Here is a 141,898-nt window from a genome sequence, read left to right on the forward strand (position 1 = left end):
TTCACCAGGCAGGAGGAGGAATGAAACATTCGGTGGGGATTCTTAATGGAAACCCATATGTGTATGTATGTGTGCCTGAATATATGTATGTGCAACCTGTTCATACAGTACCCAGGGAGGCCAGAAGAGGGCACTGGACTCTCTTGGGACTGGAGTTTTAGATGGTGGTGAGTTGCCTGACATGGGTACTAGGAATTGAACGTTGGTTTTCATTAGCAGCAAATGCTCTTAACTGCTGAACCATCATCCAGAGCTCCCATCCAATATATTTAATTGGGAAAGCATAGAAGAAAGGCAGGCTTAGTGGCTCATGCCAATAATCCCAGCACCTGGGAAATGGAAGCAGGACAATGAGGAGTTCAAGGTCATTCTCCATTATGCCTAGCATTTGAAGTCAGATGCAAGTAAAGTCAGTCTCAGAAAAACAAAAAAATCACATTTTCTCTTATTTTCGGATCCTAGATATTATATAGATACATGAAATCATGTGTGTGTGTGTGTGTGTGTGTGTACATATACGGCATGAAAGCAGAAGTGAAAGTGTTTGGGAAATATAGGGGACTAACAGGAGGGAAGGGATAGGAAGGTAAAGGTAGAGGCTATGGGAAGGGAATGTGCTTAAAGTACATTATATAGTTATATGAAAATGTCTTTATGAAATTCAGTACCATGTGTAATGAACATATCATTGGATAATAATAATAATTAATAATTAATAGAATATATCAAAAATATATAGATGCAAGACAAAATAAGTTCCTGTTAATAATTCTGAGATGAGAGCACTAAAATTCATCACAATTAAGTGCTGTATCTAAGGCCATGAAACTAGAAAGTGACCTAATTGGGACAAAATAAAGATTTTTGTGGTTACAAATACAATATTTTTTTCAGGGAGCCATCTAGTTGTGTACTATTTTTTTCTATAATTAATCCTTTGGGGAATAGACAAGCTGGACAAATCTAGTGGTGGCTTACAAAACATCATGTACTAAAAGTGTAGTAAATGTGACCCTTCACCAGTCTGAAGGTATAAGTGTCACTTTCCTATAATTGAACTAATTTCTCAAACACACACAGACCCAATTTAGTAGGCAGTACAGTCCTGTATTAAGTCTCTTAGCTACCCACCAAATTATATTTAGGAACCCTGGAGTTGCCTTTGATTGAATGAATCAGTTCTAAATGGAATGTGGCTATTACTATCTGGCCACAACTGAAAATAGCCATTGCAAGGACAGGTAGCTGAGGTTACCATTGCTGATGTACTCACAGATTCAGCCATTATCCCAAGAGAGTCCCACGCCGTACTTAGATGCTTCCTATCTCAGAGACATACTGCCAAACCTGTTGGCACTAAAAATGAACACAGTAATTATTCTGGTTATACATGTTTTTGTAAGACCTTGTCAGCCTTTTCCTCCCTTGCTATTCAGATTGGCCTTAATAACTTCCTCCAAATGCAATGGTTGTCAACCTGTGGGTTGTAACCCCAACTGAAGTTGAATAAACCTTTCACATGTGTCAGATATCCTGCATATCAGATATTTACATTATTATTCATAATAGTAGAAAATTACAGTTATGAAGTAGCAATGAAATTAATTTTATGGTTGCGGGTCTCCACAATATGAGAACTGTATTAAAGAGTCGCAGCATTAGGAAGGTTGAGAACCACTGTCCTACTGGATTAGACCCAAAAGAAACACTACATGACTTCTGAAAAGAGGCCATAACCATTTACCTAGTTGTTTCTTAGTATGCTCAGATTTTAGCCACCATACTGTGAGAAAGGCCAGGCCACAGAAAAGCCACTCAAGGCGTGCCATCAGTACGTGGTATACGAATCTGACATGTAGTTGAGTGAATCACATAGTTATTCCTTCTGGTAGTACAGAGTCTTCTGGTCTTCCACCAAAACACTATGAGCCCTGAAAACTGCCCCTGCCACACTGTGACAGAATCTGCTAGCATCAGGACATTTTTTTTGGGGGGGGGGTGTTTTTGTTTTGTTTTTTGTTTGTTTTGGTTTTTTGGTTTTTTGAGACAGGGAGGACATTTTTTTGAGACAGGATCTCAGGTGGCCCAACCTAGCCCTGAATTCATTATGTAGCCAAGGATGATCTTAAACCCCTGACTTCAAGTGGTAAAATTATAGGAGTGTGCCACCATGTCAAGTTTATGTGGTCCTGGGGATTGAACCTAGAGCTTCATTCATGCACTCTACCAACTGAGTAAAATCCACAGAATTCAAAAGCTGGCCATCTTTCTTTGGTATTTGACAAGCATGATAAGTGACAGTTCAGAGACGGTTAGATTTGTTTCCAAATCTGGGAAAAATTTGTTATTCAGCTGGAGTAATTAGCCCACCCCCTTTCCACCTATGAGAGTTTGCACCACTGAGGTCACCAGTCCAGACACTCCTGCCTTTATTGTTGTTAAAAGTCTGGTCAAAAATTAACCTTAGAACAATCTTTCTGATGCCTTGTAGGAAGAATTTATCTGCTCTTTTGTTCTGATGTAGCATTTACTATCTGTATTAAAGCCATGAACTCTTGCAGGCCCTGGCACATTATATTACTTCCTTTCCCCACCACCTGATATGTGACAAGACTATCAACGGCCTAAGTATGAATCAGAGTTAAAAATTAACAACTTTTACCATATCATATATTTCCCTCCCTTCACACACACACACACACACACACACACACACACACACACAGATATGTATGCATTTTTTCTCTAAAAGCAATTTGTATATGAAAATAAAATGCCATATTATTAAGCAGAAAGGGACAAATATCATGGAAGAAACCTAGAGTAGTAAAGCTGATGGAGACAGAAAGAGGAATGGTGCACGTTCAGGATGGAGCTCAGTTGGTACAGTGTTTCCCTAGCATGCTGGAAGCCATGACCTCCAGTACCACATAAACCTGGCATAGCTGTGATCCCAGCACTTGGGAGATGGAGTCATGGAGAGAAAAAAAGCTCAAGGCTACATAATGAGTTCAAAGCCAGTCTTAGATATATAAGGCACAATCTTAAACAAGAGACAGAGAGAATATTACAAGATGGATAGTGCTGGTGTGAATGTGGTTATTTAACTACAGCTTTGATACAAAGGGAGGAGCTTAGTCCTGCCTGAACTTAATATGCTATGCTTTGTTGACACCCTTGGGAGGCCTGCCCCTTTCTGAACAGAAACAGAGGAGGACTGGATGGGAGTGGTAGAGGGGGAGGGGCAGGGGGAAGGAATGGAAGGAGAGAAGGGAGGCACAACTTTAATCGGGAGTGATGGAAAATGAAAAAAAAATAATTAATAAGAAAAAGTGCTCACTATGAGAGGGTTGAAAAGATGGCCCAGTGATTAAACAGCACTTTTTGCTCTTGCAGTGGACCTGGGTTCAGTTTCAAGCACCGATATAATGGCTATCAACTCTGTAACTCCAGTTCTATAAGCTCTTACACCATCTTCTAACTTTCACATGCACATAGTGTACAGACATACACATGCTGACCAAAATCCCTACACATAAACTAAAAGTAAATAAATCTTTTAAAAATACTGGTTACTATGGGTCTGGGGATATAGCTCAGTGGAGTACTTCACTAGCATGTGGAAAGCCACAATCCTCCATATTGGTTTTATTTTAAAAAGTGGTTATAATGGTGGCCCAACATGGTGATACCAGCACTCAGGAGGCTGAAGCAGAAGGATTATGAATTTGAGGCTAGCTTGGCCTGCACAGTAAGACTTCATCAAAAAACAAACAAAAGAGACTAAAATGTTAAATGTTAGGTTATGTGAATTTTTTGCCACATAACATAATGAATCTCAGTCATTTTTTAAAAAATATTACTTGTTTACAGTGTTAAAATGGAACCCAGAACCTTATGCCTGACAAGCGCTCAACCACTGAGCTGCACCCACACAGCTTTCCCCCACCCTCCAGGTTTTTTTTTTTTACACAGTCTGTTACTCTTAAATATCACCAAGGAGTTATGCAACCCATGCCAGAAACTCATCTCTGGAAGTAGCTGCACCGATGCCTTCTAGACAGTTTCATTTCTTCCTCATGAGACTTGCGTGGAAGGGAGAGACGGCACGTGCTCCATGAACCACTTCTCTTTCCCATCACATGCTGATCAGAGACTTTGAGTTGAAAACTTAGCCCTGATATGTTAATTCAATTTCTGGATATTGAAACAGCAAGAACCCTTTCTACATTCCAAAATAATGCAACTTGTGTTCTTTTGAGGAAGCGATTGTGAAAGTTGTTTTCTTTGTTACCACATTGCCCATTATTGTAATTGGAACTAGAAATGAAGAGTCACTGAGGACATTTCTTCTATTGATTCACTTAGGAAGAGTAATCTAGGGACTGGAGAGCTATCTAAGTGACTAAGAGCTCATACTACTGTTGCAGAGGATCTGATTTGGGTTCTTGGCCCCCCATATCAGGCTGCACATAGCCACTTTTTAAAGTCAGACTTTAGGGACTTCAACACCTTGTTCTCTCCTCTGCAGGTACCTGCACTCTCTATTCATATCTCCCCCCCACACACACACACTTTAATAATAAGCCAAGCATGGTAACCCATGCCTTTAATCCCAGCACCAGGCAGGCAGAGGCAGATGAATGGAATCTCTGTGCGTTTGAAGCTAACCTGGTTTACATAGTGGGTTCCAAGCCAGCCAGGGCTATGTAGTGAGATTCTGTATCAAAATCTATCAGTCAATCAATTTTTTTAAAAACAGAATGAAAAGTGATTTTTAAATTTTTTTGTTCGGGACACAGGTGTTTTGTAACCTGAATTTTTTCCTTTTGTTCTTCTGTTTAAAACTGTATCTAATTATTGGGCTAGAGAGATGGCTACTGCTCTTGCAGAGGACCTGAGTTCAGTTCCTTGCACCCATTTCAGGTGTATCTCAGCTGTCTGTAACTCCAGCTCCAGGGAATTTTACACTGCCTGATCTTGAATATCCATGTACCTATACAAACACTCACACAAATACACAAATTCACACTCAAAAATAAAAAAAAGTCTTAAAATATATCAAACCATTCTAGTATAGTGTTATTTACTGAGTTAACTGTATTGCTATACATGAAATAATTTATGGGGTTTTTTGTTGTTGTTGTTTTTCGAGACAGGGTTTCTCTGTATAGCTTTGCGCCTTTCCTGGAGCTCACTTGGTAGCCCAGGCTAGCCTTGAACTCACAGAGATCCACCTGGCTCTGCCTCCCGAGTGCTGGGATTAAAGGCATGCACCACCACCGCCGCCCGGCTCATAATTTATGGTTTTAAGAAAAGAAAGAAAGGAAGAAAGTTTAGCCAGAGGCCATCACCAAATGCTGCCCCTCCTGAAACTTCTTGAAGTTCTGGCTCTGCCAACACATTCCAATTCAGGTTGGCTCCTAAGACACAAGGGTTACTCTCTGTGTGCTTTCTGTGGCAATTCTAAATTTGTTGACACCTGTTTTGAAGGGAGCTGCCAAAGGTACCTTCCAGAAGGCCTGTACTTATGTCTCAGCTCTGCCTCTCAACTGCTGTGACCTCAACAAGTCTTTTTCCATGTTCTACTCACATGTGTCCAAAGCCTCCCTGTGCACTGTCTCCTAGGAATGAGTTCTGAATTATACACTTGGAGAATGCATGTGTTCCTACTGTACACCTCCGAGTAAGCCTCAAAGTCAGTCAATCTCTAACTATCCATGTTGCCACATGGGCCTGGATAGCTGAAATAAAAGAAGTCAAGCAAGAATTGTGGGTAAGCACTGAGATACTGCTTCAGTTTCTAGGAGCAGGAGGGAGAGTCAGGCATTGAAAACTGCCAGAGAAGTTAAAAAAACATCATGGTTCTGTCAGAATATAACAAGAGAATGTAGCTCAGGAGCCAAACATTTGTTTACTATGGGAAAGGCTCTGGGTGCAACCACAGCACTGAGGAAAAAAAATAAACACAAAGAAAAAAATGAAGGAAGGAAATTGAGGAGGAAAGAGGATGTAACAAGACCCCAGACCTTAGTAGGCTCCCAGACCTTAGCATAACTGAATCTATGATAGAAGTCCCATTCAGGCCATAAAACTCAGCCTGTCAACTTAACCACCTGCTAAAATGAAAACAAAGATGTAATCTATCAAAGTTCATAGTTCTGAGAAAGTCTCTAAATGTACTGACCATGCTTCTTTACTTCTATAGTTCCACTTTGGCTAACCATTCTTGTTAACTGAAGTATGTCAACCCAGGAAATGGGTTTTTGTACTTAAAAGCTCACCCTGAGAAAGGCTCAGGGCTGCATTGGGATCCTGAACTCACCTTGTAGTCACCAGTGAGCTGATAAAAACTTTCTGTTGTCTTAAACCCATGTCTGAGCAGTCATCTTTGGTTGATACCCCACAACAAGGATAGGATAGGATAGGATAGGATGGGATGGGATGGGATGGGATGGGATGGGATGGGATGGGATGGGATGGGATAGGATAGGATAGGATAGGATAGGATAGGATACGATAGGATAGGATAGGATAGGATAGGATAGGATAGGATAGGATAGGATACGATACGATAGGATAGGATAGGATAGGATAGGATAGGATAGGATAGGATAGGATAGGATAGGAAAGGAAAGGATAGGATAGGTTAGCATAGGATAGGATAGGATAGGATAGGGTAGGATAGGATAGCATAGGATAGGATAGGATAGGATAGGATAGGACAGGACAGAGGACAGGACAGGACAGGACAGGACAGGACAGGACAGGATAGGATAGGATAGGATAGGATAGGATAGGATAGGATAGGATAGGATAGGATAGGATAGCATAGGATAGGATAGGATAGGATAGGATAGGATAGGATAGGATAGGATAGGATAGGATAGGATAGGATAGCGTAGCGTAGCGTAGGGTAGGGTAGGATAGGATAGGATAGGATAGGATAGGATAGGATAGCATAAGATAGGATAGGATAAGATAGGATAGCATAGGATAGGACAGGACAGGATAGGATAGGATAGGATAGGATAGGATAGGATAGGATGGGATGGGATGGGATGGGATGGGATGGGATGGGATGGGATGGGATGGGATGGGATGGGACGGGACGGGACGGGACGGGACGGGACGGGATGGGATGGGATAAGATAGGATAGGATAGCATAGCATAGCGTAGCATAGGGTAGCATAGGATAGGATAGGATAGGATAGGATAGGATAGGATAGGATAGGATAGCATAAGATAGGATAGGATAAGATAGGATAGCATAGGATAGGACAGGACAGGATAGGATAGGATAGGATAGGATAGGATAGGATAGGATAGGATAGGATGGGATGGGATGGGATGGGATGGGACGGGACGGGACGGGACGGGATGGGATGGGATAAGATAGGATAGGATAGCATAGCATAGCGTAGCATAGGGTAGCATAGGATAGGATAGGATAGGATAGGATAGGATAGGATAGGATAGGATAGGATAGGATAGGATAGGATAGCATAGCATAAGATAGGATAGGATAGCATAGGATAGGATAGGATAGGATAGGATAGGATAGGATAGGATAGGATAGGATAGGATAGGACAGGTCAGCACAGGACAGGACAGGACAGGTCAGCACAGGACAGGACAGAACAGGACAGCATAGGATAGGATAGGATAGGATAGGATAGGATAGCGTAGGGTAGGGTAGGGTAGGATAGGATAGGATAGGATAGGATAGGACAGGACAGGATAGCATAGGATGGGATGGGATGGGATGGGATAGGATGGGATGGGATGGGATGAGATGGGATGGGATGGGATGGGATGGGATGGGATGGGATGGGATGGGACGGGACGGGACGGGATGGGATGGGATAAGATAGGATAGGATAGCATAGCATAGCGTAGCATAGGGTAGCATAGGATAGGATAGGATAGGATAGGATAGGATAGGATAGGATAGCATAGGATAGGATAGCATAAGATAGGATAGGATAGGACAGGACAGGACAGGACAGGATAGGATAGGATAGCATAGGATAGGACAGGACAGGACAGGACAGGACAGGATAGGACAGGACAGGATAGGATAGGATAGCATAGGATAGGATAGGATAGGATAGCATAGGATAGGATAGGAAAGGATAGGATAGCATAGTATAGGATCGTGTAGGATAGCGTAGGGTAGGGTAGGATGGGGTAGGATAGGATACAGTAGAGTAGAGTAGGGTAGGGTAGGGTAGGATGGGGTAGGAGAGGATACAATAGGGTAGGGTAGGGTAGGGTAGGGTAGAGAAGAGAATTTAATAAAAAGACAGTCCAAGTTGGGATGCTTAGGGGAGACAGAGAACTCATACCCTAACTAGACTATTGATAACTTTGAAAAAGGAAAGGAGAGAAGGGCTCTGGGGTTTGAGACATCTCCACTAGTTGCATATTTTCCAAGGCTGCAGTTGTATCTGATTGAATTATGATTGGTGTGGGGCGTTTACCCACCAACCCAACAGTTTCCCAGGGTTTTCTTAAGTGTGAGCAGCAGGAAATAGTAGATAGAAGGATTTAGATTGTGGAGATAAACAGATAGAAAATACAGGATAGCCTTGAGAGGGCCTGGAACCTATTCCAACTGGCCCTGACTGTCTCTGCCCCATGGTTTTTATAGAGACACCAAGGGGTGGAGCAAAAGACCTCCTCCCCCAGCACAGCCAAGTGCAGACCATCTCAGACACCTGCACTCAGGCCTGTGGTCCTGATCATCCTCTATGCGGACATGCTGGGTAAAGCCACGAGGAACCTGAGAACGGGCTCCCACAGATTGGGTGTAGTACAGTAGCCCTAAAACTAGCAGTTACAAGGGAAAAAGCTTGCTTATTAAATAAAACTATAAATAAGCCACTCAGAGCTAATACGACACCTTCAAAGACACAAAGGACTCAAGTTCCTCCTAGCTTCCCACACTGTCATCTACAAGGTTGGATCTTATTCTTTAAAGCTTAAATCTAGCTACTCAAAGTCTAGCCATTCCATTTCACTTACATTCCATCTTCCAAATTGAAGAATGGAAGAAAAGAGGAAAAAATACATGTTATCTCCCTTCCAAGATGTCTCCCAAATTCCAGTTTACTCATTGACTGTAATTTAACCTAGTGGAAATGTGTGTCTGGATGTTTTCCTGCATCCCACCCACTCCGCAGCCACTCAGACCAAAGTAAACACACAGAGGCTTGCATTAATTATGAACTCTATGGCCATTAGCTCAGGCTTATTACTGACTAGCTCTTACATTTAAATTAACCCATAATTTTTAGCCACGTGGCTTGGTACCTTTTTTTCGTTCTGCCTTCACATCTTGCTTCCTCTGTGTCTGCCTGGTGACTCATGATCAGTCTTCCCCTTCCCAGAATTCTCCTTATTGACTTATCCCATCTATACTTCCTGCCTGGCTACTGGCCAATCAGCATTTTATTTATCAACCAATCAGAGCAACACATTCACAGCATACAGAGAGTCATCACCCATCAGAAATGTACTGACAAATGTATTGGTTTCACTGGGAATCTATATACTTAGTAAAGACTAGTGAATACCTGGGATTCTTTTAATTTTGGAAGGTACTGCAGAGTAGGGGTTGGTTAGGCAGCAATAACATGTATCACAAGAGTGTGATAGTCAACCAGGGCCTATTTAGTGGGAAATCCAATTCACTTAAGAACACAATCCAGAGCTTCTTTCACTGTAGTGTGTATATAGATAACAAATGCCTTCATCTTATTTAGTCAACAAACATTTTCTGAGTGTCAGCCATCACACTAAAGATAAATAGGTAAATAGGCCGTGATTTTCAAGCTTCAAAATCTCACAGTGCCGAATATGTCGAATATTTCAGTCTTCCCAAGACTCCTTTCCCGTTTATCTCTTTTCACTGAGAAACCCATTCTGTGTGCTCCCACTGAGTTTCATCCCTGAACTCCAAAGCCTGTTTACTCTGGATCTAATTATGGTCAAAACTTTCTGCCTCTTTTGACTAAATACAGTCCCTTTAGGCTCAGGCTCTTTGTGGTAGGCTGCATCCTGTGTACCCATACATCCTGTTTAATCAGTTATTTTCCCAAAGGTGGAAGTTATGGCACAAAGCTTATGTCTTCCACAGCCATCAGTTCCACTGTAACATACAAGTGGCTTAAGCTTGCAAGGCTGTTGGGGCAGATTTTAGCTATTCTCCAAATGTGGGCCTTCCTTTATAGTTTATACTTCAACAGTACCGCTTCTATCTCGAGGCAGATTTGGGCCACCTAATAAGACTCTACCAACTGATGTTCCTAAGGCTGCTGTGACGCCCTCTCAGAAGGGAAATCTCTGTTATAACTTGTGAGGGAAGAAAGGAGGTCATGACATTTGCACCACACTGAGAACCAGAACATATATGGCATGCAGGGTGAGTATCCATTGTTTCAGACTGATGGGAGCTGTTTCCCCAAAGCTTGATTTAGAACTAAGAATAGAGCAAGAGAAACACCGGCCCAGTGCCTTCAGCTGAGAAATGAATTTCATCAGAGTCATGGTTATTGTCCATTGTTCCCACTGGTTATGCTGGTTGGGCTGAGATCTGATTTTTACTTTAATTCTCACAGTCGGCATTATTACTTCCCTTTGTATAACTTTGGAGAAAAATCAGTATGAATCACACTTTGTTTTTAGCTCCCACCAAAGAGAAACTTTTAAAACATAATGAAAGCCAGGCTTAGTGATGCATGTCACTAACCCCAAAGCTCAGGAGGCAGATAAAGAGGCAGAGGCAGAAGGATCTCTCTAAGTTTGGAGCCAGCCTGGTCTCTGTAGTGAGTTTTAGGCCAGTCAAGGCTACATAATGAGACAATATCATTTAAAAAGAGCTCATATAAAATGCTGAGTATCTTTGAGGCACACTAATGAGTCCTCAGCCAAGCAGTTTCATAATTTTTGATTGCAAGACTTTTCCTATCCCCAAACGAGTAGGCTGCATCTCCTGCTCAAACCTTTGACTCTTTTAAAATTATGCTTCCTCTTCTGTGTGTGTGTTTCTTGTTTTTCTTTTAGGGATATTTGAAACCCTGAAATTCATCACAGGATGCTTCCCAGTCAAGGAAACAAAGTTTCCAGTCTTACTTGTTCTTTTAAAGATTGCATTTATTTAATTTGTTTGTTTGTTTGTTTCGTTTGTGTGTGTGTGTGTGTATATGTGTGTGTGTGTGGTTGTGTGTGTGTGTGTGTGTGTGTGTGTGTGTGTGTGTGTGTGTGTGTGTGTGTGTGTATGTGTGGTTGTATGCCTGTGAATGGAGATCAGAGGACACCGGCTAGGAGTCAATTTTATACTTTTACCATATTGATCCTAAGGATGTAACTCAGATCGTCATGCTTGGTGGCAAGTTTCCTATCAGCTGAGCCATCTTACCAACCTGTTATTTTTCTTTTAGCCTGATTTTGGATCTTCAACCTTCCCAGAGTACCTGAGAGTAGCTTATATCATAGTATCTTATATAATATAATTTATATAATATAATATAAGTCTACAAATATTTCCTCCCTTATAATACCCAGATTCTATTGCTGATGCTTAAAACAATGATTTTTTTCTTCCTATGATAAAGTAACACATAATATAAAACTTGTCATCTTTTTTTTAGGGCCTTGCATATTCTAGGCAGGTGCTGCACCACTAAGCTATGTGCACAGCCTTTAAAAAACTACACATTTTAAAGTTACTTTGTTCATTTATTTTGTGTATGTGTATGTACATTTGGGCATGTCATAGTACACATGTGGAGGTCAGAGGACAAGTTTCAGGTGTTGCTGCTTTCCTTCTACTCTGTGGGTTCCTGGGACAGCACTCTGGGTGTCAAGCTTGATTGAAAGTTAACTTCACCTGCTGAATCATCTTATAACTAGCTTCACTTAAACATACTGATACTGAGTCAGAGTCTTATTCTATACCCCAAGTTGTGCTGATAGTCACTGTGTAGCCAAAGCTACCCTCACATTCATAGCAATCCTCTTGACTCATTCCCCCAAGTCCTGAGATTATAAACATGAGCTATCACTCCTAGCTTGAATTCATTTTTGTACAAGGTATGATATATGGAACTACTTTCAATGACAACCATGAACATTTCTTTATATTGTTTTCTAGCATAGAAAGAACGAGGACTTTAGGTGGTATTATTTGAAGTTTAGATTTCTTGACTGGAAGAACACATCCTTGAGTGGGTTGGATAGGTTTGAATCATCTGAAGCAATTTGAAAAGCTTTCCCTACTTTTTTCTTGGTGCCTGATAGGCCATAGATCGTGTTAAGAAGAAGCTGAATATCTCCTTCTCAACCACCAGATGTCAGAAAGTTATTGAAGTAAGTAATGAACACAAGCTTTGTACTTTCTATGAGAAGCGCATGGTTGCAGAAGGAGCTGCTGATGCTCTGGGAGAAGAGTGGAAGGGTTGTGTGTGATCTGCATCTGTAGTAGGAATAACAAACAAGGTTCTTCCATGTATCAAGGTGTCTTGACCCACATCAGAGTGTCTGCTGCTGAGTAAGGAGCATTCTTGTTCTAAACCAAGGAGAAAAGAAGCACAAGTCTGTTCAGGACACATTGTGGATGCCAATGTGTTCTCAACGTGGTTAGTGTATAAAGCACACACAAACACATGTGCACACATGCACACATGCACACACACACACAGAGAGAGAGAGAGAGAGAGAGAGAGAGAGAGAGAGAGAGAGAGAGAGATTCTTGAACTAAGAGATAGTATTGTGCCTCAGTGGTTGAGGGCCAAAAGAACTAGCAGAATTCTGACTATATGCTGTCAGATTTAAGGGAGTAAGAAGCCCCGGACCAAAGCAACCAAGATTCAGCATCTTCGTTTACATGTCCTGAAACATAAATACCAACCCACTGCTCTGAAGAAACAATACATTAAGCAAAAAGAAAGGAGTATGAAGAATAAGATAAACTTTTGATAAAGATAATGAAGAAAGCCAAAGAAAAACGCTATGAAGAGATTGCCAAGAGACATGTGCTATGCTCACTGAGAGAGCTTCTACTTCTAAGTCTGAGTCCAGCCAAAAATATGAATTGTTCAACACCTACATAACTTGCTGACAATGGAGAAGTCCATATGGAGTCTTCACCCTTACTGACTAGTGTTCATGGTACTGGAAGGTACTCTGCACACTACCAAACTATAAAGGTAAACATCAACCCAGCTACAAACCCAGCAATCTACAATGGTGACCTGCCTACAAGATGCACTAGTGCAATAGTGATACAACTGGATTAAGTCCCATTCCATAAAGTGGAACCCAACATCTACACTGCCCAGGTGGCCAAGAACCTGAGACTAGGTAGGCCATGGATCTAGGGGAAAACCAAATACTAATGTTCTGCTAAAGGAAAGTAACAATAAAATGACTCCTAAAGACATTCTGCTATACTCAGATCATAGGCTATCATCAAAGAAGCTTCCTCCTACAGTAGATAAGAACAAACACAGACCACAACTTGACAATGTGCAGAGACTGAGACACCTTGGAACATCCAGTCCTAAATGGGATATATCCATCAACTCCTTCCCCTAAGGTCTCAGGGAACCTTGCAGAAGAGAAGGCAGAAAGAGTTTAATAGCCAGTGGGAATGGATGACACCAAGGAAACAAGGCCTTTGAGACACCAAAACTGACACACATAAGAACTCACAGAGACAGTGACGCCATGAACACAGCCTGCACATATCAAAGCTAGATGGGATCCCAGTGCTGATAGGCAGTGTAGACACAAGCCCCTATTGGTAACCCAGAACCTACTTCCAATTAATGGGCACTCACAAAGGAAAAATTAGTTTTCTCCAGTGGAGTCTCACTGAGCATACAAATCAGAGTTAAGGTCAGGCCACATGCCCAGCACTAGATGGCCACCACAAAACAAACTCAATGGTATTTTTGAAGCTTTTTTACTCACAAGGCTTTGTGTAGGCATTATTTTCCCTTACGGATCTTTTATTTATATGTTATGGTTTCTAATTTTGATTTTATGGGTCTTCTGTGTAGGAAAGTTAGGGTGATCTGGGAGGTGGGAGAGGAGAAACAACAATCAGAATATATTGTATGAAAAAATACGTTTTCAGTTTAAAAAGAATCTTTAAGACTAACAAAATAAATGATCAGATCATGGATCACCAAAACAAATAAATTAATAATAATAAATTGTTCTTATTCTGATATTCACACAGCACCTAAATAGCAAGAGAATCTCTGAGAGGTGGGATGGAACTGAGCATCAGTAGTTTTGCAAACATCCCCAAGTATGAGAATTACTAAGCCTCAGAGAAAAAGAAAATTTCTTCCATTTTCTACCATTGACTCAACGTCATGCTTTTAAAATTTATCATTTTTTTTAAAGAAGAGTAAGTGGGAAGATTGTAAGAGCCAAAAGATGATGGAGTTTACTGGGAGTTGTGTCACCTAGTAGCATCAGAAGCTACTCTGAATGAGTCTCGCCAACATGACTACCCAAACCTGAGCTGAACAAGAATGACACCAATAGACATGCCAAACTGGAGAGGGAAAGGCCCGTGAGGCCTCAACCCAACACAAAGAACTTGAGGCAACTGAAGAAAGCTGGGAGCAGAAGAGGTGGTCTTCATTGGGGAAGAACACACCAACTGGTTGTCCAATAACAAATGATCAGTCTGAAAACATGCATTAAAAATAATATTATGTAGACTGAACAGATTATATTTAGGAATATATGTGTATATACATCTATGCATAAAATAACAAAAAGAGGCCATGAATTTGAAGGAGAGCAGGGAAGGGTATATGGGAGGCTTTGGAGAGAGGAAAGGGGAGAGGGAGAAATGTTGTAATTATAGTTTCTAATTTTTTAATTACCCTTTTTTCTTTTGTTTTTGAGACAGTGTCTCATCACTAAACGTAGTCCTGGCTGGCATTGAGCCCCCTCTGTAAACTAGGCTAGCCTTCAGCTCATAGAGCTGAGCTTAAAGACATATGCCACCAAACCTGGCTAAATTTATGATTTTTACACAAGAACACCCCACAAACTTTCATTCCAAGTTGAAGTGCCATAGAATCTATAGCATTTGCAACATCATAAGCCTAAGAACGAAGACCCTTAAGGATCATTCTCGCTACATCAAAGAGTGAATGGACAATATACATGAGCTGCCAGTCAACACATTCCCCAGTTAATTGATGCAAACAGAATCCTTTTTCCATCCTCTGACTAGCCTTACTGCAGCACCTAGCTGCTCTCTCCCATTTCTATAGAAGTTGCTACTCTTCAAAGCGCTCCAATTCTCTTTTCCCTTGGGGTGTCTCCTGGTTCCCACGCTGAGCCTGAACGATTGTGACTCACTGAAGTGTTTACTCTTTTTGTTCTTTTTTCAGTTTGCCTCCTGGTCCCCTTGATGTTAACTGGCTTATTTCCTGGTTTGGTATTTTTTTTCCACTTTGGAATTAAATGCACACATAAAATCAAAGTAAATGAAAAACCCAGACAACCATCCTGTTTGGGGCCATAGCTGTGGTTTTGGAGGTCCTAGTCCACCAGCTCACTTGTCCTTGCACCTCCCATTCCCTGGATGGAGGCTGTCCTCACAGCTGAGGTGTCAAGGTTGACCTGCTGCTCTCTGAACTGACAGTCAGTTTTCCCTCTACTGAAACACATATTTTGCTGCTTAGGAAATAGATTTGATGAAATTTAAATGAAGAATTTGGCCCAGTTTATGTAGAATGTATGTCTTTGACCTTGAATGCCCTTTTCCTCTGGATTCTAGATATGACATGATACACATTTGCTTGTTGGTGGAGAAGAAATGGTAAAGAGGATGAGTTATGGGCAATTGTTTTCTTGTGTGGAATTTGGAGCCAGAGATACTTATTTTGTTTCAATTCATAATTTAGGTCAAAACTCCAGGGTCATAAACTTGAACCCCAGAACTTGATTATATATGTTAAATGAGATAGCAAAACATATGTAGTAAATGCTGTTCACTAAAGAGTTAATTACCTTCTTTGTTTAAGGGCTTTCTGACAATGTATTAGTGGACATCATCTTGTTTAGAGAGATTGAAAAGCTTTTTGATTCTGCTAGCTCTTTTTGGACCCCAACCACCAAGACACACTAGTATTTTTCAGTCCAGGATCATCCTTCCCTCCTTTTTTTTTTTTTTTTTTTACAATAATCAAGTTTAGAACACTCAGGTTAGCATACACTAACTATTACAGGAAAAATTCTGGATTTATTATACTTTCTGTTATAAGAAAATAATCCCAAGACTGAAGAGACTGAGGTAGCAGGGGAAAGCATTTGAGGCCAGCCCTAAGTACCTAGGAAGATACTGTCTGAAAATAAAACTAAGTACCCCAATAGCCTGTGATCTTAGCACTTGGAAAGTAAATAAAAAGAGAATTAGAAGTTGAAGATTATAATCAGCTACACAGTGAGTTCAAGGCCAGCTTTGGCTACAAAAGACCCTGTCCAAGAAGAAGGGGGGGGGAGAAGGAGAAGAGGGGGAGAAGGAGGAAGAACACACACAGAGGGGAGGGAGTGCAACTTGGTTGAATTTACCAAGTCTTACCTAGTACCCTACTAACTACATGCCAGGCTTGCACCATACAAAAAGAGAATAAAACCTAACATACTCTGCTAGATAGCTCTTTTAGAACTCAGGTGGGGAAAAAGGTTACATACATTCAATCCTGCCATAAATATGAGGGACCTGGTGATGGTTCAGTTTATAAAGTGCTCATCCAAAAGGCATGAGTACCTGAGTTCAGATCTCCAGCACCCATGTGAAAAGCCAGGCATGGTGATACACATCTGTGATTCTTGTTCTGGAGAGGTAGAGACAGGAGGGTCCCTAAGGCTCTATGGTTAGCTAGTCTTGCTAATTTGGTGAGTTCCAAGTTCACAGAGAGACATTTGTGTCAAAAAATAAAATAGAATGGGACAGGGAAAGATGCCTGCTAAAATCTGTCCTCCACCTGAACACACATGCATGAATACATACACACACACACAGCATAAACATTGGGCAGTTAGTTAACAAATAGTGGTTTCAGTCTGCTGGAATGATTGCTGTGGCCTCAGGAAGCTGTGGAGGCCTTGCGGGGAGGGGGGAGGGGTTCAAGGACTTAGGACAGATCAGAGTTCCTGACAGGACAAACATCACAAGGCCCCTTGACGTTAATGCAGGGCTTGACTAAGTTCTGATTCCTGCCAGTGTTGGTAGCTTAGGGGAGGGAGTCAAAACACTTCTCTTAGGTGCCCAGCTTGGTTTGAGCATTAACTTGGCATGTAATAAATTCACAGATAAGCATACAAACCTAATATAAATCTCACATGACATGGAGGTTCTTGAAGGAAACAAATAAAATACCCAGAGACATGTAAAAATCAATGTGATCATGCACTGGGTTGAAGAGAAAGAGGATCTTGGGGGAAAGTCACTACATTATATGGGAGGCTAAAGCAAGGTAATCATTTTAAGTGTGCTTGCTTAGAATTTCCCTGGCTATGGTTCACAAAGGAAAAATGTTTCCTTTCTCCTGGTAACAAGAAATGTCTTTCCACCTGAGGTTTTCCCTCTTGTTTTCAGGGGGAAATCAGGAATTAAAAAGCCTTCTTGTGTCTGCTGTTTTTCAGATGCCCTCAGTCAAAGTAATCTTTATGTCATCTTAATGAGGTAGCATAGTGCACCACATTTCTGGTGCATTTTGCAGGAAGCACACTGTCAAGACAAGGAATATGGTGAAACAGTGGGAGCTGTGGACTTCTAGCTGACTCTGTTCTGCAGACCCGGGTCAAGAGCTAGAAGTAGATGGCTATGGAGAAGGGCGAAACATTATGGCTAATTGTACTATTAGGACACTATGCAGGCAGCAGGAGAGGTTTGCCAATGTGAAATGCAGGAAAAATGTTAGATACAGGCTTAAGCCACTACAGGCCCTGACATTTGGCATTTTATTTATTTTCTTTCCAGACGGAACACTAAAAATCCAAACTACCTGATAAAACTAAACAAACAACACAAAATCCAAACAATCCTGAACTGTCCACAGATTCTTCAAGGTAATTGTCATATTGATCCCTGTGACGATAGTAAAGACATATTCACACATTGCTCAACTCTCCCTCCGCCACTCCTAGCTTCTCTGTGACTCCTCACAGCTCAGCTGTTTTTCTGCACTCCACTGCCCCTTTGTTCTGCTTGCAAGCCATGTGATTTGATTTTTAAAAGTCTTTCTCTTTCATCTTCCTAAACCGTGAAGACTTATTACCACATCTTGTTTGGAACTTTGTTTAAAATGAAACACTAACAATAAAGACCTTCTGCAAACGTCATTCAGACGTCGTTTACAATCACTTAGCTCTGAAAGGACAGACAGGAATGCATAAATTGTGATGTAGGGTTCTGTGATAGAGGACAAAAACGGTATACAAGAATCAAACAGCATGAGTTAAAACCTGCTGCAAAAAGATTTGCATCACACCTCAGGCACCTGATTCTCAGAAGCCTGCCCATAGACCAGGGACTGATCCGGTCCCCCTGCCTGGGTGCCCCCCAAACAGTTCGAGCCAAGCCAAACAACCATATCCAGAGGATGTGGGGATGCAGGGTGGCTTGGGAAAGAGGGCTGGGGGGTGGGAGAAGGGAGGAGGGGGGATCTGTGGATAGTATGTGAAGTAGTAGAAAATTTCTTAATAAAGAAAAATGGAAAAAAAAGATTTGCCTATGAATAAGTTTATTAAAAAATCAGTTGGGGGCCAGCCAGGTGGTTCAGCAGGTAAGAGCACTTGTTGCCAAACCTGGTGACCTGAGTCCGATCCCCAGAAACCACATGATGGAAGGAGAGAACCAACTCCAAAAAGTTTTCCTCTGACCTCCACACATGTGTCATGACACATGAACACATAGAGACATACAGGCACACAGACACACAGACACACACACACTCACACAAATAATAAATAAATAAAAAATAAATAAATAAATAAATAAATAAATAAATAAATAAATAAATAAATAAATAAATAAATAAAACATTTCTTTTAAAAAAAAAAAAAGAGGCTGGGAGCTATAGATATAGCTCAGTGAGTGTGCTGGCTTGGCATTTGCCAGGCCCTCGTTTCCATCACCAGTGCCACAAATTAATAATAACGATAATAAATGTTTTCAGTCAGCACAAATAATCCTCTTCCACCTTTAATAATCCAAAGACCATATTCGATATAGTATTCTCCAAATATATGTGTGCATTTGTGTTCCTTGTTTATCTTCAGTAGGCAAAGCATTGTTGGCGTTCTGAGGACACTATTTCCTTAACAGAAAGTAGAACTGCCAGTGTGTCACAAAGCAGACAAGGGAGCTTACTCGATGACGAAATCATGCTGACTCAGTTGTCTCAAATGTCAAATGGACATTTGTGTACAACCGTTTTAAAAGTTAAGTTTAAGCTGGGTGTGGTAATGCACTCTTTCAATCCCAGCACTAGAGAGGCAGAGACAGGGGAATCTCTTGTGAGTTCGAGGCCAGCCTGGTCTAGAGTCATTTGCACAGAGAATGTCTATCTTGAAAAAAACAGTTAAGTTTACCTGGAGATCAGCTTGCGTTCCAGACAAAGTTGTGTAACTGGAATGGTATGATCACAATTTAAAATGTATTCCAAGCATTTCTGACTTCTAGCTATGCTGTGTGAGGAAAGGCCGTGCTTTTGACCCTCTACATTTCCCCCCTTAGAAATGGGACACACTGGGGCTGGGTGTGCCCCTCAGTAGTAGATGTCTACTATAGTATGCATCCTCAGCACCATTAAATGAAGGAACAGAAGGGTGAAGGGGAGGAATTCACTAGATTTCCAGGAAGTAACATTAAACTGAGAATTAAACCAGGTATAGTGGCACATACTTGTAACCCTAGTACTCAGGAGGGCAGAGATGGGAAGATCACAAGTTCCTGGCCAACCTGTGCTACGTAGTGAAACATTGTTTAAAAGGAAAGAAAAAAGAAAAGAAAAGAAAAGAAAAGAAAAGAAAAGAAAAGAAAAGAAAAGAAAAGAAAAGAAAAGAAAAGAAAACAAAAGGGAAAGCTGAGAGCTAAGGAAGGAGAGTTAATTAAGTAAAGGGAATGGAGTTCTTCAAAGGAAATTATATTTAATGAACAGTCATTGAAGGACTGAATCTCTTTGAGTCATCAAACGCCAGCTCCATGGGTGAAAGGATCCTCCAGAACTGAGGGCACAACTAGGGGAGTGGAAACAACAGAGGGGCAGCTTTCAACTTTCAAGTTCATTAAATCTCCCAATAAATAGAACTTTGAAACGATGCTTAAAGCCACCATAGAAAGGAACTTCTCCATCACGGAATATAGCCTAACACCGCCAAATGGAAGTCCTGCCTTGATGCAGTGATTGTACTAATTCAATTACATTCAATTGCTTTTCATACATGCCTTAACTATATACCCTCTCACATGGATTTGGCTAACTAAAATTCACTTTGGGAGGTGGGCATACTATTGTATATGTCTAATTCCAGTACTTTGGAGGCTGAGGCAAGAATCAATAATGCAAGGACAGCCTAAGTTACATAGTGAACTAAAGGCCGGCCTGAACTATATGAGACTCTGTATAAATAAGCAATAAATATCAAACCAAGTTTTTTTTTAAAGTTATGAGAAGATTAGCTTTTTCTCTGCTCACCAAAGAACTGTGGATCTAAGAAGCTGGAGAGATGGCTCAATGGTTAAAATTACTCACTATTCTAACAGAGGACCCAGATTTGGTTCCAGCACCCACATGAGGACTTACAACTCCAGTTCCAGGAGAGCATACCACCAGTGCCAGTCATTCACATGGTGTACCTATAAACATGCAAACAAACACACATTAAAAAATCAATAAAACTTAAAAAAAATTGTGAGCTAAAACTGACATGATTCTTTTTTAAAATATTATGTATTTATTTATTATTTAAAGTATATGGGTATTTTGTCTGCATGTGTATCTGTTCACCACCAGTATGCAGTGGTTCTTTCATTCCACTCTGAGGGACTTTGGGATAGAGCTCAAGTCACTGGGCTGGACACCAAGCACCTTCTTTATCTGCTGAGCCATCTCACCTACCCTGAAACTGACTTGTGATCCTTGACTTCATGGAGTTTCTTATCGGGCAGAACAGATGCTAATGTGGGAATTTCCCAAGTAATCAGCAGGTCACCCTGGGAAAAGTTCAGTGAAGGAAGTAGAATGGAAGAGGTGAGACATGACACTTAAGTTCAAAGCTAAGAAGTTCAGAAGGATCGCAAAAGCAAAGCCTCTTTATGAATTCTTAACTTTCTTTCTCCTGGTCCCCTTTCCTTACTAGGCAGGACATAGAAAGTAGAATCTCTTCTTCCCAAGGTGAGATAGAGAAATGAAAACCCTCTCCCGCAAAGCCAGCCATTAAACCTAGACGTGTTACTGTGAATTCTCTGCTTCTATGTGGTAAAGCTGGCCATGAAGACAATCTCTGACATAATCTTGGCTAATGCTAGGGCCATAACATTCTCATTCTAGGGTTGGTGAGATGACTCTGAGTAAGGGAGCTTACTACCTAGCCTAACAGCCTGAGTTTGAGCCCTGGAATTTACAAGATGGAAGAAAAAGACCCACAAGTCGTTCTCTGTTCTTAACGTAGACGCTAGGGCAGAACCCTAACCTATCTACAACTCCATCCTACCCTACTCCACCACCTCAACAAAACCAAATGAATGTAGAGTTGGGTGTGGTGGCACAAGCCTCTAATCTCAGCATTCAGGGAGGCAGAGGCCGGCAGATTTCTACGAGTTCAAGGCTAGCCTGATCTACAAAGCAAGTTCCAGACCAACCAGCAAGGTCTATACAGTAAGACCCTCAAAAATAGATGATAGATAGATAGATAGATAGATAGATAGATAGATAGATAGATAGATAGATAGATAGATAGATGAAATATTTCCATTCTAGAAGGGATCCTACTCTGTACCCAGAAGAAAGAATATTGCACAAAAAGAGAAAGAAAAATCTGAATGGGCAGGACTTGTTGGTGTCCCCCTTGTGAGAGTATCTACCACTAGTTTGTATCATTTTTGTTCAGCTATAGGTACAGGTTAGTGTACTTCATCTAATTTAAACATAAACATGGGTCTTGTGTTGTGGTAGATGCCTATAAATCTCTGCACTGGAGTTGAGGTGGAACAAGGCAATAGGATTACATGTTCAAGGCCTGCCTAGCTACATAGTGAGATTCTATCTCAAAAAAAAAAAAAAAAAAAAGAGAGAGAGAGAGAGAAAATAGGTAGTTTTCCTCGGGTCTTTGGGTCTTTAATTCTCAAGCTCTTTCACACGCAAACGTTTAGTTTAAACAATTTTGTTCTCACCATGTGGGTGGAAGAAGGAGGATCAAAAGTTCAAGGCCAACTTTGGCTACTTGAGATGCGCCTAAAAATGCAAAACAAATAAAAACAACAAAACCCAAGACTCAAATCCAAATATACTATGCTTTTCTCTTGTTTGACTTTTCTTTTTTTTATAGGGAAGTCTTATGTGACACTTATGCATGATACATAAGGGAAGGTCACATCTCAAGTCTACTTTTTTTTCCGGTGGCCCCTTCATGGAAGGTAGAGTGAATAGTATTCAGTGGCTGTTGTTCCAGAAAGATCATGTAGTGCTCATTAAAAATAAGCCCTCAAAGGTCATCCTTAATAGACTTGACTAAAGAAACAAACTGTTCTAAATCTGTCTCATGTGAGCTGGAGCATATGAACTGAAAGGCTAGTTTTAGGAGGTAAATCTCAAGTAATTGTTGTCTGGACCAAAAGATTGTGGATATTTCATTAAAAGAAAGATATTTAAAAGGGGGGGGGGGCTGGAGAGATGGCTCAGCTGTTAAAGGCTAGGCTCACAACCAAAAAAAAAAAAAAAGACTTTTTGTTGTTTCTTTGCTGCTGGTAAATGTCAACTTTAAAACATTGCTTCCTCTCTCTTAATCCAAATCTTGGTAAGATATTCTTTCTCACAAGTCACTGGCAGGAAATCCCTACATTTAAAAAGGTGTGCCAATGATGTTTTCCCACTGAGCTGCAGTTAAAAAGAATAATAAACCGTGAAATTCAAACCTAGGACAATACACCCAGAAAAACACCAACACAATAACATGGTCTGCAAAACTTGTTTAGCAAGTTTCAGCTGGAGGTTAATGAAAACCTGCTTGGAAACACAGCCTGCAAGGGACCTATCTACTGAGACTGTTCCCTCCAGAGCTTTCCCCTCCCCACCTCCCTGGATTCCAGTGGAAACATTGCCTCAGCATTCCATTTGGTCTGGATAAGACCACAGGTCTGTGACCAAGGCATAGCCTCCCTGACCTCCACCTCCACCCCGGTGGAAAAATAGGAGAGGAGACAGAGCAAGAGAAGGAGAGAGGTGGAAAGATAGAGGGAGGGAGGAAGGGACAAAGGGATAGGGAGAGAGAGAGAGAGAGAGAGAGAGAGAGAGAGAGAGAGAGAGAGAGAGAGAGAGAGAGAGAGAGAGAGAGAACATCATTAAACAGTTTCACTCCTCTGGGAGGTGGGGTGCGATTTAGGTGCCTGTCTGGGAGTTAGAGGCTGGGAGAATTTTCCCCAGCAGTTCAAAGTCTCCTTTGTCTTTTGATACTTTGGATTGAACTCCAGGGCCTGGCACATGGTTCTACCAGTGAACTACACACCCAGCCCATAAGTCTTTAGGTTGAAAGGGATAGAAGTAAGTGACATCATTCTGGACAGAAATCAATAGAATAGGAAAAGGTGGAAATGCAGCCCGATGTAACTAGCCTGTAAGAAAATATTTAACTGATAGAATATTCTCAAATTTTAGCTGTATATTCTGTCCGAAGTTACCGCTATTATTCCTTTTGTCCAAGCTTATTCAGAGTGATAGTTAGCTAACATCCTCCTGGTGGTGGACAAGCATTTGTGAGATGTGCAGGAAACAAGGCCCGGTATAATTATAACATAATGCTATAACAACATTGCTCAAGATTGCTTCAGGGCTGCCAGAGTACATAATAACCATCTCACTGACAGGCATTTGGATGATTATTAGGGTTGGATCTTGGCTGAGAATCAATCATGAAGCCAGAGGAACTGGAAAATGATTTTTGTTTTTTAACTCCTTGGAGGCTTTTGTGGATCATTTAGAGAAAAAAAAAAAGAAATTTTGTGTCTAATACCAACACTCAGATATAATTCAAGAACATGAACACAAAGTAGGATGGTTTGCTTGTCTGGCCCTGAGGATGGTCTTTAGCAGAAAACTAAAACTTTCTTGCAGAGTCCTCCCTCAAATGTGGAGGTACGAGGTCCACATCTCACCTGGTGCCTCCAGCCTTGTAATACATAAGCAAAAGTTTTTCAAAGAAAATGTCTCAGCTCTAAAGCACTAGCAGTATTTGATGACAAAAGGCCACCATGGGCTAACGTGGTTCCTAAAGTATATATGGATTCCTGCTGCCCCTTTTCCTTTGTTGTGGTTCCGAGGGCTTATTTATTAATTTTAATTTGTTTCAGTGAAAAAAATCTTCATATAATGTATTTTATTCAGGTTCTCTCTCAAAAAATTCCTCCCAGATCCTTCCCACCTCCATACTCACTCAACTTTATGTTCTCTCTTAAAAACAGAAAAAAACCAAAAACAAGAAATACACAAAAACCACAAAATTTAAAATAAAAATGAATAAGCAAAAGACTGATAGAACAAAAAAAATACAAAAACAAAGCAAAATGAGACAAAAAGACTACAAAATTACCATATTGTCCAGTTGTGGGTTTCTGTGTCAGTTCCCATCTGCTACAAGAAGAAGCTTCTCTGATGATGGCTGAGTAAGACACTGATCTGTAGGTACAGCAGATGTCATTTTATTGCCATGTTCCTTTAGCAGAATAATAGTACTAGATTTTCCTCTAGGTTCATGATCTATTTAGTCTCAGGTTCTTGGCCACTTGAGCAGTATCAGATATGGGTTCAATCTCATGGACTGGGCATTGTATCCAATTAGAAAGTGGTTGGTTGTTCCCATAACATTTGTGCCACTGTTGAGCCAGGATATCTTGCAGGTAGGTCACTGTTGTAGGTCACAGGGCTTGTGACTGGGAGATATTGATAATTTCCTTTTTCCTCTTGTAGCATGCAGAGTACTTTCTGGTACCAGGAATGCTAGTCAGTATTGGTGAAGTTTCTAGTTGGATACAAACTGGACTCCTCCACATTTGTTAACATAAGTGAGCATTCTTCTCAGCAGTAGGAACTTAGCATCAGTTTGTGAAATATAACAAATAACCTTGACAATAGCTTGCAGTTTGGGGAGTTTCTATGTGACCCCTTTGGCCAAAAACTCAACATGTGATCCATTCCTGGCACTGGAGTTTTACTCAGTGGCATAAGATGTCTAGTTAGGGAATTGACTCCCCTCTTATTTGGTGACTCTATTTAGATTCCTGTCATATATGTGCGTACTTTAAGAAGCTTCTATAGTAGTAGGTTTCCATATGTTTTTTCAAAAGTCCTTTAGTGTTAGTTGCCCCTCCCCCACATTCCCTACTTTACCCTTCTCTTCTATCTCCCTCCCTACTGAATCTTATTCTAGTTTCCCCTTTGTCTCTCCATAACAATACATTTTATTTCCCCTTCCTTGGGAGGTCCTCCCCTGCCGCACTGGTCCCTTTCTCTATGGATTTTCAGACTGTAACACACCTAACAAAGGCTTAAAAGCTAACAACTACATAAAAGAGAAAACATACAATATCTGTCTTTTGGGATCTGGGTTACCTCACTCAAGATGATTTTTTTTCCTAGCCCCATCCATTAGCTATGAATTTCATAATTTCATTTTTAATAACTGAATAATATTCCATTGTGTAAATATACCATATTTGTATATCCATTTATCAATTGATGGACATCTAGGCTGTTTCCAATTTCTAGCTATTATGAATAGAGCAGCAATGGACATAGATGAACAAGTATGTCTGAAGTATGTTGTGGAGCTCTTTGGGTATATGCCCAAGTGTGGTATAGCTGGATCTTGAGGTACATCAAGTCATATCTTCTTGAGAAAAAAACTACATTTATTTTCTTTTTTTTTCTGTTATTCTTTTTTGGTTTTCAAGACAAAGTTTCTCTCTGAAACAGCCCTGGCAGTCCTGGAACTCATTCTGTAGACCAGGCTGGCTTCATACTCAGAGATCTGCCTGCCTCTGCCTCCTGAGTACTGGGATTAAAGGCGTGCGCCACCACTGCTTGACTGCTTGGCTACATTTATTTTTTATACTGGCTGTACAACTTTGCACTCCTACCAGCAATAAATAATTGTTCTCCTTTTCATGCTTGCTCACCAGCATGTGTTGTCATTTGTTTTGTTGATCTGATATAACATGAAACCTCAAAGTAGTTTTAATTTTCATTTCCTGGTGGCTAAAGATGCTGAACTTTTTTAATGTTCATTTTCATTTTGTATAAATGAGTGTTTATCCTGCATGCTTGTCTGTACTGTATGCATGAAGTACACTCATAAGTCAGAAGAGTGCTAGAGAGCTGTTAGATCTGGAATTATGAAGAGTTGTGAGCTGTCATGTGGGTGCTGGGAACCAAACACTGGTCCTCTTGAAGAGCAGCGAATTCTCCTAACCACTGAGCTGTTTCTCCAGCCCCTCCTGCTTATGTATTCATAAAATAGAAGTCCTACTTCCCTATACTTTACCTTCCTTATGCAGAAGAGAAGATTAAATGACACAATCCACATGTAACATTTGAGATGTAGAAAGTATCCTACAACTTCTAGATTTTTTTCAGACATGGTAATGCACACCTATAATCCTAACACTTGGGAAGCTGAGTCAGGATTGCCACAGGCCTGAACTGCATAGTAAATTCAAACCCAGCCTCAGATATATAGTGAGACTGTCAAGGAAGAAAGGAAGTAAGGAAAGAAGGAAGGAAGGAAGGAAGGAAGGAAGGAAGGAAGGAAGGAAGGAAGGAAGATTTTTAAGGTTCTTTTTTTCAATTGGCTTATAAATATTAAAATGGAAGTCTCTTGAATGATATTAAATTTTATTTCTATCTCTGTTTCATTCTAAAACAGAATTCTTGTCACATGTATTTAATAAATGTTTATGAAATGGACACTGTGCTATGCAAAGATTGGAGCCCTGATAAAACAAAGATTATGAAACATGGTCCCTGCTTTCTAGAATACTCATAGTCAGAAAAAGTAAACATTTTTGTTCATTCATACTGTGGGCAGGTTATTTTCAGGAAAGAAGAGTACTAACAAGAAAGAAGCAGAAAGAGGCAGTGGGTGAGAGGGAATGAATAAGAACAAAGTATAATAATATATACATATAAAAAGGCCATAATAGGTTGGATGTGGTGGAGCATGCCTTTAGTCCCACTCAGGTGGGAGAGACAGGTATGTCTCTGTTAGTTGAGGCCAGCCTGGTCTATTTAGTAAGTACCAGGCCCTCCAAGAATATGTAGGGAGAAAAAAAAAAAGAGCCGGGATCCAATTTAAATTTCTTTGACTCAAAGTCAAATGTTCACCAGACCCAAAGTGCTTCTGAACTGCATCCAACAAAGAGAACTGTTGTAATGCACTCATTTAGCTGGTTTTAATTTTTTTCTGGTGTTGCCACTGTTTTTTTGTTTATTTGTTTTTGTGTTTATTTGTTTGTTTGTTGAGATGGAGGCTTTTGATGTAACCTGAGCTGGCACTGAACTATTGATCTTCTTGCTTTAGTCTCCAGAGCAGTACAGGTGTGTGTCCACACACTCAGCTAATTTAGCTGTTTTGAAACAATGTTCTGGATTTGCTGGAAGAGAGGAAACAGTTGAGTACCAGGTGGAAGGCAGATCTGACCTACAGTCTGGAACATTCCATCAGTAAGCCTGAAGTGAGTGCCCCCATTCAGAGTCTCCATTGAAAAGGACCTCCCTGCTGAGCCTCTGACGTTATCAAAACAGAGAGCTGTGAACACCACCTGCTCTCAACAAACAATTTTCCCCCTGGGAACCTCTGAAACTCGAAATGACCAAGCCATTGATGTCAGGTTTGAGGAAGGAAATGGACGAGATGAGCCTGGGACAACTTAAACAGCAGGAAGCTCACCAAGGCTTCTGAGGTCACTTCCAAAGGACTCTGTAACCAACTTGAAGAAGCTTCCACGGAGCGTTTAGAGAAATCTGAGGTTTGGTATGAAAAATAATGGCCATTAATTAAAATACAGGAATGCTAAGTGTCTAAAAGAAAAAAAAATGTCTAATTGGAAGATGCTAGAGAATGTGGTCATTCTTTTAAAAATTAGGAAATAAAAGGAAAGAAGTGAGGATTTGTTCCGAGCGAGCTGTACCTCAGGGTAAAAAAACACAGGATGAGGAATGACTGAAATAACTTATCACCATTTTGCAACTCTCGAATGAATCACCGGCTTACGTGTTGACCGTCACTAAGCCCTCTAGCAATTCAAAAAGAAATGTCAACCATCACTGGCCTATTGATGAGAAAATGTCACCTAACAACAATTCTTGACCACACACAAACACACAAAAGCCAAATCTGCATCTGATGAAAAATTATCTCTTCCTTTTCCTGTTTTTGTTAAAAAGGAAAACTGGGACCCCATGCATTACAAATACACATTTTACCATTGTGCTTCCTCTTTGGGCCCCTGATACTTCGTCTTAAACTAATAGAAAAGATAATTTTGCATAATGCTTACTTATAATGTTATCTCTCAAACTTGAGTAACATGAGCCACTTTAAAGGAACTATAATTCTCAAGGACCCTCAGTAGTAATTAGAATTATTTTATGTGACTATAAACATACAACTAGATATGAACATTTTATATCTACTGTTCCCCATACAAGTGTAAAAATATACATTTAAAGATTTATTGTGTGTGTGTGTATGCTATGTCTGTGCAGGTGCCCATGGAGGTCAGAAGAAGGTGTCAGAACCCCCGAAATTGGATCACAGGTGGTTGGGAACCACCCAACGTGGGTACTGGGAATTGAACTCAAGTCCTCGAAAAAAGCAGCAAAACTGATGGGCCATCACTCCAGTTCCTAAACCAATATACAGTTACATGTCAATAGAAATAAAAGTACTGAGTAAATAAAATTCAAGTGAACAACACTGATTCAAAGAGAGGGAAGATGTTTTGCTGAAAGGAAGTTGTTGCTTAGCAAGGCTCATGGTGCTGACTGCTGAGGGAGGTATTCTGTGGATTCCCTACCTTTTGGAACATTGGTTCCAAAGCCTCAGCTTTCCCAAAGTATCCTTCTCTAAAACACTTGAGAAGGTTCTCCATCACACAGTGTGTTATGAGTCACTTGTTCTTTCCTTGGAGACAGCTTCCTGTTAACTTTGTGGTCCTAAGATGGTCAACATGAACATGACCTGAAAAGGTTATATTTCAGTTATATATTGGATTCTGGCCCAAGCTGATTACCCAGACTGGTGAGTCTCAGCTGTATCCTCACTTTGGGATTCACATTAAAATATCAGTAAATTAGGGCCAGTTGATACAGTAGCCATCAAGTCTGGTGACTTGAGTACAACCCCTGGAACCCGGAGTGTGGAAGGAAAGAGCCAACTCATGAAAGTTAACAGGGAGACTGTGTCTCAATTGATAAAGAAGAAAATAATAATAATCCCTACCAAATAGGGTATTTGTAAGAATTATATAAGATAATAATGTATGTACTGTTAAACAGAGTATGGGGAACAAGCTTGCAATCCTAGTACTTGGGAGACTGAGACAAGGGGGAATCACAAGGTTAAGGCTAGCCAGGATTGTACAGGGAGTCCCTGTCTCAAAAAACAAAAAACAAAACAAAACAAAAAAAACAAAAAGAGTCTGGAGAGATGGTTAAGAACTTTTGGTGCTATTCTAGAGGTCCTGAGTTTTGTTCCCAGCACTTACATTCAGCTTACAACTGCCTATAACTCTAGCCCCAAGGGATTTAATGCCCCCTTCTGGCCTCTATGGGCACCTGTACTCACATATGTATATATACACATAATACATACACATAAAACCATTACACTTAATGCCTGATTAGAGAACATTAGCTCTTATTAGTTATTGTGTTGATAACTAGCAGGAGGGAAGTTATTGAAACATTTTATTGGGCATATCAAGACCACAAAAAGTAATAGCTAATAGGAAATAGGATGGTGGGAGAGGACTATTATGAGGCAGGACATCTATCTGGTGGCCTTTTATAGGTGGGACAACAAATATGTTGATCATGGAAGGGGGTTCAATAAAGGTGTGGGCTGTCAGTCTGAACTTACTGAATTAATGCCAGACTGGAAGCACAAAGAAAAAGGATGAGAAGGAAACACAAGGTCACTCTGAGGTGACAATTCACAGGAAGAGATGATGAGGGAGCAAGAAAACAAGATGATACTAGTAACACAAATGAGATTCTAGCAGACATGGCTGCCTGTGACTCAGAGAGAGAGAAGGAGAGGTACTGGGAGAGGGAGAAGGGGAGAGAGAGAGGGAGGAAAAGGAAGAGGGAGAGAGAGGCAGAGGAGAGTGAGAAGGAGAGAAAGAGAGGAAGAGAGAAAGGGAGAGGGAGGAGAGGAACAGGGAGAGGAGGCCTGTCACTGTAAGGAATGAAGATAGTTCACTCCTAGCAAAAGATGATGGGTGGTTTCCAGGGCATAGCAAGCAAGCCCCATCTGTCACTGCTTGCCTCGAGGAGCAGTAATTAAGTATCCTCTATTTTGAGCCCTGTTGGAAGTCCGTGGAAAGGAAGGGGTAAGAGAGAGTCTAGAGTGTTCGTGGGTGATAAGGTCAGCTCTTTTCTGAATTGTCTCTTTTGCAGTTCTCTGAAATCGACTCTACTCTCAATCCTTAGAAAGACCAGTCCATGGAATCTAAATATCGTGATCTGAGAGTCTGGTCCAAAGGATGATAAACCATGGCTCTGTTGTCAATCCTATAGTCTGATCAGTAGTGAGAGGCTTCATATTCAGAAACAAATACAGCTTATCTCTTGCTTTAATAATATGAAAAATTATGAGTTTTTGTACACCTTTGAGGACACCACAAATGGAGCAAATAAAAGCTGTTTGGAAAAAAAAAAAGTAAACACCAAAATATCTTGATGTGATAAATGGAAAGTCCTTATCCTTGAAATACTATCACTTTCAAATGATGTTGGGCATAATTTTTAGTATAGATAATTTGAAAGTAATCTTTTGGGATTTTTTTTTAGGTTTATTTTTATTTTGTGTGTTTGAATGTCTTGCCTGTGTGTATGTCTGCGTATCGTGTGAATGCAGTGCTCACACTGGACAGAAGAGAGCATTAGATCCCCCTAGAACAGGAGTTAGAGAGGTTTGTGAGTCACCACATAGGTGCTGAGAATTGGAATTTGGTTCTTTATAAGTGCCATCAGGGCTCTTAAACCCTGAGCTGTCTCTCCAGTCATTCTTTTTGCTCTTTTGAGACAAGGTCTCATGTGACACAGGCTGGCCTCAAGCTCACTATGGAGCCAAAGATGACCTTCAACTCCTGGTCCTCCTGACTCTGCCTCCCAAGTGCTAGGATTACAAGAATGCACCAACATATTAATCTTAAGGTTATCATATTATTTTTTTAATAAAAGGGCTCACATTATAGCCGATGCTGTCCTTGAATTCCTGCCTCAGTCCCTCCAGTGTAAAGGTTATCTTTACAGAAGTATTGTTTACACAGACTTTTTTTTAGGCTTATCATTGCATGTTGTTTATTTGTAGATAATTTCCTCATAACCTGTTTTTTATCCACACATTGACTTCAAGCTTACATATATTAATTTCTTTCTCTCTTCCTCCCTTCTTTCCTTCCTTCCTCTGTCTCTTCCTTTCTTTTTCTTTCCTTATTTTTTTGGCAGGGAGAGATGTTTCATGACAAGGTTTCTCATTCTGGCTGTCCTGGAATTCACTTTGTAGACCAGGCTGGCCTCAAACTAACAGAGATCTGCCTACTTCTGCCTCCTGGGTGCTAAAGTGTGTGCCACCACTGCCCATCATAAATTTCTTTTTTGAAATGGCTTACTATGCTACTCAGGTTGACCTCTGTAGCACGAATTGTTAGAAGGTCTTATTAATAAAAACAAACCCAGAGCCAGGTATTGGGGTGAATGCTGGAAGATCAGAGAAGCAGAACAAGCCACAGCTTCCTCACCTCACCTATTCCTCAGCTGATTCTGTTTCCTCAGACTGGACACCTCTGAGTCCTTATCCAAATGGATCTCAGCTGAACTGCTGGTCAAAAGCCTAAAAGCTTAACCAGGATCTAGTTTCTGGTCCTCATGCCTTATATACCCTTTTGCTTCCTGCCATCCCTTCCTGGGATTAAAGGTGTGTGTCACCATGCCTGGCTATTTCCAGTGTGGCTTTGAACTCACAGAGATCCAGATGGATCTCTGCCTCTGGAATGCTAGGATTAAAGGCATGTGCTACCACTGCCTGACCTCTGTGTTTAATATTGTGGCTGTTCTGTTCTCTGACCCCCAGATAAGTTTATTGGGGTGCACAATATATCAACCACAGACTCATGGGAGAAAAGTGATCCTCCTGCTTCAGCCTGTCAATTGAAGTTACAGGCATGTGTTCATGTGCCCTGATGATTTTTTTTATTGTTGTTGATTTGTTTGTTTGCTTTTGAGACAAAGTCGCCTTGTGTAGGCCAGACATGCCTCAAACTTGAACCCTTGCCTCACTCTCCCTAGGTGTGTATTACTGTGCCTGGCTCTGTAGCTCTTTGGAAAGAAGTATCACTACAGCTGAGTTGAATATTAGATGTACTGATGGCGGTCAGAGTTTCTAGATTTTTACTTTTAAGGGACTCCTCTAAAGTGTGAACCAAAATTTCACAAGTGCTTCTGTCTTTCCAACACTGTGTCTTTAAGGTGTGAAGACAAAAGATTAGATTGTAACTCGCGGGGTTAATTTATTCATATACTTAACCACAGTCAGCATGTAGTTGTTTTCCTCTGAGGCCCAGTTTCCAAAACACAACCTTCAAAATATCTTCCTTCTTCACAAGGCTCTTTGTGTTCAGTTAGCCTTTGATTTTTGCCAGCAGTTCTGTTATTGCCATCCAAGCAGGACCCTGGTTGAGAACTGACTCTGTATGCCTGTTTTCATGACATGCTGGGCCACCATTAAACCCTAAAGCATTACATGAAATGCACAATCACAAGTTTCTATATGGCTGCCTTCTAATCTTGAATGGTTTAACAAAAACTGAGCCAAAGGAATATAGAACCACATCTATTTCCGTGGATGAGCTGAGTATTTCCTACTGCTTTGCAGGTATCCTATAACTGCTTTTGGAAAACACTAATCTTGGACACTACTTTTCAGTGATCCTTAACAATGATCATTGTTATAATCGTGCAAATTGGTGGGTTTGGGAATGCAGGTCAACATAATGAGTAATTAAAGTTCACAGATCTAAGAAAACTGTCTTTTCCCTTTGCATTTTAAAGGCCTCTTTTCAGTCCCTGAGAAAAGCATTTGCTTACTTCTCCCTAGTGGTTTGAAAGACTCCTATTGTGTCTTTACTGTAGACGGCATTATGTTAACACAGTACCTCAAGCTCACCCTCTGCAAATGATGCCAATTCATCTGATTTGCTTGAGACAATCTTATTGTTTACAACTTTTTAAAGTTGCAATCTTCTCATTAAAAAAAAAAAAACGGCTTTTTGCTCCTGCTTGATTAATAGAATGACCCACTTAAGTTTTATTTCAAAAAGCATTTTGTGTGGGATGAGGTCATTGGGGACAAGATGTTTTTTTCCTGATTTTCAGTGTTTCATAAACCCACCTTCACATTTTATTTGTACAACAATGGGCTTATTCATTACATGCATCACTCAGTTTCTTTCTTTCCTTCCCAACCCACTTTCTCCCCACCCCCTTCTTTATTTTGTGGAACTAGGCATGAAACCCAGTATATTGCAAACACCAGGCAACCTCTACCGTTGACGTTCACTAGCTCCTGAGAGCTGTTGAAGGGGTATTTTGATTTTATATATTATTTTGGTTACAAGAAAAATGAATAAGACAGGACTAGTAAAAATGCTTATGCTGAAAAATTAAATCAAAGTAGTTTATTAAAAAAGAATCAAAACAGAAACTCTAAGTACCAGTGTGTACATTGTACACATTTAAATGACTCACAAGAATGAAGTTTTGTTTTTCATATATAGTAAGATCACACCACCTTGTTGTTTATCAAAAGATGTTCAAGAATTCTGCCTCCAAACCACATACATGACTGCCATTTTAAACAGACTGCATTTCAAACATGCAACAACGCCACTGGTAATAAAGCTTTGGAATGGGTGCTCACGCTATTATTTCACTACAAATGAGATAGAAAGCAAGATAAGTTGAGAATTTATTCTAAAGTATAATGGAGGTTGTCATCGTCTACACCAGCACTCCTCACTCCTCTGCTGCCATTTTTAGCAAGTACTCTTTGTCAATCTTGAAGAGCCTCCATCCCTCTTCACTGGACAGGTCAGAAGCACCTCTTCGTTTGTAGAATTTGATAGATGGTTCATTCCATTCTGCTACCAAGAAGTGCATACTGCTGCAGCGACACTTCATGGCAACCTAGTACAAGAGAGAAAACATAAGCCCAGTGACATTTCATCCACTTGCCAAGACCCAATTTTGATTCATTCAGTACAATAACCCAAAAACTCTTACAAATTCAGAAGCCTAAATCTAGGACAGCTGGGTGTGTTGGGCCACAACTATAATCCCAGCACTAGGGAGGTGGAGACAAGCTTGTGGCCAGCCAGGCCAACAATAATGAATACTAGACCAGCCTGGGGTATACAGTGAAATGCTGGTGAACATACCTGGCTTAGATTCTTCAAAATTTCTGATCCTATACCAAAGCCTAAAAGAAAGCAATACAATTTAACTTAGTCATTTTAATGCCACGGAACTCCAATTTCTCTTTAAACTGCCTCCAATCCCAAATTTAACTGTACCTCTGTAATCACTCATCACAAAGAAGTCTTCAAGATACAGTAACTTGCCAATCCATGGGTCATAGGTAAAATAGTACATGGCGAAACCAACAATGCTGTGTCCTGTAATAAGAGTATCCCATGAGATACAGAAGAAAAACAAACCATTCAAGCTGTATTGGCAGAATCAGAAACCTATCATAGATTTTAAGAAAATATACATGCATGCATCACGGAAACAAGTAGCCATGAACGGGACTGCCTCCTCATGTTTATGCTAGCACAGTGCAGACCAATGATGGACGATCTCTCTGGACTCAGACATGTATTTGCAAACAGCACTCATTAGAGCTAGCTGAAGCTAGGCTGCACCTGTGAACTGGCCAGTCTGCAGTCTGGACTCACACTCAGGAAGTGAGAACACTTTTATTACTTGCCAGAGCAAAATTGCCATGGACTTAAACTAAACACACACATTATTCACATCCTAATGACATACTGGTATGTCAGCTTGGCCAAAGTTGGGTTTACACAGCAGTTTAGAAGAGGAAATATTTGTAGTATACCAACTCTTGCTTCCTTACAGTTCAAACACCAGGCCAAAAGTACAAAGTTTACTTTCAGAACTTGCCTTCCCACACATACATTTCCAGTTTACTATCCCCAATTTTTAAGGCAGGAGAAGTAGCAGTAACGAGAAACAAGTGTTACGTAACACCCACGTACTTTTAAAAGCTAACTCATCCCTTGGGCGTTGTGATTACCATCTAGCCTAGGGAACAGACGTCAGAAGAAAACTGAAGAAAGCATCCACCCAAACAACTTCCCCTTTTAGCCCTCTTCTGACCAGTCAACAAGGGTCACCAAAAAATATATATAAATAAAAATAAAAATTAAAAACAATTAAAAATTGACTCCCTCATGAGGAGTGTCAATTCAATTCCAAATGAAGGCAATGGTTGCAAATTAGACTTTCTAGCCATTTTCTATTTCTTTGCAAACAGACAGGAAGCGAATATAAGTTTCTGATCTACCATGTTTTAAGTGTGTGATAATAGGACCTTACCTCATTTATCATGATCATCTACTTTATTGTGTAAAGGATCTTTTAGTTACCTCCCCGCCCATCCATGTACACAGAAGGGCCATGTACATGGCGAAGCTAGAGACTGTAACCTGAGGATTGGGACAAATTAAAGAAAAAAATGTGATTTAACACAATTACAAAAAAAGGTTAGGTTAGGGTCAAACAAAAACCATTTTTATGAAACTGAATTACAATAAATGACATTATACCTAACTTTTCCGGGTTTCCACAGCAGTCTGATACTTGCTCAAACAGCTCTCTTAACCCGCCCTATTATAAAGTACAGCGCATACATTTTCTTTTTCCTCAGTCATTTGTACACTGGCTGGCTGTTATTTCTGGCCAACTTCTCAGTAACTTCTGCCCGTGTAGTCACGGGTTCTGCACAGTAGACTACGATTTTGATACAACTCGCTCTCTCTGGCTTCTGGACAGGGAGAAGGCATTACCTTCAGGGGTCCAGTGCTCTTTAGGCACTTCTGCAACCAGGCAGTGGTAGAAGGGGTGCTCTCCGAAACCATCCTCTAGGAGATCTGTAACATGGGGGAGGAGGAGACAGTGTTGACTTGTTAAGTGTCAGGTAACAGACAGGTTTCCTCCCTGCTCCACTCCCACCCCCACCCACCCATCCCCACCCCCTGCCACGACTTTGTTACCTTTCTCAGTTAACATTACTTGATCTTCCATGTATTCATATTTAGCCAGTTCCTGGGAATGATACATACAAAAAGAAAGGACAATGAAAGTCCTGTCCAGCCCGGCCAGTTCACAGAAGGGGAAATGGGGCAGGCGGGGTCGGGTGGTGAGTGGCGCAGAACCTGACTCGGGCTGGGGTTGGCGGCCTGAGAAAAGGGAAACTACTGGCTGGGCAACATCTCAGAACCGAATAAGTGGACTCCCAGGGAAACGGAGCTTCCCCCACCCTCCGCCCTAGGGAGAACCGGGCCTTTTCCCTACCTTGATCAGTCGCAGGATGTCACTGCAGTCGGAAGCAGTGGCTGGACGGATCTTGAATTTAGCCATTTTCGTCTTTTGCTTTTCTTCCCTTTGCGCACCAGGCCCCTGTACTTGAACAGCAGGAGGAGGTGGTTCCTCATTCGTCTCCCGGGAGCGTCCTCTTCTCAGTCAGGCTGGCACCATGACCTGGCGAACCTCAGAATAAGACAGAAAACTGGCAGACTTGCTTTGGAAAGCTACGCAGTAAACTGGGGCAAGACCTTGCCTTTTAAGTCTGCAGAAGCTCCTCCCCGGGGTTGTGAGACAGAGAGATCACAACCAGTAAGGTTGTGAGTCCGTAGGAGTACCACCCTCTTTTCTGGGCACGGCCCACTTCCTGGCTTTCTCGTGACTGTGAAACCGATGGCGCAAATCGGGAGGGCGGGGCAGGGCGAGGTGCGCTGGAGCCAGCCTAGAGTCCTCTAGCGGCGCCTGGCGGACCCATCCAGGAAGCCTGAGTGCCCGCATGTGCCCCAGTAACCTTTGTAAATAGAAAATGAGGATTGCCTCTGTGACCCCCGACATTGCTGAGTAAAGCAAACTCACAAAGCCTGGCTTTAGGGGATGACAGAAAGATTAGAGCAGCCATTCTCAAAGTGTGGTCCGCAGGTATAATTTTTTCCTTTTCCCCCTTTGTTGTAATTTTCCACAAGCAGTTCGTTGCTGTGAGGTGATGTCATCGTTTTCATGACTAAAGGAGTGTGTGTGTGTGTGTGTGTGTGTGTGTGTGTGTGTGTGTGTGTGTGTGTGTGTGACCTGCCTGCCTCTGCCTCCTCAGTGCTAGGATTAAAGGTGTGTACCACTATGCTCTGCTTTTCTTGTATTCTCTCAAATTTTCTAAGGTCAATTCTTAGGATAAGTCAATTTATTTCCTTCTAGTGCAGTAGTTCTCAACCTGTGGGTCGAGACCTTGGGGGGAGGTCAAACAACCCTTTCACAAGGGTCACCTAAGACCATCAGAAAACAGATATTTATGTTACAGTTCATAACAGTAGCAAAATTACAGTTATGAAGTAGCAACAAAAATATTTTATGGTTGAGGGTCAGCACAACGTGAAGAACTGCATTAAAGGGTCGCAGCATTAGGAAGGTTAAGGATCACTGCTGCAATGGCTAGATTTAAATTTCTTTTTTACTTTCCCTTCCTTATTTCCTTCTTAAACAAACCTCTGTTCTTCACTATGGACTTTCCTTCTGACTGAAGGATATACTTCATAATTTCCTTTAATGAAAATTTCTTGGTTTTATGTATTATGTATGTCATCTTACATTACTGAAGGATTTCTTTCACTGCTAATAGATTTTGAGGTTTGAAAGTGTTCTTTCAGCACACTCATATCTGACCACCTCCTGGCTTCCTTTGCTGTGAAAAGCTGGTGTGACCCTTACTTGCTCCAGTCCATGTGCTTCTTTTGTTTCCTTCAACTTTTTATTTTGAAATAATTCTAAACTTAGAGTGTGTGGTGATATCAGTACTTAAATGACTACAAGAATGTGTCCCTCTGTGTTACGTCTTCTAGGCTTTTCAGAGGTAAGCTCATTAAATTGTCACTAAATTGTAGATGTCCAGAAGTCAAAATATTTGGGGACAGTGGGGTTTGCATATTCCTGGATCATGTCCACTGGAATAAGTATCCAAGTTTCTAAGAAATGACTTTTCTTTTGCTACAGACTTTCCTGAACAGACCTTGTTGAGAGCCCTGCTTCCATGGCCTTGCCTGGGTTCCATAATCAATCAGGCTTTTTTTTTTTTTGTAGTGAGAGAAAGCATCAGATGGTCTCCAATATCAAGTCTGTCCTGTGAGGTGTTGAACTGTTACCACATGGCCACTCCTAACATTTAGTAAGTGACTTTGTCTTTATTAACTAGTAATATCCTGTATGTAGAAATGAAAGCTGAAAGGCATTTTCTGTTACCCCTCCCACTTTCCTGTGACTCAATGCATTAGTGAGTCACCATGAGAGCTTATGCAATGTTGTTTTTTTTTCCAAACAGCTTTAAAAATAGCACCCATTCTACATGAGTTAATGCCGGTGATGTCTTTCCTGACATAGATGACCAGGCCCTTCCCTCCTTTGCTTCTGTTTAGAATGCTGGAGCACTTGCAGGAGTTTTGTTGTCTATTTAATGCTAGCAATACATTAGACTCAGAATCAAGAATAGCTTCCTGCTGAAGCAAAACTTTTCTACTTAGGTTAGCAGTGTTTTAGGAGAGTGATTAAGCCTAGCATTCAGGAAAGTTTTATTTGGTTAATGAGTTAACATTTCTACTTGTGGAATCTTATATGAGGAACTTGGGGATTATCAAAGATCACCAAGTATTAAAAACCCGTCCTAAAGGTGCATAGTTTACTTTTAGGGATGTGTTTGTAGTTTACGATAACGGAGTTGAGTCTTTAAGAGAAAGGAAATCCCTATCACTGAGGTGGAAAGATGGGGAAGGTAGAAGGAATAAAAATGGCCAAAGTAGTGGTTTTAGCTCCTTGTCTCATTTCAAGCCTCCACAAAATTCAATGCTCCAAAGATATTTAGGATATTTCATGTGGACCATGCCCCCAGAAGTCAATTATTTGAAAACAGGTTGTCCCATGCCTTCCCTTTTGTACTGGTTATCTGTTGCCACATAAAAAATCACCACACACTCAGTTGATTAAAATAACACACGTTTATTATTGCAGAATGTACAGTTCAAGAGTCCAGGCATGGCTGCACCGAATCCTTTGCTCACTGTGTCAGCTAAGCTGCATTCCTGCATGGAACAGTCCAAATCCAAGTTCACTTAAATTATTGACCTTGGCAGTGTTCATCTCTAAACAGATTTATTTTTTAATTATGTGTATGCGTTTATGTATGTGTGTGTGTGTGTGTATCTGAATGTGAGTGCAGATACCTGAGAAAGCCAGAAAGCACCAGATACCTTAGAGAAGTGTTCTCAGTCTGTGGGTTGTGACCTTTTGGGGTCATATATCAGATATTTACATTACAAGTCGTAACAGTAGCAAAATTACAGTTGTGAAGCAGCAACATAATAATTCTATGGCTGGGGGTCACCACAGCATGAGGAACTGTATTTAAGGATCATAGCATTAGGAAGGTTGAGAAGCACTGCCATAGGTCTAGAGTTCCAGGTGGTGGTGATCTGCCTGATGGGGGTGCTGGGATCAGAACTCAGGTTTTCTGGCAGAACAAGTACTATTAACTAGTAAACCATCTCACCATGCCCTGTCGTATTCGTTTCTTGATTGAAGGCCTTAGTTTCTTGCCACCTATTAGCTGGAGGGTGCCCTCAGCTCTTACAGGCTGCTTAGGGTTTCTAGAGAGTGCCTGTATTTCCTTGCCATATGGTCTTACCCAATGTGGCCATTTATAAGCCAGCAAAGTCTCTTGAGTAATTAACTAGACAGTCAAAGAATCTATTTTAGTAAAAGCACCTTACATACAATTTATTATCTAAAACATTTTTAGTTTAGGTTTGTTTTGAGACAAGGTCTTTTTGTGACCTCCTGTCTCAGCCTACCAAGTCCTGATATTGAAGTTGTTAACCACCATGATGCCTACTTTTCTGTAAGCTATTATAAGTGCATAGTATAACAACACTTGAAGCACTCCAGAACTTTCCCATCTTGCAAAACTAAAACTCTGTGCTCAGGAATAATAACTCTCCCTTTTCCCTTTCCATCCAATTCCTGCTAGCCATGTTCTACTTTTCATTTCCAAGAGTTTGAACTACTTTTAACAGATTATGTAAGTCGAATCACACAAAGTTTGTCAATTTATTTACATATTTATTTATTTTGCAACTAGCAAAACTTACTTAGCATAATGCCCTCAAGGTTCATGCCTGTTTTAGCACAAGACAAGATTATCTTCCTCTAAAACTGAGTAATATTCCTTCCTGTATGGTCCTGTGTTGTCCAGGCTGATCTCAAACTTTTGACAATCTTCCTGCCTTATCCTCATGACTATTGAGATTAGAAGCCACCAAACCTGACTTTAAATTCTTGACAGGTTTTAACCAAGAAGTGAAATTGTTCCATCTCATTCATTCGTTTTGGAGTATTTAACCACTTTTTCCCAAAGTGGCTGCACAATGTATAGTCCCATCAATGGTGTACAAAGGTTTCAATCTCTCCATATTCTTAACTACCACTTGCTATTTTCTGATTGTTTCTTTTTTGACAATGGCTGTCTACAGGTATTGGTGTGCAAATGTTTTCTTCTACTGCAAAGGTTGCCTTTTTATTCTTGATTGTTTCTGTTACTTGAAGTTTTGTAGTTTGATGGATTGCTGTCTCTTTTTTGCTTTTATCTGACACATTAGAGTCTTACATAATGTGCCGTAATTGTGAGAATGGCATCTTATCGCCCATCCCACATTGTACTAGTTAAAAACAAGTCACAGGTCCCAGCCACATGAAGGGGAGGGGAGTACACAAAGGCATAAGTACTAGGAGGCAGAGTCTTGGAGTCTGCTAATGAATCTACTGGGCCATGTTTTGAAAGGGCTGATACTTAGTGAATTTATAACAGATACTTAATTAGGTCTATCTGTGCTTTGAATATAATTTATATCTATCGTCTGTTAATGCTACTAACAATGTAGAAACAGGGCAAGGGATGTAGCTCACTGGTAGAGTACTTGCCTTGCAAGCATGAAGCCCTAGTCAAGGTCAGAGGTGAGGGAGATGGTTCAGGCATTGAAGTGTTTGCCTCAAACATGGATACCTGAGCTTGATCCTCAATACATATGGAAAAGAAAAACCTCACAAGTGACATGAACTTGTAATCTCCGTGCTGAGGAGGCAGAGACAGAAAAATCCCCAAGGCTTACTGCCAGTGAGTCTAGCCCAATCAATGGGTTCCAGTTACACTGAGAGACACTTAAAACAAGATGGAGAGTGAGAGGGGAAAACACGTGACATCAACTTTTGTCCCCTCTCCAAACACACACCTTACTAGCAACAAGCAGTATAACTAGGAGGTAAAGGTTGATGCAGCCCCTTCAAGTGAGTCTTGGTAGTCTTTAAAGAGGGAGAGAGATACCACATAGACACAGATACACATGCATTTATGCCATGAGGTAAGACAGCCCATGATGTCCCTCGCAAGAACCTGTCATGTTGTTTGAATTTCTAGCCTCTAAAACTGTGAGCTAAGTAAGTCTTTTTTTCTTTATAAAGTCACTTGCCTCCAGTATTTCATAAGCACAATTCCTATTTTTTGGAGACTTTCAGGTCAATAACTGAGGCTCTAGAGAGTCTAGTTGTGGTGGAATTCTGCCTCCTGGATGAAAACAACAGCTACAATTAGAACTATGGTGCAGGACAGTTTGTAACCCAGCCGGTGTGACTTATCTCCAGTCCGATCATGCCTCCTGATGTGATGTCCTAAGGGGAGATTATTGCTCATCCATCAACTCAAGAGATCAAGGCTCTAACTCCTCATAAATATGGAGGAGATCTGAAAAGTGCAATCAACCACCTCAGGCCTCCTCAAATATCAGCACTTTGAATCTGGGTATGGAAGTTACCCAATAAGAAGATCATAGAAAATAATTGCCTGTTAGTACTCAAAGTATAAGACACCCCCACTTTTCCCTATGGCCTCTGGGTACATGTAACAGATTTCAAAGTTCAGGATCCAGCTTACCAGTCTTTGTACCATTTGCAAACTGGCAATTAAGTGTTAAGAGAGAATTCAAGAAAATAGAGGATACTTCAAAGAGGGAAATGCAAGAGAGTAAACTCCACCCAAGCAGCCCCAATTTTGTCTAAGCAACAAGGAGCAGCCTTCTGTTTTGCCCTGGTGTATATGATATTTTGGCAAAGTTTGCTGGCCAGCACAAAGGTTCTTGCCTGAGAACTCACTCTGGAAGTATAGTACTTTGGTGTGAGTCATTTCTCGTGGAAGGCTGATAGAGTTAGAAGCAGGCAAGAAGGTTAAAGGGGGCCTATGACCTTAAAACTGACAAAACTGGAACCCTGTAAAAGTCTCCTTCAAAAATTGTTATAGTTATATGCTACAGCCAAAGAAGAAATATGTGCATGCAACATATTTCATTCATTCATTCATGCATGCATGCATTCATTCATTGATTAGTAGTACTGAGATCAAACCTAGTATTCTTGCCTGCTATAGAAGTGTTTGACTACTGAGCTATACACATAGCCAGCAAATAGAACTTCATAGTGCTTGTTATAACTGACATTCATTGCTTGCCACCTTACAAATATGATTTTATTTATTTTATTTTATATTTATCCCTTTCCTTTCTTCCCTCCAAACCCTCCTATACCCTTCCCTGCTCCATTTCAAATCCATGGCCTCTTTTTACATTAATTGCTCTTCAGTGCACACACAGAACTGTTCTGTCTGTATGTTACTTTTACTTGTATGCATGTATGCATGCCTTGGTCATGGTGTTTCTTCACAGCAATAGAACAGTGACTAAAATAATGATCTTGTTGACAATCTGGTCGATGCCATTGACTTGGGATTCTTCTCCCTCATCTATGCCTAGAATTAGGAGGTTTGGTCTTTTCATGTTGTCTCACATTTCCTATGTGTTCCTTTCCTATGTTTTTAATTTTTTCACATTCCTTGCTTATTTGGTCTAAATTTTCTACTTTACCTTTGAATCTTGATGGTCTGTCTCAGGTTTGATTCTTTCTATTTATGAGGGTTTCCTTTGAGTTTTCTAGTGAGTTATTGGGTTTTTCAGTTCCAACTTCATTCCAGCTTGAGTCTTCTTCAGTGTTTCTATCTTTTAATTGAATTCTGTTCCCAAGTCATGGGTTGCCTTCATCTTTTCTGCCAGTCTTATGTTTGTGTTTTCTTGGATAGCTCTCCTTCAGCCCTTTATCCTCGATTCTATTGCTCATTTTCTTCAAATCTTCTTTAAATTTCTTAAACTCTGTGATGAAATTTGTGATTGTTCATTTAAATTATGTGTCTGGAATTCATGTAGGTAATTCTCATTGGCAAACATTTGTACAGAACTGGTAAGTGATGGACAGAGGATACTGTTATGTGAATCTTAAAAGGTCTTATTAATAAAACAAACCTGGGACCAGGTTTTGGGGTGAATGCTGAAAGATCAGAGAAGCAGAACAAGCCACAGCCACCTCACCTTGCCAATTCCTCAGCTGATCCTGTTTCCTCAGACTGGGCACCTCTGAGTCCTTATCCAAATGGATCTCAGCTGAACTGCTGCTCAAAAGCCTAAAAGCTTAACCAGGATCTAATTCCTGGTCCTCACACCTCATATACCTTTCTGCTTCCTGCCATCACTTCCTGGGATTAAAGGTATGGGTCACCATGCCTGGCTATTTCCAGCGTGGCTTTGAACTCAGAGATACAGATGGATCTCTGCCTTTGGAAAGCTAGGATTAAAGGTGTGTGTGCCACCATGTGCTATCATGTTCTGGCCTCTATATCTAGTGGCTGTTCTGTTCTCTGACCCCCAGATAAGTTTATTAGGGTACACAATATATTGGGAAACACAATATCACCACCGGATGCTGGCTTGATGTTTTATATTGCTGGTATTCTAGCAATGATATATTGGCATGTGGGCTTTGTTGTTAGTTCTGAGTTTGTTGTGGATAGAGCAGGTTGGGGAAGAAGAGAAAATTTGGGACATGGGTTGAGTCTAGAGGTTGGAAATAGCTTGGGTGGCATAAAGTCAGGTGGACAGAGGGGACAAGGTGTGTGTACAGGACATGATTCTTGTTCCAAACCTCGAGTGGGAGGGAATATCTAGCTGAATAGAAAGGATGTTATGTCATAAGAGAGCTCTGGGGTTTGAGGATAGGCAGGGTGGATCCTGGCCCAAGCTTATAGCTCCTTTGTGGTGCAGGCAGGGGAGGCCTAACTAGGCTGGTGAATTGTATGTGGGACCAAGGCTCAGTCTGATGGGTTGGAGAAAAAACATGGATAAGGAGCTCAGGGGTACTCTTCAGGCTAGATCCTGGAGGAGAATGTCAGAAGTCTGGGTACTAGGTGGGGTAGTAGAGGTCACCTTCTTTTTGATTTTTAATGCAAGATCTTGCTGTTTAGACAGGTTGGCTTCAAACTTGTGGCAACCTGTCTCCTAACTAACAGAATTACAGGCATGTTCCACTTTGTCATACTTCTTCACTTAGTATCAGTTTCAATACATTATCACCTTTTTTTTATAATCACCTAGCCTTCTCATGTAAATTTTATACAATTAAAAAATATAAAATTCAGTGGTATGAGGAACCCACTGCCAAATCTTTTTTGGTGCCTTCCAGCCTGTGATATGACCACCTTGTTGACAGTTGTTTCCCAGAACCTGCAACTGATCTGGAAACTGCCCTCACTGGACCCATGAAATGGGCCCAGTCTGTATCCCCAGCAGAAGACATCATGGGGGAAATTGCTGTGCCTTTGGGCCAGGTTGTGTGGGGCTCCAAGTGGCTGAGCATGTCCACAATTAATCTTCCTGGAAAGGTAATAATAGACAGTTTTCCAGCTCATGTACCAGCTCTCTGACTGTTAATGTTGACTGTTAACTTGACAGCATCTAGAATCTACTAAGAGACAAGCTTCTGGGAAAGCCTGTGAGGGCTAACTGAGGTGAGGACACCCCACTCCAAATGTAGACAGCACCATTCTGTGGCCTTGGGTCCTCACTGCAAGAAATGGAGACAGTTAGCTAACCATGAACATTCATTGTGCTCTTCTGACTCAAGCTCTTCTTGCTAGACCATCCCTGATATGATAGACTGGACCTCCAAACTGTGAGCCAAAATAAACCCTTCCTTTCATCCTTAACTTGCTTTGGTCAGGTATGTTGTTGCAGCAGTGATGTAAGCAACTAATACAAACTGGTATTAAACTTGGAGTACTGTTGGAAGTGAGTATGTTTATGTCCATAAGGTGGTTGTGAGCCTAGGAAGGAACCCATACTACAGGAATGTGAAAATGTCCATGGGAACTCTTGCCATGCCTACCTATAAAAATGATTTCCATGGGGGAACTCCTCAAGTTGGCTATTGTTAACCATCTCAGACAAGAAAAGAACTTTGCTTCTTTAGAGTTATTTATTTCAGTAATTCGAGTTAGCATTGAAGAAGCTGTGAAGTGGCACAAGTTATCAGAATGCTTGAAATTCAACACAGTAATTTTTCTGATTGTGGTGGCACACATCTTTGGCCCAGCCACTCACAAGGATGATGCGAGAGAATCACAGGTTGAAAGCTTGTCTGGATAATTTAGTGAGATCCTGTCTTCAAATGAAATATAAAGGGGAGTGTAGGTATAGCTCAGTGGAAGAGCACGTGGCTAGTGTCTACATGCCCCTGGGGTCAACTCTACTACCACAAAAGAAAAAAAAAAGGAAAATACTATTTCTTCCTGTTTTTTTTTTCAAAAAAACATATTTGTCATCATTAGTATTATTGTTGTTGTCTGTCTGTCTGTCTCTCTGTGTGTATTTATCATCATTAGTATTGTTGTCTGTCTGTGTGTGTGTGTGCGCGCATGCCATGACACATATGTTGCCATGGCACATATGTGCAGCTGAGAGGACAATTTTTGGGTGTGAATTTGTCTCTTTCTACCTTGTAGGTCCTGGGAATTGAACTTAGGTCCTCAGGCTATGTGGCAAGTGCTTTTACCCACTGAGTTATCTTGTTGGCCCTCTTCCCAGTTTCTAAATGCAAAATTATGAGCAGTCGTTGATGAAAAATTATCTTACTTACTCATGCATTAGTTTCTAGTATTACCCTATTCATAGTTATTCGCTCATATTGATCATATTTTTAAAAATCAAATGTTTTCTTGTAGTTGTGAATTAGTTTCAACAGTCCAATGTCAATACTCTATTTTTTCAGCTGTTAAGTCAAACCCATAATTCTGTAATACTAATATGATATATTTTTAAAATTCCCAATTCATGCTGGGGATGTAGCTCCATGGTAGAGTGCTTGCCTAATGTATGTGAAACTCTGGGTATCATCTTCAGCATGGAGGAAAAAAGAAAGATTTTATGTATATGGTGATTAAAATGAACCGCTAGAAATACATTAAGTGTCCTATAATAGAAATAAAGTATATATTAGTATAAGTAAAAAAGTCACCAATTTGAGATGAGAACTGTATTTCTTACAGTAAAATACCAGCATGTATGTAAACATATAGCATATGCTGTTAAACAGAATCATATAAAAATAAATGCACTATATAGAAGGCTTAAGTTTGTTTATTATAAACCTAAGGAGAAACCTTCAAACTACGTTTGATGTTTAATGCATTGATAGATTACGGCAGACATGAAGACTTCTGTAAACTTTGCTGTAGTCATTTCCCTCATGAAGTCATCTATGCCTGTTTGTGGAAAGCTGTCTCAGCTCTGAGTGTCCTAGATGTCATTTTATCAGGTTCTTTGTTTGGCATTTAAGATATCAGAATGGAGGCTGGAAAGATGGCTCAGAGGTTAAGAGCACTGGCAGCTCTTCCTGGGGTCCTGAGTTCAATTCCCAGCAACTACATGGTGGCTCACAACCATTTGTAATTTGATCTAGTGCCCTCTTCTGGTGTGTAGGCAGAATACTGTATACATAATAAATAAATACATCTTTTTTTTTAAAAAAAAGATATCAGAATGGTTGTTTTATAGGAATATATTTAATGCTATATAGAGAAAGATATAATACATTCCCATTAGGCAGCTTCAGAAAAACTAGGATGTGAACTGTCAGTCTAAATAAGGGTAATCTACATGAATAGTATTTGGAAGCATAAGGGCCTTTTTTTCCTTCAATCCTGGCAATCAATGAAGAGACAGATGTCAAAACCAGATCACCCTTATGTCTAATTTACTCTTTCCAGTGCCTCCAATATCTGTTATGGAGATTTCTGTCATCACAGAAGCATAAAAGCTTCATGATTGATTATATTATCTAAATTCCTCATTAATTCCCTAAGGAAAACTGAAGCCTAAAGATGGTAAAGTACTAGTCTGTGGTCACTCAGTTAGATGGCAGCAACATCAGAAATACAGCTAGTCTCCTGACTTTTACTTAGTCGATCTTTTATTATACTCTTTTGTAATTGCAGCACAGGAGTATAATATATCTTCTTGTAAAAATGATAAACCTAAAAAGAGATATATCAAATACTGTACTGAGCTAGACCTAAGATGAAAACCAAACAATCAACACATTTGGTCCATATCTCACAAATTAAGTTCCTCTAGTATATGTCTGGTTTTTGTGATTATTCTGTGGTGCTGGGAGAGTGAAGCATGAACTCATGTGTACCACAGAACTAAATCTCAGCTCTGTGCATGTCTTAGTTTTTTCTAGATATTTTGAGATAGGGTGCAACTATATAGTTCAGGCTGGCCTTTAACTTGAGACTCCTGCCTCAGCCTCCCCAGAGATGATATTATATGTCACTATGGCCCACATGTACATATTTTTAAAATTACAACAGGGAATATGGTTGACAATTACTGTCTCCATAACTTCATCTTCCTAAGCTTTCTTCCTCTGTCTTACTTCCCTCCTACTACCTGCAACCCCAAAATGAAACTGCTTAGAATTTTGTAGTATGAATCATTAATGCCTATAGTCCAGGCTGAGTAGACATATAATACCAGTAGGATCCTGCTACTTGAAGAGGCTTCCCTGTGGACATCATTTTACAGAAAGAGAATTCTGGAGAATACAGGGCTTTTAGCTGAAGGGAGATCTAATTGGTGAGTCTAGGCATCACTGATCCATCATTATTTCTAAGGAGAACACTGTCATGACACTATGAAAATGATCCACAGCCCTTACTTTATGTTCTTAATAGAGGGCACATACACACTCTTCATCGAATGGTGGAATGACAGGTGACTGAGAACATGCCAACATGGACTCAGGAAGTAGGTTTTGCAGAATGGACCTAAGTGTACTTGCAATGGCTGAAGGAGCAGGGAGTTTTGAAGTTAGGCAAACTTAGATGCAGATCTAAGTGCTGCCAGTGACTGTGATTTTGGACAAGGTTCCTGAATTTCATTCTGTATGCACATAAAACATAGAGTTCACAATTATACTTTCCTTCTTCCCCTGGTTATGAATATTAAATGATTTAAAGATATAGAGTGCTTAGGATATAGTAGGCATCCTCTAATTGTCTGTTCCTTCCTTGATACCTGATGACATAAAGATTACATCTATTTTTGTATTAGGAAGAACAGCTGTGAATGGAGCAACTGGTTTAGGAGTTATTCCTCAACCTGGTTTTTATCCTGGCCTTACACAGGATTACTCTTTTGTTTAATTTTTTTTAATTAGCATGCAACATAATGGGTTTCCATGTGACATTTTCATACACATATATTATTATACTTGGTTGTTATTTCTCTTTTACTGCCTTGGCATATCCCCTGCCCCCTCCTTGCAGGTTCCCTTCCTCTATATAAATTGTCTCTCCTTGTGCTTTCGTGTCATACATATTCCATTGCTATGTCTTGTTTTCTCTCCTAGTTGTCATAATCATTGCCTTTTTGTGACATATTGAACTTCCCCAGCAATAATAAATATACAATGATTCTTATTTTGATGTCTGCCAACCAATCAATGAGGTCTGTCCTAAAGGATGTACACTTGGGAATCATCACAGAGGTCACATAATCAGTGCTATTTCCCTTTGCTTGGAGCATTTTATCTGTCTGGCTAGACATCATGTGAACAAGGTCCAATCAAGAACATATCACCTAGGATAAATTATTTACAACCCTATCTCACTTTAGAATCACATCTCATCTATAATGTAATCAACCTTCAACTGTAAGTCACACTTGGAAAATTTTTAAAGAAAGTTTAGAGAAAAAAAAACAAGGGTAGCTGGGTATGTTGGCACACTCCCATAATCACAACACTTGGGATACAGAAGCAAAAGGATGGTGAATTTGAAGCCAACCTGCGCTGTATAAATAGCACCAAGCCAGTAAGAGTTATTTAGGAGATCCTGTCTCAACAAACAAACAAACAAAAAAACAAAACACACACACAAATGACAAAGTAGGAGAATATATTTAAAAGCCCATGATATGGAATATATGAATTGATTCAGCTTCTTTCCTTTCTCTCTCTTACTGATTTTTTTCAGGCAGGTCTAACAAATTTTCGCTTAGGATAAAAGTAATGCAGTTCTAATGTTAGAATGTGAGCAGGTTAATATAAAGAACAATTTCCCAAACTTTCTTTCAATCTACTTTCTAATTCTATCTGTGGTTAAAAATGAAAAGTACATAGTTCATTAGTTCATGTGTTTCCATTCGTTTGGCTATTTGTCCCTTTATCCAACCTTGGTTTCAACAATTCTCGCTCATATAAACCCTCCTCTTTCTCGCTAATTAGACTCCAGGTGCTCCACCCAGGGCCTAGCCGTGGATCTCTGCATCCAGATTCCTCAGTCCTTGGATGGGGTTTCTGGCACAACTATTAGGGTGTTTGGCCATCCCATCACCAGAGTAGGTCAGTCCCGGCTGTCTCTTGGCCATTGCCAAAGGCTAAGGGGCCCCCAACTGGATCAGGCCCTCTGAATAGGTGAGACAGTTGATTGGCTTGATCTGTTTGGGAGGCATCTAGGCAGTGGTACCAGGTCCTGGGCTCGCTGCATGAGATAGCTGTTTGACACCTGGGACTTATACAGGGACACTTGGCTCAGTCTGGGAGGAGGGGACTGGACCTGCCCGGACTGAGTCTATCAGGTCGATCTCAGTCCTCGGGGGTGGCCTTGATCTGGAGGTGGTGGGAATGGGGGGTAGGCTGGGGGGAAGGGGAGGGGGCCAGGAAGTGGGAGAACAAGGGAATCTGTGGCTGTTATGTAGAACTGAATAGTATTGTAAAATAAAAGGAAAAAAAATGAAAAGTACTTAAAGAGTTGCCAACAGAGGTTCAGTAGTCAAAAAATATTTTTAATTATGTGTAGGTGTGTGTGTGTGTGTGTGTGTGTGTGTGAGAGAGAGAGAGAGAGAGAGAGAGAGAGAGAGAGAGAGAGAGAGAGAGAGAGAGAGAATGAATGAATGAATACAGGTGCCTGAGGAGCCAGAAGTGTCAGAGCCCCTGGAACTAGAGTTACAGATGTCTGTGAGCAGCAGGACATGGGTGCTGGGAATCAAACTCTGGTCCTATGAAAGAGCAGCAAGTGCTCTTAACTGCTGGGTCATCTTTCCAGCCCCTTCATTTACTTTTGTTAGTATATATTAATGCAACACAATTCACAGTTCCAAATTCATTAATGATAAATCAGCATGGCCAAGAATCTGAAAGAGTAGCTAGAGGTGGGGCTTCACTAAATCCCATAAGTCCACTTCTATTTTGCTCTCTGTATCGTATTTTGGGGCTGATGTGATGGCTTAGAGGGTAAAGGTGCTTGCTACCAAGCCTGATCATCTGACTTTTATCATTCGGATCTATTTGGTGGACGAGAGAAGTGCCTACTGAAATTTGTTCTCTGATTTCCACATACATGGCACATGTTTACACACACACACACACACACACACACACACAAACACACACACACACACACACAGAAACAGATGGGACAAACAGAAGTGAAGGATTACTGTTAGAAATGACCAAAAGAAATCCTAAATCAGCATGCAATTCTGAGGTAATTAAAATGAGATGAGAAACAAGTAAATAATCATTTGCACAAGAAAATGTATCAATTTTGCTAATGATAACATCATCTACTTCTAATGACTCAAACTAGCAAATCACATCTGTTCTGTTTATCTGTTTCTAAAAGAGACAATTTGTATTTAGAACTGCCTACAACTTTGTATAATGTGCAAAGATTTGAAGTAGGTACCAGATCAGGGGAAGGGAGCCCTGAAATCCTATGCTGTTACAATTGGGGAGGTTGTGTAGGTTTTGTAATAGAACTGAAACTGAATAAAATTAGACAACTGCCTGAAAGTGAGATTTAAAACCAGCGGTCAAACAGGAATGTTCAAAATGTATCCCACGCCAGAAAATATGTAAATATTAACTAACTGAATGAATTCACATACCTTAGCAGAGAAGGTATGTTAGCTTGTAACACTTTAGTTACCATAGCTTAAGCCATATATACTTTTTTCTCTGAACCTAATTAAGAGCCTAAAAGTTGCCAGTTACAGGGCACATCAGCAAATTAAGCATGTTATCAAAAGCCATTATTATTATTAATTTTTGTTTAGTATTTCTAAATTATTTTTAAATTAGCATAAAGTGTATTAGATGTTGTGCCATTTTTAATCTTTTTGAGACAATATTTCACTATGTAGCCCAGGGTGGCTTGGAAACTTCGATCTTGCCTCAGTTTCCCCATGCGCTAGAATTACAGTCATGGACCACCACACCACACCAAGATACAGGATCTTGGAAATTTGTTCAAGGTTGGGGATTCAAGTGTTCTAAACCAGCCTTGTAATGGTTGATACTGATTATCAACCTGATCTGACTGAGGGAATCCTCAGAGATTAGCACATCTGACAATGTGTCTATTAAAGTGTTTCCAGACATTATTAGACCTTGAAGGCTTTCACCTATTGGATCATTTAGTCCACTCATGGATAGAAAAATTGAACGGGATGTTATGAAGTGGTAGAACTGTGGAAGATGAGGCCTGATTGGAGGAAGCAGGCCCCTGGCACATGTCCTTGAGTGCTTATCTATACTTTGCCCCAGCCCCTTCCTTTTGCTGCTGCGCTCTCCTTCACGACTATCTTGAACTAAACATCTCTATTTCACCATGCCCTGTATGTCACGATGGACAAAACCTCTAAAACCACAAGGAAAATAATTCTTCCTCATTTTAAAGTGTCATGTCACAGCAACAAAAAAGCTAAAACACATGTTTAGCACATGCTGTATTACTTTACTATACTCCCAGATCAAGGATTTATTTTTAATCCTGGGAAGTAATATGTGTCCTGAAATGCCTTAGAACTCTTCTCTTTATGTATCACTGGATAGTACCACATATCATGGCTATGCATGGCTGCAAGAGAGGCAGGAAAAATGAGTATCTGATAATGATAAAAGGAGGAGTGATGTATCTGGTTTCATTTGTATTGCTGTGATAAAATATCCTGACAAAAAGCAACTTAGGGAAGAAAGGGTTTATTTTAGTTTACAATTTCAGGTTATTGTCCACCATAGCAGGTAAGTCAAGATAGCAGGAACTTAAAACAGATATTTCAATACATCCACAGTCAAGAGCAGAGAGAAAGTAATACATGAATGCTTACTACAGCTCACTTTCTTCTCTCTTATATAGTCCAGCAACAATCCCAAGGAATGACACTGCCCACAGTGGACTGGGATTTCACCCACCAACTAACATAATCAAGATAATCCCCCAGAGACATGTCCATAGGCCATCCTGATCTAGACAATCCTCATCACAATTCTTCCCGGGTAATTTTAGATTGTATCATGTTGAGCTACCTATCATACTACGTTGGCCAAGAATAATTAAGATACTTTGAGGTTAGGAACATTACAACATAATTGGGGTAGCTCTGAGTTAGACAACTAAATGTGATTACTAGGCTCAGACATGGAGGCACAGAAAAAGGACCTCAGAGGTAAAATTGACACTGCTCCATAACAAAAATGATCAGGATTATAGCTCAGTGACAGGGCTATTACCTTATGAAACCCTGGAGAGTGTCAGGATCCAGCATAGCAAACAGAAAAATAAACAAGCCCTCTAGTAGTTGAATCTTGAGACAGGTATATGTATATCTGTGGGGATGAAGGTCAGCCTTTGCTTATTTAAGTTTTGGGTTGTTTTTTTTTTTCTTTTTTCTTTTTTTTTTTTTGTAGCATGTGTTGTAGTCCTTTCAATTATAGCAGTGGGGAAATCAGACAAAACACTTTGCCATCATAGTGATTATGTTCTTGTAAATATATTTTAGAAGAAAGAAGTAGATTCTATGCACATCAGTAATTTTTTTTAGTTATAATTGGGCTTTTCAAGCAGGAACTGTAGAACATGCCTGTAATCCCAGTAGAGGCAGAAGGACCAAGAGTTCAAGGTCATCCCTGGCTATATAACAAGCTCAAGGCCAACTAGGGATACTGGAGACCCAGTTTGATACAAATAATTAGGCTTCCCATGGCCATGGACCAGCCCTTCAGTGCTTCTCTTGGTATGACAATGTAAGAAGAACACCGTAATGCTGAAAGCAAAGATTGGGGGGAAAGATATATCTGGTAAATATTTACAAAAATAAAGCTGTATTGAAATACTCACTTCACAAAATGGTTATTCAAATGAAAAACTATAAATATCAAAGGAATGAAGTGTGTTGGCACATATTTGTAAACCCAGCACTCCCAGGCTCACAGAATAGAAATGCCTTGTTGTGTTTACTGTGGGTCAGGTACTAGATTTTACATATGTAAATCAGAAAGCTGATTTTCATTACAAGCAGTCACATACCCCATTGTGACTTTAAAACACAGATATTCTAGGGCTGGGAGATTGCTCAGAGGGTACAAGCTCTTACTGTGAAAGCATGAAGACTTGAATATGGATTCTGTCTATAACCTCAGCGTTGGGAGGATAAGGACAGGTGGATCCAGGGAACTCCATGGCCAGCCAACCTATCTGAAATGGTGAGCTTTCCAAATACTGACATGTGAGTGTACACATGCTCATTCACACAAACACACACACACACACACACACACACACACACACACACACACACACACACACACACACACACATATTCTTCAGCCTGCATGACTTTGGGATTGACCTAACTGGTGATGGAGGAATGAGGAAATGACAGCTACATGTACAGAAAGCTGGGTTTGGGTGGGATGCATGCTCTGATGGAGACGTACCAGCAGCAGCCTGGACACTCAGCCTATTTATTTATTTATTTATTTATTTTTTATTTTATTTTATTTTTTGGTTTTTCGAGACAGGGTTTCTCTGTGTAGCTTTGCGCCTTTCCTGGAGCTCACTTGGTAGCCCAAGCTGGCCTCGAACTCACAGAGATCCGCCTGCCTCTGCCTCCCGAGTGCTGGGATTAAAGGCGTGCGCCACCACCGCCCAGCTTAGCCTATTTATTATATACAGCATGAAGGAGGAGGAGATGGGCTAGCTAATCTCAGTAGGAAGTCTCTATAGGAGAGCAGTCTCAGGTTATAGTCATGTCAGAGGGGAAAACTTTGATAGTTTCTCCATACATCTGTATATAGACCAGGGAAAAGGTTTTGCCATTCACCTAATTCTGACCTGGGAAAGGTTTTGCCATTTCTATGGATTTGAGGTTCTGGGGTCCATGACATGACCATGCTTATAACACATTTACTCTGGACTTTATCTCTATATTTGCCCCCAAAATTTAAAGAAATAGATATTCTGACTTCACATATCAGTGCCTTGGCTTATGTAGGGCCTCCAAGAGACATAGATACACCTTGGGTGAAATGAAAATCAGCTTTCTTATTTGCAAATATAAAATCCAGTACCTGGGGCTGGAGAGATAGCTCAGAGGTTAAGAGCACTGACTGCTCTTCCAGAGGTCCTGAGTTCAATTCCCAGCAACCACATGGTGGCTCACAACCATCTGTAAGGAGATCTGGCACCCTCTTCTGGCCTGCAGGCAAACTTGCTGTATACATCATAAATAAATAAATCTTTAAAAATCCAGTACCTGATCCACAATAAACACAACAAGGCATTTCTATTCTGCGAGCCTGAGAGTGCTGGGTTTACAAATATGTACCAACACACTTGGCCCCTTCGATATTTATTGTTTTTATTATTTGAATAACCTTTTTATGAAGTGAGTATTTCAATACAGCTTTGTTTTTGTAGAACTTTACCAGCTCTATCTTTTCCCCCTAATCTTTACTTTCAACATTACAGTATTCTTGCTACAGTGTTGTACCAAGAGAAGCACTGGAAGGCTGGTTCATTCACTTTGCAGACAAGAAAGGCCCAGTGCTTCCATTGTCCATTCACATGCTTAGCATTTTGACTTTGAATTTCATGCTTATTTCTTTCTCATCATTACCTCCTGCTTCCATGGTGGATAGGATTATAGTGTAGATAAGAATGACTGCCAGTGGTGGTGGTGGTGGCGGCGGCGGCGGCGGCGGCGGCGGCGGCGCATGCCTGTAGGATTTGCTGAAGGAGGCAGAGGCAGGAGGATCACGAGTTCGAGGCCAGCCTGGGCTACACATTTTTGGCCGGGCGGTGGTGACGCACGTCTTTAATCCCAGCACTCGGGAGACAGAGCCAGGCGGATCTCTGTGAGTTCGAGGCCATCCTGGGCTACCAAGTGAGCTCCAGGAAAGGCGCAAAGACACACAGAGAAACCCTGTCTCGAAAAACAAAAACAAAAAACAAAACAAAAAAAAAAAAAGAAGAATGACATAGATAAGGATTTAACCAATACACAAGACAGACTCAGACCTGCCTGAAAGGATCAAGTGAAACAGTAAAGAGAAATTTGGAATCTATTTTTGTCAAAGTACACTAAAAAATTGAAATTAAAGTTTCTTTAGTTGTTTGAGATAGAAATTTGGAATCTATTTTTAGAAAAGTACACTAGAAAGAATTCAAAGTACAGTTTCTTTCTTTACTAGTTTGAGACAGAAAGAGTCTCAGATTAGGAAAATTCAAACACAGACAGGAATTTCTGTTTGTGTGTGTTTATTTGTTTATGGGTCCAGTATATCCTCATCTGGCATCAAACTTGCTATGTAGTTGAGGATGACTTTTAACTCTTAAAACCCCAGCCTCTGCTTCCCAATTCTGTGATTACAGGTATAGTGCTTAGCAGACAAAGGGGTTTAAGATGACAGTTTTCTTGCTTTTGCCTGTCTTTTGGGTGTGTGTAGTGGGAAGGGGGTTCTCATTGAAACTCAGCTTCTCAAGTGCTAGGATTCCAGACATGTGTCACCATATCTGAGCTGACATTTCCCAGGACATTTTGTTTGCAATATGTTGATTGTAAACCATGAATTAGGCAGGAATCATATGTCTATTCATCACCTTATAGTTTGCTAAAGTAAGAAGACATTCATCCCTAAGCAGAAACAAGTCAAAGAGGGAGAAACATTGCTTGAAGGCCTTGAAAGTGCTGAATGTGTCCACGAGAGAGGAACTTGAGGATTACAGCCTGAGACCTCATGATCACTTAGGTTTCTAGATGATTTCTTGTTTCCAAGTTTGGATCCACTGATTTTGCAGAACCCTGTTTCCACTGGTGACTATTGTAGACAGCTGGGGTCATGAGCCTACCAGTTCCTCAGATCTACTCTCATCACCAGTTTCTTCTCAGCAAGTCTGGAGTGTCAAGTCTGTACCTGCTGGTGGAGAAGGATGTAACTAATTGCACATCTGATAAGAACAATTTGGAAAATGCTTGCTAGCCATTACTTGTTAGGCATACTGACTTTGGGGACCATTACTTAATGCTTTTGAGATAAGATTTCTTCATCTGTAAAATGGAGATATCAAGTTTCCAAGTTTAATTTTTGTGAGAATTACGTGGGACAATTGATCAATAAGTGCTCAATTAATAATACTGCTTACTGTAAATCCCTCACTTACTTAACATGCCTTTATTATGTATTCTCAACATGTAAGTACTGAGCTAAATGCTGAATATATGGGAACTTTTGCTACTTCTATTTAGTCATTTGATCAATCCATATTATTATGTAGTTACAGTGTATTTGGGCTCTGTGCCACATATAGAAACCATAGTAGTAAATGAGATAGAACCTTCAGGACTCTAGATACATATTTTGGTTCTATCAATAGGACACTTTTCTTTCTTATTAATTCTTTAGATATTTTTGGTGAAATCTTCTCTTTGCTCTTGGATGTAGCTCAGTGGTAAGAGTACTTACTTAGTATGCACAAGATCTTGGCTTCCATCTTCAGCATCACAAAATAAAATGTTGGGCACCGTAGCACACATCTGTAATCCCTGTACTAGGGAAGTGAAAACAGGAAATTTTTTAAATGGAGGCCAGTCTGGGCCATATAGGGAAACCTTGCCTCATGAACCAAGGGCTGTGGATATAGTTCAAGAACAGAATGCTTAAGCACCTAGTATATACGAGGCCCTGGGTTCCACCCCTCTCACTGAAAAACAAAACAAAAAAAACTTTTGTTCAGTGAGATTGTTCATGGTCAAACACCTTCCTACACCATGTCTGGTTCTGACTGACTAATGGGCCAGAACAGGGGTTATCAAAATCCAAGAAACCTGTGCCCACATAGGTAGCTGGAGCTAAATGGGAGCTTTCATTTTCTTTCATCTTTTTAGAAGAACCTAGCATACTAGGGGAGGAATTCCACTGAAGAACTGAGGGGAGAAATTCTGCTATAAGCAGGAAGAAGAAACATAGAAGCAACATAAATCAAAACGTCGGCTCCAGACTTCCCTCTAGACTCCGGAACAAGCTGGAGGACCTGTCTTTCCCCAGTGAAGAGGGAAAACGAAGTCTTACGGATGTCTTCCTGTTTGCAGCCTTCAGTAGAGTGTTATTCACCCAGTTCTTTCCGGCTGAGAGGGGCAAGGGGGTAGAAAAGTGGTAAGGATTTCATTGAGCCTCAGCCTTGCGAGTAGGCAGAAGAAAGGAAGGAAGAAAGAAGTCTTTATGGTCCTCTGTCACAGGGAGAATGAGCTACAAAAGCGGAGCTTTTTCATGCTGCCAGCACTCATGTTCTCTCACGCATTATAATGCCACAGAGAATCGCTGTCTCTTTCCTTGCTCAATGGCCTCCTCTGTTAAACAAGCTTTTAGTAGGAGGCATTGAAGTTCAAGAATAGGAGCAATATATAGAGAAAAAAAAACATTTTAAAGCAATGAGAAAATAAATCCCTTTCAATTTTAAAGCACTGTGAAGGGTTTAGGTTTGGAATGATGGGCCAATAAATTCAATTTAGGATGCTCTGAATGCATGTAATGGACACGAGTTGTGAAAGAGGATATAAAAGTCATTGCTTTTCTAGTTCTAATTATGTCATGGATTTTTGTTTTGTTTTTGGTGGTAGATAAGTGCATTAATTACATTTGATACTGAAAGTGTAAAATTTAGTGTGAAACTCCACAGCTTCCATTCCAAATGCCTCTTCTATCTGTGTAATAGTTTATTGAGTTGTGTTGAATCTAGAGCTGTTTAATTTTGGTGTATGTGTGATGCTTTAATTTATTTGTAAGTCTTTAAATAATAAAGTTTATAAAATTAAAAAATTAGGAGGTTCTGGAGGGTTCTTTTGAGGTTGACATATCACATAAGATGTTTTCTCATGCAGTAGATCACCCTTCTTTTCACTGTAATTAACCTAATTTTCAATCAGATGGAATGTGAATGTTATTTATCATGTAGATTCTTCTGGTTTTATATTATGATCATGGAATTCAGTTGTTTAAATTCATCTAGCTGACATTTAAAGACTGGATTAGTATCAAACTAACTTTTGGAAGTGAGAGAATTGTTCAGCATCTTTGTCCTTCTTTATTAGACTGTTGACGATCTGGTTTCCATCATCCAATCAACCGAGTGTTGTTGTGCTTTTTTCCCTTGACATAGAATTGATCCTTCTGCAATCATGCCCAGGCCCCAATCAAGGAAATCTTATATATTGAGAATAAACTACATGCCAGTCCCAAAGTTTAAAAGGTGATTCTTCCCTTTGATAAGTAACAGTATTACTGCAGTACCAAGATGAACAATTCAATTATTAAAGCAAAATTATGACACAGCAAATTATCAGGTACAGACTTTGTGAGCTAAGAAATTGAGGGCAAATAAAAGCTGATCATGAGTAAAGGAGTCAGGAAATACTCTTAGATGTATGGCTTTATTTGGGCCTTGAAAAAAAAATCCATACATGCTGGAAAGTAGCTTAATGAAGGGTATAAAGCATTATGAGACCAGAGGAAGAAATGAGAATTTCAGATTCTGTTTCCCATCTGTAAAATGAGCCAAGAAGCCAGACATAAGCCCCCTCTGTGGCAGAAACTGTTGCCTTCACACTATTTATTATTGTTGTTGTTGTTGTTTGATTGTGTGTGTGTGTGTGTGTGTGTGTGTGTTTTAGTGCTGAGATGGAATTTAGAGCCTTGTCTATACTAGACAAGTCCTGTACCATTGAACTATACCCCAGCCTGTTTTCATTCTTGTTGCTCCAGGACTCAGCAGTTTCTCACAGGTACTTGATATGTGTGTTCTATGTCATTTGACGTGAACAAAATAGTACATGGAAGAGATATTTTGACAGCTAGTTTACCCAGGACAAAGTGAGTAAGCAGTCATTTCCCTCAGTGACTTGGCACTCAGTTCAGAGATACCCTGCCAGAGGTGTGTTAGTTCTCCCAGAGCATCAAACTAAATTCTTCAAGAGTAGGGCAAAAGAGGTCTTTTCTTTTGGCATTCACTTCTGCTGAGGACACATAGCTCTAGTTGCTTCCATGAAAGATTCATCGAGTTCAGAGTGATAGTGACCCTGCTGTCAGGAGGTGGGGGTCGGGGCTATAATGGTACAGGGTACCTGACCATATTTTACTGGTACCTTTAGTTTAAATGGCGTTCCTTAATTAGCCAGGAATATATGTGTATGATAAGGTGTGACACGGCATATTAAGTGTAAAAACTTAATTTGGAAAACTCTAATATTTTAATAAAGAGTTTATGAAACTAGAAATGTTAGTTTGGGTCATTTTATATTTTTTTCTTCTGAGTGTAGAATTCCCTCAAATGTCACATTCTCTGTGTGGCTTTCTAAGCCACTGTTCTGCACCATCATCTAGATGCCTCCATGCTCTGTCACGATAGATGAATTGAGTTGCTTGCTGCTGCTTCTGAGAGAGGGTGGCACACTGCACTGAAGTACTTATAATAATTTGGGAACATTTTCACCTTTTTCTCTCTAGGTGGTGATGAATATGTAGGTGTTAGGAGCCCTCCTTGTCTTTGTTTGTTTGTTTGTTTAAGATTTATTTTATATATGTATGAGTGTTTTGCCTGTATGTATACATATGTACCATGTGCCTGTCTGGTGCCTTGGGAAGGTCAGGAGGGTGTTAGATCCCCTAGAACTGTAGTTATAGATGGTTTTAAGTCACAAAGTGAGTAGTGGAATGAAAACTGGGTCCTCTGATAGAGCAAGAAGTTTAAACTGGTGAACCATCTCCCCAGCCCTTATTTTTAAAACTACATTTTTGTGTGTGTGCACCTGCGTGCCCATGAACATGATAGCTCAGCAGATAAAGGCTGTTCTTTTTAAATTGATATTTTATGGCCATCTTTCCAACTGTCCTTTAAATCTTTTCTAATTGCCAAATCTAAGAAAGGCAGAGAAACTTGTGAAGCACAAAGAATTTGGCAATGTGTTCTGAACTGAGTGAATGTTTAAATAATGCTATTCACATAAAACTAGAGTTCTGGCTTCCTTAGAAACATGGGAAGCTCTAGCTCACTGAGCCCAGCCTCCCACACAGCTGGGAGCCAACAGCTACCACTTGCTGTCTCTATGACTTAAAGTTTAGCATTCCTTATCTGTGTTACTCTCGCTCCCCTCTTCTCCATCCCCTTATCCACACTCCCACAGCTTGAAGACTTGATCCATGAATTCCCCCTTTTTGATCTGTGTAGGCTCTATACCCAGCCCAGGACTTAACATATAGTGACTTAAGAAGTGAATTTAGTAGAATTGATTTACTGTGTTGGCTCTATAGATTTTAAAGCATTGAAGACAGAGTTTCCTTATTCCTATATGCATTCTCTTTCTCTCTTCTCTTTTCTCCCTACCTCCTCTCTCTCATCTCACAATAGCCCAGGATGGCTTCAAACTCATGATTTTTCCTGTGTCAGCCTTCACAGTGCTGAAATTAGAGGTATATGGCATTATTTATAACTCTTGACTAAATCTAAGTCATCTGTGGAACTGTTTTGCAGTTGATTCTGAGAAGAGGAATGAAGAAGGAACAGGCTCCTTGTGGGATGTGCTCAGAATCCAAAGAGAAATGAGATTCAAAACAGATAAACAGCATGCACAAGGATTTGGCTTCTACTCCCAGCAACACACTAACACATGCACACATACATGAACAAAAGCACACACTCTCTCACACACACACAGCACGAGAGAGAGCGGGGAGAGGATGCAGAAAGAGACACAGAGAAAGATAGGGTGAAAGAAAGAGACGTAGACAGAGATTTTCATAGTTTTGACTGAATTTCCATGAGATCAGGCATTGACACAAAGGCCTGAGAAAATCCAACCTAAGGCTAGGCCCCGGGTGGAGCTCTGGGAGTCCAATTAGTGAAAAGAGGAGGCTTTATATGAGTGAGAATTGTTGAAACCAAGGTTGGATAAAGCACAGGTACAAATAGCCAAACGAATGGAAACACATGAACTATGAACCAAAGGCTGAGGGGCCCCCAACTGGATCAGGCCCTCTGAATAGGTGAGACAGTTGATTGGCTTGATCTGTTTGGGAGGCATCTAGGCAGTGGGACCAGGTTCTGTGCTCAGTGCAGGAGTTGGCTGTTTGAAACCTGGGCTTTTGCAGGGTCGCTTGGCTCAGTCTGGGAGGAGGGGACTGGACCTGCCTGGACTGAGTCTACCAGGTCAATCTCAGTCCTCAGGGGAGTCTTTGCCCTGGAGTTGGTGGGAATGGAGGGTGGGCTGGGGGGAAGGGGAGGGCGGCGGGATTGGGGAGAACAAGATAATCCATGGCTGATATGTAGAACTGAATTGTATTGTAAAATTAAATTAAATTAAATTAAAAAAAAGAAAATGTGGAAGAGTGGTGTTTTAGATGCACACTTCTAGATGTCATTGGAGAGATTATTCAGTGCTGGGAAACACAGTACTGATTAACTAGTCAACTAATTAACTAGTTAACTAATAGTCACATAGTTATATTAGTTGTATCACAAATAATCAAAAGACTCATCCAAGTTTTAATTAATATACAGTTTGCTTTATAGTGTTCAGGTAAAAGAAATTCTGAAATAACTTTATTTCTTCTTCTGCTCTTGATATGGCATGTTAGAACTGACTGAGACCTTGGAGAATATCTGCATGGTGAGAGCTCCAAGTTATAGATAAGAAGTGATTAAAAAACTTGTATTTGATTAGTCATGGCAGCATTATTCATGGTAGCCCCAAAGGAGAAACAACGTAAGTGTCTATCAACTGATGGATGGATTAGCCAAATAAGGTATTCATGACATTTCATTCCACTCTAAAAAGAAATGAGGCTGAGGAGATGGCTTAGTGAGTAAAAAGACTTACTGGGCAAGCCTGATGACCTGAGTTAGGTTCTCAGAACCCATGGTAGAGGAGGGTATTATTCACAAATTTGTCCTATGACCACTATACATGAGCCATGACAAATGCACACACACACTTAAAAAAGACATACCTATGCACTCATGCACACACATGTGCCTTTCTCTCTAACACACGCACTAAATGAAAAAATTAAAATATGAAAAGAAAGGAGTTACTGATACATGCTATAACATAGATGATCGTCAGAAATGTTCTCAGGTGAGATATGCCATGAAAGACCACCACATTTTGGATATTTCTATTTGTATGACCTGTCCAGGATAGAAGAATATATAGACAGAGAAGATAACTTAATTGTTCAGGGAAAGAGACTGGGAGGTGACTTCAGGGTTAAAAACTCTGTCATTTCTTTTTGAATAGAGAGAATATTCTGGAATTGGATGGTAATGACAGTTCTAATTGCTATGAAGAATGGGCTGAGAGGGGCTTATCGTAGCTTGGGAGTCATAGCAGAGTTGGGGGAGGTCAGGGGTGGCCAGGACAGGCTATCTTCAGGAAATGAGTTTAAGAAGAAGTTGGTCAAGGAAAGAGTGAAGGGAAGGGCTTTCTGAGAAGGAATGATGGGTATGAAATCAGGAGCTGGGCAGTGGGGGAGCCTAGTAAATTGGGAAACTCCAAGAAGCCAAGAGGAGTTGGATGATGGTGGTGAGGAGAAGGAGGAGGATGAGGAGGACGAGGAGGAAGAGGAGAAGGCAGAAGTGGCACTGGTTGGTGGCCGGGAGTGAGGGGATTAGCACGGATCAGTAGCCCATGCAGAGCAGTCTGGTTTTTATTAAAAGATCAGTGGGCAGCCTTTAAAGTCTAAAAGTCATATGATTATATTTTGCTTTAAAATCATCATGTTGGAGGAAATCAGGAGAGGTGAAGAGTAGATTAATTAGGTGACTCAAGTAAGAGGATTCCAGATGAGAACAGGCTGATAGCAGGTGGAGGATCTGAAGAATAGTGGACAGATTTGAAATGCTTATTAGAAATTAAAATTTGGAACTCTTAAAAACAAAGATTTTGTCCCTGTGCTTTTTCCAATCATGGTCTCAATATCTCTTGCTCATATAATCCCTCCTCTCTCTTCCTGGAGCTCCACCTGGGGCTTGGCCATGGATCTCTGCATCTCTTTCCACTAGTCAATGGATAAGAGTTCCAGCATGACAGTTAGGGTGTTTGGCCATCCGATCACCAGAGTAGGTCAGCCCAGGCACTCTCTCGACCATTGCCAGTAGTCTATAGTGGAGGTTATCTTTGTGGATTTCTGGGGAACTCTCTAGCACTCTGCTTCTTCCTATTCCTATGGGGTCCTCACCTATCATGGTATCCCCTTCCTTGTTCTCCCACTCTGTTCCTGATCCAGCTGGGATCTCCTGCTCCCCTAAGCTCTCTTTGCCCTGACCATTGCCCTCCACTACCCAGGGACAAATAGCCAAACTAGTGGAAACACATGAACTGTGAACCAATAGCGGAGGATCCCCCATGGAAATGGACCAGCCACTCTGGATAAGTGAGACAGTTGATTAGCTTGAACTATTTAGGAGGCTCCCAGGCAGTGGGACCAGAACATGTCCTTGGCGCATGAACTGGCTTTTTGGAACCTGGGGGCTATGCTGAAACATTTTGCTCAGTCTTGGTGTAGGGAGGAGGGGACTGGACCTGCCTCAGCTGAATCTACCAGGCTGGGCTGACTCCACAGAGGAGACCTTGCCTTGGAGGAGGTGGGAATGGGGGTGGGTTGAGGGGGAGGGCTGGGGGGGGTGGGAGGAGGGAGGACAGGGGAATCTGTGGCTGATATGTAAAATTAAATTAATTAATTAATTTAAAAAAAAAGATTTTTTGCCACACAGCCATCGCCTTTGACTTCATTAGATGTATCTTGGTTCAATACTTCCTTTTGAGTGTGTGCATTACTGTGGAGTTCAGAAGTCAATCTTGAGTCATTCCTTAGGCACTGTCCACTTTATTATTTTGAGACAGGCTTTCTCACCAGCCTAGAGCTTGCCAAGTGCAATAGGTTGGCTGACCACTTAGCCCTGGGAATCTGCTTGCTTCTACAATCCCAGCACAATGATTACATCAAGTGCTACCACACCTGGCTTTTAAAAACAAAAAAATAAATAAATTAAGGATTCTGGGGATGAACCCAGGCCTGAGCTATCTCCCTAATCTTCAATAGGTTCTTTTTCTCCGCTTGGTAGAGAATGTGAAATTCTTATTTCTTCTCAACAACTTCCTCCACTCCCTGCAATGTTCAACATGAAACACGCATAAGAATTTCTCCATTTGCATGTCTTTCCATCTGATAAATGAAGACAGCAGATGGATCACCGAATCCACCTGTCATTCTGCTTATTGATGTAAGGTCTGTTTTCTTTAACTGATTATGTTAGCCATTCATTGAAATGTAGAAAACCCACTAGGGGCCCCTGTAAGAAAAGATTTTAAAAAAAAAAAAAGACTCACATGCATCCTAGGCTGGCCTAGGACTATAAACCTAATGTGTAGCTAAGAATGGATGACCTTGAATGTCTTATCCTCCTGCTTCCACCTCCTGAGCACTAGAATTGCAGCTCATCTGGAGAAAAAAGCCAGGGCAGTGTGCATGCTAGGCATACATTCTACCAACCAACTATATCCCCGCCCAATTATAAATTTTTAAGAATTACTCCTGGTAGTATTTTGAATGAGTTTCCTAAAGTCAACGATTACAAGTTCTACCACTTTAGAATGGAAAATTCATTGTTTTTAATTAAAAGGCTTTAGACCCTGATGTCTTGAGACTAATGAAATAGCCAGCAATGGAAGATACCAGCTATGTTTCCTCCATTTGTAAGCTTTGGCATCCTTGTTTCCAGATCTATTTTTGCCCAGTGATTAGCTACGTATTTCTAGAACAAGGCAGAAATTGGTCACTAGAGCTTAGATCTCTAATTTGAGGTGACAGTCCCTACCTTGATAGAATTCAACAAATTCTTTGTATGTGAGGGTAGGATGTTGGGGGGAGTCAAATAAATATTTTAATAGAGTTGAAAGCTATCATTTGAAATGAATTGTAAGTAAGAGTACAGTATGATACACCTATAATCCTAGCTACTTGGGAAGCTGAGTCAGGAAGATTTCGAGTTCAAGGCCAGCTGGAAAGTATAATGTTAATCTGTCTGAGAAAGGAGCTGAGGCCTCTTGGCTAATAAAGTCATCATTTTTACATGTGAAATGTAGCTAAGATTAGGGTGAGGAAAGCGAGTCATTCATTTTGTTTGCAAAATTTAAGGGAACACCAAAAAGAAATGAAGAATTGTGCTGGCTAGTCTTATGTCAACTTGACACATAAATGAGTTATCTGAAAGGAGGAACCTCAACTGAAAAGATACCTTCATAAGATCAGGCTGTAAGGCATTTCCTTTAATTAGTGATTGAGGGAGGGCCCAGCCCATTGTAGGTGGTGCCATCCCTGGGTTTGTGGTTCTGGGTTCTATAAGAAAGCAGGATGAGCAAACTAGGGGAGCAAACCAGTAAGCAGCTCCCCTCCATGGCCTCTGCATCAGCTCTTGCTTCTAGGTTCCTGCCCTGTTGGAGTTTTTATTCTGACTGGTTTTGATGATGAACAATGATGTAGAAGTGTAATTCAAATAAAACTTTTCCTCCCCAAGTTCCTTTTGGTCATGGTGTTTCATTACAGCAATAGAGACCCTAACTAAGACAAAGACAGAAATATTTCTATGTAATATTTTTGAAAATCAAAATTTGTAATCAAGACATATGCCTTTCTCACCTAACCCTAGTCCCAGCAATGCTTGGCATTGGTGGTTTCCCCACTTAGTAACAAAGGGAATGAATGATGAGGTCAACCATCAGCTAGGTTTCAGACATCAGGAAAAATTAGGGATAAACCTCCCGAGTGACATATGAAGTAAGAAGTTAAGATAAGCCTGGAATAGAGATTGGGTTGGGTGAACATCTGTCCCTGTTATGTGTTTGTGGAAACATTTGCCTAACATCTGAACTATAAGAAGCAGTGCTATTTTTACAATGGCAGGTACCTCCTCCACAAGGCACATGGAATAATAACATCTTGCATCTCTGTGTGGGAGTAGGTTCCTAGAACTTCCCCTGTGGATACTACCCTGTTGTAACACTTGAAAGAAACTGCAGTGTAATTGAAATTAGCAGTGAAGTGTAAACAATGGAGAAAAAGTAGTAACATGGCAAGAACTTAAAGCACATGAAGGTCTGTATACAAGAATAGCACTAGACTTGCTGTGTATTGTATCAAGGGTAGTTTCTAGGAAGAAGCTATTAACTCAGCATTACATTTAATGACAAGAGTGCTCCCCAGAGAGATGACTCAGTGGCTTAGAGTTCTGGCTGCTTTTCCAGAGGATCTGAGATGGGTTTCCAGCACCCACACCAAGCAGCCTACAACTACCTGCAACTCTAGCTCCAGGAGATCTGATTCTCATCTGGCCTCTATGGGCATCTTCACTCATGTGCACATTTCTACACACATACAAACACACACACACACACACACACAATTGTGTGTGTGTGTGTGTGTGTGTGTGTGTTCCCTAAATAACTGCCCTAAAAATGGGGAAGAGGTCACAGAATGACAGTTTACATTTATGGGACAGATTTAATGGAACCTGTGTTTTAGAGTCCATGCCAATTCCAGCATTTTTTCTTCCTAAATCTATTCCCAGGAAATATTTAAGTTCTCTATATTAATCATATATATTTTAGATTAATTCCATAAAATTTAGCCAGAGGGAACCTCAATGTGGAATTGTACCATCTGTTGTTGCCTCAAATTGCAAATGAAATTTGCTGAACTAATTCATGAAAATGGTTTGATAACTTGTTCTCTGTTTTTGCACTATATCTTTCATTTTTTAAGACATCACAGCTTGATTAATTGGAAAGTGTATCCTATTTTTTCACCTATACAAATTTCTATTTTGACTGTGAGAGACAGGGTGGATGAAAATATCTTGTTTTGGGCTTAGGAGCCTTGGACTAAAGTTCTGGTTCTGCAAGTATTACTTTAGGCAAGGCTTCTAACTTCTTTAAGCAATTTCCTTTGTAAAAATTGTTATATATTGATATTGATATTAATGGTAATTAATAAATGAAGTAAGTAAGTGATGATATCAGAACCACCAGGAATATGTGCAGGATTTAAGATAAATATGGATCAGAAGATTGAGATGTGAAGGTTCTCTTTACAGCTCTGAAATTTAATGCATGTATGATTTTTGATATGAGTCAAGCCAAACTCATTCATTTCTTGATCCCACTTCTATTCAACTCCACCTCCAATCCAATAATGACTGACAATATGGATTAGATATTCACAACAGTATGAAATCTCAGCAAATCATATTTAAATGGACCAGATAATAGTCTCTTGATCACTTGGGTGAAACTGTTTATAGAATAATATTTAATCTAGGTTTATTATCAGATTAATTGCTCACTTTTTATTCTTTCTCTAAACTAGCAGCTTGCCTGTTTTGCTGAACACTGGCCCTCAAGCACAGTACAATCAGCATATCTGGTAGTGCAGTTATGCATGCTGTTTGCCATTAAATTTTAGGGACATTCATAGCTCTGGGCATTACTATGAACTTTGAAATGGGATTTCTCTGTGTTGGAACACTAGCTTGGATGTTGGTCATCTTCAATTGAGCACATGACTTATTTTTTGGCCCAGCTTAATGGGTAACTTGTGGCCTACTATATTAGTCAGAGTTCTTCAGAGAAATCATTGTTTTTTATTAAAAAATAATTTTATTTTATTTGTATGACTGTTTTGCCTGCAATGCCTTGTACATGAGGAGACCAGGGCACTGAATCCACTAGAACTGGAGTTACAGACAGTTGTGAGCTGCCATGTGGGTGCTGGGAATTGAACCTGAGTCCTCTGGAAGAGCTGTCAGGGCTCTTATCTGCTCAGTTATCTCTCTAGTCCAGAGAAAAATAGTTTTTATCCAGGGAAACTGCACCTACAGTTTTACTTTTTAAGTTTCATTTTGAAGTACTGAAGATTGAACCTAGGACTTTGTATAAGTTTGGGTTTTTATTGCTGTGATAAATCATCATGACCAAGACAACTTATAAAAGAAAGTGTTTGATTAGGCTTAATGTCTCAGAGTGAAGGCCTCGTGGCAGGAACAACTGAGAGCAAGAAGAAAGCAGAGAGCACATTAGGAAGGACATGAGTCTTTTGAAACCTCGAAGCCTGCTTCCAGTGACAAACCTCCTCCAAAAAAGCCACACCTCCTAATCCTTCCCAATCAGTTCTGTCAGTTGGGTACCAAGTATTCACACATAGGAGCTTATGGAGGCCATTCTCTTTCAAACCACCACTGACCTTTCACATGTTGAGCAAATACTCAACCATTGAGCTATGTCCTTCAGTTTTGTTTTTTAAATCATGATCTGAGGTAACAAATGGAAAAGAATCCTGTTAATTTGGCTGCTATTTAAAGAATGAGTTTGTTCACAAGCCATCTTTGCCTGATAAGTATAGCTCTCACTCCTCACCAAAGAAGTAGACAGAGACCATAACAGAAATCCATAACTGGTCAAAATATACAGGACAATGTATTGTGGAACGCCCATTCCCAGTGGATAACACAGCTCCTGCACATAAGGCTCAGGAACATTGAGGAAGAGAGAGCAGGAAGCATGGAGGAACCATAAGAACAGAAAGTCTGATGCGAGATTGTATTTCTTAAAAATGACAGGGAAGGTACACTCACATACTACAATAATATGGTTACCTAAAAAATGAGAACACTAATAGACATGCTAAAATGGGAGTGGGAAATTTCAAGGGGTCCCATCCTCAGACAAAGAACTGTAGGAAACTAAAGAATGCTGAGAAAGGGTGAATTAGTCTTTCCCAGGAATAAGCCTTTCAATTGGTCAGCCATAAAATCATACACACACAAGCAACACTAAATAAACTCAGCATGTTGTATTTATATATTTGTATATATGTATGTATTTGTGTAACAAATATACATATATTTGTATGTAACAATAATAATCAAAATAATATTTGAGAGGGAACACGGGGGTGTATGGAGGGATTAGAGGGAGGGAAAGGAAGGGAGAAATGATTAAATTAATTATATCTTAATTAAAATAAAAAATATAAGTAAGAAAAATGAGAGGGCTGGAAAAATGGCTTAGAAGTTAATAGTATTGTGGTAGTTTGAATAAGAAATTGGCCCCCATAGGCTCATGTATTTGAATGCTTAGTCACCAGGGAGTGGCAATATTTGAAGGATTAGCAGATATGATTGTGTGAGTATGTGTGTCACTGGCGGCAGGCATTGAAGTTTCAAAAGCCATCCTAGGCCTGGTTTCTCTCTCTTTGCCTATGGATAAGGATATAGAATTCTAAGCCACTTCTCCAGCACCATATCTGCCTGCCTGCCACTATGCTCCCTGCCACAAATTGTTGGAACACAGTCCATGAATGAAGATATATGAGGAGAATTCTGATTGCTTGTGAGAAGACTCCAAGAAAACAGGACAAGAGTCCTGTGACCTCAGGCCTCCAAAGCACAAGATTGTTCTTGGAATATGCTTTTTGCCCCTCACAGGATCATGGTGTTGCCTTGGTCATGGTGTCTTTTCATAACAATAGAATAGTGACTAAGACAGCCAGGCACTATTCTTGCAAAAGAACTAAGTTCAGTTCACAACATTCATATCTGTTGTCTCAAAATGGCTCACAACCACCTAGAACTCCACTTCTGGACTCCACAAGCACCTGCCCTCACATGCACCAACACGCACCTCCAGATACACACACATAATGAAAAACTTAAAATATATTCCTGTAAATAAATAAATAAAACTATGAGAAAGATAATATATTTCAGAAGGACATTCAGACCAACTTCTAAAATAGTTCATTCACATAGTTCTTAAGAGAGCAATGGAAAAGTAACTAAGACAGTCTCCTAATTTATTCTGGACCCTTTCCACACTCTTTGGCATTAGTGTTCAAATACAGGACCTTACACATGCTAGGCAAATACTGCCACTGAGCTAACATCTCAGGAAAATGGTCCCCCTTTAGTTTATTTTGAGTCTCACTATTTTGGGAAGGCTGACTTTGAACTCACAGCAAAGCCTAGACTAGCTTCAGAACTTGTGACCCTCTCACCTCAGTCTCCCAGTAGCTAGTATTTCAGGCATTTGCCTTCACATCTGGCTCATGTAGATAATTTTGGGTTGGCTATATAATATTGGAAATAAGCTAATTTTAAAACCACAGTTTCTCTACTCTGTAAAATCATAGCATAAATTAGTTTGAAATCTGATGACATGGTCTGCCAGGAAAATTCTTTATTTAAACAAGATACTCAGAATCTATCATCCCAAGGAAATATGACTATTAAAATTATTTTATTTTATTTTTATTCTTTTTTTTAATTTTATTTTACCATACAATTCAGTTCTACATATCAGCCACGGATTACCTTGTTCTCCCCCCTCCGGCCCCCCTCCCCTTCCACCCAGCCCACCCCTCATTCCCACCTCCTCCAGGGCAAAACCTCCCCCGAGGACTGAGATCAACCTGGTAGACTCAGTCCAGGCAGGTCCAGTCCCCTCCTCCCAGGCCGAGCCTAGCGACCCTGCATAAGTCCCAGGTTTCAGACAGCCAACTCATGCAATGAGCACAGGACCCGGTACCACTGCCTGGATGCCTCCCAAATAGATCAAGCCAATCAACTGTCTCACCCATTCAGAGGTCCTGATCCAGTTGGGGGCCCCTCAGCCTTTGGTTCATAGTTCATGTGTTTCCATTCGTTTGGCTAATTGTCCCTGTGCTTTATCCAACCTTGGTTTCAACAATTCTCGCTCATATAAACCCTCCTCTTTCTCACTAATTAGACTCCTGGTGCTCCATCAGGGGCCTAGCCGTGGATCTCTGCATCCAGGTCCCTCAGTCATTGGATAGGGTTTCTAGCACGACAGTTAGGGTGTTTGGCCATCCCATCACCAGAGTACGTCAGTTCGGGCTGTCTCTCGACCATTGCCAGCAGTCTATTGTGGGGGTATCTTTGTGGATTTCTTTGGGTCTCTCTAGCACTTTGCTTCTTCCTATTCTCATGTGGTCTTCATTTACCATGGTCTCCTATTCCTTGTTCTCCCTCTCTGTTCTTGATCCAGCTGGGATCTTCCGCTCCCCCAAGCTCTCTTCCCCTCCACCCTCGCCCTTCATTACCCCCACTCATGTCCAGGCTGTTAATGTAGATCTCATCCACTTCTGCATCATTGGGCATCCTGTTTTCCAGGTAGCCTCCCTGGTGATGTGAGTAGCAGTCCAGTCATCCTTGTTCCACATCTAGTATCCTCCTATGAGTGAATACATACCATGTTTGTCTTTCTGAGTCTGGGTTACCTCACTCAGGGTGATTTTTTCTAGATCCATCCATTTGCCTGCAAACCTCATGATGTCATTGTTTTTCTCTGCTGAGTAGTATTCCATTGTGTATATGTACCATTTTATTTATACATTATTCAGTTGAAGGGCATCTAGGTTGTTTCCAGGTTTTGGCTATTACAAACAATGCTGATATGAACATAGCTGAGCAAGTGCCCTTGTGGTATGATTGAGCATTTCTTGGGTGTATGCCCAAGAGTGGTATAGCTGGAACTTGGGGGATATTAAAATTTTTTTGATCATAGTACATGACTGAACTATAACATACTATCAGATTTTGTTATTTATTGTTCTGCTTGTAGTAAAGACATTGATAATGTATCTGCCAATCTATCATTAGGTGTTTTTAAATTTTCAATATATGTGAGACACAAGTAAGAAAAAAGGTGAGTTGGCATATGGGTTGTGTAAGAACAGGAATTTTCACCATTACACAGTTGTTACCTGTTTCCTGTCTGGCTTTGTGACTATGTTGCCTCTCATCTGTGATTTCCAAGCTGTGATACATAAATGCCTTACAACAGCAACAAGAACAACAGTGAGACATCAGGGTTGCTAAGACATTAAAAGAATAAAAAAACATTTATTTTATGTGTAGGAGTCTTTGTATGTATGTATGTGTACTATGTGTGTGGCTTGGTATGTGTAGAGGCCAGAAGAGGCCATCAGATCCCCTGGGATGGTTTTGAGCTGCATGTGGGTGCTGTGCATGGAACCTTGATCCCCTGCAAGAGCAGTAAGTGTTCATAACTGCTGAGCCATCTTTCCAGCCTGATTAAAAGGTTGAGATAGAGACACACACGCGTGCTAGGTTGGCTGCTTTTAACATGGCTTCCCTGACTTTAGAACTAAGATAAGTGAGCCAAATATTCAGAGTTTTCCACTTTAAATATCATTTGCTGTGGAGTCTATGGGGTTCATCGCTCAGGATTTCTTCCTAAAAAATGTTTCCTAGTCTCTGAATGGGCACTTATGCAAACATGTATATTAGTAGATTGTAACTCAGCACCTGGCCATAGATCTGGGTGAGAGGATTCCTATTAAGTAAATAAGACCTTCTCAAAATCAACTCATCTAGCAATATGCCATCATGCCTAATTTCTGAAAATTTCTTTTGTTCTGTCTTTTTTTCTCCTTTTTTGGCACTGGGGATTGAACTCAGGGCCTCTAGCCTGCTAGCCTTGCACTCTGCCACTTTGTTCTATTCCTCAGTCCCTTTTTTACTTTTCATTTTGAGATTGGATCTACGTATGCTGCAAAGGTTGGACTGGAACTTACTCTGTAGTCAGGCAGATCTTGAATTTGTGATCTCCCATCCTTACTCTCCTGGGTTGCCCAGATAACAGGCATGGGCCTCTCTTGAAAAATTCTCTGCAACTTAATTTTTCTCACTAAGCATTTTTTAAACCAAAATTTCAAATAAAACCAGGAACAATATTTTTTTCTGGCCTAGACCTCAGTTTAGTGTAGGCTGGCCTCTAATTACTGGCTATTCTCCGGCCTCAGTCTACCTATTGCTGGGAGAACAAGCTAGTACCCATATTTTGGAAAGCTGCTCAAATGATGCCAAGGACAAGAACCGCGGACTGGGAGTAAACCTGCCAAGAGTCAAGAACTAAAGAGTTCTACCCGGGCGGAGGTGCGCCCAGCTGCTGCTGTTACTCTACTGTGTGGAGTTGTGCCCAGTGGTTCATTTCCTTAACTGAGGGAAAAGTCCTGTCTGTTAGTTAGTCTAGGACCCCACCTAGCTGATTGAATGGGAAGTTCCATCGTCTGCGTCTCCAGCTATGCACCAATCAAACATCAGGACCTGCGGTTCTCTGTTCGGTAGTCCCGCCCCCGGGTAGCGTAGCCCCGCCCTTCCGACAGTGAGGCCCAACCCCCTCCCTGTGCTCTTGTGGCGTAGGCTCTGAGGTGGGGAGCAAGATTCGATTCTGCGCGGTTCCTGGCGTTTAGATTCAGGCTCGCACTCACGCTCTTCTGTTTCCTGTTTTCCTCCACCCAGGAGTTCGAGTGTCTTGGTTGTCTACCCGTGGCTAAACTGTGGAGTGCCATGAAGCGGGCAGTGATGCGGTAGGTGGCAGGGCGTGGAAGGGCTTGGAGGGCGCTGTCCTGGGGGTGCCCACGCCTTCCTTTGCAGCGCGGAGCGGGGCGGAAGAAGCAGTGGGAGGGACAGAGGCAGTGGATGTTTGTCTTTGCAGGAAAAGGCACCCGCAACCTAGACTCGGGCCCACCGGTCTATCCTGAAAGAATGCCACCCTACTTTAGCGACATCTGGCACTTTTAAGAGGGAAAACTCAGGGTGTTCCCTTGAAATTCCTATCCCTTTGCTCACCAGGGGTGTGGCTGGAACCTTGGGGTATCCCGTTTTCCGAAAGCTAGTATTTTCCGTTCCTCTTTGCCTTGCCAGCCCTTTTCTTTTAGAAAAACATTTTGGAGGTTACGTGCTTGACACACTTGGAATCTGACTTAAGTATATTATCACATGTGCCAAGATTGTAGAGTGCCGTTTGGTTCTCATAAGCTGATTCATCTATTTTTAATTATTTTAGATTTATTTTTATTATTTTATGTGTATGAGTGTTTTTCTTGAATGTATGTCTGTGCACCACATTCCTGCATGGTGCCTGAAGAAGTGGTGAGCCTCTGTGTGGGTGCTGGGAATCAAACTCTGGTTCTTTTGCAACAAGTGCTCTTAACCACTGAGCCAACTCTCCAGCCCCTTGTTACTTTATTTTTCAGACAGGCTGGCCTAAAATTTGATATGCACATCAACCAGACTGGCCTCGAACTCAAAGAGATCCACCTGCCTATGGCTCTCCAGTGCTTGGGTTAAGGACATGTGCCACACTTCCAGCTCTCATCTGTGTATTTATCCATCGGTTTGAGAGAAACAGCCCAAGTAATACAGGCTGGCCTCGGACCCAGGACACTCCTTCAGCTTTCAACTTTTTTAGTGCTGAGATTTACAGATGTTTGTTATCATGCCCAGTTTAGAACATGGCTTTGGTAAGCGACAAGGCCCTTGTAATGAAAGTGCTCCACAGGAAAACAGGGGCAACTAGAATGCCTTTTGGTAGATGTGCTCTTTCCAGCTGGCACAGTTAAGGACCAAGGTCTTTAGACTGAAGGGCATATCTGGCTGTCCCTAACCCACAGCATGCAATTTTTTTCTGCTTGCTTGGTTTCCAAGAGCACAACACTTGCTCTGGGTTCAGAAGTCATCCTGCTGTGGTTGGGCTTGACCTTGAGTGTAAACGCCAGGGTTCTTGATCTGCCTTTACTGTTCCTAGGAACCTTGCTATCAGGTGAGCCAGGTGGGTTATCTCCCCACCCACCAGCACCTAAGCTTTGTCAAACTATTTGAAGACAGGTTGATAGTCATTACAAGGGCATGGTTACCTTTAGACACAATGTGAAAGGCTTCTATAAGTTGTGTGGCCTTGCCCATGTGCCTTCTTCCATAAGATCTTTTAAAAAGTGTCGTAAAATTGTATTTTTCATGTGTATGAGTGTTTTGCTTGCTACTATGCATGTGTTCCATAAGCATGCCTGATGCCAGTGGAGACCATAGAGGGCATCCCATCCCCTGGAACTGGAGTTGGCGATGGTTGTCAGCCACCGTGTGAGTGCTTGTAACCAAACCTAGGTCTCCTGCAAGAGCAAGAAGTACTCTTCGCTGGGCTAGAGACTTAGCTGAGGGTAGTGGCTGCTCTTCCAGGGGACCCAGGTTCATGGACTCCAGTTGTAGGAGATCTGACCCCCTCATTTGGCCTCTTCAGGCACTGCATAAATGTAGTGCACAGGCAAACAGGGAGGCAGATTACCCATGCACATAATTGTAATTATTGAGCTGTCCCTATAGCCCCAACGACACCTTTCTTGAGCTCTTCTCCCCAGTTTAGAAGTGCTTCCTTGCACTCTTCACCTTTTGTGCCTTTCTTGTTAGTCCTATTGAAGCGTAACTTCCGTCAGGGTCTAGTCGAGAAGCCATCCTTACAGTAGTACAGACTGTCTGAGGTGATCAGGTTATTTGGTGTTTGCTTGTGCAGCTTTTTGCCAGATGCACATGAGTCACCTCGCTTGATTTGGTCTGCATATTGAGGAATTTTCTCAGAGGAGTGGGCATATGAATAACCTTGCCTGTGCTATTGTAGCTGAGGTGCTGGGGAGCAGCCAGCCCAGGCCTTCATTCATTCTAAGCAAGTCTTCTACCACTGAGCTAGCACCCCTAGGCTTGCACTACCTGATAATACACTGACAGTTTTTTTTCCCATTTTCTCTATAGTTGGAACCTAAGATGGGGCCAGTCCATGTCTTTTCATAACTCCAGGTGACTCTGTAGCTCCCTAGGCAAGCCATGGAGAGACTGAAATTCTCAGCCTTCTTTCATTAGAAAGCTTCAATCCTGGGGTTCTGTGGCCTGAATAGACTAAAAGTCCCATGACAGTTTCCTCTGAAAGCCCAGGGATTATGTTGTGTGGCTCTTGTGGGCTTATCGGAAATAAGGAAGCTAGGGAATCTTGAGGGATGGAGAGACTAGGTATTGATTAAGCAATTCTCCTGCCTCTTCTGCTTCACTGCTTCATCACCTACCAATGGGGCTAGGGTCTGAGCACAGTGCTGTTAGGAGATTTGTGTCATTGTACCCCATCACAGAGTATGCTTATACAAACCCAGATGAGACAGCCTAGACCAAATGTTATAATTTACAACTCCCGGGCTAGAAACCTACAGCACAGTACTGTATTGAATGGTGTGGGCAGTTGGAACACAGGGGTGAGTTAGTTCTATGTCTAAAACAAAAAAGATAGAGTATTAATATGGTGTAGAAAATTTTTAAAAAAGGGTGTACTCCTTTACCATTAATGGAGCTCACAGGACTAGAAGTTGGTCTAGGTGAAATCAGCTCAAAACACAAATATATGGTACAGCTGTTAAAAAGCTATTCTTTTTCATATTATTGTCCTATAAGCCTTTTTTTCAAGTTTTAACATATACAGTTCAGGGATTAGAGAGATAGCTAGCTGGTTAGAAGCACTTGCTGCTCTCCCAGAGGACCTGAGTTCGAATCCCAGCAACCATGTCAGACAGCTCATAACCACCTGTAACTATAGCTCAGAAGAGTCATTGCCTTGCGCAGGACCCCATAGGCACCCACATACACCAACACACATGTCCACATACCCACATATAGACACACACCTCTACCTCTTGAATATTGTGGCATGTGCTACCACCCTTGATTTTATGTATGCTGGAAACTGAACTGATTTTATGGGTTGAGGTATATGCACATGTATGTTTACAAGTGTGTATGTTTGCATGCAGAAACAAGAGGAAGCCATTAGATATCCTGCTCTATCACTGGCCTTATTCCCATGAGACAGGAGCTCTCACTGAGACTAGAATTTATCATTTAGGCTAGACTGGCTGGCCAGCTTGTACAGCAAGAATTCCTACCCACTGAGTTATCTCCCCAGGCTCTTCAGTGTTTTTTATTTAAAAATTATTATTTTGTGTATGTGTGTATACCGGCATGATGTACGTGTGTGTGTGTGTGTGTGTGTGTGTGTGTGTGTGTGTGTGTGTGTGTGTTTGTACATAATGATGTGCATGTGGAGGTCAAAGGACAGCTTTGTGGAGTCATTTCTTTCCTTTTACCTTTCTGGGGGTCCTGGGGGATTGAACTCAGGTTGCCAGGATTGTGACTTTATCACCCTCCATCCCCTGTATGTTCTTTAAAACTAGTTATGTTCTGTTGCAGAATCCTGGTTTATGAGATGGCAGGATACAGGCATACATAACTTACTTCCATGAGTAATAGATTTGAACTTATATAAAAATGTATACAATGCTGAAAAATAGAAAATCTAAATCACATTGTGAGAAAATTCAAATTTGAAGGTTAAGATCAAGACAACTAGAATATTAATCAGTGTAGAAAAGTACAGAAAAAGGAAAGGTTACTGTGTAAAAAAAATGCCAAGTGACTGGCAGCCATATTGATAAACAGTGTAGAAGGCATAAAGGCTAAAGTCCTCCAGCAAGCTTTTCTGTGTCAGTGGGCCAGCAGGGACTGTGTCACAGCTAAATAAGTTGACAGGAGGCTAAGGAGTTAAAATTTCCAGCGCTCAAGTATGCATAATTTATGTTCTTTTGCAGCTGAATTAATTGGCTTGGTGAAAGGTCAAAGATTTAATCTAGCAGCACATAATTGTCAAAACTACATGCAGGTAGATTCTTACAAAATATTTTTACTGAGTGACTTTCACTGAATGCTGTAACTCAGTAGCTTGCTTGAAGAAAAGGTAAAAATGTAATTTTTTGGTTAGTCATTGTACTCACATTATGTAGTAAGAATTTGCTAGTAACTTGAGCTAGGGGACTTGACAGTGTTTAGAATTCTTGATCCCTTCAGTAACTTTTCAGCTTTCACAGATCAGTTTGTTAATTTCTGGTATGTGTGAGTGTGCGTGTGTGCACGAGAGAGAGAGAGAGAGAGAGAGAGAGAGAGAGAGAGAGAGAGAGAGAGAGAGAGAGAGAGAGAGATAGAGATAGAGATAGAGATAGAGATATCACTATTTAGCCCTCGCTGTCTGGAACTCACTGTGTAGACCAGGCTTGCCTTGAACTCACAGGAATCTGCCACCCTACAAAGCTAGTGTATTTTATTACTGATATGGTAGTGTATGGTTGTCAGCACTTAAACAACAGTAAGCTAACATCAACTTACCCAGTTTTTTTTTTTAGAGAATTGACAAGGTTCCTTTGCATATATAGTTTTTAGTTTCATTCATTAGGATCCTAGGAAATTTCTAGACAAATCTACTAAGTTCTTTGAGTGCAAAGGGTTGATTCAAAGTCTAAAGATGATTAGTTTGTAATTGAGTTTATCTTCCTTATTGAGGAGGAAATATGGTGTGATAATAAAGAACAAAGCATGTACTAAAGCTGTTGTGTAGTTAGATACTCTGGAGGAAGTGATGTTTTGCAGATTCCCAGAGAAGCAGCTCTGGAAACTATTTTAAATATGCTTTCTCTTGTTTTCCAGGCTTTGTACCTTGAACAGGGGGCTTCTTACTCATGGCAGAGGACTGACTCAAAGATCCCAGTACACCACAAACCATGGACCCTTACACATCCGTGAAGGCAAGCAGGATTGTTTTTACCTTTTGTGCCTACATGAAGAAAAAGCCCATTTCCCTTGGGAGGTGCACAGAATGATAGCAGCAGTAATGAACTGTACATGTTAAAGATCTACTTTTACTTAATTACACACATATGTGTAGGGGTTGGGGGTGGGTATGCACACATGAATGCATGTACATGCGGAGGTGTCAGTTTTTTTTTCTTTGGAGTTCCAGGTGGTTCTGAGCCGCCTGATATAGGTGCTGGGAGCTGAGTTCAGGTCTTCCACAAGAGCAGTACATGCTCTTAACCACTGCGTCATCTCTCTATCCCTGAGACATACATGTTAAGTGTTGATGTTTCATAAACATCACATTTATAAAAGAATTAAGATAGCTGCATAATAGCTTGAGGTAAAAATCTGAGAGAGAATTTAAGGTGTTCCTAGGAGCCTTGGGGACTGAGCAGTTTCTTCTTTGCACTTCCTGTGTAGAGCTATGGAAGACTGGAACAGAGATATAGTCACGAGGAAGAAATGAGCCTGCCATTTGTATTAACCTAAACACTTATCTGTAGTTTTGTTAGAGGGACCCTGTTAATGTATGCTTAATTGCACTTAGTTTCATTTACGAATATCATTTGCAGACTATGGTATGTCTTAGAAATTAGAAATACTCGTAAAAATTAAAATTGTCACCTCTTTAAAAGGTCTAAATGAGAGAGGGGGAGGGGACAGTATGAATGTATGTAAAATTAAAATTTCTTGGTTCTCAGCACTGACCCATCTTTACACTGACTAAACTAGTGAGAACTGTTTTATGTCAGTGAGCATCAGTAGTCTGTGTTCTGTGTGGGCTATTTTCTATACATTCTTCTATTCAGGAGGAAATTCAGTAATTTACTAATGGTTATGTTTTGCAGTTCTTTATAATTTAACCATAATTAGTGTGTGCACCAAGTATGTGGCATATACACAAAGGTCTGATTCAAAATCCACCGCTTTCATGAGACTGCATGTTATTCTTGCCGTAATTTGGTTTTGATTGTTTAGTTATTGAAGGACCAAGTATAGCTACATTTAATTTCCCATAACTGGAATGTGTAATTTGAAATGCTAGAAAAAACACATTATTTGAAATACTGTATGTTTATTTTCTAATTTCAAATTATGCTGATTATCTAATTATTTTCCCCTTTCCATATATAGCATGTCCATCTATCCATGTGAATCATGGTATGTGGTAATTGGTATCAATTTTTTCCCTTCAGCGCTTATAATTTAACTTAATTCACTCTTGCATAGTGGGCATTAATTAAAATTAAATCACACTCTTTGCTTTACCTTGATTTAAGTCTTCGCTTTATTTTTCTGGCTTAAACTGCTCTAATTAGAAAGTGTAGCCGGGCGGGTGGTGCACACCTTTAATCCCACATAGGAGGTGCAGCCAGGCGGATCTCTGTGAGTTTGAGGCCAGGCTGGTGTACAGAGTGAGATCCAGGACAGGCACCAAAACTACATGGAGAAACCTTGTCTCAAAACAACAACAACAAAAGAATAGTGTAAATATGTGAGAAATCAATTGCAATAAAGCTCAGTTTTGGATATTAGTCTTAGTTGCTGAACTAAGTAATTTGGTCTAATACTGCCTATAAGATGATGGGTGGAGATCCTGTGTATAAATATCTTTGTTAGCAGACTGGGAAGATAGCACAATTTGTAAAGTACTTGCCATGGGGGCATTAGAACATGAGGCTGATCCCTAGTACCCATGTAAAAAAGCCAGATGTGTTGGCATACACTTGTAATCCGAGCACTGTGGATGCGGAATCATAGGGATGGATACTCAGGGCTCACTGGCTGGTTAACCTAGCCCACTTAGCAAGCTGCAGGCCAGTAAGAAACCCTGTCTCAATAAACAAACAAACAAACAAAGTGAATCACACCTGACTAATGATACCTCTGTCCTGTATATGTGTGCATACATGTGCAGAAAAGTTCTATCCTAAAGGAACTCAGATCTTGCTTTGATAAAGCCCTCTTGGGTGAAAAATTGAAAATTTTATGATTTATTTAAATAAACCTCAGTAATTGGCAAATAGTATGTTTATTTGCACAAAGGCGACAGTATAGTTTCTCCCATTTTTCAAAGAGCAGAGGCCTGCTCCCTCCCCTGAGCTGTTGTAGCATTGAATGGGAATTTGTGAATCTTGATACCTTTTGAGTGCATGAGCAGCTTTACTTAGTTTCTGAGCATCTTGCGTTAACCAATTTTTCCTGTTTCTTTGTTTCTTGGAGTAATGTCTTTATTTTTGTTTCAGTTCGGGATAAGTTGCGGGAGATAGTAGGAGTATCCACAAACTGGAGGTATGCACTTTGGTATTTCATCCCCAAGGGGTCATGCTAAGTGATGTGTAGGCTCAGTTGCTAATCCCCTTTTATGGATGGGGAGCTCTGTGTGGAGATGGGGCTTTCCTGTTGGGGGGGAAAAAGCAACATTTTAATGTATTAATCAATTGATGCATCATCACCATGCAAAATGGGATTTATGTATTTGTGCATTTTCAAAACCTGTTTAGGTGTTTTCACTGATTCTTAGAAGAAAACTTGTGAGGGCTTATGGCATATTTTTCTTTTCCATTTTTTTTTACACACAGTAAAACTGAAACTTACAGTCAAGACTTGGGACTTGATCTCAAGTCTTCTGGTTTTACTGTTTCATGTAACTTGACTGCTTTATTCAAAGGTATATGACCTGGGAGAGTCCTGTGGTTTGGGCGATGGGTAGGGTGGATCTTGGCCCAAGCCTAGGGCTCCCTTGCTGAGAAGGCAGGGAAGGCCAGACTAGGGTAGTGTACTGTCTGTGGCACCCAGGCTCATTCTCGGAGGTTGGGAAAAGGCTTGGATGAATATAAGTCAGGGGTACTCACCAGGCTAGTCCCCAGGAGGGGCTTGCAGGTAAGATGCTTCCTGGTGGAAGTCTAGAGTTTGGCTGAGGTGCAGGATTGAGTGGCCAGACTAGGCTAGGGCATTGCCTGTGAGACCCAGAGTAGACCCAGGAGGTTACAGAAAAACAAACACCAGGTTGTTGGGTGTACTCATAGACTCGTGGGGGCAAAGGGACCTATGTGTGTATTCAGGTAGTACGGGTCCTGGTAGAAGTCTAGAGATTACTTGGGGTGCAAGATGAGGTAGCCAGACTAGGATTAAAATTTTCAAAACAAAGATTCAACAAAAGTTTTAAAGTATTGAACTCAGGACTTTGCATATCTAGGCAAGTGTTCTACCACCAAGCTATGGTGCTAGTGTGACTCAACCTTCTTAAAGATTTATTTATTTTTATGTGTATGGGTGTTTTACCAGCATTTATGTATGTGTACTGTGTGTGTAGTGCATGAGGAGGCCAGAAGATAGCATCAGGTCCTCTGGAACTGGAGTTACAGGTGGTTGTGAGCCACCATATGGATACTGGGAATTTAATCTGAGTCCTCACACAAGCAGCCAGTGCTCTTAAGCTCTGAGCTGTATCTCCAACTCCTGAATAAACTTTTTTTGATCAGTTGAATATGTGGTCCATTTAGGTAGATCTATATCACTAAGTATGTGTTTCTTATGTGTATGCCTAGTGCCCAGCTATTTCAGTTGGTAGATTATGAAACTTATACCTGCAAGCCTAACAAATGTCATCAGAAATGTTCAGTTTCACCAAGTACTTCATGGGAAGGGAATGAAGGATTGAAGATGAGACAGACATTGATCCCTACCTTCCATTTATTATGTCTGACTGACCTGTTTGAGGGAGCAGGTACTGGAATTGTGGGCCATTGTTCTTATTTTAGGACGCCTCACCTTTTCTTCTCAGAGACCATGTGAAAGCAATGGAGGAAAGGAAGTTACTTCATAACTTTTTGGCTAAATCACAGAAAGACCTACCACCGAGGAAGATGAAGGACAGTTACATTGAAGTTCTCCTACCTTTGGGTAGTGACCCTGAACTACGAGATAAATATTTGACTGTTCAAAACACAGTGAGGTAACAATGTATTATTATTTTCATGATTATCATTTGTTATCATTTTTTTCCTTTTAAAATAATTATTGTGAGCTATAATTCATAAATCTTACAGTCCATCTATTTAAAGTGTATGACTGTATAGTTTCCAGCACAGTGAAAGACTTGTATATCACTACACTCACTTTTAAAGCCCTTTCTTTGTCCCAAAGCACATTATGAAATTTTAAAGGGAAGTCATTGTGATTTTCATTGAATTCACATTTTGCTTTATTTCACAGATTCGGCAGGATTCTTGAGGACCTTGACAGCTTAGGAGGTACTGGTATTTGTATTCCTAATAACAGGTACAAGTAGACAGTGAATCCCTGATAGAAAGGGCCATTTTATTCTATATACTGCACAGATGAGGATATTCTAAAAGGGCAATAAGATTTTTTATTGTCATACTGTTTTTCTTATGAATATGGATTTCTGTTTAACAGTTACTATCCAAATAAGCCTTCTTTATGATTTTTAGTTTTAAATTTTAGTTTGGATGCTGGAGATTGACCCCAGGGCATGCTAAGCACACACACTAGATGTAGTTTTATCTGCAATGTCAGGGAACACTATCTAGGTGTGACACGGCCATTGCCCTCTTGAACTTTCAGCAGGTTATTCCCTGTACAAGACTTATATAAGACTAGTCCCTTTGACATTCCATCATAGAGGGGTAAATGACCTGGGAGGCCCCACCTCTCCTGGAAGCTCTATGTGCAGTTAACTGTTGTTCTGAGGCCCCCACCACTCCCTGAGGGTCTATAGACAGTTAGTGGTTGCTGGGGAAAAAAAGAGACATTTTCTTCATTGGTGTAGTCACTGGTAAATTCTGCTGTGTTCACATAAATAACCTCTCACTTATGCTCATGTAAACACCCCAATTAAACTCAATGGGTCACTAAATTTTTTAAAGTGTTTTTTTTTTGGGGGGTGGGGTGGGGTTCGAGACAGGGTTTCTCTGTGTAACAGCCCTGGCTGACATGGAACTTGCTTGGTAGACCAGGCTGGCCTCGAATTCACAGAGATCCACCTGTATCTGCCTCCCAAGTGCTGGGATTAAAGGCATGTGCCACCGCCCAGCTTTTAAAAGAGTTTTAAAGATGAGTTATAGATACCATATAAAGAATTATTTTCCCTGAATCATGTGTGAGAAATTAAATTGCAGACCACAGTATATTTTAGTGTATATTTCCTATAAAGTAGGACATCTCTTACATAACCATAAGACTACCATCAAGATCAGAAATTTAACACTGTTTGATCCTCAAGGCCTAGTCAGTATTCCCTAGTGGTTGTTTATTAAAGAAAGGTGCACTTTGCATGCATGGGTTGCATTTGGTAGTTGTGTCAGAAGTAGATACCCAGTCTTTCCTTGGTTTTTGTAAGCTTAACACTTTTGAAGCTTGTGAGTTGCTTTTCTTAGCCATTATTATAGACAAGCCCTCTCTTTGGGCTTGTCTGATGCTTTCTCGTGATTAGCGTCAGGATCTGTATCTTTAGCAGGAACACCATGGAAGGGATGCTTTGTTCTTACTGTGGCTCATCAAGTGATGCTTAACTTTTTATTTGTCCAGTTCCTGAGAAGGTAAACTTTCACTTAATAAATGTGGTATCTGACAAGTTTTCTGTGAAATGACTCCTTTCCCTTTTGTAGTAAAGTAGTATCCTTGTTAAGGACACTTTGAGACCTTGTAAGTATCCCATTCCTTGCCAGACTTTCACTTTTTGTCATATCATCTTTGTCTTCATCATGTTACAGTGCTGGAAACTGAGCCGAGGGCCTTGTGCATGGAGATAGGTGTTCTACCACTGACCTACATTCTTAGTCCCACAATTTACTGTTAAATTTTGAGATGACGTCTTGCTGCATAGGATGGCCTGGCACTTGCTATGTAGCCCAGGATGACCTCACTTTATAGCACTGAGCCATTTCCATGGCCCCCTGGGTTTTAAAAATGTGTCCTCCATCATTCTTTGAGCACTTTTAACTTTCTGACCAATAAGACATTCTAGATTCATCTTATCCTTTCTTTGGCCCAGCCAGCCAGTTAGCTAAGTCTCGAGAGACCACAGTTCTTTTTACTGGAGAATGGCTTTTAGAAACCAAGGTCTTATGCTGGGAGTAGTTGTTGTTACTGGTTATCACTATGCTGGGATATGTAACTTTACATTTGTTTACTTATTGATCTCTCTATGTGTATGGAAGCAATGGTTTTAAACTGGTACCTTCAACTTTAGTTTAGCACTGTATGGTTTACACTTCAATATTTATAATTCCCTTTTCCAGTTAGCTCCATTATCCTTAATAGATTATCTAATTTGACCAGCTTCCTGCATGTAACCCATTTATCAGGGCCACTACCTGAATTCCTCATGGTCAAGTCCCTTGGACTCTGATACCATAAAAAAACAGGTCCTTTCTACATGGTCACCCTTTACTTGTTTTTGATCTGCAACATACTACCATTGCTTTTTTTACCCCTCTCCATGAGTATCCTACCCATTCCACTCAAGCTTCCTGCTCCATATTGTCCTACTTATTCCCTCCTAATGGCTTTTAGGGGAAGGGCTTGAGGAAAGACTCTGATGTCTCTTAAAATACAGATGCAAGACCACTTACATATAGCTACACTTCTCCTTTAAATCTAAAGTTAAAAGTTCTTAGTGGTCTTAAAAATTATACACATAGCCAGGCGGTGGTGGCGCACTCCTTTAATCCCAGCACTCAGGAGGCAGAGGCAGGTGGATCTCTGTGAGTTCGAGGCCAGCCTGGTCTCCAAAGCAAGTTCCAGGAAAGGCGCAAAGCTACACAGAGAAACCCTGTCTCGAAAAACCAAAAAAAAAAAATTATACCCATTAATATTTGTATATCTTACTTTGGTTTTCTTAGCACAAACTCCTTTGCCATTGCCCTCAGTTTTCTTTTTAGAATTCGTATATTTTTTTGGTGTGTGAACAAGCAATCAAAGGACAGCTGGTTCTCCCTTTCTACCCTGTATATTCCAGGGATTCACCTGGGGTTTTCAGGCTTAGCAGCAAGTGCCTTTAGTGGCCCAGCCATCTTGCTGACCCTGCCCTCTTATTGTCTCTCACTACCTCCTGTCAGTGGCCAATCCCTTACACCTGTTCTCTTGGTACTTTTACTTCTGTCTTCAGGGAACATGCCATATCACTTAGACCTTTTTCTTTGTATCCCAAGCCATTTTACAACCTTACTTTTCCCACATTTCATACACATCAAAATTCTCCATCTCAAAATGAAAAGCAGATAAATCCCCTTCCCTTATAAACACTCTCAGACTGACGTTCCCTCTCCCTTCATTGCTGATTTTCTGGAAAGAATTAGAAAAGTCTTTTTGTTTTATTGTCCTTTATTATGAACTGTTTATTACTTTTCAGGCTACTATGTTCTGGTTTCACCTCTTCCGTGCCTTTGAATGTGTTCTCACCACAATCACCATCGGCTCCTTCATGGCACAGTCTACTAAGGACTTCCCCCAGCTTCTCTGGTCTCTTTGGTGGTTTGTGATATTGTTCCCCTCATTCTTGGTCTCTGGTGATGTTTCTTCTTGACTCTTAGGCTACTGTTTTCCCATCTTCCTCATAGGTTCCTCTTCCTCTGTTGATCCATTAAATGTTGACTTCCCAGAGTTTTTGTCTTCTGCATTTTTGAAGGCTGTACATTCTATATAAATAATCTCTTCTATTTTCAACCCTTCAGTTGCTATCGGTATGTTGAATGCCTGTAAAACTACATTTCCTGGCCTCCTCTGAGTTCCAGGTTGCCTTCCTGTCTATTGGATGTCTTCCTTTGAATGTTCTATTAGGCTTCTCAAATTCAGCACCTTTAACTGGTAATTATAGCTCAGTGATAGAGTGCTAGTTAAGCATCATTAGAGTCAATTCCTAACTCTGAACAAATGAACAAGCAAACAACATTTAAATGCAATTAGCCAATTCTACTCTCACTGTATTTTTTTCTACTCATCTAAGCTAGAAGCTTGCATTGATTTAAGTCTTGTCAGATCTATCTTTTTCTTATTTCTTGAATCTTTTTATCTCCAATTCTACTACTATGGCACAGGTCAGACTCAACAAGATTTCTGGGAACCTGACAGGCTTTTAAATGGGGTTTCTTGCCTTTAACATCTCATGCCCCAGTGTATCCTTTAACAGGTATATGGACAGAATTAACTGTCATTCAGCAAGTATTTATTCAGCAGATTTTTGTCCTGAGGAGGGGTGAGACACATTTGAGTAGATCATGGTGGGGAAAGCAGGGACATCAATCAATGCATGACTAACACAAATTTAAATGAGTTCATCTTCATAAGGCACATAGAACCACACCTGGTAAATATATAATGTGTGTTAAGATATATAAAGTATACACAAGATTTCAGGACAGCGTGAGAGTCAAGAGTGTGGGTGGGAAAAAGGGATCACTAAGTAAAAGCGCAGCTTTTTGACTGCAGAGAATCAGGAAGAAAGCAGGTAGCGGAGGCCTTGTGCTTAGGTCCTCTCTTCTGGGGAGGTTTGCTTGACACTGTCAATTTGTCCTGGGTTCTTACTCTCATTTAGCACTGTTTCCTTGGAGTGGTGACAAGCTACTTGGGGGGTCTGGGCTTTGGAATTTGGTTTCCTTACTAAATCTCCAACTGAGGGAACAGATGAAATGATCTCCAGATTGATTCAGGTTATAAAAGTCTTTAATAACAAGTAGAGTAGAGTAGCCTGTAATCCTAGCACCTAAGAGGCTTGAGGCAGGGACCAGAGAGATGGCTCAGTAGTTAAGAGCACCAGCTGCTCTTGGAGGGAAGCCAGGTTTAATTTCCAACAGCTACATGGCAGGTCACACTGTCTGTCTGTAACTCTAGTTCCAGGGAGTCCAGTGCCCTCTTTGGACCTTGTGCTGGCTAGTTTTATGCCATTCTGACACAAGCTAGAGTCATCAGAGAGGGGGGAGCCTCAGTTGAGAAAATGCCTCCCTAAGACTTGGCGGTAGGCAAGCCTGTGTGGGGATTTTTTAATAAGTGTTTGGTGTGGGAGGGCCCAGTCTATTGCAGCTGGTGCCACTCCTAGGTTCTATAGCAAAGTACTCTGAGCAAGCCATGAAGAGCAAGCCAGTAAATAGCACTCCTCGGTGGCCTCTGCATCAGTTCCTGCTTCCAGGTTCCTGCCCTGTTTGAGTTCTTCTCCTGACTTCCTTCAGCGATGAACAGTAATATGGAAGCATTAGCTAAGTAAACCTTTTCCTCCTGAAGTTACTTTTTGTCACGGTGTTTTATCACAGCAATGGTGACCCTAACTAGACCTTGCTGCCCGAATGCAGTACAAATACATACATACAAGCACACACACATAAAAACAGGGGAAAATGTCTTTCCCAGGCCCAGAGGCTCATATCTGCAACTTAAGAGAATGAGATAGAAGAATCACCACATGTTTGAGACCAGCCTGGGATATATAGTGAGTTCCAGATCAGCCTGGGCAACAGAGTTTACCTTATCTCAGTAAACCAAAAGAAAAAAGTCTTTAGTTCTAGAATAAGATCATTACTTGAGTATTGCTGGATTTTATTGAAAATACGACCTTTTGTGAATTTCAGGGAATTTTAAATGAAAGAAATAAATCTGCTTTTCTGTTATTTTATACTCTTCTGCTTTCCTACAGTTCTTGTTTGCTACATGCATAACAAAAACCATTCTGTTCCGATGTCTCCTTTATCAATAGTGACAGCCCTAGTGGACAAGATTGGTAAGCAAGATCAGCTTCTATGCATACTTAGAACTTTCAGTAATTATAAAGTATTATTGGAATTGGGGGGGGGGAATTGTTTCCTTTATAGGGGATTTTAATGTATATATGAAACCATCTAGAATGTAGCATGCTGTTTATATAATTAGGTGGAAGAGTTTAACTTGATTCCAGTTTGTATAGTCTTTGCATGGTCACAAATTTTTAAATTTGTTTTGTATGTCAAAAATTATTTTAGTTTTGAAGATAAATATAGTACAACTTGTCATCTTTTCAAATAATATTGTTCACTTATAGTACATGCTTTTATGATACAGTTTGGATAGCTCTTAACTTTTTATGTTGCAGATATGTGTAAACAGAGCTTAAGCCCTGAACGGGACATTAAGTTAACTGGCCATGTTAGCTGGGTTGGAAAGACATCCATGGAAGTGAAGATGAAAATGTTCCAGGTATGTATGTACCCGAAGATACCTCATTGTTCAAATATAGCCAGCTAGTCTCACTTGAAGAAAACCTGTCTGTATTCATGGACAGGTATGCAACCCACAGCTTTAAAACAATTAAAGATTCAAAGAGCGATAGCATCTTCCTTTTGCACAAAGATTGATACATTCTCAGCTACTTACATTTAATATATATTGCTTTGTAATCATGTACAGCAATACATTAAGGTGTTTGTTTCTGATTTTGCCCAGGAGGATTTCACAGAAGTCAGAGTTAGACTAGATGTGAATTGGATTGATTACTGTATTATTTTTGGGGGATTGCTGTACCACAAAGTCCCACAAACTGGTGGCTTAAAATCTCAGCGGTACATTGTTTGAGTGTGGGAGGCTCTGATTCCCAAACCAAGCTGTGAGCAAGGTCACATTCCATGTGAACTCTGCAGGAGATTATCTTTGCTTACCTCTTCGTGGTTTCAGGGGGCTCTTCTACTTTTGTCATTGTGTCTTTGCTAGGGTTTCTGTTGCTGCGATGAAAAACCATGACCAAAAAGCAAGTTGGGGAGCAAAGGGTTTATTCTGTTTATACTTCCATATCACTGTTCATCATTGAAGAAAGTCAGGACAGGAACTCAAACATGGCAGGATCCTGGAAGCAGGAGCTGATGCAGAGGCCATGGAGGGGTGCTGCTTCCTGGTTTGTTTCCTCTGGCTTGCTCAGCCTGCTTTCTTATAGAACCCAGGACTACCACCCCAGTGATGGCAGCACCTACAATGAGCTTGGCCCTCCCCCACTGATCACTAATTAAGAAAATGCCTTACAGCTGGATCTCATGGAGGCATTTCGTCAGCTGTGACTCCTCCCTGCTGTGGGATGTCCTGTATGCTGTAAATATATGTTGCTAGGATTGATTGATAAATAAAATGCTGATTGGCCAGTAGCCAGGCAGGAAGTATAGTGTAGGCAGACCGAGGAGGAGGAGAATTCTGGGAGGTGGAAGGCTGAGGTAGGGAGACGCTGCCAGCACCACCATGAGGAGCAGGATGTAAAGTACCGGTAAGCCATGAGCCACTTGGCAAGGTATAGATTAATAGAGATGGGTTAATTTAAGATACAAGAACTAGATAGCAAGAAGCCTGAGCAATTAGGCCATACAGTTTGTAAATAATATAAGTCTCTGTGTGTTTGATTGGGTCTGAGGGCCATGGGAGCCAGGCAGGAACAGGATAACTTCAGCTTCAAATGGCCCCCAATGGGTTGGCAAGAGTTTCCACCTAAAACCTGAGAAAAAAGATTCTAAAACAGAGCTAAAACAGCTTCCTAGTTGTCTCTCTCAAGTTACTGGCAGCCTGTGGGTTTGAGCTACTCTATGGTGGGTTCATGGCATGTGGGCTTGACCTACGCTATGTTACACAGGGGTGTCTCCAAGCTGTGCACTATGCTGTGTGTTGGATATAGATTTTGCTAGTTTAAAAAAAAAGGTTTCTGGGCTACACGCAAAGACTAGATAGTTACAATTTTCCTTAGTTATGATAAAAGATAAATATAACACCTTAGATTCACAAATATAGGATAGATATCTTCTTTAATTCTGCCAAATACAAATAGACTAGATATTGTAAATAGATTAGACATTGTAACTGTAATTCTTGCTTGATAATTGTTTTGTTATATGTAATTTTACTGTGTTAAAGTTAAAATCTTCCTTTTTGAAAAAACAGAAAAGGGGAAGTGCTGTGGGATGGCCTGTATGCTGTAAATATATGTTGCTATGACTGACTGATAAATAAAACGCTGAATGGCCATAGCCAGGCAGGAAGTATAGGTAGGTGGGACAAGAGACAGGAAAATGCTGGGTAGAAGAGGGCTGAGGGAGACACTGCCAGCCGCTGCTATGGGGAGCAGGATGTAAAGTGCCGGCAAGCCACGAACCACATGGCAAGGTATAGATTTATAGAAATGGGCTAAATTAAGATATAAGAACAGCTAGCAAGAAGCCTGAGCCATTAGGCTAAACAATTTAAATAATATAAGCATCTGTGTGTTTAATTGGGTCTGAACAGCTGCAGGAGCCGGGTGGACACAAAAATACTCCAGCTACACCTCCCTCTCTGAGAACTCCAGCTTGTGTCATGTTGAGACACAAAACCAGCCAGTACACATTGGTTTTCGTGTGTCTATATTTCTGTGTCTTTTCTCTTACCAATATGCTAATCATATTGGATTGAAGGCCCACTCTGCTCCAATATGAACTCATTTTTTTATCCTTTTTTTTTTCGATAGGATTTCTTGTAACTGGTCCTCAAGGATGTGTGAGTATGCAATGGAGGACTAGGTGGTGGTTTTGCCATCAGCACAACTATGAGGCAACCTTACAGAAGCAGTTGGAGGCTTTTCTTTGGTTTGAGGGTTTAGTTTTTCTGAGACAGGTTCATCTCCCGTAGTTTATGTTAACTTCAGATTCCTCATCCTCCTGCCTCTACCTCTCAAGGGCTAGGATCATAGGCATGTGCCATAATATCTAACTTCTTTTTTATGGTTTTTCAAGACAGGGTTTCTCGTTTCTCTGTGTAGCTTTGGAGCCTGTCCTGGAACTTGCTCTGTAGCCCAGGCTGGCCTCGAACTCACAGAGATCTGCCTGCCTCTGCCTCCCAAGTGCTGAGATTAAAGGCGTGTGCCACCACCACCTGGTGGGTTTTTGTTTTTTTTTTTTTTTTGTTTTGTTTTTTTTTTTTTTGAGAGAGAGAGCCTCACTGTAGCACAGGTTGTCCTGCAACTCATAGCAATCCTCATGCCTTAGCCTAACAAATACTGGGATTAGATGCATGGTTACTATACTGGCTTTCATTTTATCTAATTATGTCTGTAATGTCCCTGTTTTCAAATAATTCCCGCCTATAGGTCTGGAGATTAGGCCTTCCTCATAACTTTTGGGGGGATGAAAGACACACTTCAGTTCTTTTCCCTTTGTGGTCCTGGGGATCAAACTCATGTTCTTGCCTGTACTAGGCAAGTACTTTACAACTGAGCTACATCCCCAGCCCTCATTTATTAATAGTCATTTGGGTGGCAGTTAAAGCAGTTCCTCTCATGAGCAGAAAGAAGTCAGAGGATAATCAGTCCAGACACCAAATAGTTTCGAGTATGCCCGGCATTTCACTGTGGAAAACTTAAGAGTGATTCAGTTAATTATGCTGTGGTAGTCAATGGACTTATTATTCCGATGCATTTCACCTCTTGGTAGAAAACAACTTTCAGACTTGAGAAAAGTCCAAAGCTTCCTATATATAGTAGTTGTTTGTCAAAACACTTGCTTTTAGAATTTTGAAAATTTATTCTTTGATATTTTAGACACGTATACAAGGCATTTTGGACATATGTACCCCCATTACCCTCTTTTAGCCCCCTTTGAGTCCCTTCTTTCCAACTAGGACCCTTCATACTTTTATGTCATTTTTTTTGTGACCCACTGAGTTTGATTAGGGTTGCTTGCTTGAGCATGGCTGGGAGGGGCGTTATTTACTGAAACAGTGGCTACCCACTGAAGAAAATGACTCCTTCCCCACTAGTAGCCATTAACTGCCCATAATGGCTGCTCAGGGAGAGGTGGGGCCTCCCAAGCCCCTCCTCTATCTCTGATGGAGTGTTTAAGGGCCCAGTCTTGTGCTAGTCTTGTGCAGGTAGCCACAGTTGCTGTGACTTCATGAGTGCAGTGGCCAGATACTGAACAGGAGACAGCATTGTACAGTACTTTCCCCATCCTCTGAGTCCTAACAGTTTTTAGGCCCCCTTTCATGGGGTGTTCTTCAAGCTTTAGAGGGAGCTGATGTAGATGTCCCTCTATAAGGCTGCATATTCAACAGCCACTTAATTCTCAGCACTTTTGACCAGTTAAGTGTGTCTTCATTAACTACCACTAAATTTGAAAAAGTTAAATACTATATCAAAGTGATTGAATTGTATTCCCATATTTATGTGATTGACAATAATGCTGGGGTTTTTTTTTGTCCTTTTAAAAATAACAAAACACTTATAAAGTTGTTGTGGATGCTTCTATGATTTATAAACACTTAACCAAACTTCTTGGTTAATTTCTACCTTACTACTGCTGTGCATAGTAGATTTCCTGCATAGGGCCTGCATCCCAGGGGATCAAAGCTATTTGACTCCTGTATAAATAAATTAGAAAAAAAAGATGCAGAATTGAGAGAGGGAGAGAGCATGAAAAGTCATATGGCTCTCTCAAGCCTGTTCTTTCTTTCTGGGTTTGCCATGTTTACCAGGTAAAATTTCCAAAGCTAATCTTAGATCATGTCATCCACTTTCTAAAAACCTTCTGTGACTATTGGGTTGGAATGCACATTCCTTTGATAAGGTAGTGCTCAAGGTGCTCTGTAAACTACATGTAATCTACTTTTCCAACTTTATTCCCTTTTATTTACCATATATGTATCCTCTTTTTTGTTCTTTCAATGCCAAGTTTTGAATCCAGGGCCTTGTGTATAATAGGCAAGTGCTGTACCACTGAGCCACATCCCAGCCCTTTATACCTTCTTAGTGCTCACTGCTTATCATTGAGTAGTCTGTGAGTATGGTGCTACATATCTTTGCATTCATAGTGTGTGACACTAGCAATTGTAAATTGTAGTGAATCACAATATTTAGCAACCAAGTGTCTGTTAATGCCCTTTTCTTTACCTGAAATGCCCTCTGCTCTGATTCTGTGCATTCCCACTGTGCTTTAGGGTCACATCTTGCTCAACCCCTTCTTTGACTCTTCCAGTTTGGAGCGTTTGTTCCCTCTTCAAGAGCTAATCTGTCTCTCCTTCCTGGCATCTGCTACTCTCTGGCCTACAAAATAGTATACAAACCTTTTTTCTATTCTACTAGATGACATACTTACTTACCAACAGCAATACCTGGGTTTCAGTCAGCCAACCCACTTCCCAATATCTGTTGATGAAGTCAATTTGGCAGTCATAATTATTGAATATCTCTTATGACAGTGAACAAGACACAGAAAGTTCCTTTCTCTTAAAGCTTGTATTTGACAAGGGTCCATTCATGCAATGCCCCATTCATTAATTTTTGAAACTAATTGCATATTTATCTGCCAGTATTTGTGCTTAGTGTTGGCCATGCAAATGTGAAGGAAAATGGTGTGGGTCTACAAGAACCTTACCATATCATAGGGAGATAGCCACATAAAGAAATGATTGCGATGTATTATGCAATATTTCTCAGAAGAGGTATTTTGGCATTTTGTCCAGGAGATTTCTTAGTTCCGAAGTCTTGCCAGTGCATTGTGAGATGTTTAACTCCCTGATTTCCCTCTCTATCTTTTACTAGCTGATGGTTTGAATGAGAAATGGCCCCCTGCAGTTTCAGGCATTTGAATACTTAGTTTCCATTTTGGTGGTGCTGTTTGGGTAGGTTTAGAATGTGTGGAGGATGTCACTGGGGTGGGCTTTGAGAGCTATAAGACTCATACCATTTTTAGTTTGGTCTCTCTGTTTCCTGCTTGTGGTTCAAGCAGTGAGCCCTCAACTCACTATTCCAGCAAGCATGCTTGCTGCCATGCTTTCCATGGTAGACTCTTCTCACTTTGGATCCATAAGCCCAAATAAACACTTCTATAGGTTGCTTTGGTCATGGTGTTTTATCACAGATCACAGCAATAAAAAAATAACTAATACACTGACAAAAAAAAGTAAAGGAGAGAGGAGGTATTTTGGCTCCATTTCAGAAGCATTTTGGTCCATCATGCAGGTTAGGATGGTAGCATTTTTGTCAGTGAGAATGTAATTGGGGAGTCTCATATCATGGCAACAGACAAATCAGAGAGCACAATCCAGAAACAAAAGTGAGGGTAACCTCCAGAGTCCACTCTAGTGAAGTAATTCTGCCAACCAGCGTCCACATACCAATGGTTCTACAACAACCCAAAACAGTGCCACCAGCTGGTGATCAAGCATTAAAAGATTTGAGTCCTAATTAAAGGAGCAAACACATCATTGCGTCAAAGACATTTCACATTCAAACTGTATCATTTTGCCTGTGATCCCCAAATGCTTATAGCTGTCTCATAAAGCAAAATGCATTTAGTCTAAAGTCCCCTTAACAGTTTCAACTCTGTTCTAAAGTTCCATGTTTCAGGGGTTGGAGAGGTGGCTCAGCAGTAAAGAGTGATTACTACTACAAAGGACTGGAGTATGATTCCCTGAACCCACTCTGGATATCTCACAATAGATCTGATGCCTCTGGTCTCTGCTGGCACCTGCAGTCATGTACACATGCACACACACACACACACACAGAGAGAGAGAGAGACAGAGACAGAGACAGAGAGACAGACAGAGACAGAGAGAGAGACAGAGAGAGAGACAGAGAGAGACAGAGAGAGCGCTCCAGGAGTAGCTGATACCTTTGGTCTCTGCTGGCACCAGCAGTCATGTATCCCGTGTCCCGTCCTGTCCCATTCCCCCCCCCCTCTGCCACACACACACAATTCCAGGAGGATCTGATGCCTCTGGTACACACACGGAGGACACATACACATAAAATTAAATACTTTTTAAATTTTTTGAAAAAAAAAACATTTATTATAAATGGTACGTGCTAAACATTCCCATTTTAAATTTCAAAAGATAAGAACAAGAAGGTTACAAGACTGAAACTCAGCAGAGCAACCATTAAATTCTGTAGCTCCATGCCTAGTGTCTGAGGCATGGTGGCATCATTGTGTATATTATATCTGTATATAATGCATTTTGATCATTTTCACCTGTTTTCCTGCTCATACTTCTTGAACCCCTTTTCAACAAGTCCCCTTCCTTTGTGATCCAGGGTTTAATCAGAGTTGTTTACATGAGCATAGATGGGGGGTTATTTACTGGAGTGTAGGCAACATACTAGTGGCTATACCTCTGAAAATAATGGTTCCTCCCATGCCCAGTGGCTATTAACTGCTGGTAGCTTCTCCCCATCAATGACTGACAACATTGACAGCCAATCTTGTACAGTTAACCACAGCTGCTGTGAGTTCCCAAATGCAACGGCTATGACACGTCTGGCATTTCACAGCATTCTTCTCTACCCTCTGGCTCTTACATTCTTTTTCCCTTTCGTCTGCTGTGTTCCGTGGGTTGGGTGGTGATACAGATGTCCTATATAGGGCTGGAGCTCATTAATTTTTGTTGTTGTTTTGCTTTTTTTCTTTCTTTCTGTGTCTCCCTGGTTGTCCTGAAACTCACTTTGTAGACCAGGCTGGTCCCAAACTCACAGAGATCCACCTGCCTCTGCCTCATGAGTGCTGGGATTAAAGGTGTGCGCCATTTCACCTGTTTTTATCTCATTATTTTTGAATTGAGGCTCATTCAAATTGTAGGACACATACCAACACCACTGGGCTTTCATTTTTATGTCACATAATGGCCTCTTTAACTTTTGTCTTGGGCTTAGGCTGGTTAATGGATTCTCCTACTAGGCTAGTAGCCTCTAAAGGATTCTAGTAGCTTTTTCAGAATCCTTTTTGTTTCTTGAACATAAGTTTTCTACCTCCCTTTTCCCTTTGGGTTCTGATGTAATTATGTGAATATCTGAATAAAATCACAGACCATTTATTTTTTGTTTTTTATAAAATATAATTATAGCAGGCTATTTTTTTAATTTATGAGGCTGAGTTCTGTACTTGAACTGAATGTTTTGTGTGTGTCCTATAGACTTTTTGAAGATGTAAATAGAAAGTAATTAAAATGGGAAAAATAGAGCATGCCAATGAGAAAGTTTTAAGATGTTGGACATCTCCTTAAGTGTTTCTCTGCTGTTTTAGATAGAGGCACTGTGCATATATATTACAGTTGTATAGCTTGGTCCTTTTGTGGGACGCCAAACAACAGGAACAGAGGCTGTCTCCAACTCTTTTACTGGCGTTTGGGACCTTAACTCCTCATGCTGAGTCACTTTGCCCATCCTTAACACATGGGAAGGTGTTTAGTCTCATAGCAACTTGATATGCCATGTTTTGTTTATACTCAGGGGATATTAGAGCTTCCCTTTCTTAAACAGAAATGGAGGAGGAGTGGATTGGGGGTGGGAACAGAGGGTATGTGTCGGGGGGGGGGTGCAGGGGACTGGAAGGAGAGAAGGGAGGGGAAACTGAGGCTGGGGTGCTAAATAAATAAATTTATTAAAAAATAAACTACAATAGGCAAAAAGAGAAAGTTTTAGGATCAATACAGGAGCATCATGCATAGACGTAACCATTCCTTGGATGTTTATGAAAATAGTGGTAACATAGTAAGAGTTGAAGATCTAGTAGGACTTCTTATGGCTGATTAAAACACCACACATTTGGTCAGAGACTACTGGAATGTGTTGGTTTTTTCCCCTGAACAGGATGTTTAATGGTATCCATTTGAGTAGATCCTGATAACTGGCATAGTACTCAGTCCTTGTGTCTATTTAGTCCAGTTTAATATTACCAAATTCTTCCACCATTTAGTTACTATTTCCCTGTCCAGGGTCTCTTCATTCTGCAGGATATGCACTGCTATGTCTCACCTCCTGATCCCCTATGGCCTCTCTGATCAGGCCTGCAGTTATAGGGCCCTTTCAGAAAGTTTCTGTTTTCCTTTGGGTCCTGGTTGACCTTGAAAGGCATGGGTCAAAATACTAGCTATTTTTTTAACTTTGTTTTTTCTCTTTGGATTTTCTCTTAAAGCTTTGGCTGTTGGTCACACAAAACTATAATCACACAAGGTAGCCTGAAACCCACCAGGCTAGCCCCAGACTCACAGGCACTGTTCTGCCTCAGCTTCCCAAGTTGCTCGGATTACAGGCATGTGCTACCACACCTGATTAGTTTTTTCAATCTAAAAAGGTAGTAGTGAGTTGTAAGTTTGACATTGGTATAACATTTGAATAACACCTAGACCTAGAGTACTTTTAGTTCTTAGGGGTGTGACATTTTTAACCATATTCACACATATAGTTTTTACTATGCTGTATGGTAACCTAAAATAATAGTAATAATAATAATAATAATAATAATAATAATAATAATAATAATAATAATAAAATAATAATATATTCTGTCAGAATTGTGATTGGTCTTCCCAGTAAATGCATTCCTTACAACTTTATTTTTCTTTTCTTTGTTCTTTAGCTGCATAAAAATGATGAATTTTTGCCTGTTTTGGATGCAACCTTTGTAATGGTGGCTCGAGATTCGGAAAATAAAGGGTAATTGCTTTTTTATAATTCCATAATTTGAAATTTTTCAAAAATACACAAGACTGCAGAGAAAACTGATGAATTTACATATGCCCATGACTTGAATTTAACAGATTTATTTGTAATGTGTTTGTCAAGTTCATATTTTTTCTTTAAAGAAGATGTATAATATTTTAAAGATAAATCTCATACACAATGACATTTTACTTCACAATGATATGTAGGCATCTTTTTAAGAATGTGGATATTTTATTTTATTTTATTTATTAACTATATACACCATTTCCTAGTTAAACTCATCTTCCATACTCCCGGCTGTGGTAGTCACCATTTTACTTTCAGGTTGACTTGTTTTTAGATTCTACAAATGAAAGAGAACAAGTGGTACTTGCTTTACTGTGTTCAGCTCATTTCACTTAACATAATGCGCTCTAGTTCAGTACATTTTTCTGCAGATAACAACTTTATTCCTAACAGCTAAATAATACATATACATATATATGTATGTATATTTCATTTTATTTTTCCATTCATTAGTTGATTATTGTTGTTTATTTTTACTCATTTCTTGGGGGCCCCACCACCCAGCTCCCAAACAAATCACACAAGGAGGGTTATTATTACTTATAAATGCCCAGCCTTAGCTTGGCTTAGTTTCTGTCCAGCTTTCCTTCAATTAAATTATCCCGACTACCTTTTGCCTCCGGGCTTTTCCTGTCCTCTAACTTCTGTACATTTTAACTCTTACTCCGTCCGTGGCTCACGGTGTAGCTGGGTGGTTGGCCCCTGGAGTCCTCCTCCTTCTCTGGTTCCTCTATTTTAGCTCTCTCCTTCCAGTTTTCTCCTTTCACCCCTCCTCCCAGATTTTTCCCTCTATATTTTCTCTCTGCTTGCCAGTCCCGCCTATCTTTCCTCCTGCCTTGCTTTTGGCCAGTTCTTTATTAGACCATCAGGTCTTTTACACAGGCACAGTAATACAAGTTCACAGAGTTAAACAAATGTAACATAAACGAAAAGTAACACACCTTAAAATATTCTACTACAGTTGATGGATACCTAAGCTGACTCAATTATCCTAGTGATTGTTAATAGTGCTACAATGCACTAATAAGGGTGTACAAGTATCTCTGGTATGCTAATTTAATTTCCTTTGAATATATATAAAAGAGAGATAAATGGGCCGTATGGTACATCTATTTCTAAAAAAAGAGTTCTCTATGATGGCTATACTAATTTATATTCCCTCCAAGACCATCTACATTCCTTTTCCTCCATATCATTGCTAGCATTAATTTTTTTGGTTTTTTTGAGACAGGGTTTCTCTGTGTAGCTTTGCGCCTTTCCTGGAACTCACTCAGTAGTCCAGGCTGACCTTGAACTCACAATGATCCACGTGGCTCTGCCTCCCGTGTGCTGGGATTAAAGGCGTGCGCCACCACCGCCCGGCCGCATTAATTTTTGAAAACATCGCTACTTAGGGTGAATTGGTGTCTCATTTAACTTGCTGACTCTCTGATAGCTAAAGATAGTAAATACATTTTCACTTATTTGTTAACCACTACACTTCTTTGGGGGGGCTATTCATATCATTTGCCCATTTTTCAATTAGTTTATTAAATTCTTTTGAGTAACGTGTACTCTGGATATCAACTCCTTCTAAAATGTATGCTTGTAAAGATTTTCTCCCATTCTATAGGTCCTCTCTGTACTCTGTTGGGTGTTTCCTTTGCTCAGTAGAATCTTTTTATTTTGATGTAATCCCATTTGCTTATTTTTCCTTTTGTTTTTCTGTCTAAAAGATATTTTCCCAAAAGTCCTTACCCATTTCAGTGTCCCTAAGTGTTTCCTCTCTTTTCTTTTTTTTCTTTCCCTCCTCTCCTCCCAGTCCCTCTACCCTCCATCCCTCCTCTGTTCCCTCCCCCAATCCACTCCTCCTCCATATCTGTTTAGGAAAGTGCAGGTCTCCCATGAGTATCAACAAAACATGACATATCAAGTTTCAGTAAGACAAGCCCCTCCCTTTGTAGTAAGGTTGGACAAGGCAACCCAGTATGCGTAGTAAGGTCCCAAAGGCCTGTAAAAGAGTTAGGAATCCCACAAGAGGACCAAGCTACACATCTGTAACATATATGCAGAGTGCCTAGGTCAGTCCCATGCAGTGTCCTGGTTATTGGTTCAGTTTCTATGAGCCCTTAGAAGCCCAGGTTAGTTGTTTCTGTGGTGTCCTTGATCCCTCTGGCTTCTACACTCCTTTCTCTCCCTCTTCCTAAGTATTCCCCTGAGCTTGACCTAATGTTTGGCTGTGAATCTCTGTTTCCATCAGTTGCTGGATGAAGGCTCTCTGATGACAGTTGGGCTAAGCAGAATATCATTAGGCATCACCACATTGACATTTTTTTTCTTGTAATGGTTTCAGATCTTAGATTTAAGTGCTTAGTTCATTCTTTTGTTTTGTTTTGTTTTCAAGGCAGGGTTTCTCTGTGTAGCTCTGGCTGTCCTGGAACTCACTCTGTAGACTAGGCTGGCCTCCAACTCAAGAGGTCTGTCTGCCTCTGCCTCCCAAATGCTGGGATTAAAAGCATGTGTCCCCACCACCAGGCTAGTTCATTTTTTTTAAGTGCTGAGAGATGAGTATAGTTTTTTTCTTCTATGTGTACATACCCAGTTTTCCTAGCACCATTTGTTGAGAAGACTTTCCTTTGTACTACATACTGTTACTGTAGTTATGTTATTATATTACTAATCTATTATCTTCCACTGATCTGTATGTGTTTTAATGCCAATAACATCCTATTTTGCTTTTTAAAATCTCTGTATATGTATTATTTGGTTTTTTGAGACAGGGTCTAATATAGCCCAACCTATCCTTGCATTGTGTGTAGCTGAGAATTATAGGCATATTTTTCTTTTGGGGCCATGCAGGGCGTTTGCCCACCAACCCACAGATCCCCAGAGTTTTCTTGAGTGAGAGTAATGGGAAATATTAGCTAGAAGGATTTATATTGTGAAGATAAACAGATAGAAAATACAGGATAGCCTCAAGAGGGCCTGGAACCTATTCCAACGAGCCCTGACTCTCTCTGCCCTAGGGTATTTATAGAAATGCAAAGGGGCAGAGCAAAAGACTTCCCCCCCAGCACAGCCAAGTGCAGACCATCTCAGACACCTGCCCTCAGGCCCGTGGTTCAATCATCCTCTCTATGCAGACCTGCTGGGTAAAGCCACAAGGAACCTGAAAATGGGCTCCCACCGGGCTGCCAGCTCAAAAAAATTACATAGAGATTTATTATTAATTATGAAATTTCAACCTTAGACTTGTTTCTAACTAGCTCTTATAAGTTAAATTAACACATATTTTTTAATCTATGTGCTGCCACACGATCGTTACCTCATCTCCATTATGCCCATCCTAGTTATTCTGTGTCTGGCTCATGACTCCACCTTTCTTCCTCCCAGAGCTCTCTCTGTCCAGAAGTCCCACCTATACCGCCTGCCTAGCTACTGACCATTTAGCTTTTTATTAAACCAATCACAGCAACACATCTTCACACAGTGTAAAGGAATATTTTACAACAGAGAATGACCTTTAACTCCATCGTAAGTCTGGGTATTACAGGTATGCACCAACAGAGGTAGTAGACTTGCTTTTTGGTTTGGAGGCAAAGTCTATCAATTATCCCGTGCTTACATTGGATGCCCTATATAGGCTAGGTTGTTCTCATACTTGCAATCTTCTTGTCATAGCGTCCCCAGTGCTAGGATTATAGGTATGTGTTATCATATCAGGCCTGTAATATATCTTGAATTCAAGTATTGTGATACCAAAACTGACTCTTTTTTATTTATTTATTTTTATTTAAAAAAAAATTTTATTCATTTTATATACCAACCACAAATCCCCCTCTCATCCCTCCTCCTGCTCCCTCCCCAGCCCATCCCCCATCCCCTCCTCCAAAAGGGTAAGTCTTCCCATGGGGAGTCAGCAAAGCCTGGTACATCAGTTGAGGCAGGGCCAAGCCCCTCCCCACTGCATCAAGGCTGAGCAAGGCATCCCACCATAGGTAATGGGCTCCAAGAGCCAGTTCATACACCAGGGATAGATCCTGATCCCACTACCAGGAGCCTCTCAAACAGACCCAGCTACACTACTGTTTCCCGTATGCAGAGGGCCTAGTCCAGTCCCATGCAGGTTCCACAGCTGTTGGTCTAAAGTTCATGAATTCCCACTAGCTTGGTTCCGTTGTCTCTGTAGATTTCCCCACCATGATCTGTAGTCGGAAGGTTTCCTGTGACTAGTCCCGCAGCTGCTCAGACCCAAGTAAATACACCTAGTCTATGGCAGGCCTCTTGCTAACTAGCTCTTATATCTTAAATTAACCCATAAGTATTAATCTATGTTTTGACATGTGTTTTCCGTGGCTTTACTGGTCTACTGGTATGTTGTTCTTTGGGTGGCAGGCTAGCGTCTCTCCCCTGTCCTTTCCCTTCCTATCTATCTGCTTGGATTTCCACCTGCCTCTAACCTGCTTTGCCATAGTCCAATGTAGCTTTATTTATCAACCAATCAGAGCAACACATATTCACAGCATACAGAAAGATATCCCACAGCAATGATCTTGAGCCTTCTTGCTCTTCTCTCTTCTCTCTCTTCAACTGGACTCCTGGAGCTTGGCCTGGTGCTTAGCTGTGGATCTGTGCATCTGCTTCCATCAGTTACTGGATGAAAGCTCTATGATGACAGTTAGGGTATTCACCAATCTGATTACTGGAGCAGGCCAGTTCAGGCACCATCTGCACTAATGCTAGTACTGACTGTTTTCTTAAATAACTTTTATCACCATATTAGGGACTTACTTCTATGGTAGCATGTTTGATTAACATGTGTGAGGCCCTGAGTTTGATTCCCAGCACTGAAAAAATAAGCTCATAAAAATTCAAAACTATATTACCATTGTCACACCTGAAAAATATAAGTAATCTTTAATATATTATAGTATTCATTCATACTTAGTTTCTCTTTAATCTCTTTTAAAAGAGGTTTGTTCAAAGTAAGATCCAAATTCAGTGTACATGTTATGCTTGATTTTATGTCTCATAAACCTGTTTTTTAAAATAGGCTTATTGAGATGTAATTCATGCCATATGTTCATCCCCTGAATATGTACAATTTGGATTTTGATATACTTACAAGTTGTACATTCTTTTAAGTGTGTTCTAATTTAGCTTACTTGTTTGTTCCCACTGCCCTCTTCCTGTTTTATATCATTAATTTGTTGAAAGTTTGGGCTAACTTTTGCACAGAATATTCTGCTTGCTGGCTTTGCCTTATTGTGTCCTCACGACACCTTAATTCTTTGTACGTGGTACCCTGCACCTACTGTGTCCTGTACCTGAAGTTCGACCTGGAGCTTCATGTCACACTCAAAGTCAGGATTGGTGAGAGCTCATTTTTGGTGTTACTGTTCCTGAATGTTGTGAAAGGCTCTATGAGTTCAGTAGGTGTTGGTGGTCCCACCTGGGATGTTGCTAAGATTGATCTGTGTATTGAAGGAATGACAGGCTGATTTCTCCATTGTGAAGTTGTTTTTCTCTTCTTCATCTTGTGATTAGATTAGCTACTACTACTTCCATATTTTCTATATATTTATATATTTATTGAGAGGAGAGAAAGAGAATGTGTGTAGGTTAGAAGACACCTCTGGAAGTTGGTATATATATTTTTTCTATATACATATGCACATATTTTTCAGAATAAAGGGTTGGTCCACTTGCTAATGATATATTTCCATTTCTTTTTTCTCTTTAAAAAAGGTGTCTGACTTCCATGGATTTGGTATCTTAATGTATATTTCAATCAACTATAGTCCTTGCTCTTCTTGATGTTCAGGTTGTGTCATCTTCTGCTGGTGGAGATGGGACACCTTTGTCCTTTGAGCCTCCCCCCATTAGTTTTTTGTTTTCAATTTTTGATAATTTGTATTTACAACAATAATATTTCATTGCAGTATTTTCCTAGTTAATCATGAAAGTGGATTTAATGAAATAATGAAAAGAAAATAATTTCTTTCTATTACTAATCATAATCCAACCACCAGGATTTCAACAAAATTTTTAGTTCCAGTTCCCTATCCCTTTTTATTTATTCTTTGATATTTTCACACACACACACACACACACGCACGCACGCACGCACGCACGCACGCACGCAATGTAGTTTGATCATATTTACCTCTTTCTCCTCTTATTCTCATTCTCTACTCTTCTCCCCACACCTGCTGAACCTCTTCTTCCCAACAAGGCTCCTTCTACTTTCTTGTCTTTTTCTATGACCCACTGAGTTTAATTAGGTTTGCTTATGTGAGGATGAGGGAGTGTTATTTATTGGAACATGGGTAACTTATCAGTAGCTACACCACTGAAGAAAATGGTGGCTTCCCTCAGGCAAACCTCTGGAAGGGGCAAGACTTCATGAGCCTCTCCCCATCCATGATGAAATGTCGATGGCCTTCAGTTAGTGCAGGTAACCACAGCGTTGTGAGTTCATGAATATAAACTGTCTTGTCATGTCCAGAAGATAGTTTTTCACAGCATTCTTCCCCATCTTCCTGTTCTTATATGTATATCCTTACAGTTCCCTGAGCCAGGAATGGCTGATAAAGAACCTCATTTAGTGATGAGAACTCAACAGTTAACCTCTGGCCACTATACAAAGAAGCTTCTCGTTGTAAGGCTAAGAGGAGCACTTATCGAACCCATTAGTCTGTTATACCTTCCTGTCCTCTGGTATGTCAAGAAGGGGTAAGCTCACCTTTCCCCCCTTTTATTCTCTCATACATTTCATCCTGACTGCAGTTTCCCCTCCCTTCACTCCCCCCAGACCCTTCCCCCACCTCCTTTCTCCCTTAAACCTCTCCCTCCTCTGTTTCCCTTCAAAAACAAAAAGAGCAGGCCTCCCAGGGATATCCACCAAACATGGTCTAACAAGTTACAATAAAACTGGGCACCTTCAAATCACAGCTGTACTTGGCAAAGCGGTCCCAAGTGCAGGCAAAAGAGTCACAGACACCCTCTCCTCTCCACTTGTCAGGAGTCCCACAGGAACTCTAAGCTATACAGCTGTAACGTATATGCACAGGACCTAGCTCAGACCCATACAGAGTCTGTGTTTGTCACTTCAGTCTCTATGAGCTGCTCTGTGCCCTGCTTAGTTGATTCTGTGGGCTGTATTCTCATGGTGTCTTGACCCCTCTGGCTCCTACAATACTTCCTTGCCCTCTTCAGCAGGATTCCCCGAGCTCTGCCTAATGTTTTGCCGTAGGTCTTTGCATCTGTTCCCATCACTTGCTGGATGATGCCACTCTGATGACAATTGGGCTAGGCACTGATCTACAAGTATAGCAAAATATCATTAGGAATCATTTCTTTGACTTTTTTTTTTTTGGCCAGTCATGTTTGGTTCTATCCTGGGTCTCTGGACTATCCTGTCTCTTGTTCCTGGTCATCCAGCCAGTGTCACGTATGGGCTTCCTCTCATGGAATGGGCCTCAAGTTGGGTCAGTCATTGATGGGCCTCTCCCACAAGTTTTGTGCCACCATTACCCCAGTACATTTTGCAGGCAGAACAGATTGTAGGTCAAAGGTTTTGTGACTGGGTTGATGTTCCAGTCCCACTGCTAGGAACCTTGCCTGGTTATAGAAGATGGACAGTTTAGGGTCTATATCCTTCATTATTGTAGCCTTGGGGAAGAGCTCCAAGGGTGCACACAGGGCTTGCAAGGAATCCACGGTGTTAGTGGGGCTAAGACTTTTTTCTAGCCGGGCGGCGGGCGGCGGCGGCGGCGGCGGCGGGGGGTGGTGGCGGCGGAGGCGGTGGCGGCGGCGGCGGGGTGTGTGTAGGGGGGGTGGCGGCAGCGGCGGCAGCGGGGAGGGGGGGTGGAGGGGTGGTGGTGGCAGCGGCGGGGTGTGGGGGGGTGGTGGCGGCGGCGGGGTGTGGGGGGGTGGTGGCGGCGGCGGCGGGGGGGGTGGGGGGGTGGTGGCGGCAGCGGCGGGGTGTGGGGGGGGGTGGCGGCGGCGGCGGGGGGTGGGGGGGGTGGCGACGGCGGCGGCGGCGGGGGGGGGGGGGGGGGGGGGCGGCGGCGGCGGCGGCGGCGGCGGCGGCGGTGGTGGCGGCAGTGGTAGCGCACGCCTTTAATCCCAGCACTCGGGAGGCAGAGGCAGGCGGATCTCTGTGAGTTTGAGGCCAGCCTGGACTACCAAGTGAGTCCCAGGAAAGGCGCAAAGCTACACAGAGAAACCCTGTCTCAGAAAACCAAAAAAAAAAAAAAAAAGACTTTTTTCTATCTGAGGATTTTTAGGGAAAGGAAAGAACTCACACTCTCTTGATGGTTTCTCACTTTATTCTCTCATATTGACTCTGAATCTCTTTGTTCTTCACAGTTACATATACCCAACAGCATCTTTCATGTTGAATATAGGAGTTACATCTGAAGGTCACATTCCAGTAAATAATAAGAAACAGAGTTATCCCGACAACTCACATGGAATAAATCTGAACTCTCTAATTGGTGGGCTGCAGTTGCAAAGAAAGAACCAATCATTGTTATTTTACTAGGGAGATAGTCTTATAAAGGATTTTAAAGGAGTTATAAAACTAAACTATTAAGTCTAAGAAAAATAGGGAAATCACGTACTACACCCTATATTTCTGAGTGTAATAAAATTTTAAACTAACATTTTGTAATTAGTCATAAATGCCAAACTCTCTCACAGTGGGAGTGTTTACAGGGAGAGAGCTGTGTCTTAAATGCTTTGGCTGGAATTCAGGTTTATCTTAATTCTCTTAATATGAGCTCACTTTGGCACTCTCCAAGGCACAGTGATAACAAACGCATTTTAAATCTTAAAACATATTTTTCTGTCCTGCGTGTAACTTTAGACCATAAAAAAGGAAACTTGCAACTCTTTCTAGGGACTGTGAAGTCAGATTATTCTCTGTAGCCTTAGCCAGTTGGAAAAATCTTTCTTCGCTGTGTAGCTGAACAAAAGCCATTTGTCCCTAGACCTCGGTAAATTGCTGTCTGTCACTAGTGCAATTTCAGGACTTAACATTAAAAACAGTTAGTTGGCTGAACTGTGAGTCTTCCAGTTACATACCTGTATTATAAAACTGTAAAATCATTGTCCTAATTTATCAGCCAGACCTAGCAAGAGAAACTGGCATAGCAATTAGTTTGCTTTGCGCCTTTAACCTTGGTTCAACAAATCAGACAGCTGGCTATATGTCCTAGTGAAGTAGACTGCTTTTTCTGGGAATAGTTTATCTTAAAAACCATTAGCAAGGTACCTGGTCTAATCTAAAATTACTCTGAAGCTTTATATCTTCTAATAGTGTACAGCTGTCTTGGCAGCTGGGGAAATTCAACTATTTTCCTATGTCAACCTGAGCTATGATATAAAACAGCTTTTTGTGGAATTCTATAGGCAGTGGTTGACTCCCCATATATAAATACATCGTATCAGATACCAGAGAAAAGCATGTAGCAGCAACAATGTGAAATCTCAGCATAAGCAAAAGACATTCTGGAGTCTATATTCTCATAAGTCTTGCTTGAACAAAACATTCCCATCAGAGAGTTGAACTTCTGGTGGGCTGACACCTGAATATCAATTGCCATCTGGTGTACTTATGTCATACCTCTTGGCACTCCATTACTAGGGGACTTCACTAGGGTTACTCTCATAGATTCCAGGGAGTTTATACTATACTAGGTTTCCACATGCCCTACATTTCCAGTTCTCTCTCCCTGTACTGTCTCCTTCATCTTAATAGCCTTCCTTCCAAAACCCTGGAGTCAGCCATTATCTATAGAATCCTGGGGCTCCTTTTAGTGGGAACTAGTATCTGACTCCAAAATCTAGGCACTGGAACTATATTGGTAATATTTTGTCACTTATTTCTATGCCTCAGTGTATAGAGCTAGGATATGTGTTAAACAAAATACCTCAGGAGTTTAAATGGACATTTCTGTGTGAAATTTAACTATACAGGTTATATATTTTTTTTTACTGTTAAAGTGAATACTTGGTTTCCAACAACAGGTACTTGCCCAAGGCCTGCAAACTGAAAGCTGTTTAGTTGGATAAAGGCATTGCGCTCTATTGCTATTTTCTCAGGACAATCTGGTGACCCAATCATGTATGTATTAGAAACCCAGCCTAGGAGTCAGTAATGAGATTTTTTTTCCCATTATATAGAAAGCTTGTTTGGAAATCCAGGTTATGATTGAATACTACCTTAAGCCAGCTGTGGTGGCACATGATTTTTGTAATTTTTACACTTGGAAGATTGAAACAGGCAGATTGTGAGTTTATGGCCAACCTGGGCTAAGTGAGACCCCTTCTAAAAAAGAAAAAGTGCCTTAATAACTGTGATTTGAACAAAGAATAATACCCATCTGCTCCTATTAGCTCCAGCTGACCTTCTGTGAACAGTGGCTGGCCAGTGACTCATTTGCAATCAGGGTATTGTTTCAGGTTTCTCTCCCAGCAGATGAATTTCCACTTCCCAAACTTCCCATTTTAATACTTTTGGTTCTTTAAAGCAGTGGTTCTCAACTTAAGGGTTGTGACCCCTTTAGGGTTTGCATATCAGATATTTATGGTTCATAACAGTAGCAAAATTACAATTATGAGGTAGCAACAAAGTAATTTTTTGGTTGGGGGTCACCACAACTTGAGGAACTATATTAAAGGGTCACAACATTAGGAGGGTTGAGAACCACTGCTTTAAAGCATTTTTAAATTGTATTTATTTATTGAAATGTACATGCACATGACATGGCACATGTATGGAAGTGAGAGGACAGTCAGTTCTATTCCACCATGTGGGTCTGGGGAATAAAATTCAGGTCATCAGGCTTGTCAGCAAGTTCCTTTATGAGCAGAGTGACATTGCTGGTCCTATACAGTGTGTGTGTGTGTTGTATAATATCTTAGTTACTTTTCTTTTTGCTATGGTAAAATACCCTGACAAAAGAATTTAGGAGAGAAAGGGTTTCTTGGGGCTCACAGGTCAAGAGTACAGTCTATGATATTAGGGAAATCAAGGCAGCAGGAGCTTAAAGCAACTGGTCACGTTGCATCCATAATCAGGAAACAGATAACAGTGAATGAATGCTAGAGTTCAGCTCACTTTTTCTACTTTCTGTAGTCTGGGATCCCAGCCAGTGAATAATGCCACCCACAGTGGCCTGGTCTTCCCACCTTAGTAAGTGTTGTCAAGGTTATCTTCCATAGGCATGCCTAGAAGCTAATGTAGTTTACAAAATCCCTCACATGCTCATGCAGGGGTCTATTTTTCATATGATACCAGATTCTGTCAAATTGACAACACTAACCATCACAGCATGTATTCACTGTACAGAATGATGGATCTCATAAAGATATTTTTGTACAAGTGTATTATAGACTTGGATCATATTGACCTCAATCATCTTTTTTTCTTCTCCTTCTGTCCTCTACATTTTCCCAGATTGTCTCAGTCCTAATTTCATGTCATATATATGTATATGTATATGTATATATTATATACAATTTTATGTTTTGGTTTGAAATCTAAGATTCACAAATGATATATGTTAGATTTTTTCACTACAGCGAAGAACTCTTTTTTTCCTTATTTTTTTAATTATGTGAGGAATTCAATTTTTTTTTTTTTTTTTTTTTGGTTTTTCGAGACAGGGTTTCTCTGTGTAGCTTTGCGCCTTTTCCTGGAACTCACTTGGTAGCCCAGGCTGGCCTCGAACTCACAGAGATCCGCCTGGCTCTGCCTCCCGAGTGCTGGGATTAAAGGCGTGCGCCACCACCGCCCAGCTAAGGAATTCAATTTTTATTTTGAAGAATTTTTTATCACTTTTGTTGACTCATGATAGTTATTTTTTTATTTTATTTTTATTTTGAAGAATTTTTAGTGATGCAGTGAATCCTCATATACTTTTTACCTAAATTCCCCAGTCAACATGGTACCACATTTATCTTTCTTACCCTATGAAATTACACACATGGATCATTCGTTTCTGTATCATTTAAATGTATGCTTTTTGACTTCAACTCTCAGTAGTTTAGTGGCTGTCTCTTAAGAACAAAGTAATTCTCATACATGACTTTAATGGCTTTATATTACATTGTTTCCAACTTATTTAATAGTGAAGCAATTATATTATCTAATACACGATTCATATTTGGATTTCCCCAGATTTCCCTAAAATATCCTTGTGAAGTGCCAGCCCAGATTCAGGATCCACTAAACAGTTGTTATCAACCTTCCTAATACTGCGACCCTTTAATACAGTTCCTCATGTTATAATGACCCCCAACCATAAGATTTTTTTGTTGCTACTTCATAACTATAATCTTGCTACTGTTATGAACCATATTGCAAATATCTGATATGGGGTTGAGACCCACAGGTTGAGAACTGCTGCACTAAAGGGTCCTGCATTTGACTTGGTTATCGTGTTTGTTTAGCAGAAGTACCCCTCCTGCTTTCTATCTCTGAAGACATTGAGATTTTTGTAGAGTCCAAGTCAGTTGTCTTGCAGAACTTTCTAAACCCATATTTGTGTCCCAGTGAGTAGAATCAGGTTTAACTTTGTGGTAAGTACCTGTATCCTGTATTCTTTGTCCTTTTCTTTTCCTGAGACAGGGCCTTACGGAGGTCAGGTTGGCCTCAAACTCATTATGATGATGACCTTGTACTCCTATTCCTCCTTCCTCTATCTCTCATGTGCTAGGATTACAGGCATGTGCCACCATGCCCAGCTTCTGTATCCTTTTTAGAATGTGAACTTTCTAGTGGATAGTTAGGTTTGTAAGGAGAAGGCTTACTTAATTGTTCCAGTGTCCATGTATGAGACTGTAAGTATTACCTAAAACAGATGGCAAAAGAAACCTTTTCATGTTGGTAGTGCTGGCCCCCAGGGCCTTACATATGCTAGGCCAGCGCCCTGTCATTGAGACATAACCCCGATGAAGACTTTAAAACTGGCAGGCAGTTGTTCTTAATTTTTTATTAGATAATGGCATAAATAGCATACACTTGACATCCTCCTCTCTTAGCATTCCTAATCTTGAGATTACAAAAGTAAGCCATCAAGCCCAAATCTTAAACTGAATTTTTCTCTTTTCTTTAGGCCGGCATTTGTAAATCCACTCATCCCTGAAAATGCAGAAGAAGAAGAGCTCTTTAGACAAGGAGAATGTATGTTAATTTGTTTATAGTAAAACAAAAATATAAAGCATATTAATTTTACCGTAGAAGGGATTATTGAAGAGTATATGGCTCCCTTATAACAGTCAGATGCCTTACTCATATCAGGAAGTTTTTGACAGTAAAAAAATATTGTATTTTGTCCCATGGAGTTCATGCTTTAAACAGTTTTATTGATGAGATAGTATTAAATGAGGCAATTTGTCTTTTTATTTTTTATTGCTTGAGAATTTCACACATGCATATAGTGTCTTCCGATTAAATCTACCCCAATCCCTGCCCTTCTTTTCCTTCCTTCCCCACCCACTGCCTACTTTTCTCTCCCAATTTCATGTACCCTTTTTTAAACTGAGTCCACTTAGTGCTGCCAGGATGTGCATGGGTGCAGGGCCATGTACTGGAACATTGGTAGCTATTTTTCATGAAATGGGAATTATATCTTAATGCTTTAAATGCAAGTCAGGTGAGGGCTGTAGATCAATATGATAAACCAGTGTCCTCATACTAAAGTGATATAATTTCCATCTGAAAGAAAATATTCAGGCTGGAAAGGTGGTTCGGTGGTCAAGAGCACTGGCTGCTATTCTAGAGAACTTGGGTTCAATTCCCAGCACCCACATGGCAGCTCACACCTGTCTGTAACTCCAGTTCCATGGGATCTGACATCGTCACACAGACATATATACAGGCAAAACACCAAATACACATAAAATAAAAGTAAATTATAAAAAATTATTTAGGTGGGCGATGTATGCCTTTGATCCCAGCACTTGGGAGGCAGAGGCAGGTGGATCTCTGTGAGTTTGAGGCCAGCCTGGTCTACAGAGCAAGTTCCAGGACAGCCAAGGTAGTTACACAGAGAAACCTTATCCCGAAAAACAAAAGAAAACAAAACAAAACAAAATAAAGTCTTAAAAAATAAAAGAAAATACTCACTGGGAAAAAAGGTTTCTTTTGTGGTTTGGGATTGGAACCCAGGGCCTTGTACCTGTGCATAAGTGTTTTACCATTCAACTGTGTCCCTGGTCCATCTTTGGAAATTTTATGTTGTCTTTGCAGCCTTCTCTTAGAGATTTTATATATATATATATATATATATATATATATATATATATATATATATATAAAAATTATAAATTATTATAAATTAAAATTATTCTTGTGGGATTTTGGAACTTAGATTATACTTTGGATGCTGCAAAGTACCCTAGATGCTGTGGGGTGACCCTCCTGATCATCATACTTCTTTGTTTTTGCATACTCTAGTGAACAAGGGACGAAGAATTGCCTTTAGCTCCATTTCCTTACTGAAAATGGCTCCCAGTCCCGAGGAGAGGAATGCCATACATGAGCTGTTTCTTAGCACACTGGATCCAAAGTAAGTTAAGATGGGGAGACTGCAAATTGAGAAAGCAATCGAGTCCAAGGTCTTCTCCAGAGCCACACTTGAATGGAGAATGTTTATAACCTATTTCCTCTCCACAGTGAAAACATGACAGTAACTGGGTTTCATTCATCTCCACTTGCACAGGACTATAAGTTTTCATAGTCGAATTTTGCCTCCTAAGTCAGTGTGGATGGAGGATACAAAACTCAAGAGCTTGGATATTTGTCACCCTCAGGTACTAGAACTTTGTGAGCAGTCTTCTGAATGTGCTAGATTGCATTCATGATAATTGTCTATAATTTGACACACCTTTAAATGGACCTTTCTTACAATATCGTTAATTTCTTTGTTCTCTATATAAAGGTAGCCACAAATTTTTATTTATTAATACTCATTTTTTTTACTTATTTATTTTTTAATAGGAGCGGAACATTTTCAATCGGATCTTTGGTGGTTTTCTTATGAGGAAAGCATATGAACTTGGGTGGGCTACTGCTTGTAGCTTTGGGTGAGTTTGACTTAACTTCTGAGAAGCAAGTTACTTTATTCCATTGAAAGGAAACATTTGAAACCACTCTGAACTGCACTATAGAATTATGCTTTTTATAAGATCTGTGTGTGCACATACTCACATGCTTGTGGGCACATTCTATTGTTGTTGTTTTGGGTTTTTTTTTTTTTTTGGTGTATGTGTCTCTCCATGTTCCAAATGGGAGAATTACGTAAGAGATAACACTGATCATATAGGTCCCAAATCATTTTTTCTTTTCCCTTTTTTCTATTGCTGTATTTTTTTTCAGTAGGTGTTTAATTAATGGGCTAACATTCTAAAATCAAAGTTAAATGTCTCAGATTTTTTTTGAATGAAAAACTTTTATTATATATTCCTAGGTAATGCCATACATGAATACAGTGTATTTAGAGCATATCCAGTCCCAGAATTTTACTTTAATAAACATTGCCCTCATGGTAGCTGCATTTGATATTTTTCCCTTTCTATACATTTATTTTTTGACCATTGTTTTGCATCAGTGAATTGTTAAGGGAAACATTTTAGACCTGAATTTTGCAGTTCATTCCAATTTTGGGCTTTCTCCAATAGTGGTTCCCGGCCATTTGTGGTGACAGTAGATGATATCATGTTTCAGAAACCCGTTGAAGTTGGCTCATTGCTCTTTCTTTCTTCACAGGTAGGTGTGTCGTGAAAGGTGAAAAGTATTTTTTTGTCATTTGGGTTTAGAAAAGAAGTTTTTACCTTCTGTGTTTCTTTTATGACTGGTTTCTTTCCTCCTTCCTCAAACAACTGATTGTCTTATGTCTGTAATCTGTTAGGTATGCTTTACTCAGGACAATTACATTCAAGTCAGAGTACATAGTGAAGTGTCCTCTCTTGAAAGTAATGAGCATATGACCACCAATGTCTTCCATTTTACATTCATGTCGGAAAAAGAAGTACCCTTGATTTGCCCCAGAACATACGGAGGTAAGTTGTGATGATTGCTTCTTCCTAATGAAAGAAAGAAATTCTCAAGAAAAAATTCTTTTTTTTTCTATGGCAGGGGATTGAACCCAGGGGTTTTCATACATTAGGCAAGTACTCTGCCACTGAGCTATATTCCCAGCCCTCATCTTTTAAATCACCTCCGAACCCAGGGATTCACATGAGCTAAACTTGTACTCCACCACTGAGTTATATTTCCACCCCTCTTCTTTTAAACTGTCCTCAGCAGTGTCCCCAAGCCTGTTAGCCCAGAAGCATGACTTTGGGAGACATGGGGTTTGAAGTTCTGTAGCCCTGAAAGCTAAAGATACCTTTGGGGCCCCAGGAGTGGCTATTGCTGCTTTGCACAGCTGTTGTACATGGAGCTGGTTCAAACTGCAAACAGCCACTGATAATGAAAGCCTAGTGCAGCCAACAAAAAGAATGGAGTCAGGGTCTCAGCATAGTTGCTCTCCCTAGTATTCCCAACTAGTTATTTATCTAAATGCTTGTCTAGGGTGCTGCACATTTCTCCAGAGGTGTCTTTCTTGTGTTTCAGAGTCCATGTTGTATTTAGATGGACAGCGGCATTTCAAGTCCATGAGTGTCCCAGTGACCTTGAAAAAGGACTACCCTGTGGAGCCCTAGGAAAATCTTGCTTTTTGCAAACCAGCACTCCCTGCACAGTGGCATAGTGCCTAATAAAGGCATGCTGAAAAGTATTGATGTTTGCATTGCTTTTCATCTTCCATAAAAGGGACTATATTCAGCTTTTAGAATGATCAGAAAAGCAGAATGAGTGGCTGGATGGGGCTGAGGGGTGAAAGAATGATTAAACAATAAATCCTTTTACAGTGATATGAATTGTGAGCCTGCTATTCTGCGTCTGATGCCTGTGTACTAAAGATTTCAGCCAAAAGTTTTATACAGCTGGGCATGTTCTTTTGAGCGACATTCTTTTTAAGGCTGACTGGTTTCAGTAAGGTTGTCTAAAATCCCATCAATTCTATATGATTGTTTGTTGTTGTTGTTGTTGTTTTTCAAGACAGGGTTTCTCTAGCCCTGGCTGTCCTAGAACTCACTCTGTAGACCAGGCTAGCCTCAAACTTACAGACATCTGCTTGCCTCTGCCTCTGCCTCTTGAGTGCTGGAATTAAAGGTGTGTGCCACCACTGCCCAGCTTATTGTATTTTGCTTTTCTCCTAAAGGTTTTATTGTTCATACAGGGTAAATGGAAAGGGGATAAAGGAATTCATGGAAGTCTATGGCATCTGTAAAGACTGTGGGAAGGTTTAAATCTGAAAATATCACAAACAAGTATCCAGGGATGAGGTAGATGAGGAAACACAGAACCATTTGTTCCTTCTTGCCTTTACTTGCTACACCATTTTATGGCTGGGCAGGATACATCTGGTTTAAAAACAGTAACTGTTCATTGTAGCTGGAGTTTTCTCCAGGTTTTTTTTTTTGTTTTTTTGTTTGTTTGTTTGTTTGTTTTTTTGCTAGCAAAAGCTATTTCCTCCCCGCAGTGAACTTGGAATCTGCCATGTGGTAAAGCCCGCACGTTGTGAACCCACCATAGAGTAGCTCAAGCCCACATGTTGGGCGTCTAGCTGCCCGCATGAGATAAGAAGTAGGAATCTGTTTTGGGCTCTGTTTAGAATTGCTTATTAAGTATTCTCAGGTTTTAGGTGGAAACTCGAGCTGTTGGGTGCCAATTGTAACTGGAGATTTTTCTAGTCCAACTGGGGCCCGCAGCCACTCAGACCCAAGTAAACACACAGAGACTTATATTACTTATAAACTGTATGGCTGTGGCAGACTTCTTGCTATCTAGTTCTTATATCTTAAATTAACCCATTTTTTAAAGCGAGAAAAGCATATTAATTTATTCTTTGACTTATATTGTAATTATATATAAGATTTAAGTTTGATCCACATATATATTTCATCAGTTTTATGTCCTTAAACAAGAGAACAAAAACTTTTTGGTTTTTTGAGACAGGGTTTCCCTGTGTAGCTTTGCGCCTTTTCTGAAACTCACTTGGTAGTCCAGGCAGGCCTCGAACTCACAGAGATCCGCCTGCCTCTGCCTCCCAAGTGCTGGGATTAAAGGCGTGTGCCACCACTGCCTGGCCCAAGAACAAAAACTTTTATACAAACCAACATGATGAATTCCATCATATCACATCCATTAAAGATTAGTGGACAATTTAAAACACATAAGTGGTCCTATCTTTCATATTCCTGATGTGAGGAAATTGTAATTTTGACTCAGTTTTCAATTTTATGTACTTGATAATTGAAAGTGTATCTCATGGAGTAGCCTCTTACACTCAGATTTCAAACCTAGCTTCTCTCTGAAGCTCAGGATACTGTCACAGGTGGACATGCACAGACAAGGACCTAGGTTTTGCAACTTTGTGCCCTCCCTCCACTCTCTTTGGCCTCCCTCACTTCCTCTCTTTATTTCTTCCTCCTTGGAAATCACCACACAGAGAGAATTAGTGCTTTTAAGTTAAAAGTTGTGTTTCATTTACCTCCTGTAGACTTTCCTTCTGTTTTCTCTCTATTTTTTTCTGTTTCCACTTGTGGTTCATTAGTGAAGACGAAAAGCACCTGTTTACATAGACATCCTATCTCTGTAAGTTGCCAGGTCACATCCTGTTGTGTATTGTGTGAGGTAAGCTGAGTAATGTTTCTGAAGCTTGGTCTTTCAGAGAGGACTTGAGAAGCCCAAGGACACATTGACAGGGTGCAGAGGGATGGCTAAACTGAGTGAAATATTAGTATGAGAGCTTTGTAATAGTGTAGCTGACTGTCATAGTTATAGCTCTGCCTATAGACACTATTATGTCTTAGATAATGCCATTAGTGGAATAAGAGCTGGAGCTCCAGGATTGTGCAGTAAGAAACTTTTCTCCAACCTTTTCATACATCTTATGGTTATTCTTAGAAATGTTACATGGATTTTCATGAGTGATATCAAGATCTAACTTTATATTCTCATAATAACTTTGCCATTTTTATTCAACTGGGGTTTTTATAGCCCTGCTTAGCAATATAAGAAATGCATCTTACTAATTAACTAAGGAAATGTGAATGTGATTTTTTTTTCATTTTTCTTAAGAATTTTTTTACTCACTCCACATGCTATCCACGGACCACCCTCCTCCCTCCTCCCACCCCTAAGCCCTCTTTCCCATGCTACCACACATGCCCCTAATCAAGGTCTCTCATGGGGAGTCAGCACAGCCCAGCACACTGAGCCTAGTTAGGTCCAAGCCCTTTCCTACTGCATCAAGGCTGTGCAAGGTGTCACAGCACAGGCACCGGATTCCAGAAGCTTGCCCATAGACCAGGGACAGATCCTGATCCCCCTGCCTGGGTGCCCCCCAAACCGTTCAAGCCAAACAACCGCCTTCTTTGTCCAGAAGGCCTAGTCCAGTCCCATGGGGGCTCCACAGCCACCAGACCACAGTTCATGGGCTTCCACTAGTGTGGCTGGTCATCTCTGCACGTCCTCCCATACTGATCTCAATGTCCCTCTCCTGCAGTATCTCTCCTCTCTCTCATCAGTTGGATTCCCGAAGCTCAGCCTGGTCCCTGGCCATGGATCTCTGTATCTGCCTCCATCAGTCACTGAACAAGGGCTCTATGATGACAGCTAGGTTATTTGCTAGGCTGGTCACCAGAGTAGACTGGTCCAGGTACCTTCTGGACCACTGCCAGCAGACCAAGGTGGGGTCAACCTTGTAGATTCCTGAGAGCCTCCCCAGCACCCTCCCTTTTCCTATTCCCATGATGTCCTCATCTATCATGGTATCTTCCTCCCTGCACTCCCACTCTGTCCCTGTTCCAGCTTGACCCTCCCATTTCCCTATGTTCTCATCCCCCTCTCCTCACCCTCTGCCACCCCCCACACCCAGTCCACTCATGTAGATCTCATCCACTTCTCCTTCACAGGAAATTAACCCATTTCTATTAATCTATAAGTTGCCACGTGGCTTGTGGCATACTGGTACTTTACATCTTGCTTCTCATGGTGGCGGCAGCTGGTGAAATTCTCCTCTCTGCTTATCCCTCCTATACTATACTTCCTGCTGGGCCAATCAGCGTTTTATTTATCAATCAACCAGAGCAACACATTCACAGCATACCAAAAGAAATCCTCAGCAGTTCATGCTTCTGGAGCATTTGTGTGCTAGTAAGGCATTTGACCTGTATGAGATCATATTTCTTTCAAGTATCATGGTGAGGCAGGATCTGTAACTCACCATAGGGTTTGCCACTCAGGAAATTGAAGTGCATGTAGGCTAAGTGTCTTGCTCAAGGTCTAGCAGATCAGAAGTGGCCTGCTGGCAGTTTGAGTGCAAAGTACTCTTGAGAAGTACAGCATGCTGCATTCAAGGAATATAATAGCAGGAGGCATCACACCCACTGGGAACTTAAAGGGAAACATTCCATTTCTTATTTCTTGCCTTCCCTATCTCCCATTCCTCACCATTTTTACCACAATCATTGCTCAAAGGACACTTTTTTATGAGAAAAGGCAAATCAAAATTGAAATTGGCACTGAAGGGCTAGGAGTTTAGTGGTGGAGTGACTGACCAATATTCCCAGGGTCCTAGGTGTAATCCCCAGCTATGCAATATATATGTATTACTGAATATATATATATATATATATATATATATATATATATTTACAATTTATATATATATATATATGCCCAATAAAATTGATATAAGGATTAAGTATATAAAGATTAACAATCTCATTACAAAATTTGGAGAATAACACATTGAGATAAGAACTGACAAATATAAGGTCAATTAGCCATAGGACATAAAAGACAAACACTACATATACAAATTCTAGCTTCTAAGTTTTATGTATGTTAATTTGTATGGGAGTAGCTGTATGTAGAGGCCTGGAAACTAGAAAGGGGTCCATTAGAGGGAGGGAAATGAAGCTTTAAGGTGGGGAGGACACTAAAACAGCTGATATGAAAGTGGAAGGGGGAATATTGAGGGTGGGTTTAAGTGTGTGTGTGTGTGTGTGTGTGTGTGTGTGTGTGAGGTAAAGGTCAGGGAGATGGAGGAGATAGGGATCCGGGAGATGAGGGAGAGGAGAGGGTGGGAGTAGGGTCAGCCAAAACTATTTATAAAAAGATAAGGAAACCTACAATGTTTATAAAGCTAATTAAAATTTATTAAAATGTTAAGTGAAAGGCAAAAAGGATAAATGACTCTTAGAAACATTAGAACTGTCTGCTAAAGTTCATATTAATTAAACTTAGCCAGTAGACAGAAAGGTGTCTTCTGGAAGCCTCTGGTAGTCCCCATCTGGTGCTGAAGATCTGGATGTTCACTGGAGAGTTGCTACTGTCAGGTTCATGTTGACAGGTGGATGCTGGAATCTAATGTCTTCTGGCTTCTTCAGCTTTTTCCATCTGGGCAGGTCTTTTCCTTCAGTCACTGCCCCACATCCTGACCCTCTCTGGAAACACTTAGAGGTATACTTCACTAGCTCAAAAACAACTCTCACATTTATTATTCCTATATTTTGGTACTGGGAACCAAACCCAGGGTCTTAATGCCTTATAGTCAAGTATGCTACTTCTGAACTAAGTTCTCAACTCCTATTTTTTTAAAACTTTCTTGAGACAGGATCTTGCCATGGAGCCCAGGTTGGACTTGAACTGTAATTCTCCTGTCTCAATCTCCCAGGTTCTGGGACTGCAGGGAAGTGCAACCAAATCCAGCCCCTAAATATGATACTATTTGTCTCAATACATATAAAAATTAGTATCAACAGAAGGAATACTAAGTGGAAATAAATGTAATTATTTCAGGTTCCTTACCATAAAATATTTTGCTGTTACTTTCTTGGAGTAACTTCCTATCTTCCTATTCTTTTCTGTTTTTTTTTCCAGACCAGTGATTGAACTCAGGGCACTTTACTACTAACCTATACCTCTACTAACTCATACCTCTAGCCCTTTTATCCTATTTTAAGTTTATTGTTTTCTCTGGTCTGGTTTGACTGAGACAAGCTCTCATTATCTAGCTCTCTAGAACTTACTATGTAGACCAGGCTGGCCTCAAACTAAACTGAGATCTACCTGGATCTTTATTCCATTCAAAACAAAACAAACAAACAAAAAACTATTAACAAGTTTGTTTGAGTAGCAAGTAATTAGTGAGTTGGGGATAAAAGACTTCAAGAGGTCTAGCATTCCCAAGGCATTTTATATCCATAAGAACTATCAAACGTAGTTATCACCCCTACTAACAACAGAATAACCATTAATAGCATGAAGGCTAGGCACCCTTGCTTATGACTTGAGTTTTACAGAACCACATTTCTATTCTCTGTAATCATAAGGTCCATTAAAGATGAATGCAGGTTGACGTAGTGATGCACATCTGTAAATACGGCACTCAGAAGGCTGGCAGGAGGATCTCAAGAGACCCTGTTTCAAATGATAGCAAAACAACAAAGACAGTGAGAGTGTGCCCATCGAATGACAATTTCAAATATTTAATGATACATTTATAGGTTCTATCATAGAAAAGACAACTTCACAATGTAGTTTTAGGGGTTCAAAATATCCTACCCCTGCATTAATTTGTCTACTTCTCAAAACACTTGAAAAACACTTTTCTGTGAAATACTTGGCAATGGGCAATGAAAACTTTGTTTACAATTGTCATCCTCTAGCAGAATTTGCCATCTTTTCCTCACTAACATTAGCTAAATGCTTAAACTGCATCTTTTAAAAAGGTGATTAATTTAGGTCTTAAATACTTTATATTACTTTACCTTTCAGATGTCCTTATCTTTGGAACCCTCTCCTTTTGCTGAAGTGTCTGGAGGGGAGGAATCGTAGTGGTATGGATTTTTCTTTGGGAACTTTTCACCCCACATTTCCTTCCCTTCTTCATCAAATGCTTTTTGAAGCTCCAATGCAAATAGTCTATCTTGTTCTTCTTGCTGATGCTTCTCAAAATACAGATTCTCCAAATCTATCAGCTTTTTGGTAATTAAGACTTGTATTTCGTCTTCATCTGAGGAAGATTTGGAGGGCAGGTCGTAAGTGTCAAGCTCACTGGCTGCTTCAGATGAAGATTTCTCATGCTTTCTTTTAGAAGTATGTTTACCGCTCGAAGAGTGAGACATTTTACCTTTTGCCTCAGTTGTGCCGTTTCCAATTTCCACTGTCATGGCTGATACACTGCTTCCACTCTCTGTTTCGGCAGGAGAGTGAGCTGTAGCTTCTGCTTTAATATTCTTAGGTGGTACATACAAGTTGTGATTAGAGCAGCTTGGTTTTGCTGCCTCATTTCCCGAAGTGCCCTCTTTCTCATCACAGCCGTAACACAATGCATAATGGGAACTTATAGCACCATGGTCTGGAATCTCAGGACCTTTTGTAGCTGTTTTAGTTTTTTTTCCCTGTCCGCCAGTGCTCTTCCCATCACTGTCAGTTTTTACAGATGTTTTCTTACCATCTTGCACAGCATCATGCCGTGATGCTGACTCAGGCTGAGAGCAAGGAAGGGAAAATTTTGAGACGTTGTCACAATGTTTTTGTTTCCTTTTTCTCTTTCTTGGGGATGTTGCTTTATCATCCGTGCTGAGTTTTTTAGCCTCTTCCTCCTCCCTTTGCTTTTGTTCTTCCAGTCTGCGCTTTTCTGCCCGTATTTTTTCCTCCTCCATGTCCTTTGCCAATAACTGCCTTATGTATTTCTTAGTAGCTCTGTTTTGTTTTTCCTCGGTGGCCTGGCGCTCAGCCTCCAGCCTGATCATCTCCTCTTCATATTCTTTCCTCAATTCCCCGGGATTACTTATTACTCGAACTGGCGGCGGATCCTCATAGAAGACTAAACATGACTTGTCCTCCTCAGGGCTCCTACGACTGCATTCCTCTGGATACTGAGCTTGAATTCTTTCCCACAGTTCCTTATTGATAAGACTACTTATATGAGTATGGTACCGAGCCCATGAAGAGACCCGGGTGCGGCAGAAGGGGCACGATAAAAATGTTTTTCGGAGAAGGGCCTTAAAGCATGACTTACACACTGTGTGGTTACAAGGCAGAGTTATGGGCTCGATGAGAAATTCCATACAAAGGAGACACTGGCAGTCATCTAAAGTCAAGTCATCAGGTTTAGATAAGGCCATTTTAGCAAATAAACAAGTCCCAATTTAAACCGGTACCTCAGCAGCCTGAGAGGATGCTCCGTGAGTAGCGGCAACAGCAATGGCGACTAAAGCGAGGGAGAGAGCCGGGCACTTCCGTCACGCGTTACTTGATATCCGGTTACGGTAGCCGAGAGGGCCCCTACTGCTTCATGGGAATGTTCTAGAACTCGCTTCGCGTCTGTCAGCCATAAGTGAGAACTTTTAAAGGGAGAACTTTTGATCGGTCTTCCGGTTGTAATGTATCCCTCCGAGGAAACTTGGAATTGTTATGTTTTATATAAGACAGGGTCTGACTTTGTGGTCCAGACCAGTCTTGAGCTTGTGATTCTCGTATCTCAACCTCCTACACGCTGGGATTATAGGCATGCTGCCACCATTCCTGAGCTCTAAATTCTTAGTTTTTGTTTAGGTCTTCCTTCAATATGCAGTCCATGAGGGTGGTATATTATTGATTTTTCAAAAGTTATGGTGTCTTGTGCTAGATAGACGGCAAGGGACTGGATTCATTTAAGCATTTGTCTTTTTCTTGAGTGAATTCCTAATAGTGCTATGGTGTCAAAAACCAGGAGCTAACATCAAGATATTGCAGGGTAAAATTTATTCACAGCCAAGCCTAATTTACAATCCCCTCCTGGGAGTAGGAGAATGTAAGCAGCCCTCAACCACAGCAGAGAGAATCTTATTTAAGTCTTTCATGACCTTTGAAAGCAAGTGAAGCTTAAACAAAAGCATAGATTTTTGCTGTTAGCATTTAGCACAAATACATTGTCAGAGTTTTTGACGTCATTGTGATTGGCCAATTCTGGAAAGCCTCGTCAAGTCGATCTGGTTTTTCAGAAGATCTTTGTGGTCTGTTGGTTTTTAAAAAAACAGGTGACGCACGCCTTTAATCCCAGCACTCGGGAGGCAGAGCCAGGCGAATCTCTGTGAGTTTGAGGCCAGCCTGGGCTACCAAGTGAGCTCCAGGAAAGGTGCAAAGCTACGCAGAGAAACCCTGTCTCGAAAAACCAAAAAAAAAAAAAAAACCAAAAAAAAAAAAACCTACACACTAGGAACGTGAATATTATTACACCTAAGAAATACAAAGAAGAAACATCAAGATTTTGGAAACAGGTCTGGGAGCTGAATAAGAGGAATGGAGGCTCTATTATTTTATTTAATTTATTTTTTTGAGACAGGGTTTCTCTGTGTAGTTTTGGTACCTGTCCTGGATCTCGCTCTCTAGACCAGGCTGGCCTCGAACTCACAGAGATCCACCTGCCTCTGCCTCCCGAGTGCTGGGATTAAAGGCGTGCGCCACTGCCACCCGGCTTCTGTTATTATTTTTTCAGCAGATGAAGTAAATTATTTTACCCATATTAAAATCAATAGTGAAGGCAGAAATGGGGAGGTCAGCCTCTACCATTAGCTGAGGTTTATTCACAAGCCACACTGAAAAACACTGCATGGACAGACAACACCCTCCTTGGGTGTATTATAATGCATTGTGACTTACAAAAGATAAAAGCAAGCACCTGTAAAACCCTCCTTTGCTGTTCTGGAGTTATGGATCAGGGTTTAAGAGCGCTGGCTGCTCTTTCAGAGGACCAGGGTTTGATCCACAGTACCCATATAGCTAGTCACAACGGTCTAATTTCAGTTCCAGGAGATCCAGTGCCCTCTTCTGATCATCAAGGGCATGGCATGACATGGTGCACAGACATTTATACAAAACATTCATATAAAATAATAAAATTAAATTAAAAACCCTGCTTCACTTTCTAATATCTGCTATTGTGAAACCTACTTGATCACAGACACATTTAAAAAAATATCTGTAAGCACATTAAGCAAACTAGGAAATTTCTGTAGTTTTAGGGGGCTTGAGATCATACTCTATTTTAGAGCAAGAAAAATATTACCTAAGAAGTGAGTTGGTATCCTCTTTTACTATAAGAATCATTATTCGTTTTGTTTCTTTTTAAATATATTCTCTTTCAGTTGAGACATTATGATACATAATTACAGTATTACAATGCATGTATACAGTGTGCAATGATCAGACGAGGGCAATTGGCATATCAGCCTCCTCAGAAAGTTACTCTTTCTGTGTTGGAAACATTCAAAATCCTACTTTTCTAGTTATTTTGATATATATGTGTCATTAATAGCTAACCTGTTATGCTATGGGACATGATAGTTATTCTTCCTATCCAGCTAATGATCCTACCTGCAATCTCCTCTTCTAAAGCTCTCGTAACCACAATACATTACATGAATGAGGTCAACTTTTTAGCTTCCATATATAAAAGAAAGAGAACACTTGGTATTTGTTTTTCCTGTGCTTGATCAATTTCTCTTAACATAATGTCCTCTGGTTGTATCCATGTGCAAAGAATATAATTTTGTTCTTTTTATGGCCAAATAATATTCCAGTATATATCACATTTCCTTATCCATTCGTCTGGCTATTGTGAATAATTCTGCAAAACATATTCATAAGCAGATGTCTCTTTCAGGTACTGTTTTCATTTCTTTTGGGTCTAAACCTAGTAGTGGTGTTGCTTGATTATATGGCAGATCTATTCCTATGGTTTATTTTTTTTAACATTGATAATTCCATAAAGGCTGCACTACTTTCTATTCTAACTAATTTAAACCAATTTTAAAATAACAGTTTAGATACAGCTGACCTTTCCAACTTTTAAAGGCTCTCAGTCTTTAAAAACAAAAAATAAAAACCCCAGGAGTATAATTGCTTGTTGTTGCTGCTGATATTTTATAAAACGTTAACTTGTAATAAAGTACTTAACTTTACAAAGAAAATTCTGAAATAATCTTTTAGCACTATGATTCACTCACTCATTCATCTTTTGTATAAGATGAGAAAGATGCAAAGAATTAGTTCTGGAGGACAGTAATGGTTTGTAATACAATATCTTCCATATTTAAAATATTTTTATTACATTTAAATTTTGTGTGTATGCATGTGTACCACAGTCTGCATATGGAGAGGACAGACAACTTTTGGGAGTCAATTCTTACCTTTCCCCATATGATTCATGAGTCCTGGGGATTAACCTCAGGTCATCAGGCTTGGTAGTTAGCACTTTTGTCTGCCTTCCCATCTCACTGACACATTTTTCACTATTTTGATGAGAATAATTTGTTACTATTTCTGCTTCAGGCCAATAGCTTAAAGCTGATTTTTTTTTGAGACAGGGTCTCACTATAATAGTGCTGGCTGTCCTGGAATGCAATATGTCGACCAGACTGGTCTCAAACTCACAGAAATTCACCTGTCTCTGCTGGGATTAAAGTTGTGTGCCACCACGCCCAGCTTAAAGCTATTTTTTAATTAAAAAATTATTACCATTGTGTGTGTGACTGTATCATAGCATATAGGTAGAGGTCAAAGGGCATCTTTGTGGATGGAGTCACTTCTCCTTTCACGTTTATGTGGGTCCCAAGGATTGAACTCGGATTGTCTAGCTTGCATCTACAGGCAGCAGTTGCCTTTACCAATGAGTTATCTTGCCGGTCCTTCAAGGTAAAATTTAATAATGCTTTGTACTTTAGCATGAAAACATTTACAGATTGAATTGAAAACATCGCATTTGGTTTACAGAACCCCACAATAATTTGTATGTTACCAAAATGTGCTGCAATCTTGTTAAAAATAAGATTATAATAATAAAATAAAAATTTTATGGGGCTGGCTGACAGATAATAGCTTTTTGCTGTCTGTCAATTATGTTATTAATAACAAAATGCAATGCATCATGGGGCTGGAGAGATGACTCATCAGCTAAGATTACCGGCTGCTCTTCCAGAGCACCTGAGTTTGTTTCACATCCCCCATTTTGGGTGACTCCAGCTCAAGGGGATCTGATGCCCTCCTTTCACCTCAGAGGATGCTTGTACACTTGTGCTTATATAAACCCACATACACAAAAATAATAAGGCCTTTTAAAATGTAGGGATTTAGGGGCTGAGGAGATGTTTCAGTTAGTAAAGTGCTTGCTTGCAAGGATGAAAACCTGCTTTTGATCCCAGTACCCTCATTTAAAAAGTTGAGTATGGTAGTCACTATGCATTACCTTAGGTTGTAAAAGTTGATTTAAATGGGAAATACAAGACAAGTAAGGTAGATTGTGACATCATTTTCTTAAAGGCAGGTTAGACAAACAAGCTGAGTACACAATAGGATAGCAGCTTTAAGTCTTAAGTGACCTCAGTGTGTAATATTAACTTTGTCTGTGAGGTCCAGCAAAAGTTCCAGTGTTTTAGAATGTAAGAGAGATGATTTTCACAATGTTGCAGGGCCACAATGCAAAAATCAAGTCTTAACCCAGCTGTGGACTCTGAGTGCTACAGTAACAACCAGCCTGGAAAGATGTGCCCATTGGTGTAGTAGTGGTATGAATGTTTTTAGGGCTAACCAATAGCTTTCTGATTATATTTAAGACTTATTTCACACGAGGAACCCAGGCCTGGTATTGCAAATATGGCAAAGAACCCATGGCTGGGAGATCATAGGCTAGAAAAGAACTATTATTTTGCAAAATAGGCATATCACCAAATTGCCTTCTCAGTATGTATATTGAAGCCCATAGAAAAGTGTAGCTCTCATCCCTTATCAGAGAAACATGTTTGTACAGTGGAAAACAGTTAAAACAGAGACTACTGGTCAAAGTGCAGAAAGCAAATGTTTGTGGAGTGTTCAGCCATAAAGATGACACCCTCCCACTGTCAAAGCTCATGGAAAATCCTGGAAGAGGTGGCAGAAAAATTGTAAGTATCAGAGGTCAGGGAGGACTGGGATGAAACAGTGTCTTCTAGATTTGACACGCTCGTTGCACTGATGGAATCACAACCAGTTAAAATGGAGGTAAGAGGGCTTCATGTGGCCCTGACCATCGTTGAGATTTTACTCACAGTTGTTAGTTGCTAAAGGAGGGAGATCAATTTTCTTTAATTGTATGTATGGTATCTGGTAGGTTGGCTATGCTTTAGTAGATTGACCCATATGCATAGTCATATGGGCAGCTCTGATTGGACTCTGAATTCTTTTAAAAAAGGAGATATGAAGTTGAGAGGAGGATGTGTGTAGAAAGATGTGGAAGGTCTGTAAGGAATTGGAGTTGGGGAATAATAGAGTGAATACAAACCAAGTTCATTGTATGCTTATATGAAATTGTCCAAGAATAAATAAAAGATATTATATTAAATACCAAACTCCACTTAAGATGTGGATGCTAAAAACTGGACTTCAGAATAAAGCAAGTCCTTTAAAATTTTATTTTACCATATATTTCACATTATATGTAATGTATTTAAGAGGAGTAAATGGGGAGGGGTAGGGAAGGGTAGGGTAAAAGAGGAAATATGGGGAGGGACAATTAACACTAAAGGCCTTTTGAAAAGTCATGTGGAAATCTACTATTGTAGAAGCTTCCCAAAATATATACATATATGAAAAGAATTTAAAAGGAGTCACAATATAATGGGAGAGATAATGCTCAACTAGACATCTTTTTTTTTTTTTTAAACAAATCCTTCCACTTACTGGCCCTTAGAACAAAACCAAGGCTTCATTTTAACCAGCTCAGGAGATTGTATTGTGTCCTGTCAGAGGGAACTCTTAGGTTTAAATACTTGTGTGTGTGTCGTTAGTATGCAGTTACATGTATTTTATTATGATTATTCTCCAGGACAAGTGTTTCACAGAGGTTGATCTTTCCTGGGAAACTAGTATTTTCATATAAAATAGATAATGATATCATTACTCTCCAGCTTACAATCTTGTTCTACTTCATTCTTATTCAAAGCCTACTACATTTTAGATGTTTATCTGCTTATTAACTTTTAAATCAAATGGCCCAGTAGCTTCATTTCTTTTTCCCCCCTCTATTTTATTTTACAATACCATTCAGTTCTACATAACAGCCACAGATTCCCTTGTTCTCCCCCTTCCTGCCACACTCCCCTTCGCCCCAGCCCACCCCCCATTCCCACCTCCTCCAGGGCAAAGCCTCCCCCAAGGACTGAGATCGACCTGGTAGACTCTGGTGATGGGATGGCCAAACACCCTAATAGTTGTGCCAGAAACCCCATCCAAGGACTGAGGAATCTGGATGCAGAGATCCATGGCTAGGCCCCGGGTGGAGCGCCGGGAGTCTAATTAGCGAGAAAGAGAAGGGTTTATATGAGTGAGAATTGTTGATACCAAGGTTGGATAAAGCACAGGGACAAATAGCCAAATGAATGGAAACACATGAACTATGAAACAAAGGCTGAGGGGCCCCCAACTGGATCAGGCCCTCTGAATAGGTGAGACAGTTGATTGGCTTGATCTGTTTGGGAGGCATCTAGGCAGTGGTACCGGGTCCTGTGCTCATTGCATGAGTTGGCTGTTTGAAACCTGGGACTTATACAGGGATGCTTGGCTCAATCTGGGAGGAGGGGACTGGACCTGCCTGGACTGAGTCAACTAGACATCTTAAGCCACCAAGTAAAACCTCCAATTTCAGGAATAGGTTACATCTTATTGAGTGATTGGCCTCCCAATCATCACAAGCTACTGCCAAGATTATTGGTTACTCTCCATAAATTAACTCAGAGACCCACAACTAGACAGTGTGCAGAGAGTGAGAGGTTTGGAGCACTACTCCCTAAATGGAATATCTTCATTCAAGTTTTCCCCTCAAGCAGGGATTTATACAAAAGAAGAGTTGGAAAGATCCTATAAAACAGATAGTGGATGACTCCAAGGAAATATCCTTCAGACATAACAGTACTGATACACATATGAACTCACTGTAACAGCACACACAAATCAAACCAGACAAAATCCCAGCACTGAGATGCTGAAGTAGACACGAAGTCTATTTGTAATTGATACCTGATGTGGATATCGCTCTGTATGCTGTGAATGTGTTGCTCTGATTTGATTGATAAATAAAATGCTGATTGGCCAGTAGCCAGGCAGGAAGTATAGTGTAGGCAGGAAAAGCAGAGGGAATTCTGGGAATAGGAAAGCTAAGTCAGGAGATGCTGCCAGCTACCTCCAGTAGAAGCAAGATGTAAAGATAACAAGTAAGCCACAAGCCATGTGGCAAGGTATAGATTTATAGAAATAGGTTAATTTAAGATTAAGATCTAACTAGTCAGAATTCTGAGTCATTAGGCCATCCAGTTTTAATTAATATAAGCCTCTATGTGTTTACTTGGTGTGGGACCATGGGAGCCAGGTGGGACCAGTAATACTTCACCTACAGATACCTGCTGGAATAGGGAAATCAGCAATTTCTAATAGAATGTCATTGAGTATATCAGCCACAGTCCAGGGCATGTCCCATGTCCAGGAGTATCTGGCCAACACAAAGCAGATGCTTTGTTTTTGTTTTGTTGTCCTTGTGTGTGCATTTTGTTTTGTTTTGAGTTGTTTGCATTGTTGATTATGTTTAGTTTGTCTTGATTTTCATTTTTTGTTTTCTATTTGAGAGAGTCAGAACATGAACTTGGGTGGGTAAGGAAGTAGGTAGGATCTTGGTGGCATTGAGGGAGAGGAAAGAAGCTGATCAAAATACAATTTATGAAAAAAATTAAATAATTTTTTAAATGCATAAAAATTTATTTCACAGTTTCATGATATATCTAATGTAGTTTGATCACATTCAGCCTCCATTACTTTCTTGTATCCCTTTATCTTCTCACTGAACCATTTCTTCCCAACAAGTCTACCTCTTAGGTTAATGTCCTTTTTAATTAGGGTTGCCTGCATGAGAATTAGTGGCAGTTAGTTATTTGAGTAAAAAATGTCAACTTATCAGTGGTTATACCATGGAGGAATATGACCCTCTCCTCCCCTGGGCAAGCATTAACTGCCTTTAGCTTCTCAGCTAAGTGTGGAACCTTATGAACCCCTCACCATACATAATGGAATGTTAATGGGCTCAGGCTCAATCTTGTGCAGGTCTTGTACAGCTAACCACAGTTTGCTGTGAGTTCTTGGGTGCAACAACCATGTCATGTTCACAAGATAGCATTTCATAGCACTCCTCCATTCTTTGCCTCTTGTGTTAAAAACTAGTCCTTCTGAAAACTACTCAAGGCTTTAAAGGATTATAGTAACTGAAGAAAGGATGGTAAGTGTGGTGGTGGTGGTGGTGTGTGTGTGTGTGTGTGTGTGTGTGTGTGTGTGTGACAGAAATTGCATGCCTTTGCTCAGCAGTGGTGGTGCACATGCTTTTCATCCCAGCACTCAGGAGGCAGAGGTAGGTGGACCTTTGTGAGTCTCTATGAGTTCAAGGCCAGCCTGGTCTATAGAGCGAGTTCCAGGACTGGCTCCAAAGCTGCACAGAGAAACCTTGTCTTGAGAAAAGAAAAAAAAAAAAGAAAAAAAGAAAAGAAAAATTGTGTGTGTTCAACAGAGGGAATAGTATGGCAAAAGCCAATAAGCAGGCTAGAGATATGACTTAGTGGTAAGGGTGCTTGCTGTGCAACTATGAAGATAAAATTTCAAATCATAGCACCTATATAACAAGCTGGGAGTCCTGTGTGTACCTCTAAGTGAAGTTCTGGGTAGGGAGGAGACAGAAGGATTTCTGGGACTTACTGGCTTCCAACCTAGCTGAAAAAATGTGAACCCCATGTTCAGGGAGAGAGATTGCCTGAAAGGAACAGATAGAGAGTAATAGAGGAGACAACTGATGGCTGTTTCTGGCTTTTTGTGCATTGTCCACAGACACATGTATCTGCATGGCCACAAATGTACATGCACTCACCAGAACACATATATGCACAAAAATGAGAAAATCTTTTTTTTCTTAATAAATTTATTCACAAAAAGTGAGATTGCAGAGGTTCTGGGGGTTGTACATGGTCAAGGGCCTGGTGAGCTCTGTACATGGGGCCGGAAACAAGGTGGAAGGGTGCTTCTTAATAAAAAAAATAATGGGAGCTACAACCACCACCACCCCTCCCCGATTAAAAAGACACAAAAATAGACGTCTCTGAGGTAAATGGGGAGCCTGGGAGCTTAAGGGTGTTGAAAAGGTCTTCACAGGTGCCAGGGCTCAAGACGGTGTCACAGGCACCGAGGTGGCTCCTGCGTCAGTTGGTAGAACAGCACGTAGCCTTCACTGGATGCCACCTGATTTTCACTGACAGGGGAGACACGGGAGTCGTTGTAGACATGCCAACCAGTCTGGCAGCGGCACAGGGTACGGTGTAGTGCCCGTAGTGGACGCTCCCGGAGTGGTTGCAGAGGGCGTACAGCTGGTAGACGGGGCTTCCCGCCTTGTCACTGGCAAAGTCCCCTAGGCTCAGTCGCTGCAATGGGAAGTCTACACCTACTGAGCTTTTCTTGATGGAGCCTCGGGAGGTGGAAAATCGATTCAGATGGAGCACGAGGATTCGGGGGAATCTTTGTACTGTCAACTTTTTGGTACTCCGTGTTTTCTGCCGGCATCGGTCACACACTGGGGCATTTTCCGACTCTAGCTCTTCTTCCTTGGTGAAAAGGCTGAAACAATCTCGCAGAGACACTTTGCCCCCAGCAAATCCTTTCTTGGGAATGGGCAGGGACAGGTCACAAAAAACCTCGAAGGTCGTGGAGCGATACCCACAGGCCTGGCACTTGAGGCAACTTTTCAGCTGGCCCACAAACAGGTCCACAATCTTGCTGTCTTCTCGCTCCAGGTAGCGCTTCCACATTAAGTTGGCTCGGTCATCATCACTTAATTCAGGTTCTTCATGCAGAGCCCCTCCTCGTCGAGGTGGAGAGGGAACTGGACCACTGGCCAGGATTGGTGGTGCCCGGCGGCCTCGTCGGTTGATTTCAAGGTGCAACCGCTCCATGAGGAGCTTCAGGAACTCTTGGGCATCCTGCTGGCTGTATCCAGAGAAGGAGGGAACGTATTTCTGGAAGACAGCCCGGAATCGAGTAGGATTCACAGCTTCACAGGAGTCAGGGTGCCAGAGGGCACCAATCACATTTGCAAAGGCTTCCGTGAGCTCCTGGGCTCGGCCTCCTCCAGGCATCTCTTGCCGGAAGTCCCTTCGAAGACAAAAGTCTCGAAGAGGCCTTGTGCTGCTCAAACACTGGAGCACGGCGTTCAGGAAACATGTATTTCCCAGATTGCGGAGACCAACGTGACCAGAGCCCAGAAGCAGTGTGTGATGAGCCATCTTGTCCTCAGAGTAGAAAGGCTCAGAGGGCCGGGCAGATATCATGTGGAAGGAGCCATGGGAAGTAGGGGGCTCTGTCCGTATGCTGAGCAGGGTAGGGGGACCAGGGAAGCCCCCGAGACGCCGGAGAGAAGTGCTACATCTCAGAGTGGGTGGTTCAGGCCGGAGTGCCAAGCGGCTCAGTGCAGCCCCTAGCTCGCCAGTGCCACAGTGCCCTCCCAAGGCAATGCCCATTGGACGCAAGTCCCCACTGCTCACAGACTTGGAACGGGCTAAGTTGGTCCGGGATGGGAGAGGCAGAGCCACAGTTGGAGGTGGTGAACCAGGCAAGGGAACCCCATGATCTGCTCGAAGGGGGCCTCTAGGACGAGAGCTTGTGGTCCGACCCCGACCCAGCTCCAGTTTCTTGAGCCTTTCATCTGGGGGACCTGGCCTGGGAGGCAAAGGTCGTAACATGGAGTTCGGCCCAGGAACTCGGTGCTGCGGGCCCGGGGAGGAAATGGTATCTTGGCTCCCACTCGGGGCTGTACATTGACTGGTGGCTCTCGAGTCCGGCCCAAGCGGTGCTCAGAAGCCTGGGGCATTGTGGACACCGCAGGCTGGACCTGCCCCCCCCCCCCCGGTGAGGCGGCGGGGGAGGCCAGCCGGGGTCCAGCTCCAGCTCAGGGCCACCCCTTCATAACCGGAACAGCCTCCCTGCGGGCCTGGCTGCAGCTTTAACCCCAGCTGTTGCCCAGCTTGCTCCCGCCGCAAGGGCCACCGCCATCTTTGTTGAGAGAAAATCTTTTAAAATATGACAAATAACCAAAATTATAATGCTCATAAGAAGAAAAATTATAATTGCTAAAGTATTGATATATTAGGTATTGCTGTGTTCTGTCTTTATACCTGTTTTAAATATACCCATATATTTATAAAATATGTTTTTTTCAAACTGAATTTGAAATCACAGGATCAAAATTTGGCGAATGATCTATGAATATTAAAAACACCAGAATTGAGGTTGGGGATTTAGCTCAGTGGTAGAGCGCTTGCTTAGCAAGCACAAGGCCCTGGGTTTGATCCTCAGTTCAAAAAAAAAAAAAAAAACCAAAAAAAACCCACCAGAATTTATCATGTACAATAAGAGTTGTGTGATATTTTTATGTATGAATAGTACATATACTATATGTATAGTAAGTAGGTTATGATAGAAAATGGACTTCTTTTTTTTTAAGATTTTAACAGAAGCATTTATTTGTAGTATGTGCATTACAGAAAACACAACACGAGATGCCAAGAACAGCCACCCAGTCACAAGCAGCTCAGCTTGATGTGTCCTTCTAGATGCTGACAGTGTACACACATTTAGGGAATTGAGATTATACAGTATGTACCATGCTTTTCCGCACATTGTGACTATTCACCAACTAAAAACCCCACGTTACATGAGTATTTTGATAACCAAGAATACATGCTATCTCAATCTGTCAGACAAAACTGTAATCCTGTCTTCCTTGGCAACAGAAGTTTCATAGAAGACAAAAATGGCAGCAGGTCTCTAGATAGAAGTACTGGCAAAGTTACAATTAAAATTCTGCATTCCTCAATGCTCAGCTTACAAGAAAATAAAGCCACAGACCACATTAAGTACAGCATTTCTAAGTTTATCATCAGATCTATATACTAGAATATGAGGAAGAAGGCGTGTTCCTGCTCAATAAATGTATTCCTGTGGAGTAGTTGAAGATGCACCTACGACAGGGGTTCTCAGGATGTCAGTCTCAAGACAGCACAGCGCTGCAGATCTCACTCTATGAGCCTCCCTCTGCCCCTCCACAGTCAGCCTAGCAACATGAATTAACTCACACTGTCCAGACATGGTTTAACAATTCTATGCTCAAGAGGAACCTTTTTTGTCAAATCTGTCGAGCTATCCCTTTAACCATATGCTCTCCTTTAGGACATTTATGAATTTCAGATGTTGTGGAATGAACTTTGTGCACAAGAAACACAAGTGTCATCCCAGAAATGCACATATGGATCCCTGGGTACAGCTTTAACAGTTTTCTATATGTCCTAGCAAAGAGCTCTTGCTCATCTGTCCTCTTCTCTGCACAACTCCAGTTCGGGATGATTCTAGTGAGGGTATTACAAAGGTCACCCCAGAAGACAGCCCTTCCAAAAGACTAGCAGGACATTTATAGTGACTATCTTGCTACTTCTAACATCCTTTGGGCACTGGGACTTATCCTCTAATACTTGGCAACATTAACTGAAATGCACACCAGAACAATGACTAGACAACCGGGAACCAACCAACAGGCACAGTACCTTACACTTCACTATTGTTTCCCCTATCCATACCTCCACCACCTGGTAACAGTATCTGCTCAAAGACCAAGTTTAATAATTCCATTCCTCCACTGTAACCATTCCTATGAAACAACAACCCTTAAAAGGTGTTGGTAACCCTCTATTTTTACCATGTTGTGCATTTTTTACATTTATGAATTAGCATATTCATGTGGGCACATGCATACCACTGTGCTTGTATGGAGGCTAAAAGACAATCTGTAAATCAGTTTTCTCCTTTTATCATGTGGATCCTGGAGATCAAACTCAGGTCCACCATCTAGATGGCAAGCGCCTTTACCTGCTGAGACACCCTACCAGTCCATTATGCACATTTTCTTACTATTTTGAGACAAAGTCTGTGTAGCCTTGGCTGGCCTGGAACTCACAAGGTCCACCTGCCTCACCCTAGGATTAAAGTCGTGCATTACCACAGCAAGTCTATTATGCACTTAAAAGTCTACAGACTAGATGTTTTCAGTAACATTCAGTTTCCCCAGCATATGCACAGTGCAGTGCAGTAAAGAAACTGCACAAACCTAACATACTTATAAATAGCAATGTTCTGGTCTAGAACCTCTCCCATCTCTCTTAACCCAGGGGTCAGGTTTATATAACTGTCATGTTTTTGTGGGGATATTAACAACGTCCTAAGTAGTTTTAAGTTTTTTTCCTCTGAATTTTAACACAACTTTAAAGCATGTCTTTTTACTAACTATACTTTGTTACACACTGGCAGCCTGTTTACCACATAGGAAGATTAGGCACTACATATTTGGACTTGTCTATCTTCTCTATACACGAGATATCACAAAATAAGATGCACAGGAAAAAGGGACAATGGTTAATCTTGCATTACCAAAACTTTCATTAGTATTAGGCCCTACATATGCTTTCTTTCTTCCTTCCTCCCAAACCAGCACAAGTCTGTATTGCTCAGAATTGGTTTTATCATTCCATTTCCAAAAGACAGCATTTCACCATGAGTTTAAACAAGAATTTACAACATGTATTATTTACTACATCTACCTTTAACATACTTTATGTACTTCTAAACACCGAGAAGGACTAGATGTTTCAGATGAGGACATAAATTTGTCCCCTATATACACAGTGGTGTTGAAACCACACACACGTAACATTGGTTAGATCTCAAAGTGTCTTCTGCTGAGAGTATTCTGGTCTCTGACCTTCTTTTTCTCCAGTATCACATGACACGGGCACCCGTCACTTGGATACTTTCACAACTCTCTTCAGAAGACAACCTTGCTGTGAACTTTAACAGAGTATACAGGATGTGTTAGTTCACTAACTCTACATTTGTCATACGTTGGCAACCTCTTCAACACCTAGAAACTAGAGATCATAAAATAAGAACTCCTTTGTCCAGTATGTATGCTATATACAGAACAGCAACATTAAATGAAGTGAATCTACCACACGGGGTGACGGGTAAGCTAAAGGTGTCTATCTAGCACACTAAGGGTATCTTTTTGCAGTTTCTTCCCTCCCACCTCCTCAATCCACTGAACAAGTACAGCTGGTGCACTATTCTCAGAGGTGGGTTAACTGTTCTAAATATAGTGTCTCCAGTTTTTCAAAACCATTTACACAAACCATTATTCTACTACTTCTACTTTTAAATGTGTCAAGTACTTTTAAATATGTAGAAAGACTAGGGATTTCAATAATAATAATAATAATGTCTGCTATTCACACTGCACTGGCAAACAACTGTTTGCAAAGCAGTGGTTATTATCTGAGGTATCTTCTAAACACAACCATCTGAGCTTTGACCCACTTTCTTCCTCCTCTCTGCCTTCAAACCAGTAGATAATTACAGGCATATGTAATGCTTAGAAATAGCTGAACAAATTCATATCCCCAAAATCATTTTCAGAACAATCTTTCCTATAAATTTTAACATTGTACACAATGTGTTAATTTTACTTTGTCATAGACTGGCAACCTCTAACATCTAGAGACTAGAAGCTGAAGATTTCAGACAGATTTGTCCATTATTTACAGTATACACCTAGCAAAACAAAATGCAAATTTACAGAAATGACGTCCTAAAGGTCCCATATAAACACACTAGCACATGACCTCGCTGCCTCCCAGTACTTCCTCCAAATCACTAAGTACAGACAGTACTGCTCACAGAGGGGTTCAAATTCTATTCCCAAAAGGCAGTGTTTCATGAATTTTAGCAAAAAGATATTTACAAAGTGATATTTTACTACCTCTACATTTAACATATGTTGGGTATGTCTAAACATCTAGATAGACCAGATGTTTCAAGTAAGGACTGTTGTCCACTATGTACACAGCAGTCCAGTAAATGACACACATGTAACAAGAGTAATAAAATTTTTTAACACAAAAAGTACAAAATGTATTGTTCTACTACCTGTAGTTTGTCATACACTGGCAACCTCTTTAACATCTAGAGTGACTAGATGTTGTAAGATAGGACTCTTATGTCCTTTACATGTACTATGTACACAGCAAAGACAAACACAATGAGACAGTGGTTTCTTTTCCACCCATGGAGCACAATGGCTTGAGCTCTGCATGTCCTTCTTCCGGGAACCAGGGCCCAAATGTGGTCAACTCAGGAGGGGTTTGGCAATTCCTCCCCAAACAATATTTCAAATGAATCCCAACAAAAACGTATTTACACAATGTGTTGTTTCGCTACTTATAAAATATGTCAGGCACCTTAGAGCATCTAGAAAGATATTTCCAAAAATACTTGGCATTGTCAAACACACACACACACACACACACACACACACACACACACACACACACACACAGGTGGGGGTGTGGAATGAATAAAATGCATACACAATACAATAGTTAGAACACCAAATAAAGACGTCTTCTTCACACAACCAATCTGACTTCGGACCTCTTCTTTCTCCGTCTGGGTCCTATAACTACTGAACAAACAAGGACAAGTGTCACACCTGGTTGTTTCTAGAGGTGGCCTAAATCATTTCAAAGTCACTTCTAGAAGACACGTCTATGAATTTTTTAAAGACGACTGGGTATCACCTGATTTCTGATTTCCTACTAACCTCTACAGCTAAATGTCCAGATTTAGCCAAAGGTCTCTCTAAAGGGTCGGAGATAAGGTTGAGAGCAGCTTTTTCATATTATGTACAAAGTCTTCTACAGCGGCTGGTAAACCTTCGCCAGCCAGCGTTTCCGAAAGGCCGCATGCTATGTCACGTCCCGGCTTCTCTAGGACCCTGTGATCGATCGTTCCTCGGGCCGCTATGCAGGGGCTCCGCTCACTTCCCTCCAGGACCGTAGAGATCTTTGTTCATCCAGGTCTCGGGGGCAGGGAGTAGCGGGTGGAGGGGGCTCGTCAACCGGGCGGTCTCCTCCCAGCAATGGCCCAGTGTTCCTGCGTAGACCCACCACATCAGGCTGCAGAGGCCCGGAAGGGCCAAGCTTGGCCTTCGGTGGTGGCCGCCATTCTTTCCGCCATGCCACGCCCGCCGACACCTAGAGATGTCCTGGAAGGCATGGCTGGAGCATCTCCAAAGCCCGGTCCTGGAAAGCAGGGGCCGGATGGAGTCGAGGAGGCCGGGCGCAGAGATCGCTGCCATCGAGGCTCTTCGTCGGCGGAGGAAAGGGTAGCTGCAGGATCGCGGTGGGCCGGGCTGGTGGCTGCTGTCAGGGCTCAGGTTTCTGGGGTTCGCAGGACGGAGACCAAGGCTGTTCCCGGGGCCCAGGCTCACCTGGCTAGGCCGAGGCCGCGGAGGACCCAGAGGAAGGAGGCTGCACTCCCTAGCTCGCCACGCTCTCCGCCGGAACTTCGAAAACGGACTTCTAACTGGGTCTTGATAAAAAGAATTGACTGCCATGGATAGTATGTGTTTAGTACAAGTTAAGGTGCTTCATTGAGTTGGACTTTGTTTTGAATTGTTCTCATTTAAGTTCTCTATTTGTGAAAATAAATCTGGAGTTGGGTGTGGTGACCTACATCTGCAATGCTAGTATTTGGGAAGTAGAGACACAAATATCAGGAGTTCAAGGCAAGCTTCACCTACATAATGAGTTCAAGGCCAGCCCCGGCTAAATGAGGCCCTGTCTCACAAGAAAACGAAATCATTTGAGACTGCAATTCACACTTAGCCTCCCTAAGTCTTTGTTCCATTTCCTTGTGCTAAGTGCCATCTAGTGGTCTTTGAGTTATAGCACTTCCTTTAACTGAAAACTTGTAAATTCTCTTCCTTCTTCCCTCTCTCCCTTCCTTCTCTCCTTTTCTCTCCTCCTTTTCCTCCATGCTCAGATCTGGAGGTAGAGCTCAGGACTATGGGCATGCTAGATAAGCTTTGTACCACTGAGCTGCTTATCTTGGCCATTGATTTTTAGAGGGACAGGGTTTTGCTATATTCATAAAGAATGGCCTTATACCATGATCCTCCTGCCTCAGCCTCTCTAGTGCTGTAATTACAAGCATGTGCTACTATGTCCAGCCATAGCAAGTACAGTTGTTTTTTCTTGTAAAAAGATGTATAAGCAACTAAGAGTTTATAGAAGTGTTTCTATATATAACTGTATGAAAAATAGATATATACATATATGCATGTGAACATATGTGTGTGTTCTTTCACCAAGATACTTTTTTGGACCCAATTTCCTGAACAATGTATTTTGTTATGTTTTATATGTTAAAAAAAACATTGTACACAAGGACATTTTATAGGCCTGGAGAAGTGAGCATAAGGTTCAGATATTTACATTGCAACCCATAACAGTAGCAAAATTACAGTTATGAAGTAGCAATGAAATTAATTTTATGGTTTGGGGTCACCACAACATGAGGAACTGTATTAAATTAGGAAGGTTGAGATCCATGACTTAGACATTACCTGACAGCCCTTTGATTGGTAAAAAGCTAGGGTTTTGTTTAATACATCCCAAAAGGCTTTTAAAATCTGTCCCCGGATGTTGGTGTCAGTAGGGGTCAGGTATGTGGGTGGCAAGAAATGCTTATTTAATATATAGACCAAGATAAACTAATTAGCTTCTGGAACAACAGTCCAACCTCTCCACTTCATTAAAATTTTAATCAATCATACCTTGCAGACTCAGCTTTTTTTCCCTAGGAATTCCTTACATTGGGAAGCTCAGAATGCTGGCAATACTTCACTGGAAAATACATATTCGACAAAAGACTGGAAATATTACATATTACTGCTCTGAAAAGAAATGCCTAATATATTCTACATGTTTCAGATCACCTATTGAGTGAAGATTTGGGACGAGATCCTGATATGGCATGGTTTTGACCTTAATCTGCACAGACAGCTATTAAACACTAGCTTCCTATTTTCCGTGATGCATTTGCAACTATCTTTAGGGATTTTTCAACCTTGCCACTATTGATATTTGGGTCTTAATATTTTTTAATG

At 40.8% G+C, this 141,898-nt stretch overlaps 2 protein-coding genes and 2 pseudogenes across 6 annotated transcripts; 1 reads left to right on the plus strand and 3 right to left on the minus strand.

Annotated features, from left to right (window-relative positions):
- Window positions 1–34,189: 34,189 nt before the first annotated feature.
- On the minus strand, window positions 34,190–37,494 carry Sat1 (spermidine/spermine N1-acetyltransferase 1). Its single transcript, XM_006973258.4, has 6 exons — window positions 37,135–37,494; window positions 36,834–36,885; window positions 36,627–36,710; window positions 35,112–35,213; window positions 34,977–35,017; window positions 34,190–34,725 (listed from the first exon to the last, which is right to left on the minus strand). Exons 1-6 carry the CDS (start codon window positions 37,198–37,200, stop codon window positions 34,555–34,557), a joined length of 516 nt encoding a protein of 171 aa, XP_006973320.1. The 5' UTR covers window positions 37,201–37,494; the 3' UTR covers window positions 34,190–34,554.
- A 216-nt stretch (window positions 37,495–37,710) lies between these two features.
- On the plus strand, window positions 37,711–116,606 carry Acot9 (acyl-CoA thioesterase 9). 4 transcript variants are annotated; one of them, XM_042268781.2, is made up of 18 exons: window positions 37,711–37,782; window positions 38,932–39,016; window positions 74,999–75,066; window positions 80,048–80,145; window positions 81,332–81,358; window positions 82,444–82,489; window positions 83,985–84,155; window positions 84,416–84,453; window positions 89,850–89,933; window positions 90,282–90,385; window positions 99,547–99,623; window positions 112,805–112,872; window positions 114,148–114,259; window positions 114,413–114,503; window positions 114,691–114,776; window positions 115,371–115,458; window positions 115,601–115,751; window positions 116,308–116,606. In XM_042268781.2, the coding sequence occupies exons 3-18, from the start codon at window positions 75,047–75,049 to the stop codon at window positions 116,394–116,396; spliced, it is 1,350 nt and encodes a 449-aa protein (XP_042124715.1). In that variant the 5' UTR covers window positions 37,711–37,782; window positions 38,932–39,016; window positions 74,999–75,046; the 3' UTR covers window positions 116,397–116,606. The 4 variants fall into 4 exon arrangements, with proteins under 4 accessions (XP_042124715.1, XP_006973319.1, XP_015847655.1 ...); XM_006973257.4 differs by lacking the exons at window positions 37,711–37,782; window positions 38,932–39,016 and adding an exon at window positions 74,847–74,907; XM_015992169.2 differs by lacking the exons at window positions 37,711–37,782; window positions 38,932–39,016 and having other exon boundaries at window positions 74,914–75,066.
- Window positions 116,607–120,943: 4,337 nt separating this feature from the next.
- On the minus strand, window positions 120,944–124,081 carry LOC102918016 (E3 ubiquitin-protein ligase RNF168 pseudogene; annotated as a pseudogene). The gene is made up of 2 exons (XR_013048315.1): window positions 122,577–124,081; window positions 120,944–122,226 (listed from the first exon to the last, which is right to left on the minus strand). The product of XR_013048315.1 is annotated as an E3 ubiquitin-protein ligase RNF168 pseudogene (transcript).
- Window positions 124,082–132,913: 8,832 nt separating this feature from the next.
- Window positions 132,914–134,740, minus strand: LOC102909240 (ubiquitin carboxyl-terminal hydrolase 21 pseudogene; annotated as a pseudogene).
- Between the last annotated feature and the right edge of the window lie 7,158 nt (window positions 134,741–141,898).

Source organism: Peromyscus maniculatus, chromosome X (genome assembly GCF_049852395.1).
Source record: "Peromyscus maniculatus bairdii isolate BWxNUB_F1_BW_parent chromosome X, HU_Pman_BW_mat_3.1, whole genome shotgun sequence".
NCBI classification, from domain to species: domain Eukaryota; kingdom Metazoa; phylum Chordata; class Mammalia; order Rodentia; family Cricetidae; genus Peromyscus; species Peromyscus maniculatus.

What these genes read in the sequence shown, in the direction of transcription:
- Acot9 (XM_042268781.2), top strand. Translation starts at nt 75,047, where the DNA reads ATGAAGCGGGCAGTGATGCG. An exon ending in ACCCTTACACATCCGTGAAG is followed by an intron (nt 80,146 to 81,331) that starts GCAAGCAGGATT and finishes TTCCATATATAG; the next exon opens with CATGTCCATCTATCCATGTG. An exon ending in TGCTCTTTCTTTCTTCACAG is followed by an intron (nt 115,459 to 115,600) that starts GTAGGTGTGTCG and finishes GTAATCTGTTAG; the next exon opens with GTATGCTTTACTCAGGACAA.
- Sat1 (XM_006973258.4), bottom strand. Translation starts at nt 37,200, where the DNA reads ATGGCTAAATTCAAGATCCGTCCAGCCACTGCTTCCGACTGCAGTGAC. An exon ending in ACATCCTGCGACTGATCAAG is followed by an intron (nt 36,886 to 37,134) that starts GTAGGGAAAAGG and finishes TATCATTCCCAG; the next exon opens with GAACTGGCTAAATATGAATA. An exon ending in TGTGATGAGTGATTACAGAG is followed by an intron (nt 35,018 to 35,111) that starts GTACAGTTAAAT and finishes GCTTTCTTTTAG; the next exon opens with GCTTTGGTATAGGATCAGAA.